The sequence below is a fragment of the Motacilla alba genome, chromosome 4 (genome assembly GCF_015832195.1).
Source record: "Motacilla alba alba isolate MOTALB_02 chromosome 4, Motacilla_alba_V1.0_pri, whole genome shotgun sequence".
Classification (NCBI taxonomy): domain Eukaryota; kingdom Metazoa; phylum Chordata; class Aves; order Passeriformes; family Motacillidae; genus Motacilla; species Motacilla alba.
In genome coordinates this window covers 24908969-25039083 of record NC_052019.1, presented here as the reverse complement: position 1 = coordinate 25039083, position 130115 = coordinate 24908969, and the positions used below count along the sequence as shown (strand labels likewise).

At 37.2% G+C, this 130115-nt stretch overlaps 1 protein-coding gene and 1 long non-coding RNA gene across 4 annotated transcripts; one reads left to right on the top strand and one right to left on the bottom strand.

The window, feature by feature from the left end:
* Positions 1–23867: 23867 nt before the first annotated feature.
* On the bottom strand, positions 23868–30093 carry LOC119700554. The gene is made up of 3 exons (XR_005256804.1): positions 29479–30093; positions 28233–28283; positions 23868–24071 (listed from the first exon to the last, which is right to left on the bottom strand). It is a non-coding gene; the product is annotated as an uncharacterized LOC119700554 (long non-coding RNA).
* An 11728-nt stretch (positions 30094–41821) lies between these two features.
* GABRA2 (gamma-aminobutyric acid type A receptor subunit alpha2) lies at positions 41822–107084 on the top strand. Of its 3 annotated transcripts, none has more exons than XM_038134871.1 (10): positions 41822–41840; positions 42902–42990; positions 45556–45671; positions 68567–68634; positions 81252–81472; positions 83762–83844; positions 86750–86893; positions 87685–87837; positions 95793–95995; positions 100003–107084. In XM_038134871.1, the coding sequence occupies exons 2-10, from the start codon at positions 42920–42922 to the stop codon at positions 100309–100311; spliced, it is 1368 nt and encodes a 455-aa protein (XP_037990799.1). In that variant the 5' UTR covers positions 41822–41840; positions 42902–42919; the 3' UTR covers positions 100312–107084. The 3 variants fall into 3 exon arrangements, with proteins under 3 accessions (XP_037990799.1, XP_037990798.1, XP_037990797.1); XM_038134870.1 differs by lacking the exon at positions 41822–41840 and adding an exon at positions 42239–42270; XM_038134869.1 differs by lacking the exon at positions 41822–41840 and adding an exon at positions 42282–42803.
* Positions 107085–130115: the final 23031 nt, after the last annotated feature.

Genomic DNA, 130115 nt, shown 5'->3' with positions numbered 1-130115 from the left:
CATGTGTTGCCCCAAGATATCATTGCAGACAGATGGCAAACAGGAACTCAAAAAGTCTTAAAGTTTTATATATCTCTTCACAGTATTTACAGTTGCACTAGAAGTGGGAATTATAGAAGATATATAAACATTTATACTTCTGCTGTCTGTCAGATGGGAAGATGAAATAAAATTGGTTAGTGTCAAATTTTCTTATTTTAGAAAACCGTACATTGTTGTATATGAGACAAATGGTCAAGGTCTGTGCGCTGAATTCTGCCCTCTTTAATTGAGTAATGGCTTTTGCCTGGCAAAAGCCTATGGAATTCAGCTCAGTTATGTCTTTTCTATGTGAGTCTTTTTTCATACAGTGCCGTGCCCTGCAAATAAATAAGAGGCATTAATAATGACAATGCAAGTCCTAAAAAAATTAACTGTCTTCATGGGTAGGAAATTATATCTTTTGCTTATCATTAACCAGCAAGCAGTGTCTCCTGTTCAATATTCTATTTGCCATGGAATAGTTTGACACATCTTTAAACAGAGTTTTTAGAGGTTTAGGTTTAAAAAATTCTGTGTTGCTGAACAGATATACAGCTGGCTGACTGGCTGTACTTTGAGCACTAGGAGAGTTAGAGCACTGCTTTAGTGAAGTAAATAGTAAAAAAGTACTAACTTTTTAAGGTTAGTCTTGTTTGAGATAGAATGAAAAGCATGTTTCAATAAGTTTAGGAAGACAGAGATTTGTATTGCTCTGATACTAAAGCAGAACTAGCATTCATAGAAGATCTAAATTTTTTTTTTTTTTTCTGTGACGAGTGCTTTCAAAAAACTGTTTAGAATGTTGCTAATTTACACAACTGGAATGAACAAATTTAGAGGTGATTTGTATCTACGCTATTCATAGCACATCTGAGTGCTGCGAATGCTGAGCACCAAATTCCACCAAAGACATCAGTGCATTGCTTCTCAATGAGACTCTGCATTAAGGAAAACACACGCTACTGAGAGCAGGATTATTGTTGTTGAGAGAAAATGTGCAGACAAACTGGATGGGCAAAGAATAGATTTTCAACCCAGGGCTTATTGGAAAGAAAGAAAGAAAGGAGTCAGCTGTTTCTTAATATACTATATTGTAACAGAATATACAATCTATAGTCTCCTTAAATAAATTTATGTTTTCTGAAGTGTGTAATAATTTCGATGACTTTAATGTGTTCCCAGTGTTTAACTTAACTTAATTGGCATAATCTATTTAAATCCTTTAGAGCTATTCCATGAATTTAGTGACTATTCCATGAATCATTCAGGGAATGTGTGAAAGTACACCTAGGCTCTGGAGGAGAAAACTTCCTCTGTAATGTCAGAAATTCTCTTCAGATCCTGGGAACTGTTCCTGACTCTAAACAAAGTCCTTTTTGGTTTTTTGTTTTTTTTTTGAGTATCATATTTTATTTGGATTTCTTTTTTTAAATTATTATTTTCTTGTAGGTAACCTAAAAGGAGTGGAAAGGCAAGGAGATCTGTTGCATGAATGACATATGTCTCATTGTGTATATGATGTCAAATGATCAAAATCTGGCTAGAAAGCATAAAAATGCTCTAATCGGGTAATAATAAAGGTATTTTTAAAATGGAGGAAAAGCAGAAGTTTGTGCTGCTCTTTTAAGCTTCTCTAGGAATACTTCAGCTATAGAAAAAAAATGGCTCAGCTTCAGTGGCTATTAGCCCAGAGAGAGCTGTCAGTCACCTTGACTCCCTTGAAAAATACCCACTGCAGAGTCAGCAACAGTAGTTGCCAGTGTTGTTGTTTATAATTTGGTCACCCAAATGGCTTTGGTTTTAAATTATTTTATAGAGTTTTTTTCTTTCTTTTTTTTTTTTTTTTTTTTCCAGTAACATTCCTTTCTGGTTTGAGGTTGGTTGAGAGGAAAGAGGAAAACACTGCGCACATGCACATACTGAAGCGCACAGGTCTCCAGGAAACCACACCTTCTGTCTGTGGCATCATCTCTCCTAGATGTACCAGCATAGGATGAAATTATCTTTTACAAGTAGAGCAACTGGTTACTGTGAGAAGTGTGGTGAAAGCAGTGTGAGACAAACAGCAGAGAAGAAAGGGAAGTTTCAGGAGAGTCAGGAAAAGCATTCAAAGTAAGGAGAAATCAAAGTGTATCTTCAGGGCTGGAAAACATTTTAGCTATTCTGGAAAACACTTTGTCTTCCTGCTGCTTGATTTCTCACCAATAGCACAAAATCTCACACTGCCATTGAAGACTGGAGAGTCAGCAAGAGCCTTTTTCTCTTAGCTTGTTCAGGCACCCACACTTCTGCCCATGGTTCCCAAGCACAATAGGATTCAACATGCTCCAGTTCCCATATGGGTGCTGAACAAGTAGCTCTGGATCCTGCTTTTGAAACCTGCTTAAAGAGAAATGAGACAAAAGAAAGGAGACTTATTTTAGTAGCTGGCAGTGCAGAAAAAAAGAATTGTCATTTATCATTAGCTATTTTAATCATAAAAATTGCCTATAGAAATCACCAGTCTTCTGGCTAGAATAATCCCTGTGGTTCATTTGTCTACACCTCCATGCACAAAGTGCTGTGCTATATTCAGTAGTGTTTACAAAGCACTGGGACTCTGGGATGAATATAGCCAGAAAAATATTATAGGTATTTCTGAAAGAACCAAGCATTTCCTATTGAAATTGATGTGTTCAGTGCTTTGAAGTCTCTTGAGAACACAACTATTCATCATCATTGGGTTGTGAGGCACCTTTAATAACTGCATCATGGAAACACACCAAACTTAAACTGAGATTTTCTAACCTCACATGGCGAAGTTTAAGTCTGGTGTAGCCAGTGTCTGTATTTACATTCAAATACAAATATTTTGGGTTTGTATGTCTTACTTGCTGATGCTTACTAAAAAAAATGTGTATCTATAAAGATCTTGGTCCATCACTTGTTTCTATTGATCATCTCTAGGCAAATAAGGTTTTTTTGTAGACATATGATGTTACTACAAATAAGATTCATAGCATTGCACAGGACCTGATGCCAGGAAGTTTCATTGTTGCAGTTGTATGGGTATATTAGTACTGATAATTCAGCGCTATTAGGTCCACTTGCATAAAAAGCCACTAGTACTAAGAACTAATAATTAAAGTACTTTTATTTTTATTAGGAGAGGAGAAAGAAAATGTATCATTACTGTAGATGCTAAGAGGTTAATACTTGTAGTAAGGCAGCTCTGCACAGCTTTCTGAAAAGAGAGGGAAAATTTCTCCCTAGAGGGAACAGGAAAACTCTCTAATAATGCTATTCTTTAAATTTGCTGAGGGTTATGCATAGTTAATGAAGTTAAATCAGTAAGAATTTTCCTTCTATTCAGATGAAATAAAGCTCTTAATAAAATAAGTCTGTGACATATTGCTGGCTGAAAAATGTCCAAGAGATTTAGAACCATCTTCCCACATGTAGTAGGATTTAATAGCTTGTTCCTAAGCATCTTTTTCTTGTTCATTATTTCCAAAATATGCTCTTTTTAACAAGAAAATTAAAATTGTATTTGAGCTTAAAATTATAAGGAGTATTTTTTGACATAAAGACATAAAGTTAGAAGAGCCATTTTCCATACAGAATTTAATAATTATTCCAGGAATATAGGAATCTTTATCAAAAAATGCTTAAAAATTCTTAGTTAATTATATACTCTTGTATTTAATAATATAACTGATTAACATCCTGATTTTCAATAAGGGAAAGAAAGAGGACCCCAGAAACTACAGGCCTGTTAGTCTCAATTCAGAGCCAGGTAAAATCATGAAAAAGATTATTCAGGGAGGTATTGAAAAAAATCTCTAGGACAAAGCAGTCATTTGTCACAGCCTACTGGGCTTCATGAGAGGAAACTTCTGCTTGTCCAACTTAATTTCCTTCTATGACAGGGTAACCCACCTAGCTGATCTAGGAACTCCAGTAGATACAATCTTTTTGAATTTCAGCAAAGCTGTTGATGCTGTGTCTCACAGTGTCCTTGTGGACAGAATGCCCATCCCACAGCTGAATAATGTCTTAGGCACTGTGTGAGCAACTGGCTCACAGGTCTGGCACCAAGTCTCAGTCAATGGGGTGACATCAGCTGGTGTCTGGTCACCAGTGGGGTTCCACAGGGCTCCATCCTCAGTCTGGCACTCCTTGACATCTTCATTAACAACTTGTACATAGGACTCAAAGGAATACCAAGTAAGTTTGCTGATGACACTAAATTGGGAAGCACTGTTGGCTCTCTCAAGGGCAGAGAGGCCCTGCAGAGAGAACTGGACGAATTGGAGAGATGGGCAATCACCAACTTTGTGAAATTTAACAAGGTTGAGTGCCGGATTCTGCACCTGGGATGGGGCAACCTGGTGTATAGACTGGGGAATGAGAGATTAGAAAGCAGTGCCACAGAAAGGGACCTGGGGATCCTGGTCAATGACAAGCTGAACATGAGTCAGCAATGCCCTGGCAGCCAGAAGGGCCATGGGTGTGTCCTGGGGGACATCAGTCACAGCATCACCAACCAGGCAAGGGAGGGGATTGTCCTGCTCTGTTCTGCGCTGGGGCAGCATCACCTTGAATATTGTTTGCAGTTTTGGGTGCCACAATGCAAGAAAGACATTAAGCTTTCTCAGGGAGCATCCAAAGGAGGGCAACAAGGATGGTGGGAGCATCTGGAGGGAAAGCCTTATGAAGAGTGGCTGAGGTCACCTGGTTTCTTCAGCCTGAAGAAGAGAACACTGAGGAGAGATCTCATTGCAGTCTACAACTTCCTCATGAAAAGAAGATGAGAGGCAGGAACTGATCTCCACTCGTGATAAGTGACAGGACTCAAGGAAACAGCATGAAGCTGAGTCAAGGGAGGTTTAGGTTGAATGTTAGGAAAAGGTCCAGAGGGTGGTTGGGCACTGGAACCAACTCTGTCAGGCTTGATGCTGTGGCCACCCATAGAAATGGTCATAGCACCAAGGGTGACAGAGTTCAATAAGTGTTTGGACAGTGCTCTCAGGCACATGGTGTGACTCTTGGGGATGGTTCTGTGCAGGGCCAGGAGCTGGAATTGATGACCCTTGTGTGTCCCTCCCAACACAGCATATTCTGTGATTCTATGTCTATAAATTATATATCATGTGCTTTTTTCTAATTTGATGTTCCACAATGTATCCAAGTTGTCAGCTATTTTAAACTAAGGCAACTTGTGCTTTAATACTTTCAGAAACCTTGCTAGTTGACTATGTCAAACTATTGAAAGAATTGGCAGAATAAGTGGAGATAATGATCCCTATCAATGACCTTGAACTGTGAAGCCATAAATAGACCATGAATGTCAATTTCAAAATATGACGTGAAGTTTAATTCTCATTATACAGCATGCATGTAACTCCCAGAAGTGATTCAAGCAGAGATGATACATTCCCAGACTATACCACCTTTATCATGAGAACAGAATAGGAAGTGAATTATTCAGTTACGGTATCTTAATAAGATACATGTGACAAACTGATTTATATGGGGAAAACTTCAAATGCTGTCTTGTTCCACTTATCACTTGAACTGCCACACTTTATATTTTCACATTTAATGTTTTCACATAAACTGGTAACATTTTCAGTAATCCCCACTGAATCTCTTTAATTGCTATAAGGAAGAAAAACAAAAACGTTACTTTAGAAAGAACTGGTGTAGCACTACGCTTTGATTCAAGTTCAAATCTTTACATCTAGGAACAATAAAATTTGTTTAATGACCATGTAATTGGACTTTGTTCAGGTAACAAACAATATCTGTCAGGAAGTATTCTAGTGATGTGTGGTACACAAGAACATCCCTTTCTGGCTCCTTTTTGAAAAGCCCTCAGAGGGCCATAAAGGGTAAACTTTCTCTTTTGCTGGTAGGTGTATACAACCTTGGTCCAGTGAATATTTCCAGGCTTTTTTCTTGCTTGTCCTAAAATGTAAGGAGAAATAGAGGTGCTGAATTGCTTGAAACAACTGCAGAAAATGTGAAGGGACTCCAACGGAGGGGTGCGAGGAAGGCTACATGTGAATATAACATGAGCAAGAATAGGAGAAAGGGAAATTGCAGTTGTTTTCTTTCTGGACAGCAACTGTGGGAAGGCAGGTAATTCAGGTGCAGTCTGTAGGAGTAATTTAACAGAAACAAACAAAAAAAATGCTGGGTTTTAATTTCTTGGTTCCTCAAAAGTTACTGAAAGCTGTGGGAAGCACGGTATTGCACTTTTATGTATTTGATTTTTGTGCAGGAATGGCCACACATTCTTTAGCAATTTATTTCTCGTATCTCTCCTTGAGTTCAACACTAGTCGAATAAATAATTTTCCTTCAAATATATTTCAAATATATTTTACATCCTTCAAATATATTCAAGTCAATTAATTACTTCCTGCTCTCAGTATGTGCAAATAAAAACTCACTGACAATTATAAGTATGAATTGGCTCAAATACTAATATAATTTTAATTTGAAATGTGACTTTCAGCACCCAGTAACTTGTTTCCTTGCCAACAGTAACTATGATCTCTTGCTTACAGCTTGTATGTCCGTGTATAGAAATACAATATAAGTCTTCAGTAACAAAGCAATAAAGAAATCAAAATGGATAGACAGATCAAATTATACTCCACTCTGAACATAGCTGGAGCAATTTGCTCTTATGCAGCAGGCTTTGATTATAACTCTAATTCCTTCTTCACATAGTCTGCCTCCTATATTAATGTGTCAATCCAAGTACTCTTTACTCTTGTCCTACATTTGATTAAAAAAGAAAAAAAATCACATCTGGGCTAAATAATTTTAGAATAGGCTCCATTAGTCATGGTGACCTTGACTGACCTTATTTTTTGTTTTAGAAATGTGCATATCACATAGTCAAATGAGCTAAAGACCCATTTTCTTAGAGAACTTAGAAATGAGAACATAATATTAGTGAAAAGAGAGTGAGCCTGATCTGAAATCAGTGTGTAACATTCAATCATGCAATCATGCAAGAGGGTAGGGAGAACAGGAGGCATGCATAATCCAGAGGATGTGGTTAGTGGCATGCAATATTCAAAAACGTCTCTGCAAGCAGTATGGATACAGTATCTTCCCTTACCACACTTCCCCTTACCTTGCAATGTATAGGAAAGAATTTGCAGCTCAGTGCAGTGATTAGGCTGTCTATAGGGGAGAGTTTATGTAGGTAAATTGAGAGCCAAACCTGCACAACTGCACTGCTCCAACATGGTAAAAGTTGCACTGGGACATAGACTGCTATGCCTCCTCATTTAGACACCTGATATCCTGAGTTTCCCATTCCAGGATGCTCATGATCATAAAAGGCTTTTTGTATACAAATTCAAATAATTGCTTTCATGATCCTCAGAAAATAAATACTAGCCACACACGTGAAGGTGGGAAGGCACATCTTCAAAAGCTGTGAAGAAGATTTTGTCTGTGGATGTTTGTAGGGAAATGGTTTTGTTTTTCCTCCTCTAAAGAGTCTAAACAGACTTACATGGCTCACAAAGAAGTGCAAACAAGTCCAAAACAGATGTCAGGTCCCAGTTTCCCCAAACATACAGCTTCTGTTATTCATTGATGCGGTGTGTGGATTCCTATGAGATTTAGGCCACCAAAACATGTTTCTTAAGTGATGAGCCCTTCATGCACTGAAAAAGTTCTGCCTTTTTTCATTTTTGAATAACTTCAACCTTAGCAAGAAATTAGTTCATTAATAAATGAAGAGGCATGAATTAATTATGAATTGAAAATGTCAAAGACTGAGATTCTCTGTAAAATTTCTTTGTCATATGTGCACCCACAAACTAGAAATAAGAAAAGGTCCTACAGAAGTAATTTCAGGAGAGGACAAGGGAGCGAGTGAGGAAACATTTGAAGAAGCAGAGCCTGGGGAACTTGCTGCTCTGGAGAATTTGTGGCATTTGGTTGTGTTCAGGGTGAACACTTAACCTGTTACTTACTTGAAAATGGGAGAAAAACACCTGTTTATACAGATTAGTAAATTTGGAGTAGAGAAGAAAGGGATCGAGGTGGCAAGATAATCATGACCCTTCCACACATTTAACTTCTGCTGCTAGAACCATAAAAGAATAATAGCAAAAACCATCTCTCTAAATATATAAAACCATTTTGAGCAGGCATTGTTCTGATTCTTATAAAAGTTGTTTTCATTGGACATGTTTTTAATTGTTATTTTCAAAATACAGTAGAAAATCAGTGGCTGTACAGACTGCAGCAGTTGAAATGAAATATCTTTGGATTTAATTTCAGTGTTTTATTACATTCTATGAAATCAGCTGACAAAAATTAATTCACATTTACTTGAAAAGAGTAATACCACATGTTCCAAAAAAAAAAAAAAAGTGCTGAAGGACTACCAGATGTATTAAAAATAACAATATATCAAACAAAATAGTAATTTAATGACCTGTATTTTATTTTGATGGTAAAACATAACCATGAGTTCCAAACATTCAAAGTAAATGTTAGGGAAAAATTGATTTAGAGTCAAAAGATTAGATATACATGCAAAAAAAAAGTGACAATATGGAAAGATATCTGTTAAAATTGAATAAAATTGAATGAAATAATTTTGTAATTACTATAGACACAGTAAAATATAACTTTTCACTCCCAAGAGTGTCCTTAAAAAGGAAAAAATATGCACAGGGGAATGAAAGAAAACCTGTCCAGAAACAGTCTTCTCTATTTTGCAATTTTGGCTTTAGGGTTTGTATTATTTATGATAATTCCACAGGCTTCAGAGAGCTTTTTTTTTCTCAGAAGTGGAATGCCGTGAAAAAATATCTTTGGAGGAAACTGTGAAGTTTCCCTCCTCCGAACCATCTCAGTCAAAGATTTCATCATGGAATCTGTCCTTACGTGGTTACAGATGAATCAGGCTTTGCTGAAGAGTGAATTACCAGATACATAATCAGCTTAAGGTGAAGAAGAGCAACAGAAATAGATAGAGTGACATATGGGAAAAGCTAAAATGGCGTTAAAAATGCATAGCTTGGCTTCAGAAATGACTTCATCTGTGATGGGCTTTGACGATAGTTTGCAGCTATTGGGAAAAGTGTGAAATAAAAAGAAGAAAAAAAAAAGGTGTGAAACTTAGAGTATTTTTGTTTACACCAAGATTGAATTCAGCCATATGTTTTCTGTAGAGGTGGCTGTACATTCCTTTCTGCCTATATCCACTAGATTTTTCAACTGTTTGTGCTCTGTGAAAAAAAGAGGGTATACAGACCTAATACTTCACTAGCTATTTGCCATCCATATCTCTGCCCAGATCACATTTTTATAGGATGTGGAAGATTGTTATATTCATCCAACAGACAGGAAGGCTTCCAGTGTGACTGCAGGAGGTATCCTAACACAGGCTTGTACAACACCTGCAGAGCCCAGGGGAAATCCATGCCAAGACTATGAACCATGGTATACTGGAAGGATTTGAATTGCTCAAATTGTCTCATGAAACTTTACACCAGAAGGGTATGGCAGGGCAGGGAATTGAATGTTTTTGACACCTCACTTCCCGTGTTGGTGTTGCTGTGTCATATTTCCTCCCTCTCTTCAGTTAGACATGTGGTTTTATGGGCTTGGCATGATGGGAAATACTGCTGTGGTATGGAAGCATTCCTGTGCTATGAACAGAAATATCACTCAATTCAGCACTTTTACAAACAGGAATAGGTAAGCAGTTAGTCTGAGGCGGTAAATAATTCTATTCCTATGATGATATCTCATTTTCTCCAGAAGGAACACAGATTTTTTAGTACCTGTAAATCTGTTCATTTCATTGTGAATGCTGCACTAAGCCACATGAAGCTTTTTGTGGTCAAAACCAAATTAGTTTCAAATAATGTCTGCAATGTGGCCAAAACCCTCCTGCAGCTTTACCTTCAGGCTTCCCTTCTTCCTTCTTTTTCCTCTCAATTCCTCTTACAATTTTGTTGGTCACCTTTCCATTGTGGCAGTTTTAGTTCAGGGTTGGCTTCCTGGTAGCTGGATGTCTTTTCCCATTACTTGGCTGGTGCTTGTTAATGATTGAGCTGCTGCTTCATGTTTACCACTCTCTTTTCACAGCTCTCATCTTGTTTCTCCAGTTGACATGTCAGTAGACTCCCTGACAGCATCAAGTATCCCCTTGTGTTACGTCTCCTCCTCTTGCTGCTTTTGCTCTTGCCTGGCATTCTGGTTCTTGTTCAATGAGTTTATTGTTTGGAACAAAAGTCTGCATATCCTTGCTGCTTGTATTTCTGAGTTTTTATTGAGCTGTTTATGTTCTGCTCTATTGTTGGCCTTAAGATCTAGAATTTTATTAAGATAGGTGGGCTATTTTGAATTTTTTTTTGCATATTTATTGCACATAGTAAGGCAATGGATAACTCTGGGTATCCCATAGTGGTTAAATTATGTATGTTTTATTTGTGCAAATGCTTTGGACATTTTTAGTGTTTCTGTTCCTAACCAGCTCTCTGTGAATTTTATTTGTTAATGGTGTTAACGAAGACTTGAGACTGGACTTTATAATCTATTTCAGAAATGCAATATAGGTAACATAATTAGGCTTCTTGATAAGGAAGCAAGGTCTGTTTTCAATTGAAATATTTAGGTTAATTAGCATGAAATGTAGATCAGAGACACTGCACAGAAAGACTTTCTTTTTCAAATTCTGATCTTCAGATGTCAATATGTATTTTTCTATTGACTGTGCCAATGAACGAATGAATGGTGTGCTTTACAAAATCAGACTTTAAAGTAGGCTGCTACTCGTGTCAAATCTTTTAGGAAAAGAATTGAAGCCAGAGTATTTACCTCAGTGGAGAGCATTAGTCACGCATTAATGGGCTCCTCTAAAATTTTATATCTGTGTCACACAGTTCCATTTTTGTCAAAAAGGGCTCTCCGCCTGCCCTCTGTTTGCAAGGAAGGTGTCCTAAAACTATGACTGCTTCATGTATGCTTATAATTAATTCTGTTCTGAGGAACAGAATAACTCTTAGGCAACTAAGCAGCTTTTGCCTTTGCATACATTGACCGTATTTGTGAGATGAAATGGTAGCAGCATGAGATAAAATGCCCTGGGATATAGTGATATTTTAATTTTTTTTTCATTTATTTGAATTACATTAATTTTGCATACGTATTTTATTGTATTGCCACTATTTATAGTAATAATATGACAGCAATAGCTTATACTGAATTATTATGAAACCCTGGGTTACGAGGGGTCTGCAGCAGCACTGTCTCCATTGCTTTCCTGACCACCAGCAGATGACTAAAAGGTTAAAACAACCTGACATCCACAGCCAGTGAAGCTGGTGGGACTTGGATGATAAAGCCATCTTTGATTGTCTGAGCCTCAGTTTTGAATTAGGCACTAAGCCAGAAGGAACCTTCTGACTTGTGCTAGAAGCCAGGGTGTTTTTTATCTTGAGTCGGTGGGTACCAGCCCATGACTGGGACATTGGATAGTTGTGTCCCTCTTACATTTTGTGTCCCTTTTCACAATTCAGACTGCTTGGTTCTTCCCATCCTATGCAGACTAATATGTCAGCTATTCCTTTGTGCTGTTCCAGAGCTTTACCAAGACTCAGGCTCTGTCAGAGATGTCTGCAGTCTTTTGTGTGGGAGGTGTGTGAGGGGACTTACGCATTAAGTGTGCTGAAATAATTACCGTATTTGACTTGACTAATAAGTGGTATTTTTGCAAAAAAAAAAAAATTCTGGACAGGGGATAGAGGAGTATTTTACTCATTAAACTCTGTCTTCAGTAATTCCACGAAGATGAAAATATAAAATGCTTTGATGTAAAGAAGCAATTATTTCTAAAATATGTAGGAAGCACTATTTATGAAATAGGTACCATTTGTTATGATTTTTTGTGCAAAGTTTAAAATCAGAATACTGAAGTATTTGGAGAATAAAATGTTAAGTAATTCTGCAGTCTAATTTTTTTTTAGATGCTGCAGTTTCCCTGTGTTGCCATGGTAACATACTTTCTGTATAATTGCCAGGCTGGCTTACAGTGATGTAAATAAGTAAAGAAGTTGTCACATGGCATGACCTAAGCTTATATTTGAGTGGTGATTTACTGCCCACAGAGCAGCAATAACACCAAAGATATCTGTCACCTGCAGGATAAGGAATTACATGTTGCTGGAGTGCTGCAGAAACAAATGGCAGTGAATGTGAAGTGCTGGGACTTGCTGTTAATCAGGACTAGAAGCCCTCCCCCAAGACTGCTCCTGCTGAGATTATTTTTTCTTATGCCTTACATGAGTGGAGGATCAGAACTTTTAGGGCTAACACCAGCCCCAAGCATGTTATTTAGGAATTTAATTTGTCTTGGAGATAATAGAGTCTGGGGCAAAGAAATTTGCAAAGAAAGAGTTATAGCTCTTAACAGCAAAATCTGATCTCTTCTCTGAGATGAATTAGTCCTGGGATCCAAAGAACTCCTCTAAAAAAGGGGTGAAATAAAGGGGAGTATTGTGGAAGGGGGAGGAGAAAGAGGAAACCAAAAGGGAAAAAAGGACATTAACAAGTTTTCCTTAGTTTCTGTTTGATGAAGGCAGCACTTACATCTTGCACACTTCTTCAGGGTAATTTTGATGTGAACCACAAATCCCAGTGGTTCCTGGGAATACCCTCTTACAGAGTGGGGGTATTGGCTGAGCTTTCTGCCCTCAGTCCTCACTGTATTGTGATGTGTTACTTCATAAGGAAGAAAGAACTGGGGTAATATCTGGTAATAGCTTAGTGATGAGCCCTGGGCATTTCTGAGAAGCAGTCTGAGGATGCTCATCACCACATTCAGCTCAGGATAAAAATAATTTTCTCAAAATACAAATTTTAACACATAAAAGTCAGAAAATAAATTAAAACCCCCAAACCAATAAACCACCACAAAGTGCAGTTCTGCCTCAGTCTTGGCACTGCAAGAATTCCCTACTTGCTCCAAATTGCCCATTGTTAGGACACAGTAACTAGCTCAGATGTTCTGAATACCATTAGCTCAGAGGTTTTCCTCTCTTATTGGACCTCTTTGTTCTTTAGTTAAAGATGGATACTGCTAAAGCTCCCTCTTTCACTGCCTCAGCATTTCTGCTAGGATAGGTGCTGAGGGATTACCCTACATTGTTGGGAGTTTTAGCAGTTCTTTCTGTAAGAAGTTCTTTTGGGCTTTGTTAAAGCCATATTGTCCCTAGAGTGAGTTTCTCTCAGTAGACTTTCTTCTTGGTTTTCTTATGCATGGCTGTGAACTTACTTGGTCTCTCATGAGGCTACTTGAACACCAGTAGTAAGAATGATGATTTCTTATCCCTTGCTACCAGGGGTTAGGTTTAGTTTCTCTTTCCCTCCAATTTTTCCTCTATTTAATTAGCGTTGTAGCAACCTCACACAGATATTTCCACCATGCTCCTTAACTAGTCTTTCTGGCTTCTGGCTCTTCCTTCAAATGTTTTAAGGCTATAAGGGAACTTCATCTCCCTAGATTAGGAGGAGGATTCACTGCTTATGCGCAATAGAGAGTTTGTGACTTCCAACTTTGCAATAGCTTCTTTCTCAGAGACTTTATGTGGCAAACTAGTAAAAATAAAAAATCTGACATCTCCTGCTTTCTGGGAAAAGGTAGTGTCATTGCAATATGTATCATTGTAATTGTGAGTTATTATGAATACATCATGACTGTTTTCTTCCAATGACAGAAGATGTAGAATAAAAAAGTAGAAGTGTAAACTAGGGAAGCTACTATACATACAACTACTGGATAGATTCAAATTGCATGTAGCCCACAGCCTCATGGGAAGCATAACAATATCTTTTTCCTGTTCCTTCCCCCCCTGCCTTTCTTTTTTTTTTCCTTTGAGGAGAAAAGTATGGTAATTGAGTAGTTGTATTTCAAATCATGATTGGATTTCAAGAGTCACTTTTGCTTTCACTGTATGGTTGGTCTTTGTACTGTCCTTTTTGCAGGAATGGATTATGGATCCATCTGGAATGGCAGAATACAAAAAACAATGTCTGAGCATATCTGACAGAGAATATTACCTAAGAAAAAATATTATACATCCCTCCTATGCAGGAACTGTGAAAACATCACAATAGACTTTCTGAGCATGCAAGCTCAAATCCATAGACTTATCACTGACACTCGGGACAGGATAATTCAGTTTTTATTATTCAGGACACACAGCTAATGCAATATCAGATTCTTCCTTTTTTACTTGTTTTAGAACAATTAAGAAAATGTATTAATTGTCTGAATAAAAAATGACCATGTCCATATTAATTCTCTATCAAGCTTGCTTTAAAGCTCTGGTTATTTTAAATGTAAGAGTTACAAGAAAAAAATCATCTTTGAAGTTTCTGTACATGCAACCATTTAATCAGGAAAATCACTGCAATTCAGAATTGTTCTCATTATAATATTTTATGCAGCCCATTAAAAAGAATGTGTAAGTTGTTTGAAGGAGGAATGATTTTGTTGTTGTCTCTATAATGGCAGGTTGGTCTACTACTTCTACCCAGTGCTAATAAAGATAATAGTCTATAATTGCTATGTTCAATAAAATTATTGTAAATGGGAACACATAAAATTATTGTGTGAACCTCAGTGAGGTAGGTGAAGACTTGCTTGTATGAGTCTGTTGGGGTTAGAAACTGAGTATTTCAAATATAATACAGGAATTTTAAATTGCAAGCTAAGTTTTTTTCCTTCCTTTTCTGATTATATTCTGTTTTGCCCTTTTTCACATTCTCTCTTTTTCATTGTCTATCTTCTGTTGTTCAAATGAGTCACTGATACCAAGGGAAAATATGAGACATTTTCATCTTATGCCAGGTCTTGTTTCATCCTCAAAACACCAGCAAAGAAATACTCTTCTCTCCCTACTATTTCTTAAATAAAAAACTCGAACAAAACAAACCAAATATTATTTGTTTTTTAACTTTTTAAAATCAGTCTTGATTTCTATTAGTCTTAGCACTGAAAATACTGAATTAATAACTTTCCATCCTGAAAATTGCATCAATATTTTTTTAGATATCTTTCTATGGGACTTCAGTGTATGAGATCCACTCTGAGGAGCAGAGTATGCAGACACAAACACAAAATAATTGTGTGCATTTATCTCCCACATCACTCTGGTTCTGCCACTTTTATGACATGAATGCAGGACATAAACCCAGAACCTCAGGAGTTCTTGCCCTGCTGTCCCTATCAAAGAGCTATTTAGTCTTGGGCATATTACAATGACAGCTTGTTTCCACGCTTGGAACCCCTTCTGCAAACTGAGCAGGAAACTATTTCTTACAAAGTCCTCTCCCTGGGGTGTCCTAAGGATTAATTGCTCTATGTGCAGTTCCTGGAACACATAAAGTTGCCTATAAGTATCCATCATTACATGTTGTATCACTTCAAGTACTTAACCATATTATCTTTCTCTTACTTAAGTAGCCCCAGTGATATCTGTTTCTATTAATTATTTTTACTATTTTCCATTATTCTTAAACACAAGCTAAATGGATTTTGCTGTGGGAAAGCAAATTAATCAGACAGCTGCTTTCTTCTATATTTAAAGTGTACGTACCTCTGTCTTTTTTCATTATTTTATTCACTTCTGTTTATCTTTGTCAATAAACTTTTTTTTTTACTCCAGCGATTTTCTGACTCTTACTATTTGTATTGGGGGAAGTAGTTTAAAATATTGGAAGTAGATGATTTGCACAACCCAGTAGAAGAGAAATTAAGAAGAAGAGGAGAATCAAAAAGCATCACACATCCTTGCAACTTGTAGAAGTTTCTGTACCAGTTTGAAGAATAAGAAAGGAAGATGTGGCAAGGAAGATTTCAGGAAGCTATGACTTGAGCTGGCGTGCAGAAAATAGGTATGTTTTTTAAACCAATTTCATCAGCTTCTAATTAATTTAACATCCAGTTAAAATTTTGCTTAGAAGGCTGTTCTTAAAACTCACTCCTCATCCACCATTTTTCTGTTCCTTTTATTCACTAGAGCTTCCTTTCTTCATGTGTAGTCTTACATACACAGACAGAAACTTTCTGGCCTGGAGTCCTATAGGCAGAGGGTTCCATTTCCTGCATTTTTCTGATTTCCCATTAGCATTCCTAGTGTATATACAAAGGTGTCTAAACATAATTAATACATCTTCCAAAACCAAGTCAACCCATCCTCTTGTCTTCCTCTTTCCACTAAAAAAATTGCAGTGACTTCCTCCATTAAGTAAATAGAGTTTAAACAACTCATTTGGTTTAATCTACAAGAACAAATAGGTAGCAAGACCTAATGTGATGATCTAAATTAATTCCTCACCATCAACCAAGGTACTTCATTCTTTCTGCTTATGTGGTTGCATTCCTATCTTCAGGATTTTCTTTGTTTCATTCTCATTAGCTATGTATTTTGTAGTATTTGAAATGTCAGGATAACTCTAAATTTGGAGTCTTCTCTCTCCTTAGTTAAAACAAATAAATACCTTGATAAGTGTTATGAAGCTGGTTAATTACCTAGGACGTTCATGGCTAGATCAAGATGACCCTGGTTCCTGCTATATATGAAATGTTCCAATCGAGATGTACTCTGTACCTTCCCTTGTCTTAAGAAGCTTTTACTAGGGCTGGAAACTATTTAAGGCTGAATTCCACATATGTCTAAGCATGTTTCTTAACTTGGGGACACATGCAGTTCTATGGGCTCCACATTCTTATCTGTAGCCTTAAATTTGAGTACCTTGGTGAATCAGAACAAGTTATTAAGATGCTGAAAGGGGAAAAAAGTTAATTTGCTCTAAATGAAAGAATATACAAAATAATTTTTTTTTTTTATTTTGGGAAATATATGCAGTCCTTTGCCACTCCACAGGAAAAAAACTCAACATATAGCACTTGCCAAGTACCAAAGGGTAAGGACTTACTACCTTCAAATTTAAAATCTGCCTTGATTTGTCTTGGTTCAAAGCCTTGGAGCTGTAATAAATTTCTGAATTGCCTTATCTGGCTTCTGATATGCCCTTGGCAAGGACACATATTTGAGGTAAATTAAAATCTTGAACATTCTATAAGAGAACATTTATCCTGGAATTCTGTAAATAAATACATTGCTTATGAATTTAAACTAGCCTATAGTCATGTATCAAAGTATTCATGTGTCAGAATATGGCAACATATTGAGCATATGAAGCTGCCCAGAAACTGAAATCATAGATGTTTGGTACACCAAAGATCACAAACCACATTTTTTTTCTGTACAAGCAGCGATCGATTACTATGCAGCCAATGCTCAAGATTCAACAGGAGAACTTCCACACTCCCAAAAAATCATACAAAATAATTAGATAATTTTAGCAGTTTTCTCCACCCTCTGGAGGGGGAACATAACACTGGAGATTTTTGTGCATTCTCTCACTTTTTTTCCACGCTAGAGTATCCTGCACTCTAGCAAGAGCAGCCATCATCTGGCTGGCTCCCACCAGTAAATAATGCAAAGCTGATCAAGTCTGGCAAGAATTGACCTGGGTAAAAATAGCCAGACTGTCTCATTTACTACATGCTAAGATGGTTGCACCAGGAAAGTACTAATTACAGGAGTGCAAGATGGAAACATCTATGTCCTTCATGCCTCTTGGAAATCTCATGCTTTGCCTGGATCTGACCATTCTCCTCCCACACCAGGAGTCTTAATTACTCAGAAAAGAGCCTGAAATTAATCTTTCAAAGTCATCTGTAATTCTTCCAGGGCACCCTAAATGTTGCACTATATGTACAATTTCACTGCTCTCAGATCACCTTCTACGAGTGTGGATATGGTTTTCTTGTGGCAAGCTAAAGGTTAATTAAAAGAGCATGCAATTCACTGTTCTTCAAAAAAATGTTAAGGCACAGTTATAGTGGCAACTCTTGGATCTCTGGCTAAATTAAGTTTTCCAGTAGGAAACCCTATGGATTCCTGTGGTGGTACCAGTTGTGGGTTTCTCCGGGTCTGAATTGAAGGCTCTTGAGACGGTAGTTCATGTTCGGACTCAGGTGTTTATTATTTCTTATCAGTAAAACAGTCTCACTACTGTGAGCTCGGCAGCTTTTCATTAGAAGGCACAAAATGGCTAACAGTCTCTTGTTACAAGGTCTTTTAAGACTAAACTATCCAATTAAGAACTGACACCTACATTATTTTCCCTTTTAACCCAATAACTGATCCCAAAGAGCCTGCAGTGTGGACATTTCTGCCCAGCGACAAAATGCCACCCAAACCCATGAAGAAGAAGGAAGAAGAAGCATGAAGAAGAAACCCAGGATGACACCCTGTGCCTTCCATCTTGCTTCCATCCACAACATACTAAAAATCCCAAGACCTAAATTTCTAACCAAGTGATACACCTACACTACTCTCTATAATCTATTTCACACTTCTGTAGATTCTAGTCTATCTTGAAGTCTAGGAAACTTTCTCCATGAATGAGTGTCAAAGTTAGTGCTCCCCTGGGGGTCAGGGCATCCCAGAGCAGACAGAGAAATACTCCCGGTGCTCTGGGTTCCCACAGATTCCAACTGTTCATATATATTAACAGAAGTTATGTCAGATATAGATTTTGCCATAATGAATTAGAATTGATACATTTTTTTTTTTTACTTTAGAGTTTGAGCTTGTGACCTTATGCAAATTTATTAAAGAATATTCCACTGATTTTCAAGGGCACTGTAATAGGGTGATCTGTTCTCTGCACACATAACAGCATCTGGGACCAGCCAAACCTGGTAAAGACCTGCTATTTCTAAGAAAGCAAATTCTGTGAAGCACCACCAACCTTGTTGGAATGGTGAAAGAAAGAGAATTCAGGTTTCCTAATGTCACGATTATCTGCCCATTGAAAGGCATGTTTTTGTAACAGAAAGAAGTTTAGGATCAGGACAAAACTTGTGATGACTTACCATTTAACTTACTTTATGCGTAAGCTGGGGTCAAAGACGATGAATTATTTGGATTCTATCTAACTTAGCTCTTTTATTTTTTAAGCATTTTAAGTTTTGATGTTAAAAACTTCTTTTCCTTTCATGATTTACTCATCACAGTGGTTCACTAACTGATGACAATGATCGTGTATCATCCTTTAGGCACCGAGTCACTCTGGAAATGTGGATTTCCTGGCTTCTTCTCAAGAGAACAATATATTGAAAAGACCAAATAGAGAAGATGGGAGAATAGTTCTTAACAGTCTATTTCTTAGGATATCAGGAGGGTATCCAAATTGGACTTCCCAAATAGCTTTGTCTTTACAAAATATGAATTCTGTCTCTGAAACTCTCCCTCTGGGGCAGTAATGACTTGCATTAGGAGTCTGAGATATATCTACCAGTAGCCTGATAGCCTTAAAAAGCCCAATGCACTCAACTGTTTGCATTAACAAGGAAGTGCAGACTGATTACATGTGATCACCCATTAGGCTAAAAATTCCTAAAAGCAAGCAAAAAAAACCCCAGGTGGCTGATGCTTTTCAATAAATAATGTTGAAAGATTGTGAACCACTGTGGTTTGGTTATGGTCCAGCTATTTACTAAGTTTACTAAAAATGGATGTCATGACACCTTTTGGGCACACAATCCATTCTGGAAAATGTATATTTTTCTCATCCTTTTGCTCTTGGGTGCACTGGAAGGCATCCTATCCTGTGGCTTTTCTTGTCACAATAGATGAAAAAAGCTCTTACTCTTCATTGTTTTTTTACTCAGTCTGTTGTCTAAAAATAAGTTTGCTACTTGTCTCTTAATATAAAGCTTTCCTCAATCTTGTACTCATTTCACAAATGTGAACCAAATACCACAAATTCAAGATAAACAAAGCCAGAAACATACACATTCAAATTGAACATGAATCCTCTTTCTGCAAGGTATGGAGTCCTTTCCTCAAGCGGACAATTAGTTGAGTCAATGGACACACAGAATCACAGAATATTCTGAATTGGAAGGGACCCACAAGGGTCATTGAGTCCAACTCCTGCCCCTACCCAGCCCATCCCCAAGTCACACCATGTGCCTGACAGCGTTGTCCAAACATTGCTTGGACTCTGTCAAGCTGCTGCTGTCACTGCTTCCCTGGCGAGCCTGCCCTGGTGCCCGGCCACACTTTGAGTGAAAAACCTTTTCCTTTTATCTAACCTAAATCTCCCCTGACTCAGCTTCATGCTGTTTCCTCATGTCACTGGTCATGAGAAAGAAGAGATCCGTGTCTGCCCCTCCTCTTCCCCTCACAAGGAAGGTGAAGACTGCGATGAAGTTCCTTCTCAGTCTCCTCTTCTCAAGGATGGACAGGCCAAGTGACCTCAGCTGTCCCCCATACAGCTTCCCCTTAGGATCTTCCTAAGTGAGAACCTGTCCTGACACCGGGCGGAAAAGAAAGTTCACTGTGGCTAGTCAGTGGTTAATGAGAAACAAATTCTTCAAATAAGAAGCAAAAAATATGACCTGATAGGTAAATTCCTTTATACACTACAGTTTGTGAACACATAATTTAGCACTCATTCAGCTGTGGGTTTGATTTATTGCAGACCAACTCAGGAATATACAATCAAGTTCTAGTCTTGCCTATTTAATTGATTGATGAGAAAGTAACCTGTTGTAATTTAATAAAACTGAAAGCAACAAATATGTTCAAAGTGTCTTTGGATATGGATTATAAAATATGCAAGATGACCCTCATTTCTTGCTGGATTCCAAGACCCAGGCTAGTTTTCATGCATGGCTTCTTTTTATTCCTTCCATAGTAAATCTCAGTCTTTCAACAGAGGCTCAACGTATTGAGGCTTGAAGTCTCATATGTTGTGAGCACTCAAACTACTTTATTGTCTGTTTTTCCCAAGATTACCATCACTTTCTCCCTTTTACCAGAAAAAAAAAAAAAAAAAAAAAAAAAGACTGGTAATGTCATATCACTGTATCTGGGAATATTTGGCTACTACTGTTTCTTAGAATCTCCATATCCACTGCTTTCCATTTCAACACCTAGAGCAATTTTAAAATGAAATAAGTAGCAAGGAGAAAAATCATTACCATTCTTCATTTCTTAAGATATTTGTAAGTGTTAACTAAAATCCTTTGTGCAAGTATTTTATTATATGTGAATCTAAGGTTATGACTATTGAAGAAATTCTTCAGTCAAAAAAGCCTCAGAGCAGAAACCATATATCTGCTGGTGACACAAAACTTACTGTGTTTTTAAGTGAACACAGCACAGTATCACTAGGGCTTCATTGCAGAATGTTGCTGTATATTGTTCAGTTACAGATAATAAATATAAATATGGTATCTAGAAAGTAGTAGCTGAAGGATATGCCATATTTATTCTTGATCTTAGAGAAAGGTACAGAGTAATGTATTGCCGCTGTCTTTGCCTTTTGAAAGGAATTGGTGCTGAGGCATTATTTTTACTGTGAAAACTTTCTTCTTAGAACAAATTTCAATTGTTAAAAAGCCATGTTGGTAAAGGACAGCCCTCGGGCTGGCTGCTTTCCTAAATCAGAATGGCTGAGTGTACCTTATACATCTTGGCAGTGAGGCTACCTTGCACTACTACCAGAGAAGTTGTAGATGCCCCATTCCTAGAGTTGTTCAAGGCCAATTTGGATGGAGCTGTGAGCAGCCTGGTCTAGAGGAAGACTAATTCCAACCTCTCCCCATGGCAGAGGGGCTGGAACTAGATGATCTTTAAGGTCCCCTCCAACTCAAGGTGTTTTTGGGTTCTATGACGTGCTAGAGCTCAATGAAAAATTAACAACAGAAGAATCTCTGGTGGGAGGTGGGGGAAGTGGGAAGGCATGACTAGGAAAATGCAACAATGCAATTAAAAAACATTTTTAGGGAAAAGATCCAAATGGGGGGGGAGGGGGGATGGGGGGCAATAAAATATCTGGCACGATGATAGCAAGGATTAGCATTGCCTAGCAGCTATTCATTTTAGTATTACATAGGAATTATAGCTGTGTGGCAATCCATGCACAGGAAGCAATTACTGAATAAAAATAACATAAATCCAAAAAAAGATAGTTGAAATCCAATCTAACTTCAGAAACAATTCTTTGTCTAACCAGCTAAATTGAATCAGCTATTAATAATGCAGTGATCTGAGGGATTCAGCTCATAGAAGTGATTTACTCTCAATATGCCCAGAAAGCAGTGTTCTAAAAGGATAAGCAAAAGTTTCAGACTACAGAGGTTTCTTGCTGCTTACATACTTATGGCTCCTTCACTGAAAGGGAAGCAGCAGGTATATGCTGGGATCTTACTTTTGGCATGAGATTCAAGGTAAGACTGGATAGACATCCCATCCTAAAGAGTAGAAAGTGTTCCAGTTTCAAATTGACCCATGTGTAGGTACACAGTTTGTGGTAATTGGGAGTGGGGCTGTGGCTGGGCCACATCCCCAATGGGTACAGCTGTGAAAAGCAGGTGAGCAGCGTTGACAGCAATGAGCCATGGAGTGCTGAGGTTACTCACCAACCACCAAAGGGAACAGGGGGCACACAGGTGCAATGTGTGAGCATGAGGGGTATAAAAGGTTGGGCAAAAGACCAGGAAGGACTGGTGTTTGATGCCTTTTGAAGAAACGTGATGTTACTCTGTAGGGGCAGGTGCCTGAAGCCTTCTGGTGTGGTTTGGTCTTACTCTGGGTGAATGCTTAAAGCCTTCTGAAATTGTATAGTGATACTCTGTGTCTCATGGCCATCTTGACTGCAGTGTGTGCTGTGGCATATGCTGTCACACCCATGTATCTAAATCTATTTATTAGTTGTATTTTCAGATCTTAAGGAATAAATTTTTCTTTTTCAAAACACATATATGCAATAGTAGATTTTGTTAGGTCCAACAAATCTCTGCTAACTAAAAACCTTCTTGGCTGACAGTATGTTTGTAAGTACAGCTGAGCCTGTCAGGTAGTTGGTGGCTGACACGAAGGCCAGTTCTGCTTCTCCTTCTCCCTCCCAGTTAGGCACCTTCCTTTCTGGGTTCCAGCGCAGCCTCACAATGATGGGGTCCTGTTCAATGGTTAATTTATTCAGGGACCTACGCTGACAAAATTAGGATACAGTTGTGTAGTTTAGGGTTTGAAACTGATTCATTGCAACTGAGACAAATGCTAAGGATATAGTATAAGGAGAATGTTGGGACCACTTGATTTCAGCTGGGGGTTAGTTTCCTTTAGCTGTAATATGAAACTGCCTTTTACTTTCTTATAAAAACATATGCACTTAGGTAGATAGATACAGATTATAAAGAAACAGCTGTGTCAGTAGAACTGGATGAGAGAGGGACATAGCTTCTCTGCCTTTATATTTACTGACATCTGTTATCACCACCATTTGCCATATTCTTCCTCTTCTCCCTTAGGACTGGCACATTTCCAAGTGGTATGGACAAAACCTTAGATCCACGTCCTAAGCCACTCCATCTCTGGAAAGTCTGGGGAAAGAGGGAGCCCTGTGCTCTTGACAGAAGTGGCTACTGCAGAAAGGCAGATGCTTGAGGACTGTGACTTTAGCCATGGTTCTGTGCAGTGGGTTACTGAGCATTCGTATCATGCCACTATTTTGTTAACAAGAGGCCCAGAAAGTGAGAACAAATACTGATCTGCCTATCTGAATTACTGAACTGATAGCTTGCTGCCTGTTTTGGACCATACCATTTCACTTACTGTGCCAGAGTGTCCTTAAACATGTGGACACTTTCCTGCCTGGTTTTATTTAGCAATAAAGACATAGCTTGTGTGATTAAGAGAAAAGTCTCCAGGGGAAAATGCTCTACATATCCTACAGCAGTAATTTAATCCCAGCTCTTTTAAACAATAATCACCTTTCATACTCCCTCTAATGCGGCAAGTACTTCAGTGTCCAGGAGTAGGGTGAAGGCTCCATTCCCCATGACTTTTGATTGATATGAGTAGGTCTTAGCTCTGCAGGCGTGAGGTCTCAGTTGCTGATCCGTGAAGGGGCTGGGCTCTTGGCTGAAAACTTAAATCACAGACAAATCCAATTAATGTATGCAGAGAAAGAAAATGTTGCTCAGCTACTAGTTAATAAACCTGATACTGGCATTCAAATTACATTTACTATCACATTTGCGAAGCCGGCTGAAGTTTTGGATCAGATTATGGAGTGTGTTTCCACACTCATTTTCCTTCCATCAAATCAGCTATTGAAAGAAAATGGAATTTTATCTGAGTCATTGCATGATAAACACTCAGGTCACAAGCTGGCACACTTGCATTCTGGGTACCTCTAGGATCAACCAGCAATCCTACTGCAGTTAAATTAATAATGAGGATGTGATCTCAGAAAAAACAAAATCATCGGGACTCTCATGAGTATTTCAAAATGCAATTCTCTGACATAAAGACCCCTCTAAACAGTGAAAGTGCTAAAAACTTTTGAAAGAGTGTTAAAGTTAGTATATTGTTCCCCTTGTAAACCTCTTGGATAGGATTTCATGGAGAAGCTGACTTTGGTTTAATTGAAACACATCAGAAGGCAGTGTTCTGGTGTTGTTTAATTACAACAGAAGGAAAAACAGCAATAGCAAAAAGTACTTGAGCAGTAATTTCAGCAGGTACATCAGCAGTAATAAGAAATCTCATTCTTGCTTATCATTGTCAACAGGGGGGGCATTGTTCCTTCAGTTCTTTCCAGTGAATCACCAGATTATCACAAATCAGTCCCCAAGTGCTATTTCAATAGCACGAATTGGAGAGACGAGCAATTTGCTGATGTACTCTCTATCTGTTCATTGTAAAATCTGCTCATTTAAAATGTCTTTTTGCAGTGGATAATATGGGAAATTAACTTTGTGTGTCCTCCTGATGCCGCCATAGGCACATTATTTCTGAGGAGCAGTATCTTCCAGACATACACACTGCAGAGATTTCCACCACTACACGTCAGTGCAAGGACTGCAGTGCCGGTTGTGCTGGTTCCCGTGCAATAGTGAATGGGAAACAAGAAACTTGAGATCAGTCTAGAAGATTGAAATACTTATTAAGTGTCCCTGTAAAAAGGATGTTCATTTGGAATGGAGAGTAAGTTGAGCTGAGACATAAGATAAGATGGGATTTCTACCCATTTTCTTAAAGATGCCCAAGCACGTATCCCTGATGAGAGTGAGCTCAGACTGGTCACCACAGTTGAATGTTAAGCAATGGAGGCACGTTCCAGTTTGGTGAAGGTTTTAATTGCAACTAAGCATAAAGACTCAAAATATTCTAAGTGTCTCTTCAGGTTCTTTTGAGAGCTGAAATTAAAATTTCAAAGGGAGATAGTGATCTTCTTTTCCAAGCTCTTAAAGAAAAAGGTATATTTTTTGCATAAAGAAAGAAAAAGCTTTCCTTGTAAAACTTATTGGGTGTACTTCACCCATACCCTTCTGCATAGCAATCCTCATGTCAGAGCTGTCTCAAACATATTTGAAAAAACAGTGTTATCAGTTAGAAAGCCAGTATCTATAGGATGTCAAAGTGCTGGGTTCTACTGAATTGAAATGTTTGATTAGAAGTCCCTTTCTTCCTTTTTGAGATAAATAATTTTCAAGGAAAAAAAAATAGCTGATGCAAATAATTCGACATTCCTATGTTCCTGTCTCTTTTCTGATTCTGAAACTGAAACCTCATTTTACAGTCAAAATAGTGTCTTTTGAGTAGGACAAGGATAGCGAGCCTGCTGTGGATGTGTTTCAGAGAGCAGCTGAAAAAGTCAATCAATTCAAATAAAGTTCCCTTCCTTCCTCATTCTGGTACCCAAACATTTAATTGACTCAACTATAGCTATTGTAAAGTGTCAATCTAAAATGTTAAAATGAGATTATTGGAAATGCTTGTTCAAATCTCTTGACTACAAGCAGGCAAAAATAATCCAGGCTGTAATTTTATAGCACAGTGCTGAAATTTGATTATATTTAACTCAGATTCTCTACCCTGTGTAACTCGTGTGGTCTTTGCACAAAGAGCAGTCATATGTGTTCAGTAGGGCCCCTGGGATGGAAGCAAGTATTGCATATCAGGGCAGTGCAATCACAAGAGTTCACCGGCAAAAATACTGATGATATGAAATAGCAGGCATGTCTCTTGAAACCAGAGAGAAAAGATTTCTGTTGACCATGAGGACTGAATTTATTAAATGTTTTTTCAGTCTACTTACTTTATTGTGAAAGGTCCTAAATGAATGCAATTTACTAATGTAGTTGGTTTCAAATATATCTGACATATTTTTGTCCCTGGCTTGTTGAAATGTAAGACTTTTTTTTACTCCTGTTGTCTATTTAAACCTTTCTTTGGACTGTAATACTTATTAAACATGCAAATGCACCATAAAAATGCTTAGAGGGTAATAGCAGAGCTATAACTATAAATTCAGAGGAAGAAAAACTGAACAATGCCTTAGTTTGTCTCTTCCCTCACTTATTTTAAGGACTGATTATTTAACACACTATTTCAACCTTATTAGTCATATTAAAATTTTACATAAAATAGTATGCTCAGGATCTTAATGTATTGAAACAACAAGGGATACAATCTCTTTGAAGTGGCTGGGGAGACATTTGCTTTATATTCTAAAATGAATTTTTATGAAACTCCTACATGTGAATGAGAAGTTGGGTTAACAGCTCTTTTAAATACTCTTGTGAAATAGCTTTTAAAACCAGTGATTGCTTTCCAAAAACCTCTACACAGCACAGCTTGCATTTTCATGCAACACTTTCCTATCTCATGTTGCATAAGCCATTGGATTTTAAAATTTTTCTCCAAAAAAATGTTTTGTGTGACCTGTGTATCAGACACCTTTGACAATAGGAAGTCTATTTGTCTGAGGCACAAGAAATTGAAACACAAATTACTTTATTTTACAGTTATATTATTTGATGTAATACATTGATTAAAGGGATTTGCACCAGTGGGAAATGGAGTCTGTCACCTACAGGCAGAAGCTTGGACATTCAGTTCTAGTAAGGATTTACAGATTTTGGAGGTTTTTGTTTTGCTAGCTACTTACATTCTTTCTGCTCTGCCAAAAGCAGAATGGATGCTGAGCTTTTCTTACAATTGGAGTAAGTGTCCTTGAAAATCCAACATACCCACCCACCACTCTTCATTCAAATTAGACAAAGCTGAAGCATATGGGGAGAAGAAAGAGTAACTTAACTTTTCTCTCTTTATTTTTTTTCCCAGGCAAATTCTTTAGAAATCTCAGTGAGAAGTGCAGGGTAATAAAAACCCTGTGTGTATGAGTGTGTGTGATGGGAGGTTATTTGCTTGCTTGTTCTTGGCTTTTTTTTATTTTTATTTTAATTTCTCCAGAACATATCCCTTCTGGAACTATCTTTGAAGAAACATGTCTTCATAGCAATATCCTTGAATCTTCTCATAATCTCCATCCTGTTTGGTCATTCCTGTGGTCCCATAACTGAGCTGGAGTTTGTTCTCTTGTATTTGATAGACAAGTTTCCATAGTGTCACACAGATGTAGGACAGTGACTGGGGTGCCATTATGGGAGAGGTGGGTGAAAAGGTATCTGGCAGATAAATATCTGCCTAGAATGTAAGAACCAAGTGCCTCAGTATTTTCTAAAAATAGAAAACAGCTTGAGTTTTAGAGTAGTAAGCTCAGGAGAAGATGTTTGTCAGGAACAGGCAGCTGTTCTGGAGCTGTTTGAGCTCTCATTGTTTGAGCTCTCTCTTTCTGCATGCCCTATGTGTTGAGCTATTTAACATGAGGTCTGGATTCTGCTCAAGTCCTACTTTGGATACAGCCTCAATTTCCTGTCTCAGCACAGGGGGCCTAGGACCTAGGGACTGTGCACACGCCAAAGCTTGAGAAAATGAGGGACAGCCCAGGCTTTGATGGGTCCATTTTCCTCCTGGGTGCCTTATCTGAGGTACAACTGCACATGCAGAAGGCAAATTTGCTCTCCAGAATACTACTCCTCTGGCTGTAAAGTACATGCATAGAATTAAAGTGACTTCTTGAGTTTCTTGATATGTTTGCACTTGACTGATAGAAATAAAGATATTCTAGCTGAATAAAGGAAGAATTTCTCATATCCCTTTAAAGTGAACCACCATTGGCAAAGCTTTGATGAGGAAATACAAAATTGTCTTCAATATATATATATAAGTAAATTCTCACCAATTTAATACTGTTTAAATGGGAATGATATCCTTCTGTCTTCAGGAAGGCCTGGAAAATCAAATGGTACAACTATAGTCACAGGACACATTCACTGGTTGGTTGCAATCAGGATAAGCCTTGGACACCATGGCAGATTTTAATTTGTAATGTCTATGGGTTCCTTCTCGAAAGTTCTAAGAAATGGAACCATGAAATTTTGGCAGGCTTTAATTCACTACATATCTCCACGGGGAGGATTTTAGGTGCATTAGGTCATTGTATAAAAGGAGGGAGAGTAGGATGATAAAAATATGTATTTCAAAGCTTTATTTGGAACTCTGGGCCCTTTATTGGAAACATAAAAGCATACAAGTTAAAACAGAGATCACTGCATCTTCAAAGTATTGGGAGAACTAGTGGTCCAGCCTGCACTTGTAAAAGGAAACAGAATGTGCAGAGAGGACCAAAGGCTTGCCTGGCAGATAAGGGAGGAAGAGGAAGGGAAAGGAATGCTGGACACTGGCTGACTAGTAATTTCAGCCTGCATACAAACAGCCTGGACATTGCTGAGGTTTAGTTGTATTGTAGTTGCTATATAATTAATTCATTTAAGCCTGGAAAAATGTCTTTGTCTTTTTAACTCTAGATAAACCCCTTCATCCATTAGGGCATGATGCAGTATTTTGAGGTGTGTGTGCATTTTTTGAAAGCTTGGGCACTTAACTGTATCTCCAGGGGGACAGCTTTCATGCTGCAGTTTAGTAGCAAAAGCAACCCCCCCGACCTGGCAGCAGGGCTGTCCTGGAAATGCCTTTCTGGCATAACTAAGGCAGCTTCTGCTGGGCATAGCATGGCTCAGACATCAGCAGTCCCTCTCCTGGCCAAGTGTGTGAACAACTATTCCTTGAGCTCTAGGAGACATTTCCTCTCTTCTTTTTTTTTTTTTTTTTTTTTTTTTTTTTTTTTCCCGATACTTAATTGCTTTTTAGCTGCAGAAAGACATATATTCTAAGCTCAAGTTTTATGAACCTCCTACTACATTTATCCCTGTATTTTCTTCTTTAAAATAGGGGAATTGTCTTTTCTGATTTTTACAAAATCATAAAATGACATTTTGCAAAAGCTTTTCTGTATTTCCGGCTCATAATTCTGGATAAGGAGCTGGAAGTGGGTTGATAGAAGTTGTGAGCTACTCTGATAACTGTATCTGATAATAACAGACCAAAGTGAGAGAAAATTGTTTGTTCTTTTTATTTATACTTACCTATTTATCTTCTTTAACTAATCAAGGTTAAAACCAAGGCTGTAGAATTCACTGGAGGATGCACCCCCTTGTGAAACAAGGAAAAGAGGGGGTATTCCTGACCATTGAGACTGGCTTTGACAGATGATCACCCTGTAGAAAACTCACAAATGTTCAATTCAGCTTTAATACAGCAATACTACAGCATCCAATCCAGATAGTAAAAAAACTTTTTCAGTGGACTAAATACTTCTGTCCCTCTTTCACCTATGTAAAACTGACCTCTCTCTACCAAAAAGCATTTTTGTTCTATATTTTCTTGTTTCAATGACATACAATTCCATGTCCAGGTACTTCTGAATCTCTGGTTTCTACTTTTAGCCTTAGATATCAAAGTTCCTAATTGAATTCATGAGATAATTTTCTTTCCTTATTATGGTCTTCTATTAACCTTTCTCATTTCTCTGAGATTGATTATCTAATCTTTGCTTGCCAGTGGCTGGAATACATTTGCCATTTGCTCTTGAGAGTTCTGGGTACAGTGAGAAAGATATGCATTCTAATCATATTCATTCTTAAATGACTTTGCTAACATTTTTCATTCATTTTTTACCTTCCATCCCTTTTGGGATGGAAATGAACAATGCATATCTGCTTAATCAAAATCAGGCCTAATCAATCACACTTTTTTAGTGTGTAGATATATATATATATAAACAGACATATATGTCATGGTCATTCTCTCTAACAGAGAAAGAATAAATTTGAGGTAGTAGCATATAAAATAAATTATGATGATGCTGTATAATAATTTTACTATACAGTAAAATGAAAATGAGATCTTATATTATTAAAAATATTTTTAATAAATACTTTGACAGTTTTGTAAAAATACTTTCCTGTTCAGCAGAAAATCTCCAAACTTGATCTTCATCCATGTGTACATTTTTATGAGGCACTTTGAGACACCTCACTTATTTCTGACTTATGTCAGCATGTACCTTACTCTTCTGAGGTATTCAGAATATATGTTGTTATAAAATACACAACTGTGATGTCACTGCATCCATATTGAGCCTTAAGGGGAAAATCCTAATCTTACAAAACAAGGAAAAGAATTGTAACTTGTTCTCTATGTCTTTTTGGAAGAAGTTTGTCTCAACCAGCTAATAAATCTAAAAAAAAAAAAAAGTAATTTTGTGTTTAAAAGTTCTAGAGCAGGCATAGTAACATATTTTAATGCTATATCTTTTTCATAACCATAATGAGCTGACATAGTGTGGTTGCTTGGAAAAGGGCAGGTTTCATGTGTAAGGAATCAGTATACACATTATTTGTTAAAAAATACAATTTTCTGCAAGGCAGCTCCATCCAAAAACTGGACAGTGATAGTATTTAAATATCTGTGCAACAGATGCTACCAGTGTTGCCAAACTAACACCCGTCAGCAGTGTCTGTAGGCACTTATGAAAAAGTGTGCCCCTCAGTTTCGTACCATATTTATTATAAAATTATTGCTATCATTGATTTTTTCTTCTACCACCAAGCAATAGTGCTGAAACATTCAAGAGGTATAGAGGTAAAACAACTCACTCTGCTCCTGCCTATAGTTTTCCCAGTCAACACTGCCTTTCAGGAGAAAATATAGTTGAAGATTATAAAAGAGGGTTTCTGGTATTTTCAAAGTTTAGTCAAAGAATGAGAAATATATCCCAAAGCAACAAGCATCTAGAAAAATGATGCTCAAGCAGCTGGTTTGCTCCCTTTTTCTTAGCAACAGTTGTGTTTTTCTCCCTCACAGTCTCCTGTTGCAGCTGTTCCTCTTTGCTAAAAACCCTCTATTTTCATGAGTACATCTATTTGAGGCCAGTGGTTAACCACCTCTTCTGTCCTTCAGCAGCAAAATCTCTTTTTCACTTTGATATTTCCTAAAGACACCTCGTCAGAGCTTCCTGTCTCTTTTGGCCCCTCTTTCTTCAGCCTTCACTGTAGTAGGCACAAGGGAAAAAACTCTTGACTTTCTTCTGTAATGTAAGTAATCCTGTCATTCCATGGCCCTTTTGGACAGATGTTCCAAGTTTCAATGCCTTCTTCTGATACGCCCATTTAAAAGCTGATCATTATTATTATAGGATGCCACATAAGCATCATATACTGAGGTACTAAAACTTTATTTCTCCTGCAAAAATCCTCCTGGTGAGTTCTATGATCATAACTGCTTTACAGTGCCACTTTACATCAGTGATTCAGAAGGATCTCTCTTCTCTGTCTGACTAATGAACACTGAATTAGGAACAATATGAAAGAAGCTACTTGCAGACCTGGGACACACTGTGCTGAAGATCCTGACGCAGCTGGAGCATCCACCAAACACGTCACCTAAGGGGTGCCCAGCACATCTGCACCCCTACACATGATCCTTTGACAGTCTCCCTGCATCCATGCCCCTGTTCATAGTGCAGTAGTAGTGGTCACTGTCTCCTGAGTAGACTCTGATGATCTTGAGAAATCTTTCCCTTCGGTGAACACAATGAAAGCTCTTCCTTTCTCTTTCTCAGTTCTTTTTGCGCAAAGATTTATTTCTGTTCTCCTCTCCTGTGATGTTTCATGCCTTCTGAAAAGAATATAGTCATTCACAAGGTCTTAACTATTCAAGGCCATAAACACTTCATTTTAAACTGTTACCCTTAAAGTCTTTGAACTCCCCCCAGTCCAGCATTAATTTTCCTGGGTTGCTCGCCTTGAGTTAATTAGTCCTCTGTGCTCACTGCCCACAGCTTTGATTTGTTTTAGACGTTTCCTTAGTTGCTCAGAAAAAGATTTCGTCTTTCTGCATGTGAGTGAAATGTAAAAATGGTCTTCAGTATTCTGCAAGATTATTAATTCTGGAAGATGAAAATCATATTGTCGTTCTCTATGGGGAAACCTATTATTATATCACCATTAAGTACTGATTAAATATACATTGTCCTTGTATAAATATATTATGTTAATAGTCCTTTCGTGATCTCATAATACTTCAGGATTATTCCAAAACCAATACATGTAGAAAATTCCATTTTTTAGTTGCTAATGTATTAATTTTTCCTCTACCTCCTCAGTCCATCAGATCATAGAACAGAAAAGAGATTGTGGACCATATACAAAACTTTAGATCTTACATATGTTTCATAAATACTGTATGAAAATCATTAAGTTTTTAGGGGGACTCATCCTGATACATCCAGTATAGAGCAACCTGCTGACAAATCTGGGTTAATAGCACTAAAGCCATGGAGTTACCTACTCTGCCATCTCAAAGGTGCAAATATTATCAAGCAACTTTTGTTGCTCCTATTGCCAAATTCCACACTGTTAACAGAATCCGAGCTTCTTTGAAACTTCTTCACATTTCTTCCTCAAAAAAATTGCAGTATACAGATGCTCTCACTCAAGCACAGGTATTTGGGTGGAATGATGTGCTAGTTCCTGTCATTCTTCTGTGAAACACATCCAAAGGACTCACCTTCAAAGCAGTCTCTGGAGTGAAAACCCTTGGAAAGAATTATGGGTCCTGTGGAAGTCATGAGAATTGGTTGGGGTTTTAACACTACAGCTTGGGTTTGCCAGGTGACTGGAATGCAGAGATACATAAAAACTTGAGGAAACACAGCAACAATATGCAACTGGTGGCATGTGAATAATGCTTTACCAAGTGCATTTTGATAGAGTTGAAGTACAAAACATATAAAATAACGAAAACTGCAAACAAGCAATCTTGGTTTAAATAATATGTCTGAATGTATTCAGAATAAACTTATATTTACTCTTTAATTTTCAGCCAAATAAAACCATATTGTGTCATTTGAGAAGACTTACATGGCTTTACAAGTACTGTTTATAAATTTTGAGACTTGTTATCAATGCAGCTGGTGTACTAGTGAAGTAAAAAATTCATTATTGCTAAAATATTTTTACAGTTTAAGGGATAGAACACCAAAGACTCATTTTACATTTAAAATAATGTTCAGAAAATTAAAATATTAGTAACAATTAACTTTGAAATAGTAATTTTCCCAGCGTTTTAATGATGTAACACAAGAGCAACTTGAAGCCTGTGATATTTTTCTTAAAATGGAACAGGCTGGTAAAAATGCAGGAAGCTGAGAAGAAAATCACCCTGGAAAAGAAAGACAATTGGATAAATAAATTGTATTTTTTAAAAAAACCTTTACTGTCTCTTTGAATATCTTGATCCATTTGATTTTAATTTTTTTTAATGCATGATAAAAAATAATTAGAGGAAACACTCTGTTTATACTGAATTAAAGACAGATGTGCTGCTATGCAGAATGAAAAAAAAAATTAATATTTCCCATTTCTTGAATGTACTCATGAGGGACTCAATCCAGTCCCTCATGAGTAAAAACCAGAGAAGAAAGACCTTCTCTGCAATCCAAACTACTCCAGTGAAAGTCTGTGAAAGCTACAAGTCTGCCAAATTAGGCTGCAGGTACATCTCTAATATAAACAGTGCACAAAAACTATCTTGCATGTTTTCTTCAGCTTCTTGAATGTAAGCTGTTGGGTTTTGGTAGACTTATCTCTTTTTTTTTAGCTACAGATTTTAATGTAGGCTTTAGGTTTGGAGCAATAGAAAGGTCCTTATACAAACAGAACCCCCTGCTAGTCCTTTAAAATTTCAAAAACTAAATAGGATTCTATTCAGCTACATTTTTTTTCCTTGAAGAGAAACTGATTGAGAATTGTAACAGCCACATATACTTTATTTTTAGTGGAAATAATCCTGTTGGGCAGATACATAATTAAAAAAAAAAATTACAGTCAAGGATATGGCAATATGAGGTTCCTGGTGAACTGTTGCCTGTGGTAAATGGGAAGCAAAAGAGAGGAGTGGGAATTCTGTGAGGGCTGTAAAGCTGGAAGTTTAAGCTGTGTGACTCAGTAATTAGATTAGAAAATGACTCTGTTCTTCAATCTCTTGCATCCCAGATCACTGTCCCTCTGCCTCTGGTGTTTGTGACAACAGTTGGAGGCACTGAGGGAGAGTCAGTGCTGGGGAGCATCTTGTCCCAGCTAACAAGCATCTCTGTGACATGTGGCCATGCTCATGCCTGCTTTTCAATACAGTGGCAATTTGGGGTTAGCTAAAAGCTTCCTCCATCAAATGTGGTCCTGCACTCCCCAGGTAGGGTGGGGAAGGAGCTGTCCCTGGGCACCCACAGCACCCCTTAGGACTTCCCAGGAAAAAGGGATTTGCAATGCACCAAAGCAAGCCTCTAAAACCAGGTGGCACAGTGAGGAAATTGTGCAGAGAGAAAAAGAAAACCCAAACAGGGAAGAGGGGCCTGATGCCATGTTCCCAAAATGTGGCATGCAACTTGTCCACCCACACCAGGGACTGGCCCGGCCAAGGTGATAACCTGTCCAGGTTCTTAGAGAGACAACAGAGACCATCGGAATGAGCTCAGAGCACAAAGGCAGGTACCACAGAATCAATTAAAAAGGACACAAGCTCTCTTCTCAAATAATCTTGGTGATGTTTAATGAACTCTTACCCCAGGCACCTCTTTTGTGTGGCAACCTTGAATAGCACCATGCAGAGCTTTTGGGTAACACAGCTCTTACTTTGTAGACAATAGCATATTATTTTTATTGGACATGCTGTCTTGTGTCCAGCAGTTGCTACCCAGACTCTCACAAATAAAATACTGTGTTGACATAAGCTATCTACCATGTGCAACTATTTATACATTCTCACAACATCCAGGAGATATGAGGGCAGCTGTTTTTCCTTGAAAATCCCTTGGCACTTACCAGCAGCTTTGACTCAGCCGTGTGAAAATGAATATTAAAATGCAGCCCAGTTTTCTCCCCCTTTGGAGCATGGATGGCTACTGCAGACTCACATATGAAAGAGAAAGCATGTTTTGGATTCCCCCAGTGAGTCATCACCCTTTCACTGGTGATTCATTGTTTGAAAGGAGAAGAAGGTAAATCAGGACTGTTTAGATGAGCTGTCATCCATTTATCTGGTTATTTATTTATTTATTTTAGCCCGGGGCATTCTCAAAGCAATGGAATGCAGCTGGACTGACAGCGTCCGAAGCGAAGCCTGAAGCTTTTCCTCAGGCTCTGGGCTGTACTTGGCATCTGCATGTCTGGAAGTGAGGAGAGATGAGATGGAAACCTTCATCCACACAAAAATGTCTTGTGCTTAAGCAAGGAAGAGTGAAGGAAGGGTTCATACTGCCAGCTTAGGGGCTTGCTAGGAGAAATCACTGGATAATTCAACCTCCTGCTGCAGGGCAGGCTGAGCACCCATCTAACCACCTCCTCAGGTCCTGGGGTGGTTCTCATCTGCCCAGCTTGGAAGCTTTCTAATCTCTCTATCTGTTGGTGCAGCAAGGGGCAGTTTAGGAACAGCAATACTTGAGCAGGCACTGAAATCCAGCAGTCTGTTTATGCAGTTGTCTACACTATGATTTAATTGTCATCCTGCATAATATGTCATCTGCAGCATGCTGAAAAGCTAAATTCTTCTTTTAAATGCATAAAAATACTGTAATGGCAGTTAATTAACCCAGATATATATAGCTCCATGCTTCTGCAAAATGTGAGCAGACTGTTATAAACTGCAGCTACACCCCTAAGCAATTATATGGTTTATGGTTTTTTTTCTAAAAAACATGGGATATAGCACAACACTTCTCCTCCTAGACTCCATCGATGAAGAAGCTGCATTTGTGTTAACTCAAGTATGGAGTGATGTGATTTTTTTTTTTGTTGATGTTCTTGCTGAAGCTAGGCAAGACATTTCATGTTAGAACTGTCTTTGGATTATTTGTTGTTACTGATAGAAGAACACCTTTGTGTGTGTTTTAGCTAACATTAGTCAAAGACGGGAGGAAACTCTTTGAAGTCCTGGGAGGCAGAATCATTTTTAAAATGCAAACTTTTTGCCACCCAAGATAATGTAGTCTTGGATCAGCAACAAAAGCTTTCCTGACTAGGAGCAGTTATTGAACAGACTGCTAACTGAATTCTGGACATTTTTTTTTTTTGAGGAGAACTGAAATGAGGCCAAAGGATGAAATTTTTTATTAGGAATTAAGAAAAGCATCCATTGTTTTAAATTTAAAATTTAAATACACTCTTGGTAGGAATAAACGCCCCATGATTATTTTCTGCTCAAAACCTGGCACTGCCAGAACTGCCAATTTCAGCAATTTTCAGGCAATCTGAAGGTCTGTATTGTGCTTCTTGTTCTAGAATGACTTGTGTTTATTTACAAAAGACAGTATTTTTGAACCAGTTTGTCTGAAAAGTTCATCCTTCCTTAATCCCTTTGTTTGTCATACTATACTCCATTTAGCTTTCTGCTTATTTTGACTGATCTTTCATGTTACTGGATCCCCAGAAGCAGAATTTAAGTAATTAAATTGATATTTTAAACATAGAAATGTCACCACTCAATCATGTCATCTGCCTACAGCCTGCATTACGGTGCTGGAAAGAGATGTGCAGAAGCACATTCTCTAAGAAGTTGTCTGAGGCCCAGAGACTTAGGCAGATCCTGTGGTCATTGATAAATTCATGTGCATCAAACATTATTTAGGATGGCCAGTATCAGCTAGTGACAAGGGGAGATGAGGCCTTTGCAGAAACAAAGATAACCACTGACAAATGATTCCTCGTATTACCAGGCTGCAAAGTCAGCACATGGCAATTTTTTAGGCCACACAAAGTGGCAGAAGTCTAGAATCTCTGCTTTCTTTCAATTCCTGGAAAAAGAGTTGATTATAACTGGCCCTAAATTTGTAAAATTTTCTCTGAATATCAATTTCACTGTAGCAATACAAAAGGATTTGGTTTTTAGAAATTAAGTATATTTCCATCTTTCTAATAAACAAGTTCTACTTGCCCCAAACCTGAGACATGAAACACCATAGATGTGTCTTGCTTTACTTTAAAAACATCTTCAGAGTCCAAGAAATACTTGAGTGAAAGATAAACTGTATTTATACAAATAACACAAAAGTAATTATATTTACAGAACAATTTAACACGTATTTTAATTTTCAGCATTCTGCCTTGTTTATTCAAGCAAAGGTCTCATTTTGCTGTAAGTTATAAAACAGAAAACAGGGATTTGCAGCTGAAGAAGAGTGTTGCTTTTATAAAAGCAGATCTCCCCTTCCTCTCAACTCAGACCCAGAGTGATTAGCCAGTTCTATTCACTGGAGCTTTCCTGTCCCAGCTGGTAAATGTGTTACATTGCCCTCTGTCGCTTGTCTTGCATTTCTCCTGCCAAGGAAGATCTATTCTAAAAGGATGAGGAAAGTTTCACTACTCCTGACAGACAGCAAAGACTCTCTGCTCACTCTTTCTGTAGATATCACTGCTTTTGGAGAAAACTAAAAATCTTCATCTGGCATTTAAGGTTCAAATCTGGGAGAAGTATAATCCTGGGAAAGAAGAAACATTCATCAATATTTAAGGTGGGAAAGCTCATTTCAATTTCCTGTTCTGCTGAACTTCTCAGTGCACATCGGAAAGCAACTTAAAGCCGATTACATGCAGCTGAAATAAAGCTGGCACTGGCCCTTTGCTGTTGCTCTTCAGTCAGGAAGACGATGATAGCTAGAGCTTTTGAACAAGCACAGAAACCCTTCCCAATCCAAAAGTGACACAGTCAAATTGAAAACTCTAAGGGTTGCTCAGACCCTTACAATGGTGGGTACTGCATAAAGTTGAAAGAGTTTTGGTTTCCTTGTCATACTAGCATCTACTGTTGGATGGTGCATCTCAAAATAATTTCAACTCTGAGAAATTTGTGCTGCAATTTTGTATAAGAAGGAGGAGTTTTGGACACCTGAGTCTTCTTAAAGAAATTTGATTTCCATCATTGTTTTATGGGGCTCCTGAAAAAATCCAGCTTCTTCCTTCTTTTTTCTCAGACTAGAAGTCATGTACCTGTATGATGAGCCAGTCTAGGGTCAAAAACTAATTCCCCCTACAACATTTTATTTCATCATTATTTACAGAAATAAGATAACACACATGTTTGAAATTACATAGAAATTATGTCTTGGAAATTTATCTCAACACTTGAACCTATATTTAACTATTTAATTAATAGAAATAGAAATTGTAAAAGGATGAAACAGTCTATCAAAAAATTAATATCATATTGAAATATGTATTCTGCCTTTTTAGAGACAAGAATATTTATAAAAAGCATAATTTATACCAAAAAAATCCACTTATCTCATACAAAAATTTCTGAAATATCACTTAAATTTTCACACATATGCATCATTTCATTTAACTCCAGTGATTATTGTTTATATCCTTACAGCTCAGAGTGCTGCTGGCCTAGATATAAGGGTGGGGATTATTCTCAAGCAGTACAAAGTAAATGCTGATTACCTCAATCTGCCAATTTTTTTCTGGAAATGTTATACTGCAGAATGTACCCCAGATCAGAATTAAGTTCTGTTTTGCATTACTTGATTATGTCCATGACAGAAAATTATTACTGTGACCTCCCTAGTGGCTACAAATCGGAGGTATTGTTTTTGAGTCATTTATTTTGTCTGAAGGATGGTGTAACTTTGTCATATAAATGATTCTTTTAAGCACAAATTTAAAGGAAGCATTCAATCTAGTGTTTTGCAGTCTGGATAATGACTTGAGGCCTTGGCTTAACCTCTCCTGTGTTTCTATTACCTCTAAACTCTAAGAAGTGGTTATGAAATGTCACATACCTACCCTGCTATTCAATTTGTGCCTCACAGAGGAAGTCATTCCAATCTCACAAAAGAATTCTGAAACATCGTTTATCAGCCTGTGCAGAGTTTTGAGATCCTTGGCAAGGGGGATAATAGGATTGTAAGGTCCTTTGTTTATTTTTAAGATTTTTTAAATATCAAAATAGGGATTGCATTCTATTTATATATTGCAGCAAATATAGCACAAAAGAAAGCCTTTTAAGTAAAATATTTTATTTATACTTTGAAAATGATAATTTGTAGACCTGCTGCCTTTCAGTAGACTATTTCAAGTCCTATTAAAACCAAGGGCATGACTCCCCACCTTCCATGGTGCTTGCATCAGGACTCAGGAGAGTCTCACAAACCCAGGTGACGTGTTGGATGCCACATATCCCTTAGAGTTAGTTGAAATTCAATAACGAATGACAGCATTCAATACCATACCACAAATAATAATGCAGAAGGGAAGAAGGGTTCCCTGCTGACTGTGCAGCTGAGGGGGCTCAAACACATTTTTTTCTAACCACTTAGACCTAACACATTTGAGCTATGCCTGCACGTAACCCAACAAAACAATAACAGCCCAGAAATACCACAGTTTTCTCCCCAAATACTTTCCAGTTCACCAGCAGCACAGGTTGTAAGTATGTGAGCCTAGCAGAAAACCCCTTCTCTTTATTAGTAATTATATTGCCTCTGATTTTTCATGTTGCCACATAGTTTGTCCCTGTACTCAGCTTTCCTGGGATTTGGGATGCCTCACAGGCCTGTCCAACTTGTTTAAATTGGGTATGAGGGGTTATTAAAAAATTTTAGATCTGAAGCATAACTTCAGTGTATGAAGCTATGATAAATCTCAAAGAACATCACAGATAATAATTGTGATTAGAGCCTAAAAACCAGCACATTTTCCTTGGGAAAGTCTATGAGCACAAGTTCAGTATAAATACACACCTACCCTGTGTGGTCATTGAAGAATGACAACGTGCTCTTATAGCAACAAGGAGACTACTCTCCTTAATGAATGCAGTTTTCATTTTTTGATGCAACTTACATATGAAAATTAGATTATAGTTTCAGTATTATTATTACTGGAAGTGTGTTTTGAAAAGGAATGCCATGGATGCCTGCGGGGAAAAAAAAATTCTGCTTGGAATACATAATGTGTTTCATATAGGAATAAATAACGAAGACTTCACTTTCAGTGATTCTTTTCTTCTCTCCATTTTGGTATCTGTGAAGTCACTTTTTCTTAGGACAAGTAATTAAAACTAGTTTTCTTTGCTGTGAGATTCTGCATCTAGTATCAGTTGTTAATTCCTGATATGTGGGACTTACAGGCAGATTCAAAGGAGACTTTAGATCTGCCATAGATACCTAACTGACAATGAACAGAGCACATTTTCACATCTGTACAGGGAGACATGAGGGCCTTGTGTCTTAGACACAGCCAGGATTAGATGGCTGCTGAAAGAGTGTTTTGCAGATTTCAGGTTTTGCTCCTCTGTCTGTATCTTTGTCATTTTCCACAGTTTGGGCTGTCATTTTACAGGTTATTCTAAAACAAAGACATTAAGCTTATTCCCTCTCTCTTATCAGTCTTACTCTAAGTTACAAAATATCTCTAAGTTGGAAGGAAAAAATTGTCTTGATTGCCCAAGTTTTTTCTTCCTTCTTCTGTTTCTCATCCTCTACTGTGCAGTCATTAAACCACGAAAGGACACTTCCAATTGCAAACTGCAACAATTAGAAAGCAGGAACACCCCAATTCTATAGGTAATGTAAGAAAATTATTTTTTTTTCCTACTTCTCCTTTCCTCCTAGTTCCCTCCCCTCCCTCCTTAACCCCCCCCCCCCCCCCCCCCCCCCCCCTCGGTGTGCATCCTATTTCACATGTTCATTTTGGAACTGATATTGATTCTGGACTAAACTTCATCAGAATAATTTCAGTTAAACACAATAAGCGGGCCAGTGACATTAAGAGAGGATAATTGAGATGGTGCTTTGGGCAGTTTAGAGATTGAAAGGAAAGGAGATAGATGAGGATTGGTTTAAAATGCAAGAAAAAGGCTGAAATGTTATTGCCAGCGTTATTTAACAATGCAAAATGAGGGTACACTAAATATAAACCCTTATCTGTAATTATTAAGCCCGTCCTGTTCTACTTGTACTGGAAAACCTGAAATCAATGGGAATGAAACCCAGCAGCGATCCAGTTACTACCAGAGAAGGACTGCATCTACGAAAGGAGGGCAGCGTGCTTTAAAAGACAATACGACAGAAAGTAATGCAATTTGAGGGGGGAAAAAAGGAAAAAAATACAAGCGAGGTTTGTTTCCTTGTCTGCCTTCATCCTGAGCTCACATTAAATGATAGACTTTTTTTCTCTCTGCATTCCAATTAGACTGTGCCAGTGGGCAAGCGGGGAAGGGAATGTTAATGAGGCAGCCGGGGAGCGGGGTGGCAGCCGGGGCTGGCGGCTCCCCGCTCCCGCCGCAGTCCGGGGAGCGCGGCGCGCCTGCCGGGGCTGTGCCCTGACAAACGCGCACTTGACCGGAGGCGACTGAGAGGCTGACGAGGGAGGGCTACGGAAAATGTGTTCTACCGGTCTGGGGAGCGCTTTTCGCCCCGTTTCTCCTTCGCGCACCGGCGACGCTGCCGCGCCCGCCCGCTCCGGGCTCCGAGGCCGCGGCAGCCTCCCCGGGCCGGTGCCGGTGCCGGTGCCCCGCGGTGCCCGGGGCGCGGGGGGCGGCGGGCGCGGCCCCGTGACGGCCCCGGCGCGCCCCGCGGGGCAGCCCCGCGCCCCGGCACGCGCGGCCACGCGCGCGCGCGCCCGACGCTCGGGAGGCGCTCGGTCCCCGCCGCGCTCGGTCCCCGCCGCGCCCGCCGCCGCCGCCCCGCGCTCCCCGCCGCCGCCTGCCCCGCTCGGCGCCGGCACCCGCCTTCCCTCCCTCCCTCCTTCCCTCCCTCCCTCCCTCCCTCCCTCTCCCCCTCCCTCCCCGGCTCGGCCGCCCGCCCGCCCGCCCGCTGCTCCCAGGTAGGGTCCCCGGGGGTCCCCAGCTGCGGCGGGCAGCGCCTGCCCGCCTCGGGGGCTCTGCTGCGCTCCGCAACTTGTCGCCCCGCGGGGGCCGCCCCCGCCGCCGCCCCGAGCCCCCCTGCGCTCCCCCGGCGGCGGCCGCCGGTGCTCTGCCGAGCAGCTGTCAAACGTGCTGGGCGCTCGGCGGCGACGGGGGGCGGCTCGCCCGCGGTCTGTCCCCGCACCGAGCCCCGGCGAATGGCATGACTCTGCCTCCCGCCCGCCCCCCCGCCCCCCCGGCTGCGGTGTGCCGTAGTGAGGCGAGGGGTGGTTAAACCCCCATCCTCCCATACATACGGTTTTTATTTTTTGTTCCTTTTCGTCTCGGGGCTTTCACATCACGGAACAGGAAAGCATCTGATGCGCCGGCTCACATGCCACTTCTGATCATACATTGCCTCCTTGCACAGAGCAGGATCGTTGGGAAAGATGGAGATACAATAAGTTGCTAGTACTGAAAAGTGCTGCGGAAATCCAGTGGTTTCCTTTCTCCAGTGAAGTGACATATTTTCCTCGGGTTTAAGTTGAAAGCACTGCTTGGCGGAGACTGACTGTGGCTGAGAGTGGGTTTGTGTTTTTCTTGCACCGTTAGGTTTTGCAAAGAGCAGCGATGAAGAAGAAGCTGGCACTCTCCGAGATGCAGTTGGTTCTTCTCGTTTTATTGGTGTGGCTACCAACAAGGTGAGAGGATATTTAGTTTTGTTGTTCAGCGCGAACATGTACATAACAATCTGCTAAGGGTGAGCTTGTATGAGGGGTTATAAAAGTGTAGTGGGTAGTAACGTAATAAAAGGATCTTTCTTAGCTGTTTGAATGCAGTATTACATAGTTTCGAGAGCAAATGCAGTAGAATGTAGTTTAGGGCTGATCTCTTGTCCTTAAACGGTTTGTGAATTGATGCTTTATTCCACCATTAAAATAACAATTTCTTTAAATGCCTTTTTGGATCTTAAAGACTTGAGTTACTGCATGACTGTGATTCTGTACCATACAAAATGGAGAAATAGATTTTTATGAAGTCACACTACAAATCACTGTCCTTAAAATCATGCTCACATATTTATAAATATGGACATGCCTGTTTTTTTTCCCTTGATTTTTTTTTTTTGGTCAAACATAATGGAATTCAAAATGATGCTTAAGCCTTAAACCTCTAGGTGGAGATAGCATACAACTTCACAATCACATATAATAAAACAATAGCATCATTTATTAATCAACTTTTCTTATGTCGTGTAAAGTTCTCAATTTCTAAAGTGACAGCATAGGAGCAAGTAATTTTTATTACATTATACTTTTGTGTTGCTCACAGTCCCTAAGCACATAATTAATTGTAGTTTGTAACTTTGATTTACTTGCTTTGGTTGTGGCTGCAGTAGGTCTTGTCCTAATATGGTAAAGATTGTATGCTATATATGATTCAAGTTTCCTATGATTTAAAAAGTCTCCAGTATTTTTTGTTTGCGTCCCGGTGAACAAAATGTTTTCTGAAACTATGTTTTCTATTTCACTTCATACCTAACTGTGGTGCAGTATTAGTTGAGTCACAGTGGGCCAGATTCTGCAAACCCTACTCAAGTGAGTAATCTTACTGACGTCAAAGAGACTATAAGCGTTATTAAAGACTTTATGCCTGAGTAAAGTTTGTGGGATTTGACCCTAATTTGATGTAATTATATTGATCTAATATTTTTTTGTGGAATCTTGAGTTCAAAAACTGTTATATCTCAAAAAGAAGCTTAAAAATGGCAGAGACATACTATGGTAGTCCATGAGTACGATGATACATTTTACAAACCAAAAAGGAACCATACAGCAATTGCAACTAAGAAAAAACTGACACATGAGCAAATTCAAACATGGGTTTGAATTTACATTTTCATGGGTTCTTTACAAGTTACCTGATTTGGGTCGATTCTGTGGTTTATATGATGGAAAGCACAGACTGCAATGATTTACATTTAAATACTTCTTTATGCTATTGAGCTGGAGACCAACATACAGCCTTGTCTTTAATCCTTTTATAGCTTGCTTTAGACAAAATATCACCCAAACCTACTTTTGGTTTGGAGGAGGAGGAGGAGGAGGAGGAAAACATGCTTGCTGTTCTGGCATTCAGAATGCCTTCATTTCGAGATGATTAATACTCAAACACTTAGGGTTAAAAATTTAGGTAGCTGAAAAAGGTGTAAATGGTAATGTGTGTAGCATATAATGCTTTACTTCCTTGATAACAATATGCTGGTTTTAAGTAGATGAGACTGATGAGCTCATGTATTTCACATGCATAGTGCTTAAAATTGTTGGCACGGTAACATTTGCATGTGTAAGGCTTTCTGTGTGTCAGGGTTTCCCTGGCACAAACCCTGTTGGTCTGGGTGCTCAGGTTCCAGAGGACTGTGGGGCACCATGGCTGGCTGAACAGCAGGTTCATATTCCAGTCCTCATAGCATGTCCCACAGAGATTTGATCCATAAAGGCTTTAATGTCTTTCTTCATTGGGGAAGTTTGAAACCATCAGTGATCTATGGATTCTTCTTGACACTTCATTTATGATTCCCTTTTCCATCCAAGTTTTATAAGGTTTGTCTGCATCTAATGGAATATCAGATAGTGCTTTTTATGACAAAATAGCATTTTAGAAAGATGAAGGCTGTCCACAGCTATCCTGCAGCTTGCTAGTCAGCACTGGTGTTCCCTCCCACCAACTGCTGGCGTCAGAGGACTCCCTGAGCATGATCGCTGGAGTTTTCCCTCATGTTAGTTCTTCTGGTCATGTACATTACATGACCATTGGGTGGAGGCAAATCCACAGGATTTATCCAGAGATAGAGAATGCCTAAGTGAGGACAGATAAGATAGAGCTGGAAGGAGATGGGTTTGTGTGTGGGATCTTGGGTTATCAGCCCCGGAGTGACATGCCACCAAAGCCTGGGAAGCTCTTCTAGGGTTTTGCACCAGCACAGGTTCCACTAACGGTGTTTGTGGAGCTTGAAGCAGCACTCACAGTAGTGCAATGATGCCTACAAGAAGAGGCTACTGGAAAATGACTTCCTGAATATTTTAAATAGTATGCTGTTGACCCTTATATGTCTGAACTTGTTATATAGAAATTGTGTATTCGTAATCTGTTAAATACCCCTTTCCTGTTGGAATGCAGCAAGTAAAGGCCAGCCCGAAAAAATGCATGTTGAGTGTCTGTTAAAACATACTTAGCACCTTCTAAAATGTAAAATATCCATTTAGATCAGTGCTGGCTGACTCCCTGGAAGACGAAGCTAAGAATAACATCACCATCTTTACAAGAATTCTAGACAGACTTCTGGATGGTTATGATAATCGCCTCAGACCTGGATTAGGAGGTAATACAGCCAATTAAAGATTGATTTTAAAAAATCAATTTTAATGTTCAGATTTTATGCAGTGATGTTCTTCCTTCGGGGTTTTTTTTCCCTAACAACTGGTATGTATCTTGATAAATTATTTATAACTACATTCACCCAGATGAATCATTTGAAGTTTGAGGAAGATAACATCTATGAATGGAAAGAAGGCATTTTCACACATTTATCTTAAGTAAAAAGAAAAAAAATCTGGTGTTTTAACATAGTAAAACAGAATGTGAACAAAAATAACATCGAAAGCTGTTATTCCAGTCAGGGAATTTTGGTTGAACAAGGAATGCAGGCTTAATTCCCTGCAATCTGATAGATGTATATTTTCAGAAATCTGCGTAAGTATTTTTTGTGATGCGTATAAATTCCACATTTTAGATTTGTTCCTTGGCCCAGTAAGTTCAGTGAAAATGTTGTGATTTTGACTTCTTTGGAATTAGGGTGTCACTGGTAATATACATTTCATTTCTGGGCACCTTGCACTTATTTGAGCATTCGGAAAAAAAATACAGGAAAAGAGAATATTGGAGGACAGAGGTCACGGCACTCTTGTGCCATGACTGTCAGTTATTTTTCAAAATGTCAGTTCATATTTTGATTTTAAAGCTGTATGCCATCTTATGTCAGTATGTGTTATATTGGCAAGAAATTTAAATAATTTTTATGGTGTTGAAAATATTACTCTGTACAGAAAAATCTCTATGACACATGGCGAGGCTGAATATCTTAGTTTTGACAGTATTTTGTCTACTACTATTGTTTGTCTGTATTTATACTATCTAACATTGATATGTATGATTCAAATATACACTTCTACTGCGATTATTATAATTTGTAACAGTTTTGGTAATTGTAATTTTCAACTTGGAGACTGTTTCAGCTTGGTGAAACTAATTCTAGTACAAAATCCTTGGGAGCCGTTCCTGTTCCTGTTGATTTCAGGAAGATCAGGCCCAAAGCTAGAGATATGCTCCAACTTCCATGGAAATTACAATAACATCTCTGATCAAATTAGGCATTAGTTAAAGCTCAGAGTTTTTATCCAGCACTATTCCATCCTGACCTGTGGCTCTGTTGCTGTTGTGGTCCTGGGGAATTGTGGCTTGAATCTGACACAGCAGAAAGTGGGAGCTGACACTGACTGAAACAGCTTTCTCATTATACATTGCTTTTAAACTAGGATGTCTTTTCATTTCCATTTCTGGCCTCTGTACAGTGAAGGCTTGTGAAATATTTTATATTTCTTAAGTTGGATGATACATGGGACCTATAGCGCTGTTGATGCCAGAATTTATTTAGTAATGTTTTACATGGAGCTTTGATTTCTTTGCAAAATACTCAAATTTACGAATTTAGGCATAGTATAAACATACAATGACTTGCAGAAACATTTCATATCACCAAGCTCATGTTGAATTGGCAGGGCTTTTAAAATCATGCATTTTATTGGAAAAATAGTCAAAGTTTTCTTGCTAACAAGGAATGAGCCATTTAATGAGAGCAGTCTGCAGTTCCTTTGCATACCAAGTATTTTTTAATATTGTTGAGAACATGAAATAAAGATCTAATGGATTTTTATTTTATATTTTTCACTAAATTTTCTTCAAAATAACCTCCCTCTTTTTCTTTATGAAGCCTCATAGACAATTAAAACATACTCTGGGAGCAAAAAAATTAAAGAATTAACATCTGTTTGTTATTGGCATACATGGCAATCAACCCATGCAGAATATGTGTGAAATGAAACTGTCTCATGCATATTAAACCGTGGTGATTCATGACACATTAATCTTAATCTTCAAGAATACTTCAGTTGTGGATGGATGGATTCTTGCAGTTTAAAAGAACACTTGTAAATGGCAGTGTGATAATTCATGATACAAAACATACCATATCATGTACATAGTGCTTAGTAATTATGTAGTTTCATATTTCAGGAATTTTCTAGTAGTTTATTCCTTTTTCTATATTGACCTGTAGTCTGAAAAGAGATGTGGAAATAATTAACCTTCTTTTTTTAACATTACGTGCCTACTAGGCCTGGGAATTTCTAAAAGTGTTTTTGCAAGAGATTACTGCATTCCGACCATGCCACACATCATTAATTTAAGATACCTAGTCTCAGTTGTGTTTCACTTCCCTTTATATGAATCTGAAATAGCTCATTTGAATGCAGCAGAATGTTTACTTTGGCATAGCAGTTTGCATTATCGTGCACATATCTCTGCTGTGGCTGGGATCACAATCTGGCCTAACGTGCTACAACAGAAATAGTCCAGGCTCTGAGATCCTTCTAAAGTTGTCTGAAAGCAAGAGCTGTTCTTTCTTTCACAGCCCACTTTCACTTGCTGTGAAAGACATTTCAGAGATGTCTTACAGCAAGAATTTAGCTCAGTCTAAAAACCTGCTCCTTTAGTAATGAAATGGTTTGGGTTGATATTGGCATTTTATCTAGTTATTGACCAACGAAAGGGAAATGTACAGGCTTCTTGAAAGTCTGTATATTATATTCAGCTAAGTAAATGTCTGATTGGGAAGTAGTTTTTGAATTAAGGGATAGATTTGTAATTCATTTTACTGGGAGACAGTGTGAGTACTGACAGTATGTAACTTGATGCTTTACTGATGCAATTCAAAACAGAGTACTATTTTCTATAAACTGTTGAGGAAGGTTTAACTTTTACTGGTGGTACCCCTCAGTCAGATAAACAGGTTTTGGCTGTTGGCTATTGGCTATCCTAGCAGCTGGGATCCTTGATGTATGAACACTAGAATGATGAAATGACCTGTAAAATGGGTGTGGGCAGGGAGAAGATGACACTGCACCATCCCCTGAAGACAGAGACATCTCATATGACTTAGATATATACCCCAGCCTGCTGTATTGATATGGATGAGCATGGGTTTATTCAAGGGGAAATAATCTTTTCTCTGTACTCATTTTATGCTAAGCACAGGATTGCAGCTGGAACACTCTTGACTGCACTTTCAGCTCTGAAGTGAACTATTTTACCCAAACATTCCATACCATTTCTGTTTAGTCATCAAAATAAATTACAAGTTTGACTTCAAAACAAATTTTCCAGTATCATTAGCATTAATTTGTATGAAATATCACTGTGCAAATGGCAAGTCATACAGACCTTAATTGTTTATGACTTTCTACAAGTCATGAAGGTATTTTCTTCTTTTTATTTACCATAATGTTTGCAATACACTTAGGGTAACATTTTTTTTCATAAATTCTTTGCTTTTTATTAGCGTGTAGAAAAGGAAATCTGCACATTAATGGGCACTAAAACTAAGCAAGGAACCAAAATATCTGTAAGTGATTGAATTTTCTATCTGCTCTCCTCTGCCCCATGAACAGACATCATCATGCTGGATACTTCAGTATTGTGATTATCTCCATAAGTTATTCAGCCTTCTTTACTTTCTCACATCTGAAATTAGCCTTACAGTTAAAGAACTTCTGTCTTTTCTACTCTTGGAAACTTATAAAACAGAACTGAATAGAAAACTTAAATGTTGGAGAAAAAAAACCCAACAAAACAACAAAACAAAAAACAAAAAAAAAAAAAAGGGAAGTTACAAAGACAGAGGACTGAATTTCATAGCCTAAAGTTTCAAGTGCCATATTGACATTGAAAAGATCTATGGAAATGTCAGGATCCTTCTGCAAATTGTAGCCAGTCTCACCAGCTTCAGGAATGGTATTGTAACCAAACAGTGGAATGCTGGTTGTTAAAAAAGAGGAAGATAAGACAGTAGGTAGGTGAAAATGAAATGCACTGTGATTCTGTTTTGAAGGAACCATCTCTGCTTTCAAATGTCCTGATTGCTTTAAGCAAGCATCTGCATTGCATTTCTCATACAGACAGACCAAATCCTCTTTTTTTCCCAACATTTTGTAAATCAGTTGAACAGGAAAACTGAAAAGAATGGCGGGGGGGAATTCTTGCTGACTATTGCTATTGAGAGATGGTCAGCAAGGAGCACTTGCAGGTGTGATCTTTCATCTTTGGAGAACTGGATATTTCATTGCATAGAATCAGTGTAATGGTGAATATCAGACCATATCAGACAAGATATATCAGACAAGAATATCAGACAAGAATATCAGACTTGGTGATTAAAAGTTGTGTGATGTGCTCACCAATATGAGCACAAGGGAAACCCATTTTTTCACTGATTACCTTTGTCTCCTGCCCAGATCAGGAGAGCTGTATGCATATATATGTGTGTGTGTTTATCAAGTAGTTGGAGGTTTTCAGTTGCCAGGAAACACAGCCATGGTCCTATGCTGATAATCTAGAATATGTGGAATTTAGGGCACTGCATTTATACATCGCTGTGATTCAGAGTTTTTAATGAGCTTTAGAAGAGTTTGTAGCTATAGCAGTCCCTAGCTAGGGGACCCTCTTTTGGCTAGTCCCCTAGCCAAACCTAGTGGTGTTTGTCAGCCCTAAACATGCTTAATGCAAATTCAGAGTATCATAAGGGAAGATTCTTTGTCTATTTTTTTTTTCTGCAGAGTACTACTAGTCTAATCTTCTAGATTAACTACTAATAATCTTTCACTACTGTTTTTAAAAGAAAAAAGTGGAGTTCCCCATCTCAGTTCTGGTTGCTACCTTAGCCTTTCTTTGATCCAGGTCAATCTTTTGGAAACGGTAATACCTCTCTGCCAGTGCTAGTGCAGAGCAATTCAGGGCAGCACTTGCATCTTCTAAAAGCCCACTATCTTAGTAGCTATGCTGGGACACAAAGGGGTAAACTACTGTATGTATGCTCCTCTTTTGGGCATACCTGGAAGGGCCACATGGAATCTGGCCATAATGATGCTTTCAGAGGAGTCAGCGAGAAACTTATGTTAGAGCTGTGGATAATGCATATTGCCAAAAAGCATTCCTTGTAAAAAATGGAAAAGCAATAGAGAGCAGGATATGAAATCTCATTAATAACTTATCCAGGGCATGCAGACAGTGCTAAGATGCAAGAACAGAATTAACTCAGTAGCTATAAGCATTCCAGGGAATGATTCCTTAGGAAAGTGGAAGGATAAAAAATCTACAGAATCCTCTTTGATACTAAAGAACAAACTAGAAAAATTGTCTAGTATAGGATAGGGCTGAGTAGCTAGACAGAGGTTATTTGGTTATTTATTTATTGAAGTCTGTGAATAAATCAACAGTGAAGACGTAAAAATAAAATGAATGCTACAACTGTTCAGGGTAGTGCAACTGAGAAAAGTGTTGCACAATGCAAAGCAAAAAAGTCACAGAATCACAAAATAAACTGAGTTGGAAGGGACCCCCAAGGATCATTGAGCCCAACTCCTGGGCTTGCACAGCACTGTCTCAAAGAGTCAAATGCTCTGCCTCAGATGAGTTAACAGAAATTTAGGTACTGTACAGTAGTTATATATACCTATAGAGGAGTTAGTCTGGGAGGATCTCCCAGTTCACTGAACATGTATATTTAGTACTTTTTTCTCTCCTGGCAAAGCATCAGCATTTGCTTCTAATGCTAGAATTACTGCTGACGACAACAAGGCTGAATTAAAGCTTTGCTTACTTTTGTCTTATCTGCAAGGAAGCTGTGAAAGCAGATACTGCAGATTTCTCTGTAGCTCATTGGTGCTCGTTGTAAATCAGACTGATGGGGTGGTTACATTTTTTTCAGCCAGATTTGATGGACAAAGACATTCAAAACCATCACCTTTTCTCTGTGATGCAGTTATTCTGAGCTATTTAGGAAATGGTTGAGAAGCAGTGGTCTTGCTGCTATCCAAGGTATTCTACTGTTGACTGCTTTCCACTAAGGCCTTTTGTCTTGTTAAATCTTGCAATGATTTTTTTTCAATCTGAAATACACAACTACTTCTCATTCAGGCTGACTAGTTTAAATAGCTAAGTACCAAAGGAATGCAATATCATAGTTCCAAAGTTTTTATTACCCTTGTGTAATGATACAATTTGCATAAAGCTACCTGAATTGGAAATATAATTATTATTTAAATAATCTAACTCTAAAACATTTTCAGCAATATTTAAGCGCATTAGAAATTCATCCAGGATAATTTTGGGTATTTTAATGGATTTCATGGGGTTTTACTAGTGGATTTTAGCCAAGCAAAAAGGTAATTTAAAATGTAGTAATCAATGTATATGTTGCTTACAATGAAAAAAATTATTATTCAATCTGTAGAAACAAAGAGAATTTGTAATACAAAATTAACATTATTCTGGGTTACACATATAAAGAATATCAGGGAAAGCCTTTTATGTTTACTGCTGTGATATACCCATGGAGTACTCAGTTCTGTATATTCTTTTTATAGGAGACACACAGAAAATTACATTTCAAACATTTTCTTAAATAAGATATAAAAAAATGATTGCTAATTAAGAATGTAAGAAGGAAGCTATAGAGATCTCTTATTTAGTTATATAATCACCTAAAGATATTGTGAAAATTTTGATGAAGATCTATTAAACCAATTTATAATAAAGCATTGATGGTCTTTGACATTTTGGTTTTAGATGTATAGGATGTGGACAATCTTGGGAATACACTGCCCTTCACAAAGGTGAAAAAATGGACTTTAGATCGTGTTTGATTTAAGGGAAAATGGAAATTCTATCACACTGTGATATGACTAGCATCACTATTTAGTGATGTTGATTTCTGCTTGTGTGACAACAACCAGTATTTAAGCAAATAGTCATGCATAACTTTCAAGACAATCAATTGGAAAGTTTTGACATTTTCTTTTCAATGAAAACTGAAAACTTGGGATTAAATGGGTACGGATAAGTCCTTTAACTTCTTTATGTAGAAAAGGTTGGAGTTTTTGTGACCTTTGTTCTTGAGCCCTCTAATGGTAAATATACTTTTAAATATATTTTCCATATTTTAGCACCCATAAAGAAAAAACTGCCGCGAGACATTCATTCTGCATAGCACAATGGGCTTCTACTACATTCAAGGCCTGATTGTGGCAAAACAGTGTAACAATACTGTCTTTATGGGACATAATCTAAAAAGACCAAAAAAATAGAAGAATTATAGGCAAACTCATAACTATTAGGCCAATGCTGATGATTTTCAACAGTTGCAGAGATAATGGTTGCTCAGAGTTGTGGTGGAGTTTCCATCTTTGTGAAAACCCTCACAATTTGGCAGAATATGAACTGGGTAACTTGCTGTGTCTTCAGAGATTGCTCTGCTTTGGACCTTTCAAAGGTTCTTTTTAAACTCAGTTGCTCTAAGATTCTTTAACTGACAGCCAGCAAGACATTAAAATAATGGCTACAGCTTTCCATCTTACTTGGAAAAGGTGAAAGAAAAAATTAGTATATAACATCTTGAAGATATAGCTGAAGGAAAAAGTCTGTAAATGAAAGGTTTAAACTGCTCAGAACAGCAGGATGCACAGTGTTGTATAACTCTTGAGCTTATTATTCATAAAGACCCCACTGAAAAATACAAGATTTTGGGTGGACAGAATCTGCAAAAATGAAGAGGAAATATCCTTGTTTATGGCCTACATCACTTTATGCTGAAGTCCTGAAAAGCATTAAATGTGTGAAAAGACAGTATTTTAAAGGACAGGCACTGTATTTCATCAAATCCTCTTCAGTTTACTTCAGCAGTGTACAGGGAAGTGAAAAGCTGCTCAACACTGTGTATCCTAGAGATCTACACCTCCACAGGAAGCACCCAGGAACCTCTAGTCACTACCCTTCTGAAGTACCCCGAGACACCTTCCAAGGTTCCTCCTGTTTCATTCTTCTGTTTTTATACTGCCTTTTCTTTTCTAAATACTTATCTATTTTATCTATTCTTATAAAAATGTCCAACTGTCTTTTTTGACCAAAATTTGATGAATTTATTTAATTCTGTCTAAGTATAGTGTTACCCAAGTCCAGGTGAGAGCTGCCATGTAGATGCAGCTGTGTAGTTGTTTTTGGTTTTTTTTTTTTGTGGTTGGATACCCAGCTTTGCTTTACCCTCCTCCCAGGCATAGCTGCTGACATCCAGCTGCCTGAAAGATTTCTTATCCAGTGAAACTGGATGGAGGAGGTTGAAATGATGTGAAGACAGACTCCTAGGTAGGTAGAAAGCAAAGATTATCCTTTACCCACAGATTAAATGGTCTTCCTTTTGTGCCAGCACAGTTCTCTGGTGTTGTTGACTGGTCTGAGACAGAGCTGTTGCTTCTGGCAGTTCTCCTGACTACGTATTCCTCTTTCTGTTTTCTTGCAATGCTACCATTTCGTGACTGTCTTTAAGAATAACCTTTTCAATGCACAATCTAGTGCATCCAATTTTTAGAATTAATAGTGTGGGGAGAGAGAGAGGTATTTCATCAGAAAGGATCATAGAGAAGGATATTGTAATTGTATAGGACAATTGTCTGTATATTAAAACAGCACATGCTTTTTTTTTTTTTCCCCAGTATTTTGGTCTGTTTTAATTGTCAGTATTCGTGGCTACAATTAATGTCTAAAAGTAGCTTCTAAATACTCCAAATAACATATTTGAAGTAGAAAAAAAAAGCTGTTTTTCAACAACCTAGCATTAGGGTAATACAAGCCAAGGTGAAAAACCACTATGAGCAAGAAACATGGGAAAGGAAGGGAGGGCAGAACAAAAGAGATGATGAGTGAAAGAAGGAGATAAAATTGTCATACTAACAATTGAGCACATTTAAACAGCTGGCAGATTTAAACAGCTGTATGGTAGTTTTTTTCAAATATCCTTTGGAAACTTGAAAGTCGAATAGATAAGAAATTTTATCATTATGGTATATGCGTGCATTTAAATTTCTGATATTTCTGTTGTTCAGCAATGAGTCATCCATCTCAAGAAACAGGTATAGAGGATGTGTTGCTGTACTATTCACCAAACTGCTAAATTAAAGCATCAGCGGAAGATTTTGAATTAATGCTGTCAAAAGTCTAATAAATTTTAATTATAAGAATCAAAGGACTTTAATATGCCAAGAATAATCTTTAAACATTTTTATATCTGTTTTTCCCATATTAGTGCTCTAATGAAATTAATCACCAGCTAAAAGAAATTTTGTTTACGACTGCCACCCTATTAACAGTTTGCTTTATCATGCAGAGTATTTCACCACTAGTTTGTGGAAATTGTGTGTAAATCACAAAAGTATGATTCTGATAATCTTCCAGAAGTGGCACTGCTATTTGGGAACCATTTTTGTGATTACTATATAGCACATGGCCCCTGATTTACATTCCTTAATTCCTTGCTATATGTTGAGGGCTATTTAATAATTAGAGCATTTAACACTGTGAAAGCAATGTAAATCAATTCCTCTCTTACCTGGGATTATTGTGCATATCAGAGAACATTGAACACTTTAGTGAAGTTGTCCAGCTGCAGAGATTGGACCTAGTCTGACCAAATTGCATTCATTTATTAATGTATATACCTACATATTTGGTCCTTCCCATGCTTTTTTTTTTTTTTTTTTTTTGTTGACCCAGTAGAGATCACATGTCCTTATCTGCAATTTTTTTGGGAAAACCTGGGTGTCCCATGTCCCATCTGCTTAATCTATGTTTTTTAACAGACTGTAAATTAGGTATTTTGTAATCTTGTAGTGTTATGACTAATAGAGTTGATTGAAGATAAAATTCAGTGCTATAGACCGCTGACCTTCACATATGGTCCAATAGAATTCAGTTAAAAACTGGTGTATGCTGTAAAATTTTAAAGACTGCTTGCATTTATGATCTTTGATGTGAAAGTAGTTTCCTGGAGTTACCTATCTTCATTTAGCACCTTCTTCTGTTTTAATTTAAAACAATTCATTCTGTCTATCTCTTCAATACCTAGATGACATGAAGGCAATGTATGTTCTGACTGAATGATTGCCCTGAATGTTGCTAGTTCTTCTTTGTTTGTCTCAATTGCTTGGTGCTGATACTCTCGTCCAAGAGAGGTAATTGTCTTCCAACACATTCCCTCCTTTTTCTTTCTTGTTGTTCTAAGACAATAGGTTCCTCAGACTTCTGTCATGAAATTGGGAAGTATTAGAGATTATTATTATTATTATTGTTGTTGTTATTGTTAGTGTTAGTATTATTATTTTCCATTCTTGCAAGTGTGTAAGGCTCTCAGCACAACCCCAGAGAGCAGAAAAGGAATGGAAAAGGTGAGAAAGTCTGTGTTGATAGTCAAGAATTTATAGGTGGGTTATAGGGACAATTCCTACCTTTAATACACCAGCATAGTGTTCTAGATGTTTCATTTTGAGTGACAATCTAAAGGCTACTGTAGGTGCCTGTTTATTCTAACTATTTGAAATAATAATTTAAAGGCTCACTGAATGAGAAGCAGCTGAAGAGGATTGCATTGTGGTGTATATAAGTGAGAAAACCAAAGGTTTTGGTCTGAGATGCAGTGCTGTGTTTATATAACAACTCTGCCATCCTAAGGCATTCCATAGCATTTCATGGTGTTGTTTGTGTCAATAGTTTTAACTGAGCATCCAACAGTGAACTTCTTTTTACCAGATCTTTAAATGTGAATTTGGTACTGTATTGTCTCATGCAGTTTCTGAAAGGAAAAGGGAAGAGACTTCCACCTCGGGGAAAAAAAGAAAAAAAAAAAAAAAGTGAAGATGAGAAGGGAGAAATACAAATGCCTGTTATTTGAGATAAGGAAATGGTCAAATTTTTTTAAATTCCTTTTCATCTGCTGGGTGCTAAAAGCTGTCAGAGAATTCTTTATGCTTTTACTAGACATTTTGTCTTTAATGACCATTAGAAGAAAAAAAAAGAACAGATAATCTGGTTTGCTACTGCATGATATGCTATTTTTAAAGTAATTGACTGGTTTAAAATAATATCTGGGGTAGGTATTACCTGCATTTTCACAAATGTTTCTGCTTGGAACAATATGCACTTTAAGGAACTGGATTCTGATTAAAATTGTATTAGGCATTGTTTCAAATAAAAAAATCCAACCCACCTATTTTTTAATTTATGCCTGTAAAAAGTCCAACCTTTTAATTTAATATTAAAAGCAGATTCCAGTCCCAAATATATAGTCTTTCCACATATAGAAGCCTAGTGTATTCTCAAAGTTCCATGGACAGCCAGAGGCAAATTCTCCTGTCACAGGCAAAAATAAAAGACAAATTTGAGGCTGCTTAATCCAAGCTCTGGGAGTATCCTGGGAGTATGTTTTAGAGGAGATTCTGGGAAACATTGTTATCTGTAAAGTAGCTTGGAGACATTCTAGTGACTCAGCTGTGGGACTTTTGAGTGCTACAGTACACTTCTTGTACACACTAAGACCTTTTTTAGTATTAACTGGATAACAGAAGAATAGCTGACAACTCTTTTAATTCCCATGTTTAAATGGAAATTAAAAATTGCTTCATTGTTGTCCATGCCAGTATTTTTTGCTTATCTGGGAGATGCTTTTTGAAGTTTTAAAATTATTCACTGTTGGATCAAGCCACGAACTCGTTGTTTGTCAGGACTCCTGTTTAGCAGGAAGCTTATTACCCATGACCATCCCAGGAGTTGTCCTGTCAGGCAAAAAAATGTTAATAAAAAATTAAAGACAGCTTGGCAGCTTGATTTGTGCTGTATCTTGAAACCATGACTCTACTCCTTCCTTCCCTGCATTTCAGCAACTGTGATGCTCAGGAACACGTGAGAAAAGAGTGTGCCTACGTGTGCTCAAGCATGCTAGATATTTAGGGTGTTAACATGCACTCAACCTATGGCTGATTTTAGTAATTCCTCCGGCTAGCTTTTTTGAGAATATAGAGTAGTCTGGATAACCATTAATTTCCTGTCCTTCATAGTTTTTTTACCTGGCTTGAAATAGGAACTGCTGCCTGGTTGATAGAAGGATTAGAACTCTCTCTATTTTTTATTTTTTTTTTTTTGGTAGTGTATCACAGTCTTCTGAAATACTATTATAGAATTTCATACAGCATTACATATGAAAAATATATTTGAGGATCCTGCTGCAAAAAGATGCATTAAAAGTGCCCACTAATATGCAGCTCTATTAAATAAAGGCACTACCTCTTTCTACCGTTGGTTCCTGTCATGCTTGAATGCAAAGTACAAGGCTAGCAAAAGATAAAAGAGCTGCAGCTCCATTTTTAATGACTATACAATCCAGGACTATAATACCCAGACACTAAGCACAGACATTAAAATTAATCTGTCTGAAAGGATCTTCATTTTCAATGTTTTCTTACATCTGTTGATCTCTAGAGGACCTCCATCAGTCTCTGGGACTTTGGAACATGTGAGTTTCATGCTTTGTTCTGATAGCAGCAAGCCTTGGGAAGATGCCAGCTTCCGGTGATGTGAGTGCTTGCCACAGAACAAGCAAGACAATCCTTCCCAGAGCTTCATCACAGTTTCTGTCAGCTCCAGGGTGGCAACTTTTTTGCTGTGGCTGACCACAGAGACAGACATAATCCAAAGACTTCTGATGAAGCTGGTAATCACTAGACGAAGACATTTTCACTGACTTCAGTGGGCTCTGGCATGTTACCCAAATTCCTCATTAAATAATTAACAAGCACTGTGGCAGTGTCTGTTTTAGCTTAGAAAAATTAATGTAGCCATAGAATGAAATGCTCTGTGCATCTCATATGCATATGTATATCTATGTATATCTATGTTTCCTGGACATTTCCTGGACACTGAATTCTGTGGCCATTTTACAGGTGCTTGATGCAGAAGACTTCTGATGTTCTTCCAGGAAATTACAAGAATTTAGTGTTTCTTTAATGTTTAGTATGTGGGAAGGTCCTGAAGGACAGTATCTTTTCATAACTTGTACTTTCACTGGCAAGTTGACATGTTACATATTTAATATATATGTGTGAACCAGAGTGGCTTCTGAAATCTAATTTGGATAAAATCTAGGATGAGTGATCTTGGTTAGAAAAGCTGCTGGGCCTATGTAAGTGAAGGGCAAACAAATAAGCTAGCAACAAAAATGAAGTTTTTGAAGAGCCAATAGCCACTACACAATAAAACCACTTAAGAAACCCAGACTTGGCTGCACTATGACTGCGAAGAGAAACTGGAAGCTGTAACTTTTTAAAAATGATACTGCTGTTAGGGGTAGATGTGGTTTGAAATGCAGGAGGGACTGTCACAGTGAGTGTATCAAAAGGGTTGATTTATAAATGCTATGACTTGGAATAAAGAACAGAGATTAAATCTGAAATTAGCCTGGAAGTGTAATGCAGCAGAATTTGCCAATGTGTTCCATGACTTTTAGTACTGAGGTCATAAAATTCAAACATTTAAAAAAAAGAACAGAGGTAAAGACCTTTGAGTATAAGTCTCTGCAATCTGGAATAATTTTGGGAATTTTTCTTCCTTACGTACATGTTATGATTTTCTCTCTAGTAGCACAAATCTCTAAGCAGAGTAGACAGGAATATGGTCTCATGCAAGTAATAACTTTGCCCTTCCTACTTGTGTGATGACACCAATTCAGGTCAGTTCAAATAATTACTTCTCTGCTTTATCAGTGTCTGCTCCCTTCCAGACTTCCAGACTTGTTTGAGTGCTCTTTTTGTCTTCCTCTGTCTCATTCTTTAGAGGGCGTTAGGGCAGTCTGGTTCATTTTAGCTCCATCATGCTCATCCAGTTGATCTAAACAATGCAGTAGTCTTATTTATTACTCAGCCTGGTAATTATAAACACTCCTCATCCTGATGGAAGCTGTAGTGTCTAAAGGGACAAGATTTAGTGCTGATGTTTTAGTTTTCATTTGTGTGACGTGTGGTTTTGGTTTGCTGCCAAATGTGTTGTGTGTTAGCTGAATTCCTTTTACTTCAACATTTGAGTAATCTGTTTCAGCAAGATCACATTTCTTCCAGCCAAACTCAACTATATTTTCAATTTCATGTTTCTATTGAACATTTTGTACAACTCTAACTAAAAATTTCTCACACTGGTAGTTTATTTTAGAGCTGCATGCTTTTAAGTTATTTTTCTTTTTCTTTTTTTCTTCATGGTGTGTGAGGATGTAATGAAAAGGGAAGAAAAGGAGATTTGGTGGATTTCATGGTAGTCTTATGACAACAAGTTTCATATTGCCCATGTGTTTAGATTGTTCTTCCCAATGATTTAATTTACTTCTTTTCAACATTTTGTCTCTCCTTTTTCAATGGTTAACATTAATGCTCATAAATACCCAGCTTTTACAAGTATTTATACAACCAAAGCATCCATATTGTATTAATACCTTTACAATGAACCTGCAAATTAGAGGAATACTCAGTTTAAATGATAGGGAAAAAATCCAAAGAGCTGTCTAGATAGTTAATTGCTTTCTTAATCACTTGGCAGTCAATACCTCTGAGATTGTCAAAATGTTGCCGGAGGTGACAAAAGTCTATGAAGTTCAACAGTAATGAGTGAAAGTATCTAAATATCTTCTTTTCCCACTGCAAAGAGCCAATTAAGTTATGCACTTTTGGGTTGTTTGAAATCTCTTTCATGTTGAAGTAGTGTCAGGATTCAGGCTAGACACTGGTTGGTTGATTGGCCCAATGTGATATGAGCTGCACCAGTCAGTACAGCAGCCTTCTCATCAGGGATAAAATACATTCTAGATTAAATGTCTCAGTTACTCCCTACCTGATTTGGAACAGGGATCTGAATGCATGTTTCCCACTTTCCAAACCTTTTATGTATACACGGGGCTTTTGACCATTCTGAGAAAGTGACTTCTTCCACTGGAGATGTTTTACTTAATTATTTGTATAAAATAGCTACATATGTGTCTGAACATGGATTCAGATCTCTTTTCTCCTGTTGCCTTAAGAGGCATTCATGGTCTTTGGCGAGTTGGCCCCACAAGACTGGGGGCTTAGGTTTGTCAGTCACCACATCTCCTGGACCCCGCATATAGTAGAATTCATTGCTTCCAACAGCTGGGCATCCTATGTGGAACATGAGCAAAGCTGGGCATGTTGGCACATCTCAGAGATGGTGTTGGCATAACTGTCTACAAATGTGGCTCTTAAAGTTGATAAACTGAGTACGAATCTGTCAAGCTAAGTAATTAAAAATGTTGAAGAGGAGCAAGCAGCTGAAGCCTTTCCTTACCGACACATGTGAAACAACCAAGTTTGAGTGTGAAAACTTTACCAGTCTCCTTTTCATCTGTTCACAGAAGTGTTCCCTCTCATGTCATTCCTCCTTTCCTGAAAAGAGCCATGAGAGAAACTGATGGTCGGGTTTAATGGAAACTTCTAAAATAGAGAGCAGCTCTTCTCAAGTGCATGCTTTAATTTAAAGCAGAGACATGAACTCAGTTACTGTGTGTCAGGTTCTGTCTTGACTGCAAAGGTGAATTTTCTAAGACACAGCATGCTTCCTCAGTCTTTGGAAGGAATTGTTCTGCTTTGTGTAAATAATTAGGTCTTGAGCAGAGGCTTCAATTTAAGTCTGCTCTATCCCATGAGTACTGCTAGGCTGTGGAATCAGTCTCTTGCTTGTTTTCTTGCTTTCTCTCTCAAAATCTTTCTGGCTCAGTAAATTTGTAATTATTTATAGTTTGAGGAACTCGTTGGGACTTGGTTGAGAGCCAGTTCTTTAGGCTGCTTGGCAGCATTGGGATATTTTTTGCCTTAAGGTGGAAATATAAGCAGCCAGGGAATTTTAGGTACTCACAGTGTTAGACAGTAATTTAGGAATAAAGGGGATTTAGACATATATAAGTGCAAAATTTAGTCATTATGATCTGGACCACAGAGACATTGAGATTAACGTTGATTGGTTTAAATAAAAACTTGGAGCTTAAATAACTTTGTGCAGCTTGTCCAATATACTTTAAGTGATAATTTGGCACCAAAATCAGTCTTTAGCACTATCCTTGAGCAACTTTCTCAAATGTGTGGAGAAAGTATAAAGTAAAATTAAAACTGTATCTCAAATGTCACTTGTATCCAAGGTTCTTCATTCGTAGGACCCTTTGGAAATTTAAATTTGTGATCTGAAGTAATAAGGTTTGCAAATTAAAGGTTGCTTGAGAGAGAGAGAAGAAAATGTAGTAAATATAACGTTTGTGTGTGTGAGATCTGCACTCTTCTTTTTGGCTGAGAGTTAAACCTCAAATTTGTCATATACATGTGAAAATTATCTTAGTAAGGTGTAAATGTTCTCTCAGCACAGAATTTTTTGTTTTTTTTCATTTTATATCTGGTAATGGTGCTAAGGCAGTTTGCACCAGCGTCTTCTACATACAGCACAAAGAGTAAATACTGATTATGAAAATTTATCACATTATTTCTGTTTCAGATGTGCCTACATATCATCCTGTGCACACTCTGTGGGTAACCTACACCTAAAAAGCTGTTAGTTTAGCTAAAAACATATCTGAGAATGTTTTCGCAAGTCATATTTTTTGCTACAGTAGAGAAGGGTGTTGACAGTTAAGCTAAATTCTTTTTTCCAGGTTAGTGTGTTTTTCTGATGGTCAAAAAGTCTCACTCATCTCTAAAGAAACACTAATGTTTAACTTAGTTATTGTCTTATAGCAAATTCTTGTAATTTTGAACAAGTTTTAATTATTTCAGAATAATGAATACTGCTTTGCTGAAATAAAAGAGTGGGCTTATATGCAGCCCAAGTATTCTGTTAGTGTAAATGACATAATAGTATTTATGGTGCTGCTTTATAGGGCTACTGAATTTCATAAGTTCTGAATAGGCCTTTGGAGGGCCCTTGATAGACTTTATATAGAGATGTCATTAATTTAATAAGCAATATAATATCTGTTAATAGATATCAGCTCTTCAGAGTTGAAGTCAGTTGGGGTCTCTCAGCCTACTGGCTTTCAATTCCTGTCTCTTCCTCCAGACATTTTCTCCAGAATATATTCTTGTTCCAGTAACACCATGAGAAATTAAGTACAGTGTCTGATTCTGGTCTTATTTACACCAATGTGATCAAGAGTGCAACTGTTAATATAATACTTAGTAGTATTATACTAGAAGCTCCAGAAGTTAACCTGGTAAGCTTATTCTACATATGCTTTGTTAAAGATGGAGATTTGAATGACAGTCATGGCCTATATGAAGAAATTTTCTTGCTGATAGTTCATGGATAAAGTGCGGCCACTGGAAGTGAAGTACCGATGTCAAGGGGAGAAATGGATTTTTTGTTCTCACAGATGACTTCAGTTGACAAATTGGAAGTGGTTTTATGTAGGGCATGTGTGGCTTTGAGACTGTTGTAATTTAATAAGGGATAATGAATGAAGATGGTGAAGTAGGATAAATAAAATTGTTGCATAAACCACCTAAACCAAAAATAAAGAAATGGCAGGACATGATTTTGAAATATCTGTGTTCCCATGGATTTTGCTGCTTTTACAGCTCCGTGTTGCATGACCTCCTCTGACCCCCATTCCCTGCCAGCCAGTCAGTGTCTTGAGCTGTCAACAGACACACTAAGGAGCTTGTCAGATAAGGGCAGCATGTTGAGTTGGAACAGTGTTTGATGGATTAAGACCCTGGCTGTTTCACCTGTGCAATTTCTGACTTGTATTATGAATGACATTTTCAAGGCCTTTGGGCAACACTGCCAAGCATGCCCCTGGAGACCATATTACAATGTCAGAACAATGTCAATTCCAGATAAATAAATTTTTATAGAAAAATAATTAAATTAACATCAAGCTTTTGACAGCATTTCCACAAAAACTGAGAAATCCTCAGTTGTTTCCCACAGCACTGCAACTTGACCTCCTTTTTTTTTGTTGTTGTTGACATATTTGTTTAAAGAGTATTTTATTTTTGTTTCTCTCTTTTTTTTTTGCATGCTTTAGCAGCCTTTCAATTACACTCTTGCAGTGTTCTCACAGGCACTATTAATTCTACATTTTAAATAATGTTTGTCTGAATATTTTTATACTATACATTAGAACTGCATATGTATACTTTAAAAGTTCTATCCCACCAAGAAGACTTTTGATGGTTTTTGATTACCTCAAAGAGATTGTCTTCTATTTTACCTGCCCGAAACCTGTATTTACAGCTTTATTGAATAAAAATTGAAATTAGAAAGAATAAAAAGCCCATCCCAATGTTCCAGGCCTGTTTACTTGTGAAAACAGCCTTGAAACATTAATCAATAGTAAAGCCAGTTTCATGCAAACAAACATCTGGAACTTTTCTGAAGATTTTGCAGTGATCACACTCCTTTCTTCTCTTCTTTTACACATACATAGAGTGAGCCATGCATGTTTTGTCCCTACCCTCTGTGAAGAAAGGACTCTAGATTATTTTGGTGAGAGGGGGAATGAATAATACTCAGGTCATTCTCGAATATGGGAAATACTCTGAAAATTAATTTTTATAAAGATACTGCTTTCTCAGCATTCTCCAGAAAAGGGAGAGCTCTCAGGTATGCAGAATCCTGCCTGTCTATCTGCCTCACATCACAGACTGGAACTCTGTGTACCCTGTCAGGGATGCAGGCAGCTGAGAAGGGACATATAAAAGAACTCGAAAAAATTTTGAAAACTGCTGTCAGACAGCAGACCAAAGGAACTCATTGAAAATTTAAATGCCTCTGTGGAATCTTAGCATTTTAACAAACTGGTAAATGCTCATGAGGAGCCTTTTCAACTGACTTTTCTGATCATCTCCATTACTCAGCCTGGGTTCTTTTAGACTTCAGCCACTGCAAATTCTCTGCCCAGCAGCCTACTTCAGCTGAGCCAGCTCTTCTGCTGAGGAACAAGTCAGCAGGGTTTCAGACCATCAGAAAGGGTATCCCAACAACTGGAGAGTTGGCATAGAGGAACTGGTGATGCCACTGATACCAACTCTAGCTGTGCTCTGAACCACTTTTCTAATTTTTTGACAAGTCAATGATGTTGACATTTTCCAGTGTGGTTACTTTAGTGCTGGACAGCTGTAACCTGACTTGGAAAACACCTGTACTTCACCTTACTTACACGTAATTTAATCCTTCTGCCTCAGCTTCCCAAGGAAAATTGAAGATGATAAAATTATTATCTTCATAGAGGAGTTGTTGTAATTAACGCTTTTTAAAATCCTAGATGTAATTAAAGTACACAGCAAACATTCCAGCTAAGGACAGATAAGAATGTATAAATCTTCTGCAATTTGTTATATGTAAGGCTTTTTCTTCCTTTCAGGGTTTTTTTTGGTTTTTTTTTTTTTTTTTTTTTTTTTTTTTTTTTTGTTTTGTTTTGTTTTGTTTTGTTTTGTTTTTTATGGTAATGACACCATGTCAGTTAGAGTAAGGAAGGGGAATCAGAATAAACCAGTGTTTGAGAACCATGTGTAATATGATCTTAATGATCTTAATATTAGTGCTTTTTTTTTTTTTTTCAATTGCACAGGATGTGCTTTTCTTCCTTCCTTTATCATTAACTTTATTGACTATATTTTCTCAGTATACCCTTGGTTTCATCATCTGAGAAACTGGTCTGATCTAAGTCAGATAGGGCTTCTTTTTAACATTTATTACCAAAGCAAGTTAGAAATGGTGCTGTAATAGCCTTTGCAGAATTTGAGAGTACTTCATGTGATGGTGGCAGCTACATGCTATATTCTTTGCCTGAGATTTTTTCCCTTAAAAGAAGCATCTTAAATAGAAATGATATCCTTACCCTTTGCTGTTCCCATTTCTTTGTATAACTTTCAAAAGCAGTGATTCAGAATAACTTAAGAGCCCACAAGTATAAATGAATCCGCCCCCCTTCCTCCCAACAGAGGGCTCTTTAAAATCTAGACTGTTTTTCAATATGGGCCTCCATTGATTTAAGCACTTTTGAAAATCAGGCCTTTTAGTTACATGCGTACATGTCACTTGAAGAAACAAATTTTATAATCCCAGTAGGAAAAACTTGTCCTTTTCTCAAAAAAGCAAACTAGATTTTTATGCAAACACGTGTTGCATGAACATCTCTTAACTGAGTAGATTCCTTGGCTTTTCCACAAGAACTGATGATCCAGAACTGTTTGAATCTCTGGTGGGCTAAGTACGATGACTGGTGCTGTTCTTGACAGAATATGAGTTATAAAAAGCCTATGACTGTGATGCCTGCTGGATGAATTTTGATTAGAGAGCCCATTTGAAACTGTGCTTTGTGCTTCTGAATTGTTTGTTTGACAAGCATGTACTCCTTCAAAGCAATAGCTACAATATTTTATTATAAAAAAAGGATGATGTGTTTTTTGTTTTTGGAGATGTTGATTCTGAACCCTCGAGTTCAAATTTTTACTTCAGAGGAACCTTTATTTTAGCACCATGTAAAGTAACAAGGAAGAAACAAACACAAGATTCAGGCTGCTAACACAAATGGTAACAGGAGTAATTCAAAATTTATTACATTTCAGTTTCTTTTGTCTTTAAGGACTTGTTTTCTTGAAGGTAGGGTATGAATAGAAACTTCTTAACTATGCAGAATTTGGAAAAATAAGAGGCAAAAATATAAAAAACTTCCATTTCCTCCTTAGTGTACTTTTTCTTAACACAAACCAACCGGGGGAATCGATAGACTGTTCTAATAGCATAACTTGTGGTCAATATGTTTGTTCTCCTCTCTGTCTTCTCTGCTCATTTCTCTTGGAAAATTAGATCCAGAAGAGTTTAGAAATCATATAACAGAATATTTTTTTTTAATTGAAACTTGGAATGGAAGGCAGGCTTGAAGATTCCATGTCCTGTAGTTTACTCTATGCAAATATTAAAATCATTCCTCTGTGTCAAATAATAAATCACATACAAATAACTGGTAGCTATAGAGTGAGGTTACAAGAGGACCATGTTTCCAAGCATTTAGGGGGTGGGGAGTGTGCAGGTAATTTGCCAAGTGACTTTGTTGCCTATAGTAGGGTTCCTTCAAATTCTGCAAGTATATTTGAATTTAGTCTTGGTACTCTGCTGTTAGGATACTTGATTGTCAGTCATATTTTTGTAACACCAGTGCTTTTCATGGAATTATAATTAATATTTTGTATTGTCATCACAGTACAGGTCAAATTTCACAGTAAGTCCCTGCAGCTCCATTTTGCCTCCTGAAGAGTAGCATTCTTGTCACTCTCCCATTTCATTCCAGTCCGTGCCAGGTAACCATTTGGAGATAATAATATTTTTTTTTTTTTTTTTCTGGAGAGTCTTCCATGGGCAGCATGAAGTCTCTAGTGCTCTGAAATGTACTTGTGACTTCTGTAGGATACTTCAGCCATACCTGTACTTCATCCTTGTTGAATAGCAAGAGCAGTGCAGACTCAGCACCTTTTCTGTCCACTGACTTAAAATTTGTTTGTAAGAAGTTTGGAGTAGAAATCAACTCAGCTTGTGTAAGGATGCTTCATAAGGGATTCCAGAAGTCTCTATCATACAAATATACATATCTCAGGACATGCAGAGGAATTTTAGGAGTCAGTCTTTATTTATTTGCTTAAAAAGCAGACATGATCCTGGGAAAAATGATTCTTTTTGGTAGGAAGGGCTTTTTGAAGTCTATTCTAGCATTTGGCTGAAAAAAGAAGTTTCCTTATAGATGAGAACAGATAAATATTCCTCACCCATGCTCCAGAAGTTGTTTGAAATCACTGTATCTTTGCAGCTACATCCCTTTGAAAATGTACTGCTCCCCATTCAGCTGCTTATGGGTCAGTCCTGGCCTTTTCCTGGTGGCTGGTAGAGAGACTGCTGTCATGAGGGAGCACCACTGGTTTCTCCCAGTGAGGAGCAGGGATTATACTGTATATAATTAGAAGTAAAATTTGCTTGCATCATGTATTTGTTAAAAGACAGCTTTCAGGAAAATAGGAACTATTAGCTACCCACATTTAATAATGAATAAATATGGAAATATAATTTAACGGCAGGATCACTCATACAACAGGCAGTTGTATTATTTTTGGGAATGGAAAACTCTGTGATGAGTCAAATTGCACCTGGTTATATTCAAATTTTTCTTTTCCAATCAGCAGCTGGCTTTAAGGCAGAGAGTTCCTTGTGTTGACTGTCTAGAATGCTGACTGTATGTCTAGAATGCAGACTGTGGTTGGCAACCGCTGTTAAGAAATTTCCTATGCATGCTACCCCTCTTAGTGAATATCATTCTATTTTGAGCCTAATTGAAAACTGAAGATAGAAAACTAAGCAGTTATTTTTCCCTGCAGTACAATATCTAATACTCTGATTTCATGGCTGTCTGACTGCAATGATTAGGAAGGACATTTTCTCAAAGTGTTCACAGTACCACAGCAATGGATCAGGAGCATTGCATATCAAGGAAAGGAACTGTTATGTTAAAATAAAAACACACCCAATTGAAAAGTAGGAGGCTATTCTGTTACATTTGGTACAGTCAATAATTTCCTCTTCTTGTCTTTTTCTTTGCAAAAGTTATTAAGAATGTAGAAAACAGCCTTCAACTAGAAAGGCTTTAATAGGAGAGATCTGCGCCTCCAGAGGTAACACCTCTGGAACAAAGGCATTTTGTGTTCCAAACTCTCCTTCCATGTTAAGTCCATGAGGCTGTGGCTATTTTTGCTGGTAGAGAAACGGGATATTTGTGTGTAGCTGCTGGTGATTGTATCACTGAACAAACTTAAACAAACTACTCTGTGGGACAAATGCTTGTTTGTTAACCTCTGTACTAAGTGGGAGAGAAACCCCCAGTATTTCCAACAGGACACTAGTGAGGGGTAGTAAATAAGGAGAGAAACCTATTCAGAATGTCCCATAATCTTACATAAGAGTTAGAAAAAATATTATAAATTTAAAATGTTTGCTTGTTTTTGTTTTGTTTTTTTTTTCTTTTTGTATCAGATAGTATTACTGAAGTCTTCACTAACATCTATGTGACCAGTTTTGGACCTGTGTCAGATACTGATATGGTGAGTTCCTGAATCTTTTGCATATTTGGGTAAATGGTGTAAGATATATATAAACTTCCTATAAACTTGTATTCTTCTTTTACCTATTACGGATGAATTTGAAACAATTTCACTGAAATCAGAATGTGCCAAACCCCATGTAGTTTGAAATTTGGAAATTGATTTATGGACTTTACATGGTAAGTGTGCCTGTGTTAGCTGTTTAGTTTAGACCAGTAAATCCTCTGATTGTCCCACTGACTGTACTTTGGTTTATATTCTGGAGAAATCTTGATATGGATGAACTGGATTCCTCTTGCATGAAAACCTGGAGTGAAAGGAGCACTCTTAATATTGGCAATACGGGAGTAAAATCTAAATTAAACTTCTTGAAAGACATAGCTTTGGAAGCTGGATCATCAACATGATTGTGGGGTTTTACAGATCTGTTCTTGATAATTTGCATTGTTTAGTAAGCATTTAAAGAAGTCAGTGACATTAAAAAAGAAAGAAACTTTCAGAATATTGCTCTGGATTATAGGGAATGGTTTGTAGGCAATACAGAGATTAGGGAGAATGTTTCACACTGGGTAGAAAGACCGGATGGATATAGTTTTCTGAAAGGAAAGGGAAGGACAGTTTCAAACTTACTTTACCTGTTATGCTCCTGTTCACTTGCCTGGTTTAGGGGAAGGTGGTTTAATTGACTCTGGGCAATGTGTAGGAGAAAACAAGATTCTCAGAAGAGTCAACAACAAATTTTTACTTGCAAAATGTAGAACATGTTTTCTTACATGTAGAAAATGTAGAACATTGCAAAATGTATCTCATGGAATGAGATACTTGACTGATGTTAAAACAACATCCAGGCAAAGTAAGTACTTCACAAACTTTAGTTTGGCAAACTTAAACTTAGCCTACCTTAACAAGTCCAGACACAGGGCACTTAATGAGGCACTGACAGGAATTTTTTAGTCTGGCTGACAATGTATTTTGAGAAGAAAGGGAGAAGGAAAGAGAAGAAAAGGATGAGAGCAGAATGATATCACCATCCATGGATTTAGTTACAAGACTCGATTGTTACAGTTTTGATGTCCTTTGGTCTAAATGGTATCTTGATACATCAGGAGTGGGGGAAACCCACAAAACACAAATTCCAGAGGGTTTAAATGTGCTTATCATTATATGGAGTGCCCAGACACCTTCCCTGGGGTGGGGTGTTTTATGTTGTCTTTTGCAGCACCTTGGATCTGTTGCAACACTGTGGATCCTGCACAGTCCTCTGGTGGAAGATCCCAGGAATTATTCTGGGGGTCTTTGATGGTTTATGACACCTTCTAAGACATGACAACTGCCTCTCAGTCAGTGCAGTTGAGCCCCTTATGCCCCATCAGATGGGATGAACATCTTCAGGCCTATTTGTGAATGCCCCAGTATGTCCCCCAGGTGGGGAGGAGTTTTACAACTGAGCCACTTCTATAAGGAAGGACATCAGCATGATAAAAAGTATTAATCCACCTCTCAGGATCTACTTCTTTTTGTCTTCTTCCCTTACCTGTCTCAAACCCCAGCTTCTTGGTGAGCAAAGGTTGCTTTGCCATGGTCCTCCCCTGGTGCTCACACCCTCTGCACCTGGGCTGTTGCTGTGCTCATCCTCAGCAAAGCACCTGCTGCTTTTGCAAATGGCTGATTGCTTGAGCCATTAGCCTTTAACATCTCAATCTCTCACACTACCCTTGCCAATTCTGCAAGAAATTATTTTTGAAGTGTTTCAAATATTCTTTATTATGTATGAGACATATTAAATACTACCTCGGTGTATCTGTAGATATTAAAATATTATTTAAATCAGACAACATTTCTTTTTCTATTAAAAAAATCAGGTTATGCATCATACAAAACAGGGAACATTATGATGTAATGAAAATGTTTATGAAGCTAAATTTTTCATGGTACATTGAACATTTTAAAAATTATTTGCTTGCTGACTACCAGGTAAATCATAGCTTCGGAAAATATATTCTGGTGGGGTTTTTTTTTTTTTTTTTTTTTTTTTTTTTTTTTTTTTTTTTTTAATGTGGGATAGTTTTCAAGCTCTGTTTTGAAAGTTATGAACACATGAGTAAGACTTCACATGAAAGGCCATGAAAGGTGATTTCACAGGAGAAATAGACTTTTGTTTTTATTACCGTACATGTTGCTGATTCTCCTGAGGTGCTTTTTTCTAATCATTTTATTTTTATGAAATAATTCTTATTTTGTAATAATTTTGTAAAAAAGGTATCCACAGCTATGCACAAAGATGATATGAACATCTTGACCATGTTAGTCTAGCATCTCATGACTTTAGAATGGTGAAATCTTGCATTTATGGTGGCCCTGTGTAACAGGAAGATGACACCAATCCATTTTCAAAATGATTACTGAGCCACAAGGAGACTTACCCTAGGCTGTGCAAGTCATCTGTGCTTAAATGGCAAAGTAATGAAAGCTCCCTGAGCCTATTCCCTCCCTCCCAACACACTTCTGACATCAGTGGATGAAGGTATGGAGAGCTCTGGGTGTGTATTTGCATAGACATATAGACAGTGCAGTAAGGGGTCAGGCCCTTAGATGCTGCAGCTCTAACAGATCTATGCAGAGGTGTTAATAAAGCAGAGTGCAGTGCATCAGAATGACAGCTGTTACTCTAGTGGGTAGGTTTATTTGCAGATAAGTAGATAGATAAGTAAGAGCAGTTTAATTCTTATTACTACAAGCTTCAGAGTTAATTTAGCTTGTTCTGTTGATAATTATAAAATAATTTTGAAACGTATGAGCAGTCAATGAGAAAAATCCAACGTGTGAGTTTTGAAATAATAGCTTCCAAGCCATCACATATTCTGTTGAACATGAAGGTGACATCAGAGTTTTAACTATGAGTACTTTTTCATTTAGGAGCTGAATCAAACTATTATATCAATCAGGACTGAATCAATAATTTAAACTATTATACACAGAATTCATTGCTATTTTATTCTGTAAATGTTGGAAACTCTGGATATTATATTTTTTAAAATTTCATCCTTAAAAGGCTTTATGGGAAGAATAATTTTGACTCTTTCCCATGTCCTCTAGAATTTTTAGAGGATCCCAAGCTCAGATTTTTTCAGGAAGGTTGGGTCCCATCTCCTGAAGTCCTCTGCTGGCACAATGTGAATGGTGAGGCCCTCAGTCACGTGAGGTATTTAGGCTGAACGCTGCTGTTGCCCAAAATTCTTAGGATTATTGCTGCCCCTAGGAATCCTTCCACTGCAGTTTCTTATAGTAATAAATTCATCAGGTGTGTGACTGTGCCCCTTTGCATAGTCTATTTTGAAGATTGTTTTTTCCTCCTTGGTTAGTATATTGTGAAGAATAACGGTGCTTAGAAGAAGAGGGGTGCTTTTGAAAACAGAAAGGGGACTCACTGACATGAAATATGTTTAATATGCATTTACAATATGGAAGAAGGAAGTGACAGGCAGTGATGGGTGGATTTGAGCTAAGGACACAGTTCTCATGTGGAGTTGATACACAAAGTAGGTAAAATTTAATTCTAACCTTTGTTGTTGCATTGCTATGAATTTGTGAGGTTTCTGTTTTCCTCACTAGCTGTTCCCATTAATGGTGATGTGGTATGGTGTTCGATCTGTGACTCAGTCATTGCTGAGTGGGGGTTTTTATTCAAATTTTCTGTATTTTTCAGTATCACAACTTTGCCAAAAAATCATTGTGTCCAGGGGAATTTGATCTTTGGCTGATTTTAAGCTAGCTGAAGTTGCTGTTGATAAATTCAGGAAGTAGAAGCTGAGGCTGAGATTTTTCTCCGAATGTGTTAAGAGTAAAAAACATTTGGTCCTTGTAGTGGGTTAACATTTTGACTAAGTTCAAAAGATGCTACTCTCTGTTCTGACCAAAATAGTCAGCTACCAAATCTGTTCTCTCTTGGCCAGGAGTCTGTTGCAAACTGTGCTTCAAATGAACAAAAATATTTGAGTATCTATATAATTTGTGTCAAAGAAAAGCTATTGTACGTCCAAAACTCTATTTAATGTCAAATATGCAGTGCCAATATATAAGGATTTTCAACTTCCTTTTGCAAACTAGTGAGAATCAAGGAAGGCAAAGCAAAATATGGATTTAAACAGATTTTACTTTCACTCTTCTGTCTTTTTGAGCTATTATTTCTCAGAAATGTTCAAGTTCAGTATGGTGATGCTATGCCTTATAGGCTTCCAACTCAATCAGTGATAAAAATTTATTTTGACATTAGCCTGAGAGAAGAAAAGCTGCATTATTTAGAAAAACAAACAAGTGAAAAATTGGACAGAACAACTGAAAAACAAAGCATCTCTTAATTTTCTGAAGAATTATAACTAAATTCTTGTTACAGAGGCTAATTAAAGCATTTATCATGAGATAAAAATGTCTAATATTTGAAAATTCAGAGGTAAAGGATGAACTTGGTTGGACTATGATTTGTAGGATATAAAAGGATTAAATGTTAAACCTGATTATTTTTCTATTTTAAAAAATTAATTATTTGAAATCTGGTAGACTGTACCATCATTATAAATCTACATGCTGCTAACTTGAATTTCATCACTGAAAGCAATGTATTTTTACCTCTTTTTCTCTGACTTGGTGTCTTTCCAGGCTCTCCTGACAATTTGGCTCTTAAAATTCTCTCATAACCATAAACATATTAAGTCCTGATATCCACAATTGGAAAAAAAAAAATATATATATATATATATATAAAAATGAGACCTATTTACTCCTCAAGCAATAGTTATTTTATGTAAGACAGATTATGTAGGTACTGAAACCCTTTATATAAGGTCTGCTGTGAAGAAAGATTTGCCAACATGTAGCAAATTTTGCCTCAGAACACTTTCTGATTGTCGTTGGGGACGCTCTTTACTGCTTTCCTCCAACACACGCCTAGTAGGTGTCAGGACTTGAATCAGTTTAGCTTGAATGTTAAAACTAAGAAGCCTTCTGAAGCTTTTGTATTTCAACTTGCAGTCTTAGATTTTCAGTGTTATTGGGGAGTTTTGTTTACTGTGGTTGCACCTTTATTCCCAAGTTGCTTGTAAACAACAGGTTTTCCTAATTTCTTGATGATAGACTTCCCATTTTTCACTTAGAAGTCAAGGAGCCGGAACATTTCTCTGTAGAGATCGTCATACATGGCTAGCTCATCACTACACACACTTCCATCTCATCAGTTTTCAACTGAAATGTCAATAAGTGTTTCTTATTTTTCAAATACAGCCAGAATAGAAATTTTCAGTGAAGACTGAAAGTCAAATACAGAAATAATCAGAGAGATTGTTAAAGAATTCATCACTACAATTGAAGTTGGTTCTTTAGAGATAATGACTGAACTTGGAACCCTGTTTCTTTTTTTTTCTGTCTGTTTTTCAGACTTCCTTATTTCAGTTTGTATTTCAGATTTTGTTTGGGGATTTTTTTCTATATGACTTATTTTTAGCTCTGTTTCAGAGTCTAATTATTAGGTAGAATTCCTTAATTTAAGAGAACCTGGTGTGATATGTAAGTCTGGACAGAATAAGGGAATGCATCAAGATGATTTTTTTTTTTCAAAAAGATTTAAAAAAAGTACTGCAATTACTTTTATGTAGCTATTATTTGAACTCAGTTAGAGAAGACTAAAGAGTAAAAGAAATAATAAATACACTTGAAATTTTTTGGGAGAATTGGGGAAAAAACACAACATCTAGGTTGTGTTTTTATAATTGATATGTTTCTGAAAAGTCAATAGATTGTTGGCTCAGGTAATTGCCTTTGCAAGTTAAATCCATACGCTGAAATTTTGATGAAAATATCTCACATGATCTCTTGCAGAGTTTCTGTCCTTTCATTTTGTTGGGAAGGGTTTTTCCTCTGCGCAACGTCCTGCCAAGGGAATCAGTATTGGAGATTGATTTGTCAGAGGCTGTGTCCAAGCCTGTCACTGCCATTAGCTCTCTCTTTACCTTTGTTTGGATTCCTTTTCCTGGCACCAGGCATCCACTGTGTTTCAGTTTTGCTCTTTCTCCATGTCTGAATAAAAATGGGATAATGACAAGTGTTTTTATTTTCAATGACACCAGAAAAACATCCTGTAGTCTCTTTTCTAAGCAATCCCTATTTGTATCTTTTACAGAACTCTCTTATCCCTCCTTGTTGCTTCTTTTAGACTCAGAGTTCACTCTACATCACGTATATGGAAAATAAAGAGAGAAAAATTATTCTGAGAAGGTCCTTTTCATAAATGAATATGATTAGAAAGACATTCTCTTCCCTAGACGCTATCATTCAAACTGGTTAAACACATTTTATCCAGATTTTTTTTTAATACCTCATGTTTCGATTAAATGCTTAGACAAAAATGACTGAAGTTGACAGATTAGGCAGAAATAAAAGGCTTGAATTGAGTTCTTCAAGTAGAGAAAAATTGTGCTGCAATTCCCTAGAAATATTCCACATATTCTTGATAGTATGAAAGGGCATATGTATCTGGCAGACATTACTTATATATTTAAAAATGAAATTCAAAATTCCTTTGAAATGCAGTGATGGGATTGTATTTCAGTTTTTAACAGGGCTGTTAAGGGTTTTGATAAAAACTAACCAACAGGGCAGTTTCAAACCAGAATCCTCCTTCATCAGAATATTTTCAAGGATTCTAGTCACTGGTATGTAAGATCCACACTCTGAAAGACCTGAAGGGAATTTCTGTCTGTCTGCTGTTTCCTTCCATGTTCTGTGTTGTGTACACATCAGGAGATAGGTTTTGGAGAAGAGAAAATGGACTCAGTTTATTTGTCTGTGCAGTGAGGTTTGATGTTGATAGACAAGTGCTTGTACAGAGCCTGAGTAGTCAGTGCTTATGATTGGAGCATTGAGGGGGTTTGGAGGAGAACTCTTTCAGTCCTCATATTGTAGGACAATGGCTTGTTTTTAGAGAAGAGAAAAGTAGAAAGTGAGATGGATTGTTTGTCCGTTCTGGTAGGTGGACCTAGGTAAAGCCAAGCAGTGCAGTGATGAAGTAGCTTATGCAGACTGCTGTAGTGTCAGTCCTCTGTGCCATCTGCACCCTGCATGGATCTGCCCACAGAGACAACCACCAAGACAACCAACTAATGATGTGATCCTCCTACTGTAAAGCTAATTTCAGCACTCACTGAAAATATCTAGTGTGCAGGTTTAATAAGTTGAATAGCAGAAGTTGCATCACAAACTTACATGCATCACACCGATGAATATCAGGTTATGGTGAGAGTGCATATAATGGGCAGATTATTTTTCTTTGACTAATTACATTTTTTTAAACCTTCTGTCTAAACTCCTTCTTGGTTTTCTTGAAAGTAATTTTGATGCTTAGATACATAACAATCATGTTAGTATTCTACTGCACCAATTACATAGTAAGATTGTTAATGTTTTTAAACAAATCCAAAAGAAAAATTGCACATTTCCTTAAGGCAGATATGAAAACAAGAATGTACATTTTAAGAACTAAAATGAAGAAATTATACTGATGTAAAAATAAATATTAATATGCAGTCCCTATATTAGCTAGGCATGATTTAGGTCCCTGAATCTGAACTGTCTCATCAGTGTATCAACCACAGTAATTCTAACTGTTTTAAGGACTCAGTGAAAAGCTATATGTGCCATTTCCCCTTTGCTTGCTTTTCATTTTTTTTATTTGCATTTTAAAAGTTTTATATTTTACAGTATTTAAAATTTGTTTTTGTGGTTATATATATATATATATATGTCCTTAATGGCTTTAAGAGTGGTCAGGAAAAAGACAAATATACTTTAGATAAATGACTCAGAAAAATTTTTACAAGTAGGCAGTGAGGAACTGTGGCTTGAACTATTCATTAAACAAAATGCTGTGTTCCAGAAGGTAATTAATAAAATGTTCCATCTGCTTCAGGACAATACTACTTGCTAATGGACACTTACAATTTTTGAGATATTTGGAACATGTCCATCTTTACTCCAGATGCTAAAACTGCCAAAATCTGCCAACCATTATTGGAAAGGATGAGAGTACATTTTTTTGTTTTTTGAACAGATACAAATCTGGCCTTAGGAAGAAAAAAAAACCAAAGTCTGTCATGTAGTGGGGAGGGATTGCTTATACACTCAGGTCAGTTAGAGCTTCTGCCAGAGACACTAGCATCTTTTTTATATGGTGCATACTGTTATGCATCTGCAACTGCATATTGAAAGAGGAATACAATTTCCTCACCATTTTATTCTTCATTGAACTAGCAGAGGGTCAAGTGCTTCTTAAAACTGTAGCAAGAATCTCAGTGCCTGTACCTAAAATTTCATGTAAAGTAGTATAACACATATTTCAAAGATTATGTTTAATCATACTGCATTAGAGTCTGGCTGTATAAGCACCATTTTAGACACTACACAGTAGGCAGCATTTTCTTGTCTAGAAATGATCACAGGAGTCCTCTGAAGACCTGGAAGTATGCTCCTGTGCTTTTATGGAGATACTGCACTACATCCACTGCAGAGTGGTTAGGTTATATCCAGAGAGAACAGGTGTTTTTTGTCGGAGAATATTTGCAGAATGAATGAAATTAGTATCAAGTATTAATCTGAGTATTTTTTCTGGAGTCCAGATTTGCCTTTGTCATGGACATTAGTCTTGACTGAAAAGAAAACATTACACAGCATTTATCACAAAGTGATATATATCAAATATATCAAATAGGAATTAGTCTCAAAATCTTTAAGTAGCAGCTTTTTGTAGCTGGCTTTTTATCATATTGATTATATTCAATGTACTTCAATACCTTCCTATTTTTTCATTTTTTAATATAGTAAACATCAGTAGAGATATTAATGATCATAAGTAGAATAGATTTGGCACAGAAGGGAACATAGGATCAGTGAATATAGCAGTGAGATGCAAAGGCAGGGGTTCTATTTTGCTTTAAATAATCATTTTAAATGGACAATGACAAAATTGTGATGCTAATAGTTTCATTGAAAAAAAATTGCAAAGAAGTCTGTAGAAAGATAAGTTATTTAAGAACTATGTGAGATTTTGCTACTATTGTGGTAAATGGAAACAGAAGGTGTTTGTCATCATTCACACCCAACCTTGGTTTATCCCCTGTTTCCATCTTCTAAATGAGACGTTCTGAAATAAAGATCTCCAGCACAGACTGGATGGTGTTACAAACCAGCCTAAAGGTGAGGGTAACTCAGGTTCTTATTAATTGATCCTGGGAGCAGATTAGGGTGAAACAACACTGAATGAGTAGTGTTTATAAACACATACATACATACATATATATGTATATGTATATATGAGTTAATTTTGGAACATTTTGGTTGCAGTGGAAAGGGGGTATGTAGCCATTTTGGTTATTAGCATCAGTAGCAATATAGCAGTACAAAAGCATAAAAATAACACTGCAGAAAATTTGTAAGGAATTGAAAGAAAGAGAAGGAAAGGAGAATAGAAAGATATCACCACACATGGATTACAATAAGACTTGATGTAATTTCAGTGTTTGTTAGTAAAAGTGATGGTTACAGTTTTGATATGCCAGGGGTGTGGGAAGCCCACGAAGCATAGAGTTGATAGGTATGTTCGTATTAACAATTGGTTAATATATGTTCAGGTTTACATGGGAGTGCCCAGACATCTCTCCTGGAGAGGGGAGCTTTACACTGTCTTTTTCAACACCGTGGATCTGTTGCAACTGCAGATCATGTGCAGTCCTCAGGTGGAAGACCCCAGCAATGAGTCTGGCAGCTATGGTCTCCCCCTGCCAGACCCAGCCAGGGCTTATTTTCAGCATATCTGTGGAGTTGGCTTTTTTTGTGGATACATTGCTTCAGCCTTGTTTACTTCTCCTTAGACCTGAGATAATGGAACAATAGTAGCACCTTTAGCTTATCTCAAGTTCCCATCTGGAGGCTTAACTTACTCTCCAGATTTTCAGGAATTCACAGAGGCATACTGGGGAGAGGGAGATGGGAGTTCTGTGGTCTCAGATGAGCAGTTGCTTCTTTATACAGTTTGCCATAGTGGACAAAGTCCTTCAGTAATTACCTTAACAGTGTTTGAGCCATTAACCATTACCTTTGGATCAGTCAGAGATTTCCCAGTAGGATCTCTCGAGGCTGCAGCTCATTTTACTGCTCATTCTTTCCTGCTCATTCTACTTCCTTAGCTGTTGCCATGCAGCAGATGCAGGTTTTTGTGACATGTTGCTGTTTTGATTTAGTAACATTTCATGCCTGCTTTTTTTTCTTTTTTTCTATTTTATTTCTCTTGTAATTCTTTTTATGAATGTTGGAAGACAGTAAAAAAGCAGGATCTTTGAAGTTCTTTATTGATGGAAACATTGCAAAAAGGTTCAGATTTATATTCTAATCATTTATGTGCAGAGGTGTTTGTCAAAAGAACCTGTAGGATGTATCACTCACTTCTGTTGAATTTCAGTGAAATTTCAAAGTCTTAATCCCTTCAGGCTCTTCTTCCCAATTCTTTATACCTCAAACATCAGTCTTACCATAAAAATGATTTATTGGTAAAGCCCTTCAGATGAAAACTACAAGGAGGCTCTTAGGGCAATTTTGCTTTAATTACCTGGTATTTCTATCCATATTTCATATACTCCCCTGCTGCTCCTGATCCTCCATGATATTATGCATTTTGTCACTTTCCCTGGTCTGCAACTGAACTGATAGGTAGCTGGTTATTTGTAAATGGGATTTTAAGTCTCATGATATCTAACTAATAAAACAACATATAAATCAGCAAATAAAAGAGGGCAATTAAAAGTGACCTATCATAGAGAAGTGCTACCACTTGCTATGAGACAGTGTCTCTAGCAGTGATGAGGTATGGAACAAAATCAAGTATAATATCAAAGAAATACATATTTTAGAGGTTCATAGTTTTGTATTAAACAGATATATTTACTAAAATATTATTACCGAAAATAGAAAATAGGATTAAAGAAAACCAAGCAAATAAATGTTTAGTGTACTGTTGTGTTAGTTTTATTTAAGATTATTTTAAAAATACAAATTTTAATTAGAAAAATGACAAAATTTTATTACATTAATGTGCGAACTCTTGGTATAGCTAAAAACTGAGCTTCTGTTTTTTGTCAGATTAGTTTATAAGTGTCCATAATTTCCAAAATATCTCTTTGCATTTGTCACTGTTCATAAAGAGAACTGCTTTCTCTCCTGCCCCTGTCATGCTCCTTCACATAACAAAATTCTCTTTCCTTTATTCCTCATTCTCTCCTTAGCCTCTGGCCCTGACCTGGAAAAGGTCCTCACAGCTCTTTGGCTCACAGACCAAAGGAGCTGAAGAGAGCTGTCACTTGTCTCTGTCTAGTCAGCACTCCTTTTGTATTGCTGTACGATTGATGGAGAAGAACCTTAAGCCTTGTTAATCAGCACACAAGGGAGCCAGCAGAAAATGATGGAGGCTGATAAGTTCCTTGAAGTCACTTTTCCCTTGAAAATTTTATATTGGTTAAATTTTATCAGGCCTTGTCCATTCAAAGTAATTTACTTGAAAATGGTCTGTGCAGAGCAATTGCAGTAGCACAGACTGTTGCAGCATACTAATATTTTGAAGTCATGAGACCACATTTTGTACCTGTCCAACAAAACTAAATTGCACCAAGGTAGCATTTGCCAGTACCCCGAATACAGTTTGCTTCCAACATAGTTTTTAAGCTCTCGCATATCCAGTTTTTATGCTGTGCTGACAGAAGCAAAACACGAAATCCATTTACAGTTCCATTTTGAGGATAGCTGATGAATTTACATTATCAATGTTTAATCAGCTTGTTGTTTGTTTATGTTGTGGTTTAACCCCAGCCAGCAACCAACTAAACAGCAACGAAACCCACCAGATGGGATACCCAGCCTGTTGACACAGGCATCTGGTCTAGGTCATCAGTCTGTTTTTGCTTGCATCCTTTTCTTCCCACTGTACTGCCTTCCCAAGTCTGGGCATCAGAGTGAGGGTCACCAGGCAGTGTGTGTCACCTGTTAATCATCAGCTGCTGTTTCCTACCTATGTACTTTTGTTCATAAAATCCACACTGCTATAGAGCCTTACATTCTTCTTTGGAAAAATCTTACGTCATTCTGCTTGAATATAATGTACCCCTTATGGGTTGCCTTGTTTCCTTCCAGGCTCAGCCATTCTCCATGCTCTTGAAAGGTTGGGTCACTCTACCGGAGAAGATACTGAAAGAACTATTTAATATTTTGGTTTTTTTTCTTACTTTCCTTCCTTACTGTGTTTACTCTAATTACCCAGGTCACAGATACTTTGTATATCAGATACAAATATTGAAAGAGTTCAATATAAAAACAACACCTAGCAATCATGAAGAAGAATGTCATACCCTTAATACACTGACTTCCTGCTTATTGTTCTCAGTACTATACTATTTTTTGTGATAATTGTTCTCCCGTGACAATTTTGCCAAGGGAATTTTGCAAACAAAGCTTTTCTATTTTTGTTCTCAGAAAGCAGATTAGTGTTTCATTGTGTCAAAAAAACCCACATATTTATTCCATTACAGGAATACACGATAGATGTGTTCTTCCGTCAGAGATGGAAGGATGAGAGATTAAAATTTAAAGGCCCAATGAACATTCTTCGACTGAACAACCTAATGGCCAGCAAGATCTGGACCCCAGATACATTTTTTCACAATGGGAAGAAGTCAGTGGCTCATAACATGACAATGCCAAACAAGCTTCTACGAATTCAGGATGATGGGACACTCTTGTACACCATGAGGTATGCCTGTTCATCTCTACTCAAGCTATTTCTTGATGGGATTTTTCCATTGAACAATTAAATCAGGTTTCAGGAGAACTATCATTTGTTTTATTTTTCTCTAAGCAGAAGGAAAGCTAGAAAAATGTATGTTTTGTTTCCAGTTCTGTCAAGTCTCTTGGCTGATAATAAGTTAGATCAGTTTTCCTATGTGTGCCTCAATTTTTGTAATGCATTGAAGATAATGAACACCTGAATAAAGTTAAGTGAGACCTTCAGGTAGAGTTTACCAACCCTGTTTTAGAATGATTAAAATAATTTAGGAGTTGAGCCTGTTACTGCAGCCATTATTCTGAATATGTGAGCCCCTAAGCAAAATTTTTATTAAGATCAGGGGAAATAAAACAACAGGGCAAGAATGAAGAGGTAATAAGGTCTCAAATCCTTTCCAGCAAGAGCTAAAGGGAAAATATGTCTTACTGGTAATTACTGTTTTTATTCTATATAATTAAAATATTTAACTTAAAATTTTAATTTTTTATCTTGTGTATCATTTGTAGCTAAGATAAATATTGTGCCTGGTAAAATGTATTAAATTTTCTTAGAAAATTGAATATAGAATATGAAAAATTATAAAAAGTCATGTATAGACAGATATTAGTGGCATTTTTATGAGACTGATTTCTTCTTTGGTAACTCTTTTGGCAATAATGTTATCTATATGAATTTTTTGAATATTTTACCCAAGTTTCCAGTAGCCCTTGACTTAGTTTTTTTCTTTTTCTTGGAGAATACTTAATAAATTGAAGTTGTCATGAATGTTGACTTTAAAACCCGAGCCTAACTAAGATAGAAAATGTGAGCTTCAAAGTTAAGATGTACTGTGGTACTTTTTCCATGCAGCCATGCCAGCATCCCTGAAATCCAGTTTTACTGCCCAGCTCTGAAACCCTGACACTATTGAGTGTTGATGGGCAGACTGCTGATGATATTGGATGACATGGTGCTTGGAGAGATTCAGAAAAGTTTGCTTGAATGAAATTCAGGCTCCCTACGTTGTATTTTTGCTTTGGCCCAAATCAATATTTGAGAATTATCTGTCAAAGCTGACTGAAATTCTCTTTCTCCAGAGAGTATGATAATCATATACTATAAATTATGGGAAATACTGTTTGAAACCATTATGAAGCATAAGCTGGGTCAGGTTAATTATAATTGACTAAGCATTTTTGTTATGTTGGTTCTCAGGGTATGAGGTTAATGTGTCCACTGATCTAACTGTTTTGCCTAGATTTTAAACAGCTATTTTTATCATGTCTGCAGAAAATGATTGTGTGATTTACATCAGAAGCTCATGCAGTTCTTTCCTTTGCCTTCAGCGGCTTGCTGATTCTTATCTCTCAGTGCCCTTTGAATTCAGATAAACATTCCTGGGGAGCAGAGGAGTAGAAATATGAAATATTTTTTGGTGGAAGGCTGGGAGAATATGGCGAGAGAATACAATGACTAGGAATCACTGGGAATGCAGAAGGATGTAACTGATGTTTGGGGCTGGATGAAGAGGAAGAAAAGGCATACAGAAAAAAGTCTCTACCTAGAGAAGACTTAAAGCATAGGAAGGGGAAACATAGGGTTTTTTCTTGGCTTTTTTAAAAAATTAAAAATAATGGAGAAGTCCATGAAAAGGTTTCTTCAAATTGTTTTAAATTATTTTTATTATAGTAATCCCCCTATACAAAACTGGGATATTTCACAAAATGGGCAAAAGTGGATGCTTTGTTAACATACTGTCACACTTTACATAAATATAAAGAATAATCACTAGTAACAGGGAGAATGAGCAGCAGCAATCTTTTGAAAGAACACAAATATTTTTTCTCTGTATCTACCCTTCAAACTGTAAAAAAAAGTTGAATTCAAAAGACTGGAGTAGGGTTCTTTGGCAAGTTAATTGTATTTTAGATGCTTTTTAACAAGCCTTTAAGAGCTGTAGTAGCACATATGTACCATAGAATATTCTAAAAGAAAATTATTTTTCTTAACAGCCTGGCAGTACTTAATTTGTATTTTTCTGTAAATGACCTTTGTAATAATTTTGAGGTCAGCTTTTACAGGTTCTTGATATGATAAGTAAATGCCTTTCAAAAGAACACATCAAATGGAAGAAGTAAAAGCTGATTTAAATTCTTGTTAGTTTAATACAAAATTTCAATTCAGTCTACTAAATTGGCATGAACTCTTAATTGCTGTGGAACTGATTTTCTTGTCCTGCTAAATTACTTCAATGCATAGAGATCTTTTGCCTTTTAGGCTTACAGTCCAAGCTGAATGTCCAATGCACTTGGAGGACTTCCCTATGGATGCTCACTCGTGCCCACTGAAATTTGGCAGCTGTAAGTATATAATGGGAATTAGAGCCTCTGATTAGTTAATATCTAACATTTCTCAGCATAATTTTGTTTCAGTAAATTGTTACATGAGAAATACAAACCACGAGACGGGACTTAAAAAAAAATCTGTAACTTGACACATCAAAATCTCTTTTCTCTATTCAAGTATTGTGTCTTCTAGTGTATTTTAAAGATTTCATTACTCCAGTTAACAATAAGCACCCTGCACGTGATCAAAACTCTGCACTGGTCTACTTTCATTGCAGTGTGCAAATCACACTGACGAACACAGAACTGGATGCACACAGCCTGTGTAGTATTAACAAAGAGCAGATCAAGGAATTCAGTGAGTGGGTTTTTTAAATTTATCACCAAAAATTATTTTTTCTTTATTGTTAACAATATTTTTAATGTTCTTACTCAAGAAAGGCAATAACAAAGGGCTTTATGTGGTAAAAAATTTCATTCTTTAGTGAATCTGCATGTTACAGACAGGTGGAATTTGACCTCACTGGTATTATTTTTAACAGCAGCATTATTCCACTGTCTTAGATTACGGCCATTCTTCTTCTTCTTCATTATATATATTTCATGTTTTACACTAAAAGCTTTATTTTTTTTTCCTTTGGCTGCAGCCTACATTCTCTGCTGGGCCCAGGATAGAAAATTGAGGTTTTTTGAGGTAACAAGTTAAAGCCTATAAATTCTGGCTGACTTTACAATAATTTTAGCAACCACAGAATACAAAACATGGGATATACTGCCACTAAGGACCTTCTTGACCACATGATGCTTGTCATAGCACTGTGCTATTGTGCACACTCTCTCCATCATGCTCCAATATCCCTTTTCCTTGGAGTTTGTGGCAAATTAAACAAAGCCTGTGCTTCTGATGATGTTTCCACATTTGAAGGAATCTTAGCTATGGAGATAAAAGATCATTAAAATGAATACTATTTGCATCATGGAGTCTTTTCTTGCCCCCTCAGTATTTGTAATGCATAATGCAGCCTAAATTACACTACAGATGTTAGCCAAAATCGACTGCTGACTAATAATATTTACATATATGTACCCAGCAAGGCATGTTGGATTTATAAGGTGTTGCAGGGAAAAAAAACCCTCCTATATAGCCTCAAAACAGCTTGAAAACTCCCATAATAATGGAACTTGTACTCAGGCCAAAAGGCTGCTTCCTTCAGGATCAGCTTTAGGTTGGAAACCTTTATGAGTAGGTGTATTAGACTTTATGTGAACCACTTCCTTTTTTGTCTTTTTTTTGGTCTTGATTATTTGTTTTTCTTAGCAGCTTGCTCTTTTTCCCTGCCTGTGATTTTCTAATAATCAGAGGAATTCTGAATGTGAGCAATGTGATTTTTAAAAAAGTGTATTTCATTTCCCTCAAAGTCACCTGTGCCCCATCCTGTTGGCACATTCAGGGGACTCTTATTTCTGTTCATTTTGAATGGCTTCACACACATTTTATTTCTTTACCTAGGACTCTATTCTAGACAACTGTGCATTTTTCAGCTTTTATTCTGGGATAGAATCTGAATGATGAATAGTGGTGAAAATAAGCAGGAATCCTGAGGATTTTGGTTTAACCAAGGCAAGTTTGCCAGTGGTATATATTTGTCACAGCTCTTCATATGCTGCTAATCTTACGTTGCTAGGAGGATCATCAGCATGTATGAATGTCTCTTTTTATACATAAGAGAAAAACTGAATGTATGGCAGAAGCTGTAGCTTAATAGATTGATTTTCTTTATTCTTTTCAAAAAGTCTAGCTGACAGTGAAGAGAATGGAGACAAATCAACAATTTGCCATACTGCTGGTTTGCATTAAAGCAGAGATATTTTTGTGTAAAGCTGGAAGGATACATGGGAAGTGTTAAAAATCTCTACTTGCTACCCACCTGCTAGATTTTGTTAGTCATGCAATTTACAGCTAGTTACATGAAGAAGCTACTTTCTGAGCCTCTAGAGATTTCTCAAGTGAAAATGTTTGCAGACCAACAGTAATGATGCTTTACTTTTTAATTGCACTGCAATTATGGTGTAGGATTTAAAATGTACTTGTCTCAGTCAATCAAAATGAACACCCAACTTCCTCCATCCGTGGTTTACCCTTTTTCTTTCATATTCCATTTGTTAATTGCATTTAGAGTGGAAAAACTTTCAGGACATACTGGTTTTGTTTTTGTTTTTTTTTTTTTCCTTACTTACTGGAGAGGCATTAGGGCTGTTCAAAATACAGTGTTGATTTGCTTTCATACTAGTTTATTTTGAGAGACCAGGCTAAATGTATGTTTGATCATGAATGTACTGAGAGAGCAGCCTGTTTAATGTTGGTGTGTCCCCCAGAATGATGGACACCAGTGAGATTTAAGAGGGTAGGCAGAACAAGGTACCAAGGTGTTTTCACAGCTGGCTTCCCATATTTAAGTCTGGATTTCAACTAATAATAAAATTCTTGTCATACATCCCCGAAGTTGAGCGCAGAGACAATGGAAGGTCAGAACTATACAAGAATGAAATTTTAAAAAAATTGTGTGTCCTAAATCTTGCAAATTGTTCTTCTTTTCATCTGCCTTATCACAAATTATAGGATACATATAATAACTAATCTCTGACAAGTCTTTTAACAGTGTAGAAGAGATGTTGTTTGTAGTTTAATGGAAATAAATTGTGGTTAGTAAGATCACAAGTGAGTGCCCTGTTCCCATGCTACAATAGGCACTTTATAGTAAAGCTATTTTAAACAACAAAAGATATTTTTACCACATAATTTTAAATTCTTTGGGGTGAGTTTTAGTTGAAAAATAAGTAGCTCTTGTAATTCTGTGAGTTTTGATGGATGCTGTTTAATTTAAATTGTTGATGAAATATTTTACCTTGTTTCCCACAGATGCATACACAACTTCAGAAGTGACATACATTTGGACTTACAATGCTTCAGATTCAGTGCAAGTGGCACCAGATGGCTCAAGACTGAATCAATATGATCTTTTAGGTCAAACAATTGGAAAAGAGACAGTTAAGTCAAGTACAGGTTAGTAAAAAATATTTTGAAATATCTTGGAGAAAAAGGCAGTTACTGGCTGTGAAAACTATATTCCAGGTGGTGTTAAAGGCTTCTGAAAAAAATGTTGCAAAATGTGATCTATTAGGCATGTACCGTACAAGTAACACAAACAGCACTTTGCTAATTCTTTCAAGTTAAAATTAACTGGTGATAGCAGAGGTGAACTTGCCCTCAGTAAGTGTTTTTTAAAATGCTGTCTAGACCTTCATGTTTAATCCTAACATTTGTAACCCAGGGTTGGGATATTTGTTAAATTTTATATTGTAAATGACATCAATTTTGTCTATTAAATAGTAAAGCAGACAGGTTTCAGCTATGTTTCCCTTCCATCATGTTTTTCACATTAAACACTGGACTATTCTGCTAGACTCGAGACTGTTCCTGCATGTGCCGGGCTGTGATGGACCCCCATGACTGCTTTCTAATCATGATTAAATTCTCAGAGAGCTGTTGTGTGAATGCAGAGAGTTGCTTATAAGCAACTCCTTCAAGGCTGAAGTACTCAGTGCATACAAGAGTTCCTGGAAGTTTCTTAACACTCATCTTTCATGGAACACAGTGGGAATAAGAAATAGCTGTACTCGAAATCTTTCTTATACTCTATAGGATGCTTTCTATTACAAAATACCTTTGGTACAATATAACCCTAGAACATTTGTTTCACATAAATATAGCAAATGTTCTCTTATCAAAGAAATGGACTTTCTTAAGATGATAACCTTTTGTTTCATTGTATTTTGTTTGTTTGTGGCACATAGGTGAATATACAGTAATGACGGCTCATTTTCACTTGAAGAGAAAAATTGGTTATTTTGTCATTCAGACTTACCTCCCCTGTATCATGACTGTCATTCTGTCTCAAGTGTCATTCTGGCTGAACAGAGAATCTGTACCTGCCAGGACAGTCTTTGGTGAGTATACTGAGTAGCATTAGCTCTTTTTGCAATAGCTGAAGATGCTAGAAAGTACTTCTGAAGTAAAGGGCTTTTTCATTCAAGTTGAAATGTTTGTAGAATGTGATATGATTTCTAGTCCAAAAAGCTTTCAACTGCAGCTTACACATCTCCTGAGAATCCCAAAGGTCTTGGAAATTAGTACATGCAAGCAAACTGTCCTCATATCCTTGACTCTTAAGAGGAAAAAAAAATTACAGAATAGAAAAAGATGATAATGTTTCTATTTAAAAAGTAAATTTCGTAAACTTAGATGATTTTCTGAAAGATCTTACTTGGTATTATCCAAGTATTCTGGTTCTTTAATAAGCAAATTTCTAAATTTCTTTGTAAATTAGACAAATTAAATTTGAATTTGTTGAATTATTTGTGCTAAAATTTCAAGCTGAAGTTCTTTTAAAGAAACCCTGTTCTGGGGGCTCGGGAAACACTTTTTCACTAATTCAAATTGGAGATTACTGTGAGGCAGGTTCAGCAGAGCAATAAAATGGTGTTTCTCAAAGTAAAAAATGTCTTTCTTACTTGCAAAGCAAAGTTCATTTAGTTTGTCTGTTTTTAAAGAAAAAGAGATTAGCACAATAAAATTATTGCCTGTGTGGAATCAGCCATCAAAAATGCTGCATAAATTGTATGCTTAGTCATCAGTAAGCACCGTGTACTCTTCAAAAAATAGGACAAACTCAAATGCATATTAAATATGATGCACAGCAAAGCATTTACTGTCTCTCCTGGTAGAGAACATGCCACACAAAGCACTGTGAAAATTGCAGGTTTGAAAATGAGCCTTACAGAAGTCAGATTAAATGGGCCAGTAGTTTCAGTGGGACCAAAATTCTACCATGGTTTTCCAGGCAGCTATCAGGCAGATTCTTTGTCTTTCTTCAAATTTTTCTGTGAATTTATCTATTTTTGATCATGAAAATGTACACTCCTGTTTTCCAGCCTTGCAAGTACACTGTCAAATCCTTCTATATGTCTGTCATTGCCCTTTTCTGTATCCACTCCAATACATACAGGACAGTGTCACTGGTTTCTCCAAAAAAAGTCTTACATCTGCTCTTCCTAAAATGCACTCTCTGTTACTGTTTCACTGTCAACAAGGTGCTCCATCCATAACAAGGCCCTTGGATAATTTTCCTGAAATGTGTTCCTTCCTGCACACCTCTTTTTTGTTCTTGATTTATTTTCTGTTTAATTTATATTTTTTTTAGAAATAAGTAGTATCTGCATGGCAGCCTGCTGCTGGGGGTTTAGTATAACATGGATAATGAAGTGTCCTGCTTCAGGATGTCTTGAGGGAAGTGCATAGGAGGGCCACAAGAACAGAATCACACCACTCAGTGACACCAAACCTGAAATATCTTTACTAAAAATGATGGGTTTGTTGTAGACATAGCAGTTTTATGCTAGTATTTTATTCCTGCCACACAGACATGAACCCTATATGCCACTAAGGGCTCTGTGCCCTCCAGGCACCCTCAACCCAGGGAAACAAGACACATCCAGGCTCTGCCTTTTGGAGAAACGTTAGCCCTAGCATGCAGCATTTGCTCCTCAGGCTTAGCCTTTTTCATTAGGTTGGGTTGGATTTTCCCTGAGGAGGAATTTTATAGCATTCTTTTACACTCTAGATGAGATTGTCAGCATAAGCTGCCAATGGGCTCTCTAAATACACAGCCTCAGGTGGATCTCCCAGGCTTTCTCCATACCTACTGGCAGCAATTGTCACTGGGATTTCTGATACCCTCTGGTCTCTTGCCTAAATTTGTTACAAAAATGTGCAGTTAGTCAGAGTTTCATAACAAAGTTCCTCTATAGCTCTTCAGTGGTTTTTGAGCATATTGAAATATTCTTGCCAGTTGGAGCTGGGCTGGTACACTCAAGGTTTCATCTGGGTGATACTTTGAAGTAGACCCCATCCAGTGACAAAAGAAGCTCATACTACAGTTACGTTAATGAAACGAGCTACATTCAGCAGAGAATACAGAAACTGTAGGGGGTATTCCTTTTATTCATCATACTTAATTTTTAGTTTTTATATGGAGTAGTCACTTGTTAGATACCCATCTTTGCATTGTATATTAAATATATCAATTTTCAAATATAATTAAACAGAAGTTACGGGTTTGACAAAGTGTTTTTGAAAATCAATGAGAAATTTATATCAATGACCTTCTTGAGAGCTAAGGACCAACCACTGGAATACTGTTTCAAAGAAACATAACTTCTAGTTATTCAAAGCACCACTTAGCATGTGTTATTTTATGGGTGAAAGAAGTTACTTTTCCCTTTTTATTCTCTTGCAATGTGGTTTCAAGTTCTAGGCTAACATTAAGGGTTGGTATAATGAGGCTTATTTTATAGTTGAGCTCTTCAATCCCTTTTCTTTATGGCATCTATTTAACATTACTATATTGCTTCAACTTTGCTTTAAATTATTGGAAAAAGAAAGTTTCGTCATCGTTGATTAAATAAGTCTTGAATGTGTTTTCTCTAGCAGATAAATCTGATTGCATTCTTAATGAAAGAGAATAAGAGTGGTTTATAATGCCTTCATTTAGTGCAAGAATACAATCTGTTTCATTTAGTAATGTGTTTATTTTTATGCATTTAGTGTCAACAATATTAGCAAAACTAATCTTGTGCAGCTTATTGGATTCTTGCTTTGTTTTCAGTGGGTCATAGCACTTAAAGGCATCACATGTGTTTGAATAGCAGCATTAGACGCAGGTGACAGAAATCAGAAATTAGTTTTCTTAGTTCCACAGTTATCTCTGCTTTAACTCACGTGGAGTATCAATAAGAATGATAAAATAAATGTAGTTAGGTATATAATCTTTGTTAACTGAAGCAGGAAAGAACAAAAATTAGTCTTATTATTTATTATATTTAAATTCACATAATTCTTAAATTCAGTATGTTCTTTTGTCAGTTCACTGTGATAATTTTATTGTTACTCTGAGTTTCTGTGTCTGTTCTTGTTGTGGATCCTTTCCATGGGGTGCAGTCCTTCAGGAACAGAGTGCTCCAGCATGGATCCCCTGTGGAGCCACAGGTCCTGCTGGAAGCCCGCTCCTGCACAGGTTTTCCGTAGTGTCACAGCTTCCTCCAGGCATTCAGCTGTTCTTTTGTGGGGTCCTCCATGGGCTGGAGGTTGATCTCTGCTCCACCGTGGACCTCTTTGTGGGCTGCAGGGGCACAGCTGCTTCCCCATGGCTTTCACCACAGGCTGCAGGGGGATCTCATCTCTGGTGCCTGCAGCACCTCCTCTCTCTCCCTCTCCACTGACCTAGGTGTCTGCAGAGGTGTTTCTGGCACATATTCTCACTTGTCTTCTCTGGCTGCAGTTGCTTCTGCTCAATATAATTTTTTCTTCATCTTAAATATGTCATCCCAGAGGCACTGGCAGTGTTGCTCTTGGGCTTGGCCTTGGCCAGCAGTTGTGGGTCCCTCTTGAAACTGGCTGGCTTTGGATCTCTCTGGCATGGAGGAAGCTCCTGGCAGCTTCTCACAGAAGCCACTGCTGCAGCCCCCCACTACCAAAACCTTGCCATGCAAACCCAAAGCAACATTTTTATTGTGACACTACAGAAAGAGGAACCCAAGAAAAGTTCAGATTTGTTCTCTGGTTATTTTTACATGGGAATTGAATAATAGAAACCCGACCTTTTGAACAAGTCTATAAATACAAAGTAAATTTTCCCATTTCATTGAAAAAAATCTCCATTGTCTTTATTCTTCTCTCCTTCCACATGCTGCAGATTATCTTTTGTGCCCTTAGAGATATCCCGCCACTCACACATTTCTGTTTATAATTTTTTAATTTGGAATTTCTGCTAAATGTAGATATAATAATTTAGTGATAGGCATTGGGTAGTGGAAAACTAGCCCTGAGTAAGAGACTGAGCTGGCTGCAAACAAACCAGTATGTCTCCTCAACTTGGTTATGTGAGAAGACACTAGTTCATATTCCAGGGGTGGCATAATTGCATGCAACTTTTCCTGGAGTTGGGCTAAATAGCATTTGCCATTTGGCTTTGGGAATAAACTTGTCTGTTGCTCAATAGGAAATTGTGTTCCATTGCTCAGTATTGATGCAGTGAAGCAGCATGGTACCCACTTCACCATATGGATACATAGCTTACCCAGCTGATTCAATTCAACTTTTCTGGAAATAGATTTTGTTATGGTTCTTGTCTCCCAAGCTATTAAAAAGGCTGATTGGTGTTGTTATTTTAGTGAAAAGGGTAGACAGAGTAGCTTGAGCTATTTTCTATAATCTTTCTCTCTATGGTTGCTCACACTTACCTGCTGGTGTTCAAGCAAAATCACAGTACACTCCTTTTGTATTCCATTCCCTGCTAACACATTTACCTTGAGTAAATAAAAGCAAACAGCATTGTGTGTAGCGAAATGGTTATGGTGCAATGCTTTAATATCATGCTATATACAGAATTTTAAACTTTTGTTTAAAAGTTGGTTTAAAATTTGGTCTTGGAGTAATAAAATGAAGTGGTAATTTGTATCTCTGAAATGGTCAAGTATCTTCTCTTTCTGCTGGTATTTGTATTTATGAATCTCTTTGGGTTTTGGACCAGGTTGGATATCTAATTACCAAAACACATTTGCAATTGCTGTTAAAAAAATTGAACAATGAAATTAATTTCCTAAATTTAAAAAAATAGTGATTTATCAATCCTTTTGTGATATGTTCTTCAACCATTATGTGTAATTAATAAATGTGGGCATAAAGTAGTTATCTTGACAGATTTTAGCTTAAATATATATGTGTTAACTCCTCCAATTTCCAGTCTTTGTTTCCAGTTAGACATTTCTAGTTTTTCAGGTTACCTCTTCCACTGTTATAAGCATAACAGAGCTGCTGTTTTTCAGAGGTACAAGTTTAGTGCCAGTGCAAAGTGTTGAATTTGCAGGTCTGGAGATGGATTTTCTCTCTCCAGTAAGCAAATGTTGTTTCAAAAGCAGCACCTTAAAAAAAAAAAAAAAAAAAATCCCAGGCAATCAAATAGCTCCAGTCTTGGCTGGAATGGATAAACCTTTAGTGATAGAAGATATTTAGCTTTATAGGCATGCACTGCTGAGAACAAACCTTGTAAGGATGTTTACTGTTAAGTAAAAAATGCTTGGTCTTCTTTGGAGAAAGAAGGTGGTTGGATGGTTTATTTTTTGTATCTTTTTCAAAGACAAACTGATGACTGCTCATGGTCCCTTACAAAATAATATGTGACTGTTTCTTCTAGCATCAATTCAGTTGCCACATCTGCTGGGTGCTGGGCTATAGAAGAGGGTTCTTGCCCTGTATGTAAGCTGTTTTTCTACATCATAGTGATAAATCATGCAGTCTTTACATAGCCTTTTAAATGTTTCTTTTGACCACTTCATTGTAGGGGCAGCAATCTACTTGCTGTTTTTTATAGCAATTTTAGTTCACTAGTGTTATGAATTAGATGAGCAATAAGGAACACTCTTGTTCTGATCAGTGTATGGGTTTTGTGAGGTTTTAAGTTAAATCTTTGTGAAATAAATGAATTTTGTTTTTTTCAAGTTGACCATGTTCTTCCACATTCACAACTTTTCAGTCCTCTCAGGTTTAGCAGTGGCAAGGAGGCAGGTTATTTCCATTCAGTCCTTTTTCATAAAGAAGACTTGATAAAACTGATTTTTCAAATTAACTATAATGTGCAAAATCATATCTTTTCTCTGAAGAAGAATAGCAATCTAAAAGGACTAGAGAATCCTAAACTGACAGATACTACAGATGAAATTTTCTGTCCAATTTTTCCCATTCAATTCAGGTTAAATGACTATGGTAGCTTGAACATCACTGAATTACAGAGTGAAAGAATAAATGAAAGTATGTTGGCAATGGTCTGACAGTGTGCTGCTTGATTAGCATTTGGGTCACAAAGTGGTGTAACTTGCTGAACTTTTTAGAGAAATTGTCAAGTGGTAGCATGTGGTAACAAGATATAAATTCACAATGTTTTAACTGTGACTAGGAAAGGTCAGCAGTAAATCTTAAATCAGATTTCTGAAGAAGTCAATGTGGTTTCCAGAAGATTAATTTACTCTATAAAGTGGGATTTAAACTGAGCAATACCTTAGCAACTGTATATATTTACATGTGGATAAGGTCACCTTATATCTGAGAAACATTCACTTTACTGATACCTCTGTATAATTATAATGATTTATCTGCAGCTCAGGACCACAGTTAAAATTTACATATGATAATTTCAAATGTAAGATAAGGTGTCTTTTCCTTGAGGTGCTGAAAATAATTAAGCCATATGTTCTGTAAGCATTAGGAAAGACTAAGTTCTTTACAAAATATATTTTGTCTACGGATTTTCATTCTGTTCTGTATGATAGCTGCTTCCTTTTCATTGTATAGCCTAGTAGATGCCAACAGTGTCATGGCTGATTCCAGGCCACCCACTTCTTTAATTTATGGAGGCTGAAAAACAGCAATTAGAGATTTATGTTTGCTAAGGTGTCTCCTGTGTGACTCAGCAGGTTGCTTCTGTGTGTTGTTTTCCCTGCTGCACAGACCTTTGAAAGCACTGAGGCTGAGTCCACTTAGCTTTGCTCTGTCACCCTTTGTGGCACCTTCAGAGATGGAGAATCTTTACTGGAGGGATGAAAATTGTGAAGTCTGAGGAGTTCTCAGTAGATGCAATTGCTGCCTCTCTTCTCTTTCAAACAGTGGTTAAAATTGCTTCTTCTCTTGTAGCAGAAGGAAAATCAGAGCTGTGTTGATCCTCCAGAACCCAGGTGACAGATTGCTGACAGCAGAAGATCTGGCTTAGGGAGAGTGACTTTACTTTCTCTTGGGAAGCCTCCTACACCAGTTTTATGAGTGTGTATTTGTTGAAGCTGTGATGTGCTGTTACTAATATTTCTGCCATGGCATCTCCTTTGCCTGTCAGAGTGAAGTGTAGGTTTGCTGATGTGTACTGAGTATATCACTTCGTGCTGCCTTTAATTCTGCAGACGTACTTAATGGTGTGCCACAAAGGGAATAGTTTAGTTTGTCTACATGTGATTCAGCCTGAGGTGGGAGAACTGATTTACTTAAGGAGTGGAGACTGTATTTATGGCTGTGGATTTCTGCTTGCTAAGTCTGACTCAGACAAAAGTTCTTCTCTTCCTTTCCTCCCATGTATCTTCTTCCTGATTCTTTTGGGAGGGATTTTTTTTTTTTTTTACTGGATCCTCATTATGTAAAAAGTACTGCAAAGTTCTTTTAGTAACTGCCACAGTGAATGCACAGCCTTCCTGTATCACCAACTCCTGTTTTCTGACACATAATACAGTTACAATAATCAGTCATTTCAAATCAATGCTGTTCTAGAATACAATCCATGTTACCTGAATGAGAACGTACCCTGTTTATGTCTTTGAGTATGTCACTGAATGTAAGACAGCCACTGTAAAGAAAAAAAATTATCATAAAAAAAGTGTCTTTGTGTGGTAATTTCAGTAAATATGGGTGCCAAACCTGCAGCCATTGCAGAGAAGCCAGCTACCAAACATTAACCTATTAATCATTATTACTCTAATGTTGCTAAATATTATGAATCTGTGAAAAAATTATTAATTTTTTCCTTACAATAACCTATCCTGCCCTGACAAGTTAAAAAATTATTTTCTATAAGTAAAATCATCAGCTCATTTAAAAAGGAAAGTTTAGACAAGAAATTGAACTGAAATTACTTCAAAGGAAAATCCAGATACAACATTTAATACAATTCTAGCAATGTTTGTCACCAACTTAGAAAAAAAAATTCATTGTGTTTCAAAAGCATACCATGATATTTTTTGGTTTGTTTTTGCTAACGTTCAAAATCCAAGTAAAATTGTTGATGTTTTGTTTTTGTGTCCCCTTGCAGGAGTAACAACTGTGTTGACAATGACAACACTGAGCATCAGTGCTCGAAATTCACTCCCCAAAGTAGCATATGCAACAGCTATGGATTGGTTTATTGCTGTTTGTTATGCATTTGTATTCTCTGCATTAATTGAATTTGCAACTGTAAATTATTTCACAAAACGAGGATGGGCCTGGGATGGAAAAAGTGTAGTGAATGATAAGGTAAGTCCCAAGGAAATAGTCCTATTTCCAGTCAATTACCTAAATCAGCTCTAATATATTGTTATGATATTTTGCTATATAAGAAAAAAAAAAAAAGCTTTAAATCAAAAGAATGTACATGTATTTTCTGTCCTGAACAGGAATATTTCTGCCCTTATGCTAATCTCATTTGGTCTCACTAATCCAGATTTGGTTATCAAGAATGTTATTTTTTTATTTTGGGAACTGCCTGTCTTGTGTTTTGACTCCTCAGATACAACTGTTTATCTGGTTGTTCATAAAATTTAATCCAAATTATGTTGGTGGATCACTTTTTGTATTTTTTAATTCAGTTGAATTGGAAATAAAAAAAAATACATACATGTATAATATATGTTAATTTTCATGCTATGTAAGGTTTAGAAAAGCGAATTAATATCCATGTATGTAAGTAGTACAAATAACAAAATTTTGAACTTCTGAACATTTCCAGTATTCTGAAACTTATTCCTAATGATAGCTAGACATTAATTTTAAAACCACTTTAGATAGCAGATGTACAAAATTCTTTACCTATGATGTGTTGATGCTTTGAGTACACAGAAATACAGTCATGCCTTAATTTTCTGTTCTTTATAATGGTGTAGCCATGATGGAATGAAGAAGTTTTGACCGGATAGAATTTCTCATTTCACAAACAGAATGAGCTAGTGACATACCTAAATTTGTGTATTTGCAGTTTAGAATTGTAGTAACACAGAACAATTATTAAAGCTCACTTGTTTTGACTGACTTAATATATTTTATCCTTTTTTCCTATCTCAATCCTTGATTTTACCAATGAAAACAGATTTCTTCTGAAAAATACTCTGATTTCTGTGATCCTTCTTAAAACAGGATAGAATTTTATTTGCTTCCTAAATGATTACAGTAAATGTGAAGCAGGTTTCATTAACTGATTTCTCATCATTTTGAATGCATAAAGAAGCATGCATAAAGAAGCAATTAATAAAGAAGCAAAATATTCAGCTAATAGTAAAGGAGAATTAGAAGAAATGTTCATTCTTCATAATTCCCTGTGAATTCTGGAAGGGCATGAACTATCCATAACTTCAGGATCTGTTACCTCCTGCTAGAGCTAAATCAGGGCAAGTTTATCAGCATGTCATGAGTGAAGCTTTTCAGACTGGCACATTATGCCAGGTATTGCCATTATTACAATAATGGCAGTTATAATTGTAATAATATAGGGAGCCCTTATAAACTCTCTGATCATCCTTTGGTTATTCCTTTAAAGTACAACAGTGTTGTCTCATGATCTTAGGAGTGGCAATAGGTTAAAAGCTAGGCAGTATTCCTTCCCTAGGAGTGACAATAGCATCCATTACATCCATACATTCCATCCATGCGTCCAGTTCTCTTCTTTCTTCAAACTGACTTAACAAAAAGATAAACTTTTAACATAGCCATAGTTTCTCATACAAAAATATGGTTCAGCTTTATTATGCAGGTCTCATCAATGGTATTACAGATGCCTTTTAAAAATATACTAATTGTGTCTGAAAGGAAGGACTTATAGATGAATTAAAGTGTTCCTCTCATAATTTGATTTGGTAATTTGCTCTTTTTTTTAGCTGAAGGCATCTGTACAACTAAAGCCAGGCTTACTCTTCACTAATTAAAATGAAATATGTTTCCTCAGTGACAGTCATCTGTGTTCACATTATTTGGAAATTCTTGTTTAAGTGCTGTTGACAGGGAATTTGCCTCACAAGAAGGCAGGTGCAGGGAAAAGCTACATATTTGATCAACTATTTTTTACACTCCAGTCGATAAGGAGCAATGCTGAATTCCCAACTGATTCCCAGATTCTCTTTTTATGTGACACCATCTCCTAAGACAAGGTATTTTAGGCACACCATCCAGCCATGAAGATCTTAGCAAGATTTCTAGATGGCCCAAATAAATATCAAATTGGATGTAATTTAAAACCAAAATTGTAAATGGAATAGATGCCTCCCAGTGAAGTAAAAAACTGAACTGCACCTATATCAGAAATGTCACGAGAATTCCCTTACTTGTGTCACTTCCATCAGATTAAAAATGAAAACAAACCAATACAACTGATGATTTCTTATATGATCCAGAAGTTAGTTTTTTTTTTCATCTGATTAATTCTGTATTTTGTGGAAGAGATGGAATAAATCTAATATTTATTTGCTTGCCTCTGAATTACATACATATATTTTAAATTACATTATATTATTGTATCATTTTATATATAAATGATACATGTTATATTTATATGTATGTAAATAATATATATATTGCTTCCTGAGAAACTGCCTTCCATTCTCTCTTGTAGGTTATTAGAAATTCCTTAGTCTGAGATTGCTGCAAAGCATTGGATCAATTTACAGCATTACAGTCTTATTGCAGAACTAGTCTGTGAACCTATGTTTTGGTCTAAAATCCCAAGCCTGTATTCATTCCCTGTACATCCCCATGCCCATGTGTATACATGGACTCTCCTGTGAACTGCCCCTGGTTGAACTTTAGTCCTTTGAAAGCATACACAGTCCCATAACAGCACAGAACTGGTGAAGTTGGAATTGACCTCTGGAGATCATTAAATTTATCTCCCCCAGTGCAAGCAGGGTCAGCTAGGGATGGTTGCTCAGGGTCATTGTCCAGATTTTTTTTTATAATATTTTTGAAGATGAAGATTCCACAACCTCTCTAGGTAACCTATGCCAGCGCTAGGTCATGCTCATAGTAAAAATGGGAGGTTTTTTAATACTTATGTGGAATATTCTGTATTTAATTTTGTGCTCATTGCTTCTTGTCCTTCAATTGTATTTCACAGGGGAAAATCTAGCCTTTTTTCTCAGCTACTTATATACATTGACAAGACTCCCCCTGAGCCTTCTCCTTTCCAGGCTGAACAGCCCCAGCTCTCGTGGCCTTTTGTATTTCAGATGCTTCAGGCTTTAAATCCTCTCTGTGGTCCTTCACTAGACTAGTTTCATTCTGTCCATGTCTCTCTTGAGCTGGGAAGCACAGAACTGGATCCAGCACTCCAGATGTGCCTCACCAGAGCTGAGTTAAAGGGAATGATCAGAACAGGAGGCTGTTGGCCTTTGTTTCTGTGAGGGCTCACTGCTAGCTTGTGTTCAACTTGGTGGCCACCTGGACTCCCTGGGCTTTTTCTACAAAGTGTCTATCTAACCTATTAGCCTCAACCTGCATGGTGCATAGCTTATTCCTCCCCAGGTGCAGGACTTAAACTGACCTTTTCTGAGCTTCATTAAATTAATTCCATCCCACTATTCTTATCTTCTGCTGTTTTTGGGGTTCTTAGTCCTGCTTTTATCATTGTTATGCCTTTTTAACCAATAATTTATGAAAAACTGAAATAGTTCTGGGGCTAAAGCTCAGCTCAGTTCTAAAACTATCTGTCTGGATTCCTTCTTTGACTTAATAGCAATCTCTTCCTGACCTCTCTATGTGTGTGTCTATGTATATATACGTGTAAACACATTTCTCCAGAGTCTGTAAAAATGAATACCCTGAACTGAAATTCATGTATTTATTAGTGGTATGTAGTGACATACCCAAATAATAGTCATGCTAGTTTAATGTGAGAAAGGTGGCCTAATTTTAATTTTGCTACCATGACGGGTAATCTTCACAGAAAACATTGTAAAGAACTTGCAATTCTCTTGTAAGGAGACAGATGCAAAGCCACTACAGAAAGGGCAACTCTTCTCCACTTATGTTTACAATCACAGTAACAGGGACTTCCTCATATAACTTCAGTAGGGCATTTGATGTTGCAAGGGCAACCTTATGTCACCTCATCCTTCTTTTTGGATAGACTGGAAATGTCTTTCTTTAGATCTCAATTTTTTGGCATGGTATTTATTTTAATATGCTCACTTGTTTCTTTTACTTTTGATATTATGTTTTATTAAGTCTATTCTGGCAAATACACATGAAATATTTAACTTCCTGCTGTCTTCCAATAGAAAAAAGAAAAAGCATCTGTCATTAAGAAAAACAATGCCTATGCAGTGGCTGTTGCCAACTATGCTCCAAATATTACCAAGGACTCAGTGCTACCAACCATCTCCAAGAGTGCTACAACTGCAGAACCCAACAAGGCAAAACCAGAAGCGAAGCCACAAGAAGCAAAGAAGACATTCAACAGTGTTAGCAAAATTGACAGAATGTCTAGAATAGTGTTTCCAGTCTTATTTGGTACTTTTAATTTAGTGTATTGGGCTACATATTTAAACAGGGAGCCTGTCTTACTTGGCTTTGCACCATCAACCTAAAAGCTGACTTGCACTGAGGACTAAATCATCATTCTAATCAGATAGGTTGTTCGCTATGTACAGTCCGACTAATAACTGCTAATCTGTGAACCATTCTGTACAGTGTGTATATAAATGTCTTGTCTGTGTGTCTCCAAAGGAGGGACACAGCGTTAATTCATGGGTCTGTAAACAGATAGCACCCATGGCAAATACAGCCAGCTCTTTAAAAGTTAAACCCAGGGGACTTCTGTTAAACTAGGATTCAAATATACAGAATTATATTCTCTCCGTACAATGAGATGAAGATGTGATCCTACATAATTATTTAGGAGCAGTATTTTTTTAATTTAAAGTTAAAATATTTTTCTATAAAGTAACTAATTCTACTTTAGTGAAAGGAACTGTCATTTAAAAAAGTAATTTTTTAAAAAGGTGTAATTGTTTCATACAATAGCAGTACCCATGTACATAACAGAGTACAGAGGTCGTACAGTTCTGCTCTTCACATTCTGGATACAAGTTAGATCGAAGAGGTAGTAAACACTACTGTATGGCAAAAGCCACAAGTTTCTTACTTCTGTCCTCTTTGAAGTTGTTAATAAATTCATCTAATTGATTTCAGGAAAAAAAGGGTAAATCAAATTCAATATATCAACCAACTTCTGCTAGTGAGATATTTTTTCACTGTTTTATTTATTTTATATTAATAAGCTGGATTTTCTGGTTCAGCAAAGCTGGACTTTTTAATTATTATTTTTGATTTTGTTCTTAATTGAATTATTTTCAGGTTTATAGAATCACTCAGAAATTTTTCAGGTTTAAGTTTATCAGTAATATCATATACTTTTTTTCTTTGCTTGATGTTTTTCTAAAGCCTGCCATTACAATATTTACCTGTATTTGTCCCAGGAAGCACTGTTTTCAAGGGAAACAAGAACCATGATTTAAGTTCAGGAATATGTCCATATAATAAAATTTACTGCTGCTTTTGTAAATTGCAACTTTACATTTCGCTGACATAACTTTACAACAACTTTGTATACTAGAAATGATTTTGCTAAGATTTGAATGTTATTTTTTTAATAAAAGGTCATGCATCATCAGTAGGCATTAACTGTATTTCATATACACAAATATAACAAAATTGGATCTGCCACTGGCAATTTTATAAGAACATTTAATACTATCAGTAAAATTGTTTTTCTTCTGAGCCTTTGCAAAGATTCTTTATGCCCCTAAAGGCCTGGTAAATCATAGCATAAATAATAATTGTGTACTGTATTTAGATTTTAGTAAACTTGGCCAATCAAAAATATTTTGATTCACACATACATTAGCAGTTATTAGTTGACCTTTAAAAAGATACACCTTTATGATGATGTCTTCTAGTAGAGACATATGTAGTCGTATAGTGTCATTTATTGCAGTTTTGTACAGTAACTTGAGTATAGTGCATAAAATAGATATGTTCAGAGTTTAAAAAAAGTTGTACAAATATTTCTAAAATCAAATAAAAGAGTATCTTAAGACATGGAAGTGTGCTAAAAACAACAAAGAGAAACACTGCTTTCTTTTGCTGATTTATTTTCTTGCTTTTTCTTTGCTTTTGATGTGATTCTGTTTTGTACTTTGTGTGACAGTATAGATGCCAAGGTCACAAATGCATATTATAAATAGAATTAGTAGTTAAGACAGAGTTGACATCAGTGAAAAAAAGACTTTTAGTAGGTTATAAAAGAAAGGGAGCAGCATGGACAAGGTGTGTATCCCTTGAATTCCCTCTAATTAAACTGTCAGACTAAACCTTTCTCATCAACAGTAGCTTAAAAATGAGCACTTTACTCAGAACATTAAAATAAAAATATCCTTATTTTCATATATATTTATATGTAAATGTAGATCTTCCATGTAACATGGAGATGTGTGCAATAGTGTGATTATGAACAAAAGGCTAGAAGGCAAGCAATAAAAAAAGGGTTTTTTCATGGTATAAGCATACATTTTAAAAATGTTTTGTTTGTAAATTAAAAATTTTCCCTTCAACATCACGTTGTCCAGGTATTAATAAATATATAAATATGTACATATGTACAAATAATTGTAAATATTAGCACTGTAGAAAAATCCCTTCACTTTTAGCTCTGTTTTTGGCAAAGGGCTCTGACTGTATAGTTTAATGGAGGCCCCTGCTAAAATGCTCTTGAACTTGAATAGCTCGATTATGTTTTCTGTGGCTGAGGTCTCCTTTCCTGTGACCTACTGAGAGTTCTTACCTTCTGTTCTTATTGGCAAGATCTAGGGACTCTCCAAACCTCACCAGACTGGGGTGTGAGAAACAGAGGTTTGTGTTTCACCCTTGGCTACATCCCAGGTACTCAAACCCTTCACAGTGTTGAAACTCTTGTGTATTTCTCCGTGCACGACACTGTATAGTCAGAAGTCTCCCCATGCCAAATATGAGTGTGCTCAGTCATGTTGAATTACCTGATAAGGAAGGATCTTGCATCCTTATCCAAGAATGGGACCTCCTCAAAGGCTTTCAATGGTAAAGTCTCCTCCAGCAAGACTTCTCTGGAAAATACCATTTGGGTAACTCAGAGCTGCATGCAAAAAGCCCATCTTCAGTTTGCACAAGAAGCCCGAGCTCATGTTAGTCAGCCCTGCTGCTACCATTTTCATTAGGTACAACTATTTTGTCATTCACTGATGCTTTTCTCTACACTTGCTTGAGTCAGTATAAAAGACAGGTGTTTATCACATGGTAAAGTTACACTTATTGCCCACTTACATGGAAAAGTAGGCCTACTATATAAACTCAGTGAAAAAAAAAATCCAAAACATTTAAAATATATTCATGCAGTTATTGTGGGCATCAGCAAGGATTTTAAATGGGCATGCTCCAGAAAATTGAGTAAATTGTCAACATTAAAGCAATCTCCTTCTATAGGAAGAAGGAGTATGCTTTACTGTTTCACTGCTGAAACATTTACAGTGGCCCAACTGAGGACAGATAAATTTGTAAGACTACCAACTGGATAAGTGAATATAAATGTGAAGATGGGAGCATTGTGCAAGGAATACCAGAATACAAGAGTTAAGCCTTACTTTCCTTTAGAAGGAATCTAAAGGATGTCATTTCATTTACTATAGAATCTGTGACTGGGATTTTAAAATTAATGTCACAAATCTATGTGTCAAATATGTAGAGGTTTCCTATAATTTGAGTAAATCTTGCAGGTATTAAATACTTAAAATGGGGAATATGAGTGAGAAAATGCAAGTGACTTTTCTATCAAGGACTTGCACATGGAATCTGCCAGTGAATTTTTTGGTTGACATATTAATCTAACCTACTTCTCCTATTATTCTTGGGTCAGTATGTCATATTTTATGATTTAAGAAATTAATAAAATAAATACAAAGATAAAACACTGTGGTAAAGTTAGATTGGAATTGCAGTAATTCTAAATGAGGTTTATGAAGTAGGCTTCCAGTGTAGTACTGGGGCAGATACTTCTGGATGCATGTGTCAGTTAATTTAACAGTAATTTATAAATCAGCATGAAAAGTAGAGATCAACACAGTTTATCAGCCAGAGTTGTCTGCTGGAGACTTCATGACAGAAGAGTAGAAAATTCTCAATTATGCTGTGGCCAATTAAATTACCTCCACCTGTCATATGTGAGATAATTCAACTTGTAACTGCTGCATTGTTGAGCATCTTTAAAAAAAATATTATGGTAGGTGTTCTGAGATATGAGCTTTAGTTTGGCAGACCACTCATACAACTGAACATTATTCTAAATTAAGGAGCCAATTTCCTCATATAGTCGCAGGAAAGAGCATCTAGAGACTGAATGGGAGCCTTACTGAATCGCCTTCCCTTCCCAGTGGTTACAAATAAAGTACAGGGTGATGAGACTTTTCAAAAGCGACCAAAAACTGTCTGCATGAAATCAACCAGAAGCAGCAGGGAGGAGGTAGGGATGTATGGGGGAGGAAAGGAGAAAAGAGAGCTCACAAATTGCTTTGTTACCATGGCAGTGGAATGTGAGATAACTGAGGAGGAAGTCGCTGAGGGAGGTAATGTGTATTTTTGTTTCAGCTTAAGTTCTGAGCCTTCACTGCCACATGTGAGTAGTGGACAGTAACTTCTAGAGCACATAAAATGGAAATACTTGTATAATTCTACTGAACTTGAGGGACACGAGTTGTGCCTTTGAAAGTGAGAGGCCTCTAGTGACTGCTTTGTGAAAACAGACCATGCAATTCTGTGTGTCTCCTGCTGTTTGGAACATCTTGGGTGGAAGGAGAAAAGAAGCTTCAGAAATTAAGTAGAATTTTGTTAGTTCTACACGTTGTTTTCTTAAAAAGCATGGCTTTCACTTAAGCACAGAGAGTCAGCACTCACCCTACATACCTCTCATTCCTATTCTGAAAGCTTAGTAGTGCATAGGTTTTGCCTTTGGCCTTCACAAAACAGATGAAGTCTGTGCTGCTGAACATTACCACTCCTAACAAATCTGCATGAAAGATTATTTCAGTGTGGATACAAAGCTATCATCATCTATGCCCAGTTATGTGCAGACACATAATGCTAAAATTTATAAAGCCATGCAATGAGTTTTAGAGTAGAGGAAGAAAACATTTTAAAATAAACCCTGTAAGTTAAAGGGCTTAATTTAAAAAACACAGTTTGGCATTTGTAGAAGTAACTAAACATACCTAAATAGACTCTCTGAATGTGATATAATTTCATGTCACATATAAAGTTTTTGTCTTACATAAATGCTAAAATAATTATGTGAATTTGTGTAAAAGTCAGATCGCCCTTCAGCCTTGAGTAAAGTGAGTGGTTCTTAATAAAGCAGTGTTAGGATTCCTTCCATCTCATCCCAGCGCCGGCGAACCTCCTGCTAGAATGCTCTTAGTGCACAATATAAATTCAAGTTACATCCCTTTAATATCTTTTTTTTCTCCTTAGTCAAGGCAACCTCCACCTCATTTCCGTAGATGACCCGAACTCCCTAAAAAATAGAATTTTTAATTATTTTTTAAATCCCATTATTAATTACAGTCACCTGAGAATCACTGAGTGACTTTAGGTCTTTAGTAGTAGAAAATTAAAGGATCAAAACTTTGTTACAATGCCTGGAATATGTTAATTGCATAAAATGTTTTCTTTCTCTCTACTTTAAACCACTTAATTTTCTAGATTCAAATATTTCTAGGTGAATCTTTTAACTCATGTTTTTGGAGTCTGTGATTATATCTTACTGGAAGAGGATAAATTTTGAGAGCTTGACATCTCTGATGGAGATCAGGGCAAAATTTGCACTGAATTTAAAATAAAACTAATTTACATCCTCATCATATTTATCTCTATCAGTGAAGTCAGTAAGGACTTTTCCAGAAGAGGAGTACAGCTAACTACACCTGGGCTTTCCTTTGGATATGGGTTGTCAGTTCTTTAATCCATGAAAATAAGCCCTTAAAAGAAGTGTCAACCATACTGGAATACAGAGCTTTATCTGTTTTTTTCTTGATATTTATTAATGCCCTTTAAGAATATTGTGAAAGTGCTGTAAGTTAGGATGAGGTGATGACACTAACAAAAAGTAATTTGGAGGATACTTTAAAATATGCAAGATAATGTATACTCTTCCTCTGGTGATGGAGTCTACATAAATATATATGATTATATTTTTATTGTTGGATAATTTAAAAGTTCTATTTTGCTTTCAAATTATTTACATAATGTGAATACTTTACTTGATAAGGTGTTCTGGAGTGTGTCCTTATGCATTCAAGGTTTTTAACGATTGCAGTGAGTGCTTTCATTCACCTGATATTAAAAGGGGTGAGCTTCAACAGGTTGAAGTGTTTTATTCGCTTTCCTATACTTTATCCCTCAAACTACGCCATTGAGGATGGATGGAAATAGTGAATAGAACAAGATATTATTACTTTGATCAACTGCTTTTGATATTCTTTATTAGATGTTCATTTTGGCTGAATTTATCAGTTTATAGGCTACTGTAGCTTAGCAATAGCACGGAATGCAATGTAGTACTTTACATCTGTTAGAATACATATGCACCGTATCTATAAACTGTTAAAATATCAGTTCCTAAACTGCACCCCTTCACCCTCTCCCCTCCAAATAGTCACTTTATTAGGAAACATTTGAAGGCACTTTAATTTTAATGGAAGTGATTACACTAAATGTTGTTATACTTGATTAAAAAAAATAGTAAAAACAAAGTGGTCTCTGATTCATACATGGTTTGCAATTTCTCAGCTGGGCTGGAGTCAGAAAACATTTATGCATTGTATGACACATCTGCTTTAGTGAGTCACTTAGGTGTGAAAATGTATAGGATTTGAAAAATAGGCACTCCCAGTATATTAAAAAAGAAATAAGGGAATGGGAAGAATGAAACCAATAATTTTGAAATTAAACACCAATCAAATATGCACAATAAGAAACTGCATGATAAATGTAAGTATACTTAACCTTGAACATCAATGTCATATAAAATCTTCTGGGTGACAGTTTACTTATTTAGTAGGTTTCATAGTTATAAATAATTAAAGAAGATTATAATATTCTGTAATTTGTGACCTTGTTTTAACTGGGAAAATCGTTACTTTTCTAAAATGTAAAAGAAATAACTGGATTTATGTTTGAATGTGTCACTGCTTGCTGTTGAAGAATATTTATTAACCACATGCAAAATATTGCTTAACATTATCTTTTTGTACTTCTTATTAAAGTTAATTTAAATATAGCACATTTTGTAATTTTGTTTTTAATGATTTGACAGCACAAACATTTGATTCTCTTCATGTCTTCTCTCTTAGGACTTGTATGTGAGGTTTTCATTTTCCTGTTTTTAAACAACCCATTACAGCCTCTACGAAGGTGCTTTTTTATTAAAGACAGTATTTCCCAAAGGGAACAAACAATATCTTGAAAAAAAAATATTCCTCAGCTTAACAGATTTCTTGTTTATTTAATGAGAATACCCTCATGTATTCATATTACAAATGGCAATGTTTCACATTTTCTGAAGGTTATGAAACATGTTGCTGCTGGGTGTACACTAACAACCAAATGATGCGGAGCACAAGAAACTTACTACCAGACAGCTTAATTAGTCAGTGGGAGTATATGGGGTAACAAAGCTTACTTAGAAACAAACAGAAGACTATACTGTTAGTAAGGTGTGGGTTTGGATTTGTTTGGGTTTTTTTTTGCTTTAAAATGAGCATTCTGATTCCAAGTCTTTCAGTGGAAAAGCTGTAGATTTTTCTGGGATGATCCTTTCTTTTCCTTTAAAGTCACATGTTCTCACAAGAAACACACAAATGGATGATGAAGAACATGACGTCCTTCTCTCCAAATTGGTAAGAAATGGATTTGATGGGTATATATGATGGGTAAGGATGGACACAGACAGAGAGTTGTGGCAAATGGCTCAATGTCCAGGTAGAGGTCAGTGAGAAGAGGTGTCCCTCAGAGCGCTGTTTTGGGATTGATGCTCTTCAATATCTTTATCAAGAACATAGACAATGAGATCAGCAAGTTTACCAATGAAACAAAGCTGAGCAGTGCAGGTGACACAGTAGAAGTAAGGGATGCCATTCAGGGGGACCTGGACACACTTGGGAAGTGGGCCCGTGGGAACCTCATGAGCAAATCCATGTACAATGTCCTGCACCTGGACTGGGGCAGTCCCAGACATGAGCCCAGACTGAGAGAAGATGTCATTGAGAGGACATCTGCAGAGAAGGGCTTGGGGCATGTCATGGGTGAAAATATGGCCGTGACCCCTCAGCATGCACTCACAGCCCAGAAGGCCAATGGCATCCTGGGCTGCATCAAAAGCAGCTCGATGGAGGTGATTCCCCTGCTCTGCTCTGCCCTGCCCTGGTGAGACCCCAGCTCAAGTACTGTGACCAGCTCTGGGGTCCTCAGCACAGGAAAGACAAGGATGTGTTAGAGCAGGTCCAGAGGAGGCCATAAAGATGTTCAGAGGGCTGGGACACATCCCGTGCAGACAGCCTGAGAGAGCTGAGTTGTTTATCCTGGAGAAGGGAAGGTTGTAGGGAGATCTCATTGTGACCTTTCAATACTTAAAGGGGGTTTATTAAAAAGAGAAGGGACTTTTTACATGGGTAGATGGTGATAGGAGAGGGGACAATGATTTTAAACTAAAATACAAGAGATTTAAATTGGATGTTACGAATAAATTTTTTACTCTCAGGGTGGTGAGGAACTGGCACAAGTTGCCCAAAGAAGTGGTGGATGCCCCCTCCTTGGAAGTGTTCAAAGTCAGGTTGGGTGGGACTTTGAGTAACGCAGTCTAGTGGAAGGTGTCCTTGCCTAAGGCAATTTATGGAGTGCTGAGGGATTAACAGCAATGCAGAAAATGGTCCAAAATGTGGTATATTTTTTCAGGAAACATTAATCCAAAAATCAGACTGTAATGAATAAGGATTTAATTTCAAAAAACGTGCTTTATGTATGGATAAGAAGCAAACAGAGGCCTAAGTAATATTTGCAGAGTTGACAAATCATATGGGAAAAAAAGAACCATTTAAGTAGATCCAGCATGGAAAACATTTTGTCCTGTGCATTTGTGGTGGATAGGAGTCAGAGTAAAACTGAAAGATGAATATTCATAACATTTTAAATATTGAAAAGCAGCTCTGCTTTCAAGTTCTTTGCAAATCTTTTGAGACTCTGCTATGACTTATTAAAGAGGAAGAAATTTAATGTCTCTTCAACTTTCCAATGATTAGCATCACTTTTTGCTAATGTTGGACATGAGTGAGAAATACAAAGAATGTGACAGTTTTATGAAGATTACTGTTTTTGTAGAGCAACATATTTAACTCTTGCATTCCTCTCCCTCCCACCACCCCTCCCCCACCAAAAATCAATTGTTAATATTGGAGGTAGTAAGAACCAGCAGTTAAAATTGCCCTCAAGTTGTGGCTTGACATAGTTATCTTAAACCTTTCTGATGGAACACATTTTCCTTCAAAACATAATTATGTTATTCTTTTCTACCACAGCCACCAGACACTAAAGAGGGTGGTGCTCTGAGAAATGACAGTGGTGGGAATTTAGAGTCAACCATGCTTCAAGTCTCATTGCAGGTAGAGTTCAGCTGTTTTTACTGTAGGTGGTATACAATTAAGTGTTTCTATTTTTAGTAGAATAGTTCTGACAGCATTAATACACTAGAACAAGTGTCCACCAATGAGCCAGTGATCAGCTGATACTGGGAATATCAAAGCCGAGATCCGTCTGGCAACTCTGCCAGTTACCAATGGTAACTTCCCACCTCACACTAAGACACAGTATTTAAAAAAAAACTCCAAAAAAAGAGTTGAAAAAACCCAGGGAAATATAGGGAAATGCATTGTTGACAACTTCCTGGCTGAGGTGATGGAGGAGTCAAGGACATCATGCAGCTCTGTTGCAGCTCATACTTACAAAAGGAATGGACAGGATAGTGATGTGCAAGCCTTGGGTGACCATGAGATAGAGGTGTTCAGGATCCTTAGAGGAGGGAACAAGACAAAAAACTGGACACCAGCCCTGGACTGCAAGACAGCAGACTGGCCCTGATCTCTGCACAGTGCTAATTCCATTCACAGCCCCGGGCAGCTGAGGGGAAGGCTTGAAAGAGTCCCTTGCTAGATGGTTCTGGAGAGAAAAAAGGTCCAGAGCATCTAGTTGACTTTCAAATATATTCTTCTCCAATCTCAAGCAAAAACTAACTCGGCAAGCAACAAGTCAAGCCAAGGTGGCAGGAGGCCAGTTCAGATAAGTTGGCCTTGACTAAACTCAAATATAAAAAGGTGGAAGCAGAGCCAGATGACCTGGAAGGAATATAAAGACATTCTCTAAGTTTTAGAGAGAGTCATAGCAAAACAAAAGTCTGAGGATGGGAAGGATTCAAATATTATTCCTACCTTCAAAGTGGGGTGGAAGGAAGGTCTGGTGACCAACGGGTCATCTTTACCTTGATTGTTTATTGATTTCTTTGTAACGAAACAAATACTTCTGGAAAACATTTTAAAGCATCTTAAAGACAGCAGATTCATTGAACTCCATGTGTGTGACATTACATGTGAAGGTCTGGCATCAAGGAGTGAATCTTTTCCAGCAGTACTGGTAATATAACATAACTATTAGGCTGCTAGAATTTTTTTCTGATTTTGCAGATACTTTTTTCCTACATTAAAGATTTCAGGAAAAATTAGCTATATCTCTTGCATTCCCACAACAGTCAACACAGTAGGCAACCTTCACCATTGCCCCCTTTCTTACCTTTTATGCTAATGTCTCCTTTTGGCTTAGAACAACAGTTTCTATTCCTTGCAGCTACAAAGAAAGCCTCTGAAGTGTACACTCAACATCAAAAGATACAGCACTCCCTGAGTCTGCAGACAATCTGACTCAATAGATCACTTCTGAGAAGTGTCATTTTAGTGTGTTGTGGAAAAATCAGTTAATCATTTAATTGGTACTCCAATTAAGACAATTTAAGTAATTTGAGAATGGAAGAGGGTTTGTTTCCTCTGCCAGGCTACAAATACATATTTTTAACTTTGGTGCTTAGGAGATGGGAAAGAGGAAATCATAAAATAAGAGCCAACTGAGGTTTATGCAGTGCTATGCTATAATGAATCCAAAAAACCTGAGTTTTGAAGGTTGTAAGGCAAGAAAGGATGCATTTAAAAGTACCTCCTAAAGATATAAAGCATATAATATACTCATATTAACAGTACAAACACCTGCCCATTAATAAGGACTTTTTCTCAAGGTAGAACGCATGCTAGAATTGCGTATGTTTTGGTGTTGGTAATTAGACCTCTTTTGCCCATCATAGACAAGCAGTGTGTGAGAAGGCTTCTCAAGTGTTTCATGACTTTAGTTAACTCTATAGTATTGAATGACTAGATCTCTTATTACAATTTGACATCTTATATTTATTACTGTTAAAGTAATAAAAATTGTCCTTATAATGCTAAGATGCTGCAACTGAATCAACATTTTGCCTGCTATCCATTCTCCATTTTCACAATGAATATTTTGAAATTATCCATTCACTTCTGTAGACAATTCATGGCAACAAGATGATTTATATTTATTGTGAGCTAATCACAAAGAGATGTCTACTTGAAATTGTTGCCTTTCTCACTACTCACACATTATACTTGTTGCTAAGCCTAAGTATTGTCTGAAGTGTAATTTCTTTGTTGACAAATTATAAAAATGGCAAAACTTTCAAGACCTTTGAGCATGATGCATATATCAATATTATTGTAATTATTTCACTGTTGATGAAATAGTGATCATCAATGATAAATGAATAATCACAATGAAATGAGAATCTTCTATGAGTAATATTTTGTTAATTTTAGCGGTGTATTTGGGTTATGACAAGAAATACATCTCAGCTTGACTTGCCTCACGAACTCCCATTGCAGATCTTATCCTTTTCCACTCCGAGTTTCTACCTGGTTTTATTGACTGGATGTTTTTAAAATAAAGGTGATCAAACTATCCCCTTTTTACACAGAAGTATAACTTCTGACATTTATTTTTTTATGTATGTTGGCTTTTCATTTCTCACTTCAGTAAATATTCCTGAATCCCTTACACCTGCTCAAGAACCAATTACTATATCCTTGCATCCAATTCCATTTTCAGTAACAGTTAGTTTTTTTTTCATTGTGCTAAGTGTCGCAATCACAAATTAATACTACTTTTCAGAAGGTTTGTGTCGTTGATCAGAATTAATTTTGATCCATAGTGAAGGAATCTTGTAAGTTTTGAATGTCTGATTAATAGATGATACATATATGATTCACAATGATTTATGGTTTCATTTGAAGTTCATTTATTGATTACAATTTCTAAAATGTTGACCTTATGTAAAATCTGAAACAAAAACTTGTCAGCCTAAAGATTTCTTCAGTGGAGTAGTGGGCCATTGCATATCACAATTATGTATCTGTATTGAAGGAATTACCACTGAGATGATAAAGACTGCTTCCTGTCTATTCCTTGAGGAAAGCCATAGCATTTGAGGATGGAATTAAGCGCAGAATTGTACTGCAAACAAACAGGAAGGCTGGAGTGGCACAGGGAAGGAAGCATTTTTGAGCTGGCGAACACCTGATCTTATGATATATGTGATGTTCCCATTTTTAATAGTCTGCATGGTAAATTTCCTTTAGAGAACAGATCAAATCAAATGTTATAAAGTGCTAGTCCTTCACCCTGCGTCTCTTTAGCTCAGACCTCTGCTTGAATTGCAGACCAAGCCCTCCCAGGCTGAAGGGGTCTGGTGTGGGTGGTGACCAGAATACTGTCCAGGAGAAGGCTCTAGGTAACCCACAATTGTTAATGGCACAGTGACCCAAATGCAGAACGGGAGTCTGCAGAAGCAAAACCCTTTGGTACTCATGTCACGTCTGATTTGCCCTCTTGCCCATGTGATGGTGACTTGCCTCAGGTAATCCTGGATTAATGGACCTCCTCACAAAGCACTTTCCTGCCCTGCTGGGCTGTGAGGGCAGATCTGCTCTACATGACTTTGGTTTTCCCCTCCAGGTTCTCTGGTCCCCTTCAACACGAGCAGGTGCTTTGTGGGGCCACTGCAGGAGAACAAAGCTTAACACCTCTCTGTCCTACATCCTGTGGTGTTCCGGTGACCTGTGACAGTTTATTTGGTTTATTTAGTTTGATACATAGTAAGTGAGCCACCAAAAACTGCTTGAGGAAGGCAAGAGCCCTGATGATCACCGTCCCATGGTGCAGGTGCACCTATGGAAAGTCCATAGTTGTCTGCTATCTGACCAGCTCATTCATAAGTTTAATTACAGTCCCAAAGGAAGCACGATGGAATGCAGTGAGGATGAAGCCAGTGCTCTGTCCTCCCATTGCAGTGGTCCACAGCAGGGTCTTGTTGCAGCAAAGAGAATTACTTTCCATAGGCATTTTGTTTTCAAACTACCTAAACCAGGATCAATGCCAGCAGTTAAGCCTGAAGGCATTATGTAACCTTCAAGGACCATTATTTTTATAGTTTGCCATTTTGCATAAAAGCTTTTAAAATATAAAGAAATGCTGAGGCCATGAAATAACCTGGATATCTGTTTAGCAGCCCTTTGATGGTATCTCAGTGAATTCCCCTCCTCCATGAATTATTCTTCCTCCCCAAAAATGGTTTAATTTAAAGAGCAAAAAACTACAACACATCTGTTGTGTGTTATAGTACCATAGGGAATAAAAGAAAATGAAATATGCAAAGCATCTAAGAAAATAATTACTTTAATTGAGAAATAATTGGAAGGAGAGAAATTGTTCAAGTAGAATACTTCAGGATAATGACTCACACTATTTTCATAGCAAATTACAGAACTAATCTTGTCAATTTGGCATATTATTTGTATATTTGAATATTTTTATGGATTTTAAAATTAAAATCTTAGAAAGTATTCATGTTTCTAATCCAAACTATCTGGCAGTCTGACTTGTCTTTAAAGAACTAATCCTTATAATTTTCTTTTGCACTTCAGAAAATCTAACTACATAAAAGAACAGGATTCATTGATACATCTGTTTTAAAAAGCAGTTCAGCAAAAAGCACAATTGACATATTTCTTACCAAACTGGAAATATGGTCATTTCAGTAAAGTCTTAAATTAGGGTTAAAAATGTAGATTGCACAAAGCACATTGTATACACAAGCATGAAAATTAAGTTTCTCATTCATAGGAAGCACCTATAATAAAAATGAGGTGTCTTCTATGAGAGAGATCACTGGTTCTTTAAGGACTACTTTTGAAGCAATCATCCTTAATATTTAGAAAAATAATAAGAAAACCTGTATAAGTTTTCCATCTCACCTGCTCATGCAACTGTGTAATACTCTTTAAAGCATAAAAATATTTAACAGGCACCTGCATTTCAATAAATGTGTTGTGGGATAGGAGTATGTGTTTTCATTTCATGGACTATTTCCCTCAGTGTGAGTCAGAAACACAGTCTTGGTAATTGTCGTTAGATAATTGTGGAGTAACTCAATCTGACACAGAAAGCATCAGAATGTGAATATCAGTACCTGTACTATTTGTGAATAATTTAAAATAAGTATAAAAATGTTTAGGAAAAGTTATTGCTATTTTCAATAGGCAATATTTTGAGGCAACTCACATCCTAATGCAATCTCTGAATAAACAGACCCTTGACTTATTATCTTGCACCAGGCAGCTGATGGTGCAGATGTGCAGCTCCAACCTGGGCATGTTTCCCTCTGATAGAGGCATGCATAAGAAAGAAGAAGTGCAGATTCTTTAAAATCAATGAAAAAATATTTTTTGTGAGTTTCTCTTCTTCTGTGCTGTTTTCTTCTCCAAAACATTAGTACTTAGATGTGCTTTTTATTTGGAAGCTATCCCACAGAGATGTTGGAAGAGGAGGCTGTAGCTGATTTGATTTCATACTTAACAGGGAGCTCGTGTTGCAGTTGAGTTTTAGAAAATCTTCCTCTACTTAAAGAGTCTCCTTTTTGTTCTTGCAGTCTTCTATCAGATTACAAGAGGCTATATAACAAAGAAGAGCTTATATAATAATCTACCACTTCAACTAAAACATATTTCATATTCATTCTTCAGTACTATGTATCTCTTTCATATAGTCATATTTCAATAGTCATATTTCATAGTCACCGTAAATAAATTCAGGGTAGGATTGTACCTCTCAAGGTGACTTGTTCAGGAAAAAGGCAGTTGTTACTGTGTTTCAGCTCTTTGTAATGCATGTACAAGGCAAGGAGGGCTTTATCAAAAGAAAAATGTTTTAGTTTTGTGCTTTTTTCTCATATCAGAAAGTCAGAAAAACAGAGAGCTATTGAACTTGAACTTTCTCAAAGAAAACTTGTTGAACAATTGAGGAAGAATGCCTTTATACAAAACCAGTTTGTTTAGATTCCATTTGGTTATGTTTGCTTTTGTTTATTCCTAACATATTTCATCCCATTGAATTTTTCCTCAGTTTAGTTGAAAAGAATTTTTCTTTAGGGTCAGGCTTTGCCAGTGCTTTTCCAATTTTTACACCTTCAAACTCTTCTGAAAATGATTTGTTTAAATTCCATTCATTTTGGGTATCGGGGGTTGTTTTCTACTAGATTTTGGCGCCGATTGTTTTCCTGACATATTTCATTCCAGTGAATTCCTTTTTACCTTAGTGAAATGAATTTTTTCCTTGGATTCAGTACATAACATCATATTTCTTTCTATAAAAGTATGAGAGCTTACAAGAGCATTTCTGAGTCTCCTATCTCCTCTCAAGCCCAAGGAAGATTAGATTCAAGGCACCTCTTATTTCTGAGGCACAGAATTCTGGGGAAGAAACATTTTTGTTTACAGAAACTTCTGCATGCATCGGAGACAAGTCAGGCAAAATACCAGGCAAACCTCAGCTACATAATACCCTCTGCAGATGGTTTGAAGGTATGAAGGCGTAAGCATTTATAATATATGTAAAGCCATAATCCTTTCCTTAGCTTTTCTGAATCATCTGAGAAATTCTGCCTGGTTCCTGTAGGCTGGCTCAGCCACTGGCTCAGGGAGGGGCTGCTCAGAGGTTTTTGGAGCTGCAGATGGCTGCAAACAGTACAGTGAGCCTCCTGCTCCTGGAGGGCAGCAAGGGCAGGGAGGGAACTGCCAGCTGCCAGGGTGTTTGCTGTCTCCTCTTTTTCCCTTGCAAACTGACTTAAGACTGCACTGGACAGGATGCAGGTTAGTATGACCCATCTTTTTGCAGCAGAAGAGAGGGCTTGAGTAAGATAAAATAGCAGCAATGAAAGTTATCTCAAAAATCCATGGTGGAGAATTACAGTGAGTTTGCTGGAGAGTGGGAGAACTTACCAAGACATCAAACAAAAAGTGCAGTTAAGTCAAGCAGAGGATCCATATCATTAGACGTTTTTTTCTACAGAAACCAAAAATTGCTCAGAAAGGGCCTAGAGACAATTTAAACCCTTATTTATTCCCAGAAAATCCCATGTTAGCACTCTATAATAAAAATTATGGAGTACATTTGTTATGTTAATAAGATAGCCAGGTGCCTTAGAAGCACTTTTGGGAATAAAATTTCCGCTAGATGCATCAGATGTAAGCAATCACTTTACCTGGTGTATTTTGGCAAAGTAGCTTGCTGTATTTTTTCCATTGAGAAGCAATTGAGATTGTTTAAGTATTGGAATAATGTGGGAGAAAATTAGAATTGTAATAAGTGTTAAATAGACCTAAAGGAGCTTCTTGGCTCAATAAAATCACAATATTTTTATAAGAGACATTTAACTTAAATTTATTTAACATATTTTCTACCTCTTCCAACTTGCATGGTGTTTCAAATTATTACTGAAATTTTGTGTGGGAGCATATATTAATTCTTGCATATTGGACTGATCCCCAGGGAATTCTCTTAAAGCAGATCACATTGTAGCTCTTGATAAAATACAGCTCAGAGTTTTACAATTTCCTTTCCTTCAGTATTTCCATTCCCAGTTCTGTTAGTATGAATTGCATGAAAAATAATTTTATCTTGTTTTCCCTTTACCTTGCCTCACAAGGATTCTTCCCACATATTTTGCATGCACAAAGAGCATATCTGTACTTTCTTGTCTGAGCAGGAAGAGTGAAATGGTCCCACCACTTCCTTCTCTAGAAATAATACCAAAGAAAGGTCAACCTCAAAGTCTCATTTCTTCAGATACCTTTTCTTAAGCTTGATTTTGGGATTTATGAAGCTTTTGCTAACCCAAGAGGCTCTTCACTCCAACATTATAAACCTCCTAGGAGCCTGCAGTGCCCTGCTGCTTGTACTGCAGCCTTGGAAAAGTAATTGCAGGGGTATTGTGTCACACATAGAATCCCTCAGTTCTGATACATATTTGTATTGCTACTAAATTTACCTACACTACTTGCTTGAATTTTAGTTGTGTTTTCATTGTCATGAGCATTTTATGTTAATTGGCAAAAGAATATTTCTAGCTCGTTGTCTGTAAACAATTGTTTTGTCGGAATGTTAGAGCTGCTGCACAACATCTAGTCACCACAGCATGTTCAAGATGCTGTGTTTAAAGCCCAGCTGGTAATTTTGAAGTTAACTTTAAGTGAGAATTTTTTGTCTTCCATTAGAGAGGCCTTTACACAGCAACAGGTAGAGCTGGGAGATGACTAAGCATTAGCTAAGCTCAGTGCTGCCTACTGTAAATAATAAGGGAGCACAAGCACCTTTTTTATGTCAGACACTTTCATTTAGTGTATGAAAATAGGCTTGAGACATATATTAATACCCAGGCAGTGACTTTCCTCTGCAAGAGTTGTCTTTTAAAATACTTGTTTGTCTACTACAGTATCCAAGAGTTATTTTTTTCCTAAAAGGACATTTCACACTTAGATGTCATTTCAGCCTTGAAGAACTACTACTTAAATCTGCTGAATCCTGGATCATCCCTAAGGGATTCCAGGACACCACATAAAGTCAGCTTTTATAGGTCTTTGATGCTTTATGACTAAGACAGTATTTTGAAGTGGAAAGAATGTCTACAAAGTAGATAGAGGGGAAAAAATTAAAAATTATGCTTAGGCAATTCAGAAGGGAGAAAGCAACAAGCGAACACGTTAATAATTTGCAATATTTAATCACATACTACTGTGTTACTCCTTTTAAAAGAAATTTCCTGAAGAGATTCTCTGTAAAAATTATTGGTTTATGTTAGGATGCAGATTATTTAAGAAATCTGTAAAGGAATCAGACATATCAGAGAGATAAAAACATGGATTCTCTGGAAAGGATTTTTGCAAGGGTTATGTATTCAAAGGGGGCTGCTATACTATCAAAAGAAGTGTTGTGGTATACAAAGTAGTTTGTTGTCTTTTGGTAACTCTGTCTTGGTCTGACTGGCCATGATTTTTGTAAGGGATTTCAGAAGGTCTATTAATAAGCATTTATCATTAACTTATAAATACTCTTTTTAAAAAAAATATTTATATCATTTTATGTAGTATATAGTATCTACTAGTGAAAAATTATAATTATACTCAAAAAATGTCAAACATCTAAGGAATATTTTTACATTGTGATTTCCTCACAGAAAAGTCTCAGAAATGTAATTTTAGATAGAAATCTTCTGCAGAAAGGAGGATGTAGGACTTTTTGTGCAAAGGGAAGAGTTTGATCTCAGATGCTTCACAGGAGCATTGGAAGAGGAACTGTAAGTGGAAAAGACAAACCCTCCAGCCAGACTTGCACCAAGATGGGATTACATATTTTTCTGCTTTTGCAGCGACTACAGCACTCAGGCATTCCAGAGAGGGACAGGAAGTCAAACGGCGTCTGTATGAGTGAACATAGGGTACAGGTAACTTCTCTGTGTGTGACACAGGGCTTCTAACCCCTGTGATTTAGAAGAACCACTCAGTGCTGGCAGCTAGCTATGGCTGTGAAGGCTTATGCTCCTCCCTTGCTGCAGCTTGTGCCTTTACCCTGTGCTATCCCTGTTTGTTTCCAGAGCATCAGGGGAGTTAGGACAGCCTAACTGGCAGAATTCCCACTGTTCTCATTTTGATTGTTGTGGCATCAAAAGTGATGAAACACACCTAGTCACTAGGCCTTCATATATGCACAGCTTTTCGTTAAAAGAAGAGCTGTCCTATTGATTTGTCTGTCATTACATTGGATGAATATGTAAAGAAGAATAAATAATACATGAGATATGCTGTATAACTTTAAAGAGCAGTTAAGGGTAAGGTAGCAGACCAAATGTTTTGTGTAGTACATCTGGGCTAATGAAACACACGCTTCTGCAAACTCAGGAATTTATTGTTAGTCAAATTAAAGTATTAGAAATCTAATCAAAATTTATATTACCAATCTAGCTACAATGATGCCAGCACATACAGTTGAAATTAGCCAATTGCAACAATTTCTCATTTAAAATACAATTTTTGAACGCAGATTTCCTAATCTCTTTTACACACACCTCTATTATTCCGGGTCAGTATACAGATGGAATTACTGTTAAGCAGAATATAATAAGGGAACGTGGCTGTACTGTGGATCCAGCATCTGAGGTGCTTCACTGACAGGAAAATGATGTAGGACTTCTTCCTCATCATTTCTGGTTTCACTTGGTGTTATATTTATGTGTTTCCTAACTAACTTACTTGCTCTTTCTTCCATGGTCTGCAAATTCTGTGTTATCATTAGGTTGCAGTATATATAGTGTGTTTTCCATGTCTTAGATACTTGACTTTTGCTGCCTTTGTTACCTCTACATCCCATACTAACCTGGTCTGTTGCCCTAAGAGTTCTGATGCCATCCTGCTCTTTCACTTTTAAGGCCCATTCTGCATCTTGTGCTTGAATTTTTGGAGAGCACTGTTTTTCTTCAAAAGCCTGGAGCTGTTCTTTCCCAATAATGTAGCGTTATATTAGCACAATCCAGTCAAGCACACAGCCTCATTCAAGAGTAAATCAAGGGTTCATGCCACAAAGAGGAATGCTCTATCTATTTGTATTGGGCCCATCTATTTGTATACTGATATGTTTTGGTAACTACTTGTTATTAAAACCTATTAGTTATGGCAGGATCACTGTTATGGAAATTGCTTTACCAGAGGAGGGATTTCAGTCACTAGAAATGGAGTAGCAATTTTAAAAAGTTCACAGTGTGTTACTTTTTTGTTAATAACTTGACAGTATGACTTAGTAGCTTCTGGAGCTGAGGGCAGATTTGAACAGTTGAACTCGAATCCTTAGTGCACTTTGCACATTGTCAAAACTGTGTAGGTTTAACTGTGGAGTAATTCTCTTTGAGTGCCCTGCATGTGAAAAATTCATTGGTAGGTAGGACTGGAATGCTGTTTCTAACTCACTGATTCCAGCTTGTTGTTATTATAACCATGATTCAATTCTGGTGACGGACTTAAAAGTCATTTCAATCCATTTATGTTTTGCATAGGTATTTACACCACCTTAAGCAGGTTGTCAACAGAATGAGGGCCGACCAACATGCTGATTACCAAGCCTTCTCCCATTCAAGATCAGAGATTTTGACAGTTACATATTAAAAAATATTATTTGGAATTTCTTAGTGAAATCTGTGGACTGGCTACATTACAATAAAGACCTATAAAAATAAAATTCTGGAAGGGAGTAAAACTTGTTGCAGAAAAGAAAGAGAACTGGGAAAAAACTTTCAAAATGTGCATTGGTGGAAGATCTTCAAGGGAGTAGAGTTTGAGCTGATTTTTCAAATGGGTATTTGAATAAATCTGGCAAGGAGTTCAAAAAGATTTAATTAAAGATTTAAAGGCAATAAAAGGTACTAAAACTTATAGCAATTGATGGAAAAATTGTGCCACCGAGACCTCATGGCACAACACTCCCCTGGTATTCTGAGAAATCAGCTCCGAAAAGTCAACCCTTCTTAAGACTTTCAGTACCAATCATCAATTCTCTTAGTCCAGCAACCAAATGTTCAGGGTGCTGTTCAAAGCTAAAATTCTGATTAAAAACCACATTGCAAATTATCATTAAACCAACATACCTCATGTCCTACCTCCTGTAGTTCTTGAACGAGTGCTAAGTGCTCTTTGCTTTCAACTTGTCTGTTTGACAAATGCAACCATGGTAAATCCAAAGCAACTGCACTTAACCTCTGCTTTGCTTGGAATTTTGCACAATTTTTTCAGACTGGGTGAAGACATGGTGTACTTCTAAAGTGTGATGTAGTTATAAACTACCAGGGTGAAGAGGCAGGTGAAGTATTCTATGAGCAGCTGGCTGAGGTTTCATGATTGATAGTCCTTGCTCTTGTGGTAGACTTTAACATGCTGGATATCTTCCAGAAACTCAACACAGAGGAGAGGAGGCAGCCTGGGAGGTTCCTGGAATGTGTGGAAGGTAATCTCCTGACACAGTTGGTGAGTGAGCCTACTGTGGGGGGACCACATCAGGCCTGCTGTTCACAAGCAGAGTAGGGCTGGTGGGAGATGTGGTGGCTGGGGGCTGTACTGGACACAGTGACCATGACACGAGAGAGTTCTCAATTCTTGGTGAAATAAGAAAAGTGGACCTCTGCACTGGACTTCTACGGGGAAGTGAACTTCCACAAGGAAGACCAGTGAACATGGGTATATTCAGGAGCCTGGTTCAGAAAGTCCCTTGGGAAACAGACCTCAACAACAAAGAGATCCAGGAAAATGGGACACACTTTCAAAAGTAAATCTTAAAGGTGCAGCAGTGGGCTGTCCCTATGTGCTGAAACACAAACCATCATGGAAGAAGACTGGCCTGGTTGAACAGAGGGCTGTTGCTGTAACTCAAGGGAAATAAAGAGAATTTATGACCTTTGGAAGAAGGGGCAGACAACTCAGGAAGAGTACAAGGATGTTGCTAGGTCATGTAGAGAGAAAATTAGAAAGGCAAAAGCTCAACTAGAACTCAATCTGGCTACTGCTGTGAAAGATAATAAAAATGGTTTTATGAATATATTAATGACAAAGAAAATAATAAGAAAAAGAATATCTACATCTTTCTTTTGGATGTGGAGGGCAACATGGTCACCAAGGATGAGGAAAAAGCGTTAGGTACTTAGGTACTCCACACTTGTCAACAAGGATGAGGAACTAAATGTGTTCTTTACCTTAGTCTTTAACAGAAAGGCCAGCTATCCTCAGGACAGCCAGCCTTCTCACTTGGTAGACCAGGACAGGGATCCCCTGCAACCCAGGAAAAAGTAGTTAGTGACCTGTTGTTCTACTCAGACACAAATCTATGTGGCTGCATGGAATTCACCTGTAGGTACTGAGGGCTCTGGCAATATGATTTTCTCTTACTCTATAGGAAAATTACTGTTAAAAGACACCACCACAATCTACAATGTAAGAGTAGTGCTTGTGTGTAAAGTAGTTACTTTACTTTTTCAAACCCATTCATTCCAGAAACACTCCAGCAGTGCAGTCATGACTCTGTACTTACAGCCGAGAGAACAGGACCACTGCAACAGAGTGCTGAAGTGTATGTGTTAATAATGAAATGTGATAGATTGAATAATTTAGGATAATACATCCATTTAATTTTAGATTAGCACTTGTTTACTGAAACAATTTAGCCTGTTCTCAGGAGCATCTTTCAATCTGCAGACATTGATATTACTGATGTCAAATTGTGCCGGCCCGAAGATAATCTGTAACTTGGATTTAAGTACTTTGCTTTCCTAACACACGTACCAGTAAACTATACAGATGACTTTTAAAAATGTTACTTTTTTTTCCCCCTAGGTCTAGATTAAAAAAGCAACATTGTTTCAGTATAGTGATTTTTTTTTTTTTTTTTTACCAGACTGCTTCTCCAAGGAAAATTTGACGTTATTTCAGGGAGCATTCTTACAGGATAAAAGGTTATTGTGATATCTTGAAACATCTCTAAACAAAAGCAAAAACAAAAACAAAGCACCAAACGCTAACAGATGTAAGGTATGATGATATTAGGTACATCTAATAACACAACCTGCCATTTTATGTTATCCAAACTCTATTTAGATGCAATTTAATCTTTGGAATTATTTTCAATGCATTCTTAATCATCAGTGGAATCATCAGTGGCTTGAACAGGATTATTAACTCATCTGTCCTCAACAGATGCAGTGCGTAAGGTCACAAGTTGTCACACGTCTTGAAGAGTTGTACACTTGTGAATAGGCAGCTTATTTTGAGTCCAAACAAGAAATAGGTACTCCTGGCTAACACATTCACATAAGGTTCCAGCCAGAATACCTGCTGATGGCAAAAGTCTTTATCATCCTGAAAATGCAAGTTGCTTTCCTTCTTAAAGACAGTTAGTATTTACTCACCATGACAAAATTTTTCTGTGATACCAAATTTGACTGTGGACTACACCACTGCTATTGAAGAGTATTTTGCATTTGCAGTAGGCTCTGGCAATCCCTGTTTTTTTTGTACAGCTGTGATTCACTTTATCTGGGCTTACACATGGACTACTGCTTGGCACAATGTGACTGTGACCCAAAGCCAAGAGGTAGCAGGAATGTGTCTTTTCCATTGGTGCAACATTCATGCCTTGATTCTGGCCAGGATGGGGTTAATTTTTTGCAGTAGCTAGGAGAGAGTATGGCCAGTGTGACCCTGATGTGTTTTGATACTACATCACCTTGTTGCCCCAGAGGAAAAGGACTCTTTCTTCCCAGGAGCATGGGATCTTCCATTTGAGTAAACAGTATGGCCATTGGAGTGGTCTGGTATTTGTTTATTGTTGGGAGCCTTCCATGCAAATTATTTATTTTTCTTACACCTTTTTTCATTGTTATTGTTGCTGTTACTGTTTGCTTTCTCATCTCATTGCTGTTTCCATAAAGTGTTCTTATCTCAGCCCACGAGGGGGATGGGAAGGGAAGCATTTAGTGAAAATGCTGAGTTGGAGAATACCATTCCTAAGTAACAATCATTTATTTCAAGGGGCAGATCCTATTTTGTTATAAACCCAGCATGTGGAGCTACAACAAAGATGAGCAAAAAATGTTTCCCATTCCTGCCATGATTTCCCAAGAGAGCACAGCTGGACTTCAGGTAATGCTCACAACCAGGCTATACATGTCAAAGCCTGGAGGCAGGACTTTATCAGATGACAACATAACAATCTAATGGAAGCAATTTGTGGAACTAGCAAAGCCAAGCAAGTTTCATGATGGACACAGGCTCTGCAGAACAGCAACACTGAAAAGAGTCACTGCCTTTACACATTTTTTTTTATTTTTTAATAGGATTTTCCATTCAGACCCTACACTTTTAACTAAGTGGACTTTGTGCAACTAGCTCAGAAATTTAATGAGGTAGTTTAAGAAATTATACAAAATCTTTAATACTACAGTAGCTATTTTGAGAAATGTCTGGGGTGAAAAAGATTCAAGCTGGAAAAATGGAAGTAGGGTTATAGTCCTCTGACAATAATCTTTTCATAGCAGAAACAGTGTGATGCAGGAGGAGCTGCAAATTCTGCTGTAAACAGGCATCCAGATTCTGGTACTGATCTGGAAGGAAATAGGAACTGTCATAAAATATTATGAGTTGGAAGGGACTCACAAAGATCATGGAGTCCACCTGGCCCTGCAGAGGGCATCTCCAAAAGTTACACCCTGTGCCTGAGAGAATTCACTCACCAAACACTTCTTGAACTCTGTCAGGCTGGTATTGTGACCACTTCCCTGGGGAGCCTATTCCAGAGCCCAACCACCCTCTGGGTGAAGAACCTTTTCCTGTTATCTAAGCTAATTTTCCCCTGACTCAGCTTCAGGCCATTCACTTGGGTCTTGTCACTGGTCACCAGAGAGAAGAGATCAGTGCCTGCCCCTCCTCTTCCCCTTGTGAGGAAGCTGTAAATTGCAATGAGGTTTCCCCTCAGTCTCCTCTTCTCCAGGCTGAACAGACCAAGTGACCTCAGCCACTCCTCAAAGCTTCCCCTCCAGACCCTTCATCATCCTCATGGCCATGTTTTGATGCTTTCTAATAGCTTTCTGTCTTTTTTTACATTGTGGTGCCCAACACTGCATGCTATGATTAAGTTATATGGAAGATAGCTCATGGAAATTCCTCAGCTCTGGGCACTGGCAAACTCTGCACAAATGGAAGCTTCTGCTCGACACCTGTCATAAGCCTGTGGCACATTGAGACTGGCAGCTATTAACATACTAGAGCCTTTGCAATACTTCCTAAAAAAGGAAAGGTGGGTCGCTGGGTGGACAGTATTTTTCCAGGAGCTAATGAGAATTTAATGAAAAAAAAGAATTAGTACTGTAGAAGAAATAATTTAAAGGAGATATGAAAAAAATAGATTATAAAATTAAATTACATTTTATTTTATTAAATCGACTAAATTATAATGATTTTTCTCAGACTAAATGAAGCTGTTTTACATGGCTAATACAGTGTGATCACTGAGGTGAATCTTCAAGAAAACATGCAATGTTTTTAACAGCTATTAGGGAAATCAAAGACTCTGACATACAGAGTATCATTTGCAACACAGCTGAAGCAGAAGATAAGTATCACCAATCTTGTCAGTGGCATTATTTTAGGAGATACTTTCAAGAGAATGGTTGATTTACTCCAGAGAAGGATCTTTCTTAAGAATAGTCATCAATGATGCAAATCAAGGCAGCTGTTCCATCAGTCCGCAATCAAAAGGGTGAGTTGGTATTGATGATCATAACTGATAATGGCCTTCCTGAGAGCATATGATAAACCACAGGATAATGTGTCCACTTTCAAAAATAGTTGATTTCTCTGTTATTCTCTAGAATTATCTCTGCACAGCAACATTTTTTTGTCACGCTGGAATGATGAATTTTCATCATATGCAAATGCTAGAATGTGCAAGTCAGTGATTAAAGAGAACCACAGAAAAAGAGTTGTCCAGGAGCAACAGACCTAAGACTAAGGGTCTTCTAGTCCTATTTTCTGGTTTTGTTTGAGAGAGAAAATTATTCTTCTCTGGGACATGTTTAAAAACTATAAAAATCAAAGCACTTTCATCATACTGATGATGCAATGAAGTAGTTTTGAAAACATACCATGAAATATGTGTTTAAAATATTGTCAGACTTGTGCATCATGACGCAGTGGAATATGCATATATTCTTTAACCTCCATGCTATGCCAATGCTCTTAAAGGCCTATATGTTTGATATTATCCACAAATGATTTTTGATAATCAACAGTATTTACCTTACACAATCTAGTGAGGACCTGTCATAATAGATTACTTTTCTCTCAATAATTAAACTAGGGAGGAATGCTGGTTTTACATGATGTATTCTGACACAATCCTACAAATGTAAATAAATCTACTGACCTGACGGCTGAGTTTACATCAAGGTATATTGCAGGGCAGTTCTATCTGATTAAGTAGTGAATATCCAATAACAATTAAAATAATTTGAAGCTCAGCCAGATCTCTGCTTATTTCTCTTGTAAGCACAGGACATACTTATGACTGTGATGTATTCAATTGGGTTACTAAACATTTGTTTCATAAAGTGTAGTATAGTAACCAATACCTGGAAGATGGAAGAGGAATCTTAAGACAAATGGAGATGCAAAATGATAAATTTAGCAAAACTTTAGAGAATGTAAAAGGAAGCAAAATACAATCTAATATACCAAAAAGCAATCTCTAAATAGCTGAGACTTTTGTTACAATTGAGAGACCTAGAGGTCAATTAATAGCAATTGTAGAAGTTCAGCAAGTGACATAATATATTGCAGGCAGAGTGTTAATGTTCTGGACAGAATTACTTTACTCTTCCTTTAGATTTGCTATGGGATACTGTTACCAAGAGTTTAAATTGTAATTCTGGAGAAAATGTTTTCCAATTATCAGACAGACCAGCCTTCTGAAGAGATCTTTTTATCTCTTGTGCTTTGCAGATTAAAAAACTTCTTATACTCTAAGGAGGATTACTCAGGATAGGGTCTACTGAAAAGCCACTTTCAACTTTCAACAAAGGCTGGGCCAAGTATCAACCGAATCTTTTTGAAACTGGAAAAAGAACAGACCACAGTCTTTGCCTGCCCCATTATTTTTCATTTTCACATGTCTTTGTCCTCCTGATCTGGCTGGAACAGTAAGTGCTCACAGTAGTCAGGTAGAACAGCTGCCCTGTTAGCCTCTAACAAAATAAGACCAGAGAGATAATCAAATAGTATTCTCCCTAGAGCATTCTATAAGCCGTGAAATTATTCTTATTCTTAACCATTTGAAGGGAATTTTTGTCCTAGATGGAGACAAGAGAAATCAGCAAAAAGAAAAGATTTCTTTGCTATGGGATTTCAAAGTATGGGTGAACATACACTGAACATACACTGGCCTGCTGTTTTGCCATGATTCATGCCTGGGTCCTAATCCTCCAATAATTCACTGTGGCTTTGGCTACACTGGCAAATTCTGGAGTGAAAAAGAAGCAGCTCTTCAGAGACAATCCACTGTGCTGAGAACCCAGCAGCCACAGTAAATGTGGTTTGGAGGGAATTTACTTTAGACTAGCACAAATCTAGATCCATAGACAGAAGACCCATTAGTGCTGGAGCACAGTACATTCCAGCAGTCCTGGTAAGCACATTCAGAAAGATGCTGCAATCACCTTCATGTACCTCATGGCCCACTTTTGAAACGATTGCTCCTCATTTGCATTGAAGTGCCAATGTAAACCATGTACTCCTCGTACATTTGTGCCACTGGGATCTACTGGGGCTGTGGAACTGTGTCACTTCCTTGACAGGGAAAAGAGAGCACAGGCTGGAGACGAGCTTGAACAGTGCTCACCTCCTGCACGTGACTTTGAGGCTATCCAAGCTGGATTTAACCTCCTAAATGAACTAGAGTGCACCTTGGTGTACAAGTCCCCTGTAAGACTCCTTGCCTTGTCTGCAGCATACACGTGCCTCACACTTGGAAGCATCCCTCTTCCCACTGGTCACCATATTCCCTATCAAAGTTGGCTGCTTTCGAGGATGTGTTTTGACAGATGGTAAATCCAGGCTCCTGAGAAATCCAGGGTCCTAGTCTCTGTTTACTGGGAAATTGTCTGATAGGTGAAGGAGAAGCAAAGTAAAAATTGTGCTCTTAGGGTGAAGAAAGGTTAAGGATTGTGGACTTATGCCTTGTAAAACATGACAGATCAAAAAGCATTTATTTGCTGTTTGTTGGCTTGTGTTGAAAATACTTGAAGGTCTAGTGAAAGGCAATGACAATAGTAATAGGCCAAGGGAATGTTTGTGGTTTGAAGTTATCTTCCTGTACCCAGGCACTCCAGCCTAGTTAACACAGATCTGTTTACACTTCAATTTGTTTTTCATTTAATCTTAACTGAAATGGAGAGGAAGTGTAACATGCTAAATGTGAAAGAATATCATCTCATATACTGCAACACTTCCCCTTCCCCTGGATGCCAAGACAGGTGCTGTCTTCTTTCTTCATCAGTTTTTCTCTACTTGACATTACTTCCCTTGCTTAATTTTTAAGTGCAACTGAAGATGTGTGTGTGTTAGTATTCATTTTAATGAGTAATGTAAGTAGTTAAATCAATGTATCAGAGATGAAATCCTAATTAAAATAGTACTTAGTTATGAAAAGTGAGAATTTTATAATTTATTTTCTATTAAGATGTTGACTGTTTCACTGAAAGCAATTATTTTGTGGTTCAAATCACAACATACAAGTTACATTTCTGCATCTTTCTCTTCTCCTCCTGTGGATATCCACCACCATCAAGTCTAAAGGCCCCTTTTAAAAAAGCTAGTACCAAAATGTTTTCATAGTTTTATTTTTTGAGATTTTTTTACATTTATTGTAACACTAGGCTACTATGCTGTTAAAGATAGCTCTTTAAATTTATATTACAGTAAACATTCAGGTAGGATTTACCATGATGATGCATATTTAAAACCACATTTTCTGTACTTCCCTAAGAAGAATCAAACTGTTTTTATTTGGGTTGCAGGTTTTAAATATCATGCACGTGACTCTGTTCTTATGTTTGTGCTTACTCAAATGCAAGCACACAAATGACATGTGTGTACATTTTGAAATTGTCCCTGCCCATGACAGGGAGATTGGACTAGACTACCTCTAAAGGTCTCTTCCAACCTAAAGTATTCTCTGAAACCATAAATCTAAGGTGTGAGGTGCACAAAGGAAATTGTTTCGTGAATACACAGTTAAGGTCTACATATGCAATTTCATCAAAATATTGTTATATAAACCTACCCTTTTGAAGACATGACTGCAGTGGTCCTTGAGCTCTTGCTGTTCTATACGCTTTTTTTTTGGTGGAGGACAGAACTCCATAATAATGTTCTTCCGTCTCCAAATGCTGGATAACTTCGCTCTCAGCAGGGTAAGTGCTCCTTACAGAGCCATTAACTTCCCTCAAGCACAATGAACAAAGATGGGCCATCCACTAAGTCTAGGTTTTCAAAGCTCTTATGCACTCAAAATGGTATGCGGGCATACAAATCTGGCATCAATTCTCATATGCTCCTGTCAGGGAAGTAGCTATATCCAAGAGAAATACAGCAGATGTAGGATGTCAGCTACGTAAATTTACATGTGAGTGTTTTAAAGTTCCTTTGTGGTCCTGAGCAAGTGAATTGTGAAGAATCAAAATGCTCTTCAATACTAAGTGTGAAGCCTCCCAGTTGAAAAATACCATGATATTTGCTTTTTATATATTAATGTGGCAGATTTTTTCCCTCCTCCTTCTATTTGGACTTCAGCTTTAATAATGAAAATTCTTTCTCATGTCCTTTTAGATGAATCACAGATTGTAGGTACTTTGTGGTTGAGTAGGTGGCTTCCAGACTGGAAATCAAGAGCTTGTGCTAAGTGCCTTTGCTCCTTTTATAGTACATGAGGTTAGGTGTATTATTATGGAATCCAAATCAATAATTACTCTTTTAAGAAATTAGGGAACTGGTGATCTAGCCTGGCTGTGTTTTAGAGGTCTTCTATATTGGATTATCCTATCTTGCACTTATTAAATCTGAAGAGTAGAGAAAGTTTTCCAGTGAGCTTGGGCAAAGTTTAGGTGCTGAGCTGCTCAAATCAGTGCTCTTCCTGTTTGTATGGGTATTCCTTTACAGTCCTGGGGAAATTTCACTTAATTCTCAATATATGTCTTTGGATTTTCCACTATTAGGCAGCA

Excerpts from the sequence above, each read along its gene's own strand:
- GABRA2 (XM_038134871.1), top strand. The coding sequence starts at position 42,920 with ATGAAGAAGAAGCTGGCACTCTCCGAGATGCAGTTGGTTCTTCTCGTT. Across the intron at positions 42,991-45,555 it reads TTGGTGTGGCTACCAACAAG|ATCAGTGCTGGCTGACTCCC; the intron begins GTGAGAGGATAT and ends ATATCCATTTAG. Across the intron at positions 86,894-87,684 it reads GACAGTTAAGTCAAGTACAG|GTGAATATACAGTAATGACG; the intron begins GTTAGTAAAAAA and ends TGTGGCACATAG.